Here is a 127,741-nt window from a genome sequence, read left to right on the forward strand (position 1 = left end):
TCATTGATTCACCGTATTGGCATTCACTGTGGGGGGGAAATGTAGAGTTACAGAGAGGCATGGAGACACCCAGCACAGAATCAGGCCCTATGGCCCACAGTGTTCATGCTGATCTTTGAGTACCCATTGGCATTGTTAACCTGCACTTAAGGGCAAAATCTCGGGAGAAGGGAATGTAAAAAGATCTTCATACTTTTCAAGAAGAAGTTAGCACTTTTTCTATGGTTTTATTGGAGGATGAGATGGACAGCACAGTGGCATGGCTAGTACAGCAGTGGCCAGGTTCATTCCTGACCTCGGGTGATGTCTGTGTGGAGTTTCCTTCAGTGCTTTGGCTTCCTCCTCATCTCAAATATGTGGGGGTGGTAGGTTAATAGGCCATGGTTAGTGCCCCCAGAGTGTAACTGAGCAGTAGAAAGTGGCAGCGGAGATGGAGGTTTGACGGGAATGTACAGAGAATAAAATGGGTTAAGGTAGAATCTGTACAAAAGTTCCAAATGTAGGATAGTCGGCATGGATTCAGTAGGCCCAACGCCAAATTCTGAATCTTTCTATGACTCCATGAGGGTCCAGAATATCTCAGGCAGAGTTCAACCTATCTGCTATCTCTGTGCACCCTGTGGTTCCAGTCATGGTGGTAAATGTTATTAATATAAATGTGTTTTTGATGATCGGCATGGACAAAATGGGCTGAAGGACCTGTTTCTGTGCTTCGTGACTCCATAACTCTCCCTAACTCTACATGTTGGCCTCAGTGAATGTCAACAGAGATTACCCCTCTCCACCCCACCACTTACCACTACAACAGGGAGGTGGCTGACAAGGTTTAACTAGGTCTCCGGAATAAGCAGGCCTCAGGTGGCCTGCAGCTGAGGTTCAATATCTGAAGGGGCCTGTGAGCCATTGACTGTACTTGAAGGGAGGTCACTGAAGCCTTCTTTTCAAAGAGAGGTAATTTAATTTGATTGTTTCTCATCTGACATAAAGAGGTGGATCAAACTCAAGGGTATTCAAAATTGGCAGTAACTTGAGATGCCAATGACTGAACACAAATTAGTTTTCAGGTTCAAGAAGTCAATGCTGCAATGTTGCAAAAATAAAAGCCAAAAGCTCTGGAAATACTCAGCAGATCAGCCTGCTTCTATGGAGAGAGGAGCATTGGGCCCTTCGAGCCTGCTTCAACATCCCAATCATGACTGTGGTCTTTCATGTCTATCTTCCAGCAGTATTCCCATGTCCTAGATTACCTCCATATTCAGAAATCTATTAATCCTCGTTCTAAATAAACTGAATTTCTAAGCCTCCGCAGCCATTTGTTTAAACATTTCCAGAAATTTGCCACCCACTGAGTGAAGAAATGTTTCCCCATCTCTGACCTAAAGAGCCCAGCATTATTTTGTGACTGTGGGCCTGGTCCTAGATTTCTCAGACAATGAAATGACAGATTTGCAACCAGCCTGCTGAGCTCTGTAAGAATATTGTGACTGAATGAGATCAGCCTCTTGTATCTCAAGAGATTACAATTCCATTTTCCTTAATGTCTCCTTATACAGTAAATGCACCATGCCTTGAATCAGGCTAATGAATCTGCACTCCCTGTGTGGTAAGTCTATCCTGTCTTTAGTAAAGATAGGATATGAAAACTGTACACTAAGTTCCTCGCCAAGATGCAGTACGACATATTTTCTCCTACCATCGTCCTCTTATAATAAAGATTGATATACTATTTGCTTTCCTAATGTTTGCTATACCTGCATGTTGGCTCTCAGTGACTTCGTAAGTCATAGGAGCAGAATGAGGCCATTCTGTCCATCGATTCTACTCCGCCATTCAATCATTGCTGATCTATCTTTTCCTCTCAATCCCATTCCCCTGTCTTTTCCCCTTAACCTTTGACACCCTTACTAATCAAGAACCTGTCAATCTCCGCTTTAAAAAATACCCAGAGACTTGGCCTCCACAGCCATATGTGGCAATGAATTTCACAGATTCACCAGCCTCTGGCTAAAGACTTGTGCACAAGCACATTTGGATTCCTTTGAATATCAACATTTCCCAATCTAGCAATACCAGTCTGAAGGAGGGTCCTGACCCAAAACGTGATCTATCTATGTTCTCCAGGGATGTTGCCTGACCCGCTAAGTAATTCCAGCATTTTGTCTTTTTTTTGTGAACCAACAAAAGTTCCTTGTATCTAGCAATATTTAAAAATTGTTACGCTCCTTTGTTTTATGCATGGAAGTGAATAACTTCATATTTTCCACATCATATTCTACAGGGTAAAGGTGCGCCTTGTGGCTTCCCAACAGTGTCAAGGTCACTTGCATATCATTCTCACACATACAAGGATGAGGTGCAGATTTTCAATATAGTAAGTGCATTAATAGGGGAACAAAGGGTCGGGAGCTGCTGATTAAAGAAGGAAAATGTCTTTCAAGAAGTAGGTGTGCGGTCCCCAGAGCCTTAAATAAAACTTCAGCCTTTTCTGTACAAGTAGATGCTCGATCTTTCCCTTGTAGACATGTCCTCTCCAGAACATGCAAACTTCGGACAGACAGCACCCATAGTCAGGATCGAACCTGGGTCTCTGGCACTGTAAGGCAGCAACTCTACCACTGCCCCACTGTGCTGCCCAGTGGACATATCCGATTCGTCATGGGTCAGTGGACATATCCCAATGAAAGGCGAGTGATTATAAATGTTAACAGTTTTTCTTTCTACAGACATTACTGTGTGCCTCTTGCTCTTCCTATTTTTATTTAAGATTTCCAGTATTTTATGTAACAAAATAAGCCATTCACAGGGCTATTATTAAACAGGAATTGACATTGGCCTATGGAAGGAGACTTTAATTTAATGATCAACTGCTAACTCAAAGTGAAATTTAAAAAACGCAGATGCTGGAAATCTGAAATAAAAACAGAAAATGTATGAGAAGTTCATCAGATCTGGCAGATCTTTAGAAAGAGAAACAGCAATTTAAAAATCGAAGATCTTGGTTAGTATTTTCAGTCTTTTTATTTCCAGGTGTTAAAGAATGTCTTGAAAGGGAATTTCAAAAGTTTCGTTTTTGGTATTGATGGTATTCCAATGGTGGAGCAATTAAAGTTAGGGATGAACGAGAGACCAGAATCAGTGGAAATGAGAAACATTTGTGTGTGTGTGTGTGTTTGTGTGTGAGTGTGAGAGGTGAATGAGACACGTGGGATGTTTGGTGTGTGTCCACGTGATGCGGTGGCAGATTGCTGCACATCCTCGGGGCGCCGGGCTGCCTCTCCCATTGATAAATCTGCACCAGCAAACCCCAGCGTTACCACGCCTGTTCTGTTTCCCCCCCTCCCCTCCCCACCTCACCTCACCACAACAAAAACAACACGAAACCAACAACCCTCTCAAGAACAAAACCAAACAAAAAACCAAAGAGCTTCTGACCAAGAATGGGTGAGTCTCATTGAAATATTCATAATTATGATTAATTTTTAAATTCCCTATGTGCCACTTTATGCCGGGCCGCGTTCTTCTGCGTCGCTTGTATTTTTACTCTTTGCTTTTGACTTTAGGAGCTTTTTGATTTATTTCCCCTCCCCATAAATTTAAAAGTGAAAGCAACACTAGCCCAAGTGCTCTTCACTTTGCTACAAAGGGAAGACGCATGGTGCAACCTAACCTGCTGGGCCTGGGGGCTAGTAGCTGACGGACGGCACCCTCGACCAGTTAGCGTGCCGAGCCCGTGATTGTTACTCTGGTCGGCGGCCAATGACGTTTGCTCGGAGGGGCGGGCTTTCCGTTCCCATCAAGTTAGGTTGCGGCGCAGGCAGTGGTGTTTGTCCTGGACATGGTTTTTCGCATAACCTACTGCAGGTTTTGACTAAAACATGAAACGTGCAATCCTTGGTGAACGTCTTATTAGGAAAAAATAATTTATTTTGCAGGACGTAACTTGCATCCTTTAATTTTTTTAAACCAGTCCATTGAAAGCATAACTCAAGTGCAACTGAAAGGTCATCAGCCTGGAATCTAACATCTATTCCCCACTCCACAGATGCTGAGTATTTCCAGTATTTTCTGTTTTTTTTATTAAAAATTTCCACCATCCACTTTTCTGCATCTCAAGCCCAGCTCATTATACCCAAATAATTTGGGAATAAATTATTTGAAGTTCTCCGTCTTCCACTGCACGTACTCAGTTATTCTAACGGATCAAACCAAAATTAAAAAAAGGAAAATTAAGTTAACTTAAAAAAAGTTGCAATAGATTGCAGTCCTCAAAACTTTTGAGTTGAGAGATACAATGTGGAAACAGGCCCTTCGGCCCACCGAGTCCATGGTGGCCACCTGTACACTAGTTCGATGTTATCCTATTTACGCATCCGACATGCTAGGGGCGATTTTACCGAAGGCAATCAATGAATATACCTCCACGTCATTGGAATGTGGGAGAGACGGGTACATGGATAGGACAGGTTTGGAGGGATATGGACCAAACGCAGGCAGGTAGGACTAGTGTAGCTGGGACATTGGCTGGCGTGCAAGTTGGGCCGAAGGGCCTGTTTCTAAACTGTATCAGTCTATGACTCCAAAACCAGAACATCCAGAGAAATTCCACGCCATCACAAGTTGAACGTACAAACTCCGCACAGACGGAACTCATGGTCGCATCCAACTGGAGTCCCTGGCATTGTAAGGCAGCAGCAGCACTAATGCTGTGCCAGTCTACTTATTTGATTATTTTAAAATTTTCCCTTGTAACAACTCCTTTGATTCCAGCAGCAGTTGTCATAGCATCTTTTGCACTGTTGAAGTGTGTGTGAAAAGATTATGTGGTGTTAAACTATGGTTGTATTTGTTTAGTTCCTTGCCATCTCTGTGGGTGTGGAAGTTATTTTCTAGTCAAGGGGGATTATTTGTAAGTTTAATTTGTAGAGATCCACTGGTGAATTAAAATATGCTTTTGCTTATTAGATACTATATTAAATTACACTTTTTAAAGAAATAAAGTGGTTTTGCTCAGCCGAAAAGCAACTTTTGGATTATAGGTTGCTTTGTTGAGATATTCAATATTTCGTTATGATGTAGAAAAAGATCAGTTCAGTCTAGTTACAGAGCAATTCCTTTTCCCCAGAACACTGACAGGTTTCATTGGAATATTGTCCTATTACAGAGACAGCTCCAGCTAATCTCTTTATAGAAAATTGACACCTATGACAATGTTGTCCTCCCTCACCATTGCAGTAGATTTTTGTTGGTTTAAACAATGCATGTTAAAGGGTAATTGACTTGAAATGTTGAATCTGTCCTTAGTCAGGTCAGGCAATATCTGGAGCTTCCAGCATTTTCGGTTCAAGATAAGTTTTGTTCAACTTGGCTTCCCTACTTTTCCTGAAGGCATTGACTTTCACCGGTTCAATTCCACAAGTGCAGGTGGTCTTTGAACTGACCACTTTTTTTAAACGTGTAAGCTAAACATTTTCATAGAAGGGTATGGAAGGAGAGCATGTGTATTTGCACTCCTAAATGCAGACACCTTCCCCAACAAACCTTCCCCTGGGCAAATTTATTAAACCCATGATAGACACAAAAAGCTGGAGTAACTCAGCGGGACGGGCAACATCTCTGGAGAAAAGGAATGGGTGACGTTTTAGGGTCGAGACCCTTCTTTATTTCCAGGCTTGAATGAATGTGGTGCCCCTTTCATTTCATCTCAGTGGTCCAACAGACTCATGTTTATCACACCTAAAGCCGATCTTAAACAACGATGAATGTGAACATTATTTTTCTTGATTAAATGCTTTTGCACAAGGATTAGTGGCATACTGGTGCTGTTAATCCCGGTTGTTGGAGCCAATATAATTGGTGCAAGAAAGGACCAATTTCTTTTTGCTTTTGATCTTCCTTGTTAGTCAGCCCTTGTTAATTGAACCAACATATTTTGAGGCTGCTGCTGCCTGCGCCAACCCCAGGAACTGCTCAACACATTGCTCAATGTCAGAGAATCCGTTAGTTATTATGTCAGCTACTTCCACCAAATTCCATCCCCCACTAATCTCAAAATGTTTCACTGAACACGTTAACGTGGTGTCAGTTTAGTAATGGGGGAAATGAAGCGGTCAATCTGTGCACACCATGCAGAGGTCGATTGGATGAGTCAATTTGTTGGTGAGGGATGGCTGGCATGTGCCGGGGGTTATGTGTAGGTGTACAGGTGTCGGAGGTTATGGGGAGAAGGCAGGAGAATGGGGTTTGGAGGAAGAGATAGATCAGCCCTGATTGAAAGGTGAAGTAGACTTGATGGGCCGAATAGCCTAAATCTATCATTAATGAACATGAAGTGGGAGACTTTCAAAGGTGAGATAACGGCACAGTAAATGTACAGGGGCAGCATATTCCTGTAACAGTGAAGGACAAGGCTCATGAGTTGAGGTAGCCCTGATTGATGATGAGAGATGTTGATGTTCTTGGCAGGAAAAAGGAAAAGGTTTAGGCAGTTGGGATCAAGTGAATCCATCGTCTAGTACAAGAAGTGCATAAGAATACATTTAAAAAGGCAATCGGGAGGACAAGACGATGAAATTAAATGAAATTAATCTGGCAGGTAAGGTAAAGGAAAATTCTACAGGTATAATATGAGTAAAAGAACGGTTGGTGAGAAAATAAGTGCCATTAAGCGTCAGCATGGCCGTCTTTGTGTAGAGCCACAAGAGATGGGAGAGAGATTAAATTCATCTTTCTCATTTTTTCTGAGGTGGAGTTCATGGAGCTGAGGAATTGATGCATGTGAGTTGTGATGTCTTAGAGCAGATAGGAATTACCAAAGATGAGTATTGGCAGTTTTAAAGCACATTAATATTAACATCATTTGTTCAAGAAGGAACTGCAGATGCTGGGAAATCGAAGGTAGACAAAATCTAGGTAAACATAATTTGTTGATTTTTACAATGCAATGATGTCACTGTTTTACAGTATCTATCATAAAACATCCAGATTGTTTTAGACTGAGAATAGGGGGGAAAAAAGTATCAAAATCAGAACTAGTAAATTATAAGGGGTGAATTATGTATTTCAAGGGGAAAGAAGCTGCATTTGTATAGTTTTCATTACTTGAGGATGTCAGCAAGGACTACAACCAACAAGGTTGTTACTGTTGTATTGTAAGAGCATTGGCAATTAATTTGTGTACTGGATGATCCTCATAACAGCAGCATTACAACTTTGCTTTGATAGTGTTGCTGTAGAGAGAAATTTTAGCCAGATCTCATCTGCCATTCAAAGTGGCATTGTGGACCATAGTTAGATAGAATCATCTAACATGGAAACAGGCCCTTCAGCCCATGCCGACCAACATGCCCCATGTACACTAGTCCCACCTGCCTTGACCTATAGCTCTCTAAACATATCCTACCTATATGTTCCTGTCCAAATGTCTCTTAATTCTCATGATAGTACCTGCCTGAACTATGTCCTCCACAATCTCACTCCATATACACACCACCATATGTCTTGTCCAAAGCTCAGGAAAGCTTGCTTTCAGTTGATGATTGAAATGGCAACATTTATGCTGGTGTCCTTGGTGTGTAGATTAAAAGTATCATTCCTCCCTCCCATCCCCCCCCCCCCGAATTGCGGCCTGCAATTTATTCATTTGCATGATCTTCTGACCGTCCAAGACTTGGATGATGTTTAACGTTTGTCCATTGTGTTTCGCCTTAGCTTCAGACCCGTCCTCACCCGTGGTGGAAGAGGGAGTTGAAGACGAGGAGGATGAAGTGGACATGAACATGGAAGAGGCTGAGAATGGGACCGCTGGAAAAATCCACACTTCCCGCGGGACCTTGCTCACTCGCCGTGGGATTACGTTGCGCGTGCTCCTTAAAGACAAAGTTATCCAGGCTGGAGAAGGGCTGCTCTCTATTCACTATTTAGTAAGGACCAAATTTGCCTAAACATACTCTTCCATCCCTGCCCTCACTACTCCCTTGACCCCAGTCTTCTCACCACACATGACTGTCTTGACCTTTGAGGTACAGTTCTGCAAATGTTGTGAGCTCTCTCTGGTATCTCGTCCAGGTTCCGCTTTCCAAACCTGAGCTTGGATCTGAGTACCAATGATATTTGGTTTTGAGGCCTGTTTGGCTGTATCTCAGAAGCCTGAGCTAGCTAAATTGGATGTCCATTGAAGATGGTTGCAGGAATTCTGATGCACAGTTAACCCACTCCTTGTGATTATAGTGCAGTACCATAGCGACTTTAGTTTAGTTTATTATTGTCACGTGTCCCGAGGTACAGTGAAAAGCTTTTCTGTTGCCTGTTCCAGTCAGCGGAAAGACGATACATGATTACAATCAAGCCATCCACTGTGTACAGATACAGGATAAATTGAATAATGTTTAGTTATATAACATTGGATAAAGTCCAGTAAAGTCTGATTAAAGATTATCTGAGGGTCACCAATGAGGTGGTAAGTCAGGACTGCTCTCGATTTGGTGATAGGATGGTTCAGTTGCCTGATAAAACTGTCTCTGAATCTAGAAGTATGCATTTTCACACTTCAGTACCTCTTGCCTGATGGGAGAGAGATGTTTTGCATCAGAATGATTACCATGGGGGTTCAAAATGTAACTTCCCGTTGCCAGCTAAAGGTAGCTTCCGTTTGCTAATTGAGTCAATGAATCTGTTGGGAATTACTGAAAACTGACACTAGGTGCAAGAGAGGGGCTCCAGAGATTGCAGATACTGCACTGGAGGAGGATCCAAAGAGGAGAAATGTTCTCTCTCTCCACAGGATAGAGGTGGGTGGGTGGTCTTCAGGTGGTCCTGAAGGTGTAGGTTTGATCAGTGCTAGGAATCGGGGAGACCAGTGTTGTTGGGGGTTATGGTGATTTGTACGAGAGGTCATGGAGTTGAAGTGGTCATGGAGGAGGATGAAGTGTGAATGAACCTGGAAGAGGCTGGGAAAATCCACACTCCCGAGGCACCATATGCTGAGGCTCCATAAGGAGCTGGTTAGACCACATTTGGAGTACTGTGAGTAAATTTGGGCCTATGTCGGAGGATATGCTGGCTCTGGAGTGGGTCCAGATGAGGTTTACAAGAATGATTCCAGGAATTAGTGAGTTAGCATATGACGAGTACTTGACAGCACTGGGCCTCTACTCGCTGGAGAATAGAAGGTTGAGGGGAGACCTCATTGAAACCTAAAGTATAATAATAATGTATAAAAATGCCCTTTATTAAAATCTGACAGTGTGCACTTTAACCACATGGGATTTTTTTCAATTACAAATCTCAAATTGTGGAGTACAGTGGCGAATAAATAAATGATGGGCCTTTGTCCCAAACATTATGGAGGGCACTGTAGATAGAGTGGATGTGGAAAGGAAGTTTCCACTGGTGGGAGAGTCTAGGACCAGAGGTCATAGCCTCAGAATTAAACGGTGCGCCTTTAGAAAGGGGGTGAGGAGGAACTTCTGTAGTCAGATGGTAGTTAATCTGTGGAACACATTGCCACATAGGGCTCTGGAGGCCAAGTCAGGGGATATTTTTGAGGCAGATATAGACAAATTCTTGATTAGAACGAGTGTCAAGGGTTATGGGGAGAAGGCACGAAAATGGGATTAGGAGGCAGAGATCAGCCATGATTGAATGGCGGAATAGGCTCGATTGGCCGAATGAACAAATTCTATTCCTATAACCTGTGAACGTGAACATTTCTATCTACAGAGGGTGCAGAAACTACGTCAATAATCTCGCAAGCTGTCGCATGCAGTGAATGCCTCTTCGGACAGTGTATCATATCAATTCCACTATTACTTCTTTCAACACAGTCTTAAGATTTACCTGTTGAAGGGGGATTATCTACAGAGAAAGATGAATATGCTCTATATTATTCTACCAATCACTGACACACTTGGGGCAGTTTACAGCAACTAATTAATGTTCCAATTGGAATGCGTTTGGGATGAGGGGGGCGGGGGGGGGGAGAAGCCAGAGCCCCCGAAGGAACACTGTGAGTTGACGGGGAGAATGTGCAAAAAACCATACTATCGGCACCAGACCAGAGTTGAACCCAGGAAACGAGAGCTGTGAGACAACAGCTCTATTAAATGCACTTGCCAGGTTGTGCGAGTTCATGAAGGAAAAAATGGAATGTGGTGCTGATAATTGCAAACCCAATTAATTAGTTATTTGAGCTCTTATTTCCTTTTGCAGTAACTTGCCCACATCCTCAGTTTTAGTTTATTGTCACGTGTGCCGAGGTACAGTGAAAAGCGTTTGTTACGGGCTAACCAGCCAGCGGAAAGACATTACATGATTACAATTGAGCCGTTCGCAGTGTACAGATACATGATGAGGGAATGACGTTTAGTGCAAGGTGAAGCCAGGAATTCCTAAATCTGTCGGCCTTTTCCCGTAAAGTGATGTGAACGTTAGCTACGTTGTGCACCTCTCCTGCCACTGTCATCCGACTTTGTTTCTCCGCAGGGAAAGACATTTGTGGGAGATCTGCTTCCTGATGGGAAGATCAGGTGGCAGGAAACCAACCAGATCTTCAACTCTCCCAGTGCATGGGCCACACATTGCAAAAAACTCGTCAACCCGGCCAAGAAGTCAGGCTGTGGCTGGGCCTCCGTGAAGTACAAAGGGCAGAAGCTTGATCAGTACAAGACCATGTGGCTGAGGGAGCAGCAGCAGCAGCCACTGCAGACCATGGAAACAGTACGGCTCGTAAACATATATTCTCACCTCTCTACAGCTAACATTGACCTGCTTCCTTTATCATTGTCACATTTTTTGCATATCTTTCATTCATTTGTTCTATATCTCTCTACATCATCGTCTATATCTCGTTTCCCTTTCTCGTGACTTTCGGGCTGAAGAAGGGGCTTGACCCGAAAGGTCACCCATTCCTTCTCTCCATGGATGCTGCTTGTCTCGCTGAGCTACTCCAGCATGTTGTGTCTGTCTTCGGTTTAAACTAGCATCTGCAGTTCCTTCCAACACATAAACATAGTTCAGTTTGGTGTGGTATTGGTTTATTAGTTTCACATGTGCCAGATACGATGGAAAACATTTGCTTTGCATTCTGCCTAATCAAACGATAGCGTACATGCGTATAATCAAGCCATGCACAACTACAACACATAGTACAAAGAGAAAAATAACCAGAGTGCAGAATACAGTGTTTCAGCTAGAGAAACTATGCAGATAAAAAAAAGTGCAAGGGTCACAACGAGGTAGGTTGAGGGATCAGGACTTCGCCCTTAGCTGACGAATTTAGGATTTTAGGGTTTTACCTTGCACTAAACGTTATTCCCACATCCCTTAACTAATGAGATGGCCGTTCATTAGTCTAGTTTCAGCATCTCCATCCCTGGCAATGTGCTTTAGACACCCCCACTGTGTGGGAAAAAAAAATACTTGCCTACCCGTTTCCTTTAAACTTTACCCCTTTCCTCTCAAAGCTGTGCCGTGTACTTTACTTCTGCATAAAGATGCAAATGTTGTGATATTTAAATAAAAGTTGTGAAGTACAAGAAGTCATCAGTACTTGTTGAGGGAGCTCACACGTTAAGGCTTCAGGTCAGGGCTAATATAGTCACGACATTGTGGATGTGGATTAAACTCTGCACCTTGGGGTGAAAGGGTGGTGTCCAGTTCCAAAAAAAGACTGCTACAGCAGTCATTGGATTTTTATTGGTGCAGGAAATAACAAGAAGCCTGCGATTCGTCTGTATAAAGCCACTTCCTCAAGTACTTTTTAATGCTTCAGTTAAAATAGCAGAGAGAGAGAAGGTTCATGCAATTATTGCATGGTTGTTATGTGCTAAAAGTACTGAGGTGGAGGAAAAATGGTATCTCAGTTTGAATGAGATAGTGGATTGGAATGGGAGCAGAGGAAGTAGTAACATTGGGTTAATAGACCATAGTGTCACATAGCTGTGCCGTTCATAAGTGATAGGAGCAGAATTAGACCATTTGGCCCATCAAGTCTACTCTGCTATTCAATCATGGCTGATCTATCTCTCCCTCCTAACCACATTCTACTGCCTTCTCCCCATGACCCCTGACATCCGAACTAATGAAGAATCTATCTATCTCTGCCTTAAAAATATGACTAAGGAGTGACAAATAGGAGGTTGCGGAAAGCCATCTACTCTCCTATCAGTAGAAAGCATTTTTTATTTATAGTCGTCAAAAATTAATGGCAAGGAGACAATAACCTCATCCTGTTTATTCGTAGCAGATGCTGCTTTAGAGATTTCCTGGAAGGGCATAAATTAAAAATTCCCAAATTAATCAACGTTCCAAGTTTTTGGGAAATGACTTCCAGTTTTTAGATTGTGTGGATGAAATAACCCTCACAAACGGTTACTTCCTGCCTTTTCTTTGCACTATGGACAGATCAGTGAAGACATGCATGTTGGCAATTGCTCGGGAACAGGATTGTCCAGCTTGTATTTTATGACATTGAGGCTTTGGTGTTTAGTGAGCAGCTTGCATCCTTCCACCTTGAAGCATTGACTTTATTTTATTTTTTGTTCTTCAGCTCACTTGCTTTTACCCATTTTCCTATAGCTAGGAAGGTTAAGTGGTTCCAAGTTCAGACTCTGGAATTTGACGGGAGAGCTGGTCTCAATGTGCTGCTGGGAACGGGTAAAATTCTCATAAGCTCCTGCTGTTGGTTGCTGTTCTCTGCCTTCCTTGGTAACATACGGATCAGTCTCGGTGTGCCCTGTGCACAAGCATCTGCCACGTGGCTTGCACTAAATGAATAGGACACGAGCTCTCAGAAGGTGTGTTATACAAGTACCAGCCTTCCTTTAGCGCTGAAACAGCACTTCCCAGGGTGGCAGTGAAGTGGAGAAGAAAGCCCTCATCACTTTTATTGATTACAATGCAATTCGTGCTGGTCATTAATGGATTATTTTTGTTTTCCCTATACCAAAGAATTTGGCCAGTGAAGGAGAAGATGAGGACATTCATGAAGAGGAAGACGTTGAGAACCGTGGCAGGAAGAACTCTAAACTGAACAATCAGGTTAAGAAGGTGGAAGAAGAGAACAAGAAGCTGCAAACTAAAAGCCCTCAGGACTCCACTCTGAGAGGTACCGCCTCTTGTTCCTTACTTTGCCTCTCGCTGTTTTCCTGAGATCAGCAGTTTAACGAGGCATCAATTTAACGGAGCAGCACTTACAGCAATGCTGACTCATTGCATTCTGTGCAGACACAGCTGTGCACCATGTTTAACACATCTGACTGTTTGGTCTGCATGGGAGGATGGTGGCTACCCTACCATTTCCTTTTGTGGCTCTTTATTAACCTAAAAAAAAATGGGAGTGCATTTCCACATCCCCTCTTGCTTGTGTTGGGAGAAAGCAGGAAACAGCTTCATGCTGTCTGGTTCTACTAAATGTCTAGTTATTGCACTGGTTGGTGATTACAATTGTTTATATTGCAGTTATTATTGATAACATCAGGGCTTTGTAGTAGTGCATTGTCACTTCCAGTGATTTGTACTGTAACACAGCAGCATTGGGTTGGTTTTCATTATATTGCTGATTTTGCCCATGGTTCTCAACGTGCGGATCAGTCTCAATGCCCCGTGTGTAAGCAGATTTCATTGTTTGGCATGTTTTAGTGGTCATCCCGTCACCTAAAAGCAGTTATTGGATATTCTGATTTGTCTCCCTTTCCTCATCTCATTTGCTGATCCGAAGTGTTATTCCCATTTTCCAAGCGGTAATCCATCTTCCCCAGCCTTCCCATTACCCTGTGATAAGAACACGCGAGTCTTCTTCAGGTGGATCTAATTTTCAAAGCTCGGCAGCCTTTCAGTCTGAAGAAGGGTCTCGACCCCGAAACGTCACCCATTCCTTCTCTCTAGAGATATGGCCAGTCCCGCTGAGTTACTCCAGCATTTTGTGTCTACCTTCGGTGTAAACCACCATCTGCAGTTCCTTCCTCCACATGAACATAGTTCGGTTGGGTGTGGTATTGGTTTATTAGTGTCACGTGTACCAGATACAATGGAAAACCTTGGCTTTGCATTCTGCCTAGTCAGATCATACCATACATGGGAACAATCTAGCCATACACAACTACAACAGGTAATGCAAAGAGAAAAATAACCAGAGTGCAAAATACAGTGTTTCAGCTAGAGAAAAAGTGCAGATAAAAATGTGCAAGGGCCACAATGAGGTAGGTTGAGAGATCAGGACTTCAACCTTAGCTGACTGATTTAAGATTTACAGGCTTTACCTTGCACTAAACGTTATTCTCTCATCTCTTAGCTAATGAGATGTCCATTCATTCGTCTGGAAGAGATGTTGCCTACTCTGAGCTACTCCAGTATTTTGTGTCTATCCGGTGTAAACCAGCATCTGCATTTCATTCCTATGAAGGCCTTTCAGTCTAGCAGTCTGTATGCCATTGACTTTGACTGCTGAATAGCAGGAGAGATGAGACTGACTGAGGCATTGTTTATGGCGTCCTGTGTCACCAGCAGCCATGACTGCTTTAGACTCTGTGCCTCAGGCTTTTGAATGCCATGGGAGTAAGTCTAGACGAGCAGTGGACATGGCAGGATTTCTGTGTTCATGATGCCTGAACTGTTACCCTGAATAGTTGACTTTGAGGGAAGCACTGATAATGGTGTGAAAACTGAGGATTACATGACCAGATCTTAAAATATTACCGAGATTAAAAAGAAAATACTGGAATTAGTCATTTTTTGTGAGCTTGATGTTTTAGGCTTGGCTCTTGCGATTAAATCAATAAAGGTTTCCGACTCAAAACATGTAAGTGATCAATGTTGTGAGGCACTTCTGGAATTTTCTCTCTTGGTTTAAGGAGTATTTTGACCCCCTCGATTCCTTCTGATGAAGTGTATGTGGGAAAGCCTGGTCTATTGATCGTGCTACAATGCACGCTTTGAACTCTTAGTTCCAGCTGTGCATCGCAGACTGAACCTTCCCCTTCATGTGACCTTTCCTGGCAAAGGGCCAGTGTGCAGTCATTATCAGAGGTCTCGATGGCTTCAGAAGCAGTGGCCCTTCCATTCATCACTGGGGAGAGTGCAAACAGGGAAATAGATTCTGTAGGAAAGAACTGCAGATGCTGGTTTAAACCGAAGATAGGCAAAAAAAGCTGGAGTAACTCAGCGAGTCAGACAGCATCTCTTGAGAAAAGCAATAGCTGAAGTTTCAAGTTGAGACCCTTCTTCAGACTGAGAGTCAGGGCAAAGGGAAATAAGAGATATAGACGGTGATTGGGGCGCAGCGGTAGAGTTGCTGCCTTACAGCTCTTGCAGCGCCAGAGACTCGGGCTCGATACCGACTACGGGTGCTGTCTGTATGGAGTTTGGACGTTCTCTCCATGACTGCATAGGTTTTCTACGAGATCTTCGGTTTCAACTCACAATCCAAAGACGTTCAGGTTTGTAGGTTAATTGGCTTAATATAAGTGTACATTGTCCCTATTGCGTGTAGGATAGTGTTAATGTGCGGGGTCGGTGCGGACTCAGTGGGCCGAAGGGCCTATTTCCGCCCTGTATCTAAACTAAACTGGAGCGATATTGAACAAATGAATAAGAGATATGCAAAAAATAACGATGAGAACGGAAACGGGCCATTGTTAGTTGTGGGCTCGGTAAAAACATGTTACAGACAATGGTCATTACTTTTTTTGCATATCTCTCATTCATTTGTTTTATATCTCCCTATCACCATCTATATCTCTTGTTTCCCTTTCCCCTGACTCTCAGTCTGAAGAAGGGTCTCAACCCGAAACACGTTGTCTGACCCGCTGTGTTACTCCAGCTTTTTGTGTCTAACTAGATTCTGTAGAATGGTGTGCAATGGGGAAGCACAATTGTACTTTGTGCCTTAACTAAGTTGGCTTTCTCATCCTTAAGATAATGGACACAGCGTGAAGAAACCTGTCAAAGACCTAGGTCCTGTTCGATATTCTGAGATCGGGAGCAGAGATTCTGGAAGGTAGGTGCTACATTTAACTGACGTTTGGACCTTTTAATCTGTTTTTCACAGAATTAAATGCCACTTTTGTTTACTCTGCTCCTGAAGGCGTCTCTATCTGGGGCACAGCTTTGACAGTCTCTCTCCTTCAAATTCTCATTACTTCTGTGCATAGGACCTAGTGTAGAATTCTGTCGCTGTTGAGAAACACAGTGTGAAGCTGTACAGAGGAGCCTTGGGTAGTCTCAGGAGGGTAAGAGATCATAAGGTCATAGGTGATAGGAGCAGAATTAGGCCATTCGGCCCATCGTCTACTCTGCCATTCAATCATGGCTCATCTATCTCTCCCTCCTAACCCCATTCTCCTGCTTTCTCCCCATAACTCCTGACACCTGTACTAATCCTGACACCTGTACTAATCTGTGGCAAAGAACTCCAAAGATTCACCAGCCTCTGACTAAAGAAATTCCTCCTCATCTCTTTCCTAAAGGAATGTCCTTTAATTCTGAGGCTATGCCCTCTAGTCCTAGACTCTCCCACTAGTGGAAACATCCTCTCCGCATCAACTCTATCCAAGCCTTTCGCTATTCAGTAAGTTTCATTGAGGCCCCCCCTCATTCTTCTAAACTCCAGCGAGTACAGGCTCAGTGCCGTCAAACACTGGCAGCAGCATGGTCAAGGAGATGGGATTGACGAGGCTTTTTAAAATCTGAGAAGGGGGGAGTTGTAGAAAGATGGGTACAGATGGGAGAGCCGAGACATCTCGCTGTTCCATCGCATTAGGTGGTGGAAAGCCGTTTGCTACAGCTAACCCTATTGTATTCTACATAAACTTGCTATACAGGCGCGCCCCTGATAATGGATGGGTTCCAATTTATAGAGCTGTTTGTCAATTTTGTCCGTAATTTGGAGAATGCATTAAAATCACTCCATCTGGTACAATACCTCCACTATTATAATGACTGGGATCAAAAGCACATAAGACTGATCAGAAAGAACAATGACTCAAATTAGGGAGCGTGAGAGAAGAAATTCACTCTGCCATTTGTGGTAACTTTGGAATTTATTGATATAATGGGAACTCGTTCGTATGTCGGGGTATCCATAAGCTGTGTGGCTGTAACCCCCTTTCTTTTATTACAGGGATCCTTGCACACTTGTTGAACTTGCATCGTTCATATCTGTGAACAAGTTCCAGCCCTTCAATGTTGCAATTTCAAGCAACGTGCTACTATTGGTGGTAAGAAATTAAGTAACTTGAATATAACTGTGCAGATTAAATAGAGTCCTAAAGTCGTACAGCATTGAAGGAGGCCCTTCTGGCCAACATATATAGGCCGTCCAGGATGCCCTGTCTACGTTAGTCCCATTTACCCACATTTTGGCCATATTTCTCTAAACCTTTTCTATCTACCCGTCTGTCCAAGTGTCTTTAATGTTCATGAAGGAATTGCAGATGCTGGTTTACACCGAAGATAGACACAAAATGCTTGAGTAAGTCAGTGGGACGTGCAGCATCTCTGGATAGAAAGAATGGGTGACGTTTTGGGTCGAGACCCTCATTCAGTCTGAACAAGGGTGACCCAGAACATCACCAATTCCTTCTATCCAGAGATGCTGCCTGAGATCTCACTGAGTTATTCCAGCATATTGTGTCTGTCTTTAATATTTTATGTTTAATTGGTTTATCTTTTCGCCTCTCAACCCCTGCTTTACCTTCCACCACCACCATTCTCTGGCTAGCAACATTTAATCCCAGTCTCAGAAAATGCTTCTCTATTCACTTTGAAACTCATCTTGAATCTGAACAGGACAGCGCAAGGCATAGGTTGGATGTGGAAGATTGTGAAATTATGGGATAAATAATGGCAGTAAGCATGCAACTAACCTTTTAAGAATTAATACATATTTTACAAATAATATATCCCTTTTAAGTAAAAAAGGCTAACATAAGAAATGGTCCACCTGTGGCCATTAGCAAAAGTAAAAAATGTAGTATTAGATGATTTATTAATTTTGTTTTACAGAATAATCTTGCAAACTGAATTAAATATACTGTCAGGATTTACAGTGTGAAGTTACATTAACCAGGCTGCAAGACTGAAATCTGTCGATTGTGATTCTTGAAATTTGTTCAGCGCACTCGTAAAAAGGTCTTTTGTTCTTTTAGGATTTTCATTGCCACCTGACAACCAGTGAGGTAGTTGGCTACCTTGGAGGAAGGTGGGACACAAGCACACAACGTAAGTCACTTATAATCCATACCTATATGAAATAAGATTTTGTAGAGAGAGTATTTATGCAGCTATTTGAAGTATGGCACAGTGTAAAGAAAATATCTGGCTGTGCAAACACAATGAAAAGATTTTGCAATATACGTAAGTTATCCATTTATTTCCCTATTTGACTGTATTATGTAAAACACATTAGTCTGTGGTGGTATTTAAATCCTCCCAGTCCATCTACGTCATCTCATTCTTGCACCATATTTTCTTTTGTTTTGTTTCTTCCTTCTGAAAACATGCCTCAACTGCTTGTTGTGGTGTTGAATTCCATTTCTAATCCCTCCTTGAATAACAAAACCTCTTCCTATTTCTTTTTTAAAAATTGGTTAGTAATATCATGCATCTATGGTTTCTGCGTATGTATTCCCCTTTCAGGACTCGTAGAGTTGCACGGAACCCAACTCGCTTACGCCGACCAAGATATCTAGCTAACCCTCTGGTGTAGGAAGGAACTGCAGATGCTGGTTTAAACCGAAGATAGACACAAAAAGCTGGAGTAACTCAGCGGGTCATACAGCATCTCTGGAGAAAAGGAATAGGGGACATTTCGGGTTGAGACCCTTCTTCACACCCTTCCTCAGTATGGTCTAGACCCGAAACATTACCTATTTCTTTTCTCCAGAGATGTTGTCTGACCCGCTGAGTTACTCCAGCTTGTGTCTATCTGCAATCTACCTAATTAGCTATGCGTACTGCTTTAGCCCATGTAGACCCCTATCCCTCTAATCATTGTCCTATCCAAGTACCTGCCCAAATATCTTTTAGATGTTGTAATTGTATCTGCCTTTATATCGCTTCCTGTGGCACATCATTCCATATACTCATGTGTGTATAAATTGGCACACAGTTCGATTTCAAATTTGTCCCTTTTCACGATAGTCATAGAGTGATACAGTGTGGAAACAGGTCCTTCGGCCCAACGCCCACACCATCAACAATGTTCCCAGCTACACTAGTCCCACTTGCCTGCTCTTGGTCCATATCCTTCCAAACCTGTCATATCCATGTACCTGTCTAACTGTTTCTTAAACTATAGGATAGTCCCAGCATCAACTACCTCATCTGGCAGCTTGTTCCATACACCCACTCCCCCTTTGTATGGAAAAAGATCCCTCTGATTCCTTTTAAATCTTTTCCCCTTCACTTTGAACCTATGACCTCTGGTCCTCGATTCCCCTACTCTGGGCAAAATACTCTGGGCAATACAAATTCCTCTCATGATTTTGTATACCTCTATAAGATCTCTCCTCATCCTCCTGTGATCCATGGAATAGAGACCCAGCATACACAACCTCTCCCTATAGCTCACACCCTCTAGTCCTGGCACCATCCTCATAAATCTTTTCTGAACCCTTTCAAGCTTGACAAAGCCTCAATGCTTATGTCAAAGCCTCAAAGCCTCGGCCCGTGCTTTCTTCACTACCATATCCACATGTGCTGCCACCTTCTGGGACCTCTGAACTTGACCCCATGGTTTCATGAGTTCATAAGTTCCTGGAGCAGAATTAGTCCATTCGATCCATCGAGTACTCTGCCATTCAGTCATGGCTGATCTATCTTTCCCTCAGCAGGGGCTCTGAAACACATACATCAGCCGTACAGCTTCTAAAGGGAGTAAATCATGATAACGATGTCTTTAACCAAGGATGTTCCAGTCATCTTTGGTTGACATTTCATAAGGTGTTCAAGTTACATGTAACACCCAACTGTAACAAAAAAAAAAATCTCGGCAATTTCCCCCCATAATCATTCCATCCATTTCATCGTGCACCCTCCAAATCTTGTTTTGTTCTTACGAAAATTGCCCTAACCTATTCAATCTTTCCTTATTGCTGTTGTCTCTGTTTTTGCAAATCTTGATTTTTTTCCAATGTTTCTATGTCCTTTTTATCGAAGGAAGGCCAAAAATGTATTGAGTGCTTGCTGAAATGCCTGTACAAATTGTAACAGCTTCATTAATTTTCAATTCTGTAGCCTAAAAAAAATGACTTTCAGCTTTTCAATTGTGTTTTTAAATGCCTGGTTGACCTGCGAAGCTGCTTTGAATCAATTATTCATTTGTATCCCAGGATCTCGCTGCTTGTTTATTGACTGCGCCAGATTAAATGTCCCCATGTTAACAGATGTTTACAACGTAACAGCTCAAGTGTCAGGTCTTCTGATGTCCTTATGTGTTGTGCCCCATTTTCCCTCTTTAGCTGTACCCCTCCCAGCTTGGTACTATCCACAGATTATGATATTGAGTTACTTGTTGCTACATCCGCGCCATCAATGTAAATTATGAGTAAGTGTGATCATTGTGAGGCATTGTTTTCTGCCTTCCTCCCCTCTGACTAATCAACCTGCACTCACTCCCTCACCCTGCACCTATTGATTATCTAATCAATTTAATCTCCATCCAACTATTGATACTCTGACTCCACTTCCCCTAACTTTAATTGTGACCCTTCATGTGATACCTTATTGAAGGTCATACGAAGATCTGAACTTATTCTAGTTAAACGCTCGGCCTTTTACAATTGCTAGGGTGTCAAACATGCGGGTCGTACACATTCAGTGGCATCAAGTGCTTTATAAGCTTTACATTCTGGATAGAGAGTCCCACTGTTTCCGGATAGATGCAGTCTTGGGGTTTTGACAAAAATTCCCCTTTCTGAAAATGTCCCTTTCTGATTTGGATGTAACTGAATATGTTTCATGTGCTTGACGATCCCAAAAGTGAAACGAGAAAAAAAAAAACTTTTCGAAGCAATAACATATCTGCTTTATTCCCCTTGTGAATGAGGACAGAATGACAGGGATTAAGCCAAGCGTATCTAATCAAACTAACGTTTGCTTGTGTATAACTTAAATGCAAAATGTGCGGTTTGTTTGTGTTTCTTGCTCACTGGATCCCCTGCTGCTTGCTCTTGCCCTCACTCACTGGCGTTTTCCTCCCAGCTCCCCGCACATCCCTCTATCTTCCTACCTGTTCTCTCCCTCCCTCACATTGTTCTGTTAGAATGAAGCGCCCCATTCTGCCACAGTAGCCACCGAGTTGAATGGACACTGATGTCTATAATATCTTGTCTTGCCCTCGTATAGAGTCCAGTTCCCTGCTGACTGATGTGTATGTTTTGACAGTATTGACAATTCTCCGAGCTTTCCCATGTCGAATCCGGCTCTCTGACAAGGATTCTGCCTCTGCAGTTGAAGAAGAGGTAAAGCATTATTTTCCCAGGTTCCCCTGCCTCCACCCACACCCTTGCTTTTGCTCCTGAAGGTCGTATCTCTTTAGCAGAGACAGTTGTTTGGGTGGCATGTATGATCCAGACATTGCCCAAGTGAAAAATGTAGTGTATTGGCTAACAACACCATGGTTGAGCCAAATCCTACCCAAAGCCAACTGAACACCTACCCCATTGCAGAAACTTTACTAAGTAAAGCTCTGAAGCTCCAGTAGAGATCGTAGAAGTTTTACTGAGTTTGTGAATTTAGTTTAGTTTAGTCCTCCAAATTGTGTGGCCCAGTGGAGTCTAAGAGCACCATAACTTGTAGTGACACTTGAACTCTTAGTTTAGTTTGGAGATAGGGAGCGGGAACAAGCCCTTCGGCCCACCGAGTCCACACCGACCAACAATCACCCGTACACTAGTTGTATCCTACACACAAGGGACAATTTACAGAAGCCAATTAACCTGCAGCTCATGAAACCGGAGCACCTGGAGAAAACCCACGCGGTCACAGGGAGAACGTACAAGCACCCATTGTCAAGGTTTGGCGCTGTGAGGCTGCAATGCTACCACTGTACCACCAATGTGTCAAATGCATTAGTCGAGAGGCTGATCAGTAAATCTGCCTCCACTTACATCCAATGATAGATGTCAGGCCCGTTTTCCACCAACAGTGCAAGCCCAGACTGCCAGAAAACAATTCATCAAGTTGTCAGGAGTTGCCTCTGTCTTTCAACTTTAGCTCAGGCTATGTCACGCAAAGTTTTCCAAGGTTTAAAAATATCATCTGCCCCAGTTATCCTCTACTAACCCTGCATCTTTACATCCAGGCTGTAAATGTTAACAACATCTTGTATTTATAAAATGTCTTTATATATCACCTTTAACATTGTAAAACTTCCCAGCACGATGCACATGACATTGGATATTGTGCCACATGGTTGGTTCTGTTTAATTTACTATCACGTGTATCGAGATACAATGAGAAGTTTTTGATGCATGTTACCAGTCAGCGGAAATACTGTCCACAGTGTACAGCTACACAATAAAGAGAATCACATTTAGTGCAAGATAAAGTCCAATAAAGACTGATTAAAGATAGTCCGAAGGTCTCCAGTGAGGTAGATAATAGCTCGGTACTACTCTTTAGTTATGGATAGGATGGTTCAGTTGCCTAATACCAGCTGGGAAGCTATAGATGTCAGCTCAAATGATCAAAGGTTTCCTCCATGAAATAGATTTTAAGGAGGTGAGTCAGAGGTTCAGAACAGGAATCCAGAATGCAGGGTTTTGCAGTTGAAACCTTTGGCCTGTCAAAATAATTGAGTTCCAGGATTGAGAGCTAATATAGGAAGAGGCTTGAGGAATTAAAGTTTACCAAGGTGGTGATGGATTAAGGCACATAGGGCTTTAAAAACAAGAGAAGAATTTAAAAATAATTGCTGCTGCTTTTAGTACCAATGGTAGATCATCCACGGAAGAGATGAGTGAATGGGATTTGGTCCGAGTTAGAACATGTATTTATGGAAGTCATAGAGTGATACAGCATGGAAACAGGCCCTTCAGCCCAACTTGCCCACACCGGCCAACATGTCCCAGCTACATTAGTCCCACCTGCCCGTGTTTGGTCAATATTCCTCCAAACCTGTCCTATCCATGTACCTGTCTAACTGTTTCTAAATGTGGGGATAGTCCCTGCCTCAACTGCCTCCTCTGGCAGCTTGTTCCATGCACCCACCACCCTTTGTGTGGAAAGTTACCCCTCAGATTCCTATTAAATCTTTTCCCCTTCACCTTAAAGCTATGATCCCTGGTCCTCAATTCATCTACTCCGGGCAAGAGACTCTGTGCGCCTACCCGATCTATTCCTCTCATGATTTTATACACATTGATAAAGTAGTGATGTCGTTGTCGAAATGTGTTGAGATCGTCCAGAGGAAGTCTGATTCATACAAGTTCCTGTGTTTGGAATTATATCTAAATTGGACTTTCAAGCAATTACAGGATGATTATCATCTAAGCTAAATTGTTCAGGAGACCGAGCCTCTGCTCCCTCGACAGTATTTGCAGCACCCAATTTCTCTTTCTGGTCCTCATTAGAGCTGTTTTGTTAATGATTCACTCTCCTTGCATACGTTCCACTCACTTTTAGGAGGTGAAGTAAAACATCCATAACCCATCTGTTCACATAAAGATTGGCCCTTTCTCCAAATCCTTTTCTACTCAAGTCCTTCATTTAACTCGGTCAACACAGGCCGGAGTCAACTCAGTTCCTGGACTATCTTCACACCTTCACTCCTGCCACTTACGTAAACTGTTCCTAAAGTTATTTATGATGTCCCACGTGACCATGAAACTAATCTTCATCATCTTTATCAGCCCATCTGTATTCATAATCCGAGTTATACAACACAGATACAGGCTCCTAGGCTCACCATGTCTAGTCTCTATCTGCACTAATATTTGGTCTCTAGCCTAGTGTGCCTTGCTGATTCAAGTGCTCAATGGAATTGGTTACTGCTTCCACTAGTATCGCTCATGGACCTGGTCCAGAATTAGGCCATTCGGCCCATCATGTCTACTCTGCCATTCAATCATAGTTTTTTCATTCTGAGCCCGTACCCTCTGGTTGTAGACTCTCCCATTAATGGCAATACCCTTTCCACATCCACTCTATCTAGGCCCTTCATGATCGGGTAGGTTTCAATGGATATCCCCCCTCCCCCCCGCTATGTTTGATTGTTTTGGCTTTGCTTTCTCCCTCATTTTCCCCCTCTGATTTCTTTTAAAGTTGCCTTTTAAAATCTACCTCTTTGATCAATCTGCACGGGTGTCTCTTTAAGTGTCGAAATTTGTCTTGAAACAATAAATGTGCAGATGCCGGAAATCTGAAATAAAAACTGGAAGTGCTGGGAATCATCAGCAGGTTACAAGGACAGGCAGGGGATTGCGAGACATAGACTACGTGCAGGCGGATGTGCGGTGTAAATCGGCGTCACGGCTGACACAGACATAAAAGGCCGACAGGCCTGTTCCTGCGCTGTACTCTGTTCTGTGTGTACGTTCCACATCTGGCTGTATATGTTAAAAGAGAAACGAGAGTTAACATTTGAGGTTGAAGGAGATCAGGTTCGGAACATGAACTCTGTTTCTCTTCCCACAGATGCGGCCGGACCTGTGAAGTATTTCCAGCATTTTCTGTTTTTAATATCATCAAAGTTGTCTTCTCATTCTCCTTTGAACCACCTTGGGATCTTTCATTAACTAATCCAGGCGACACAGTGGCGTAGCGGTAGAGCTACTGTCTTGCAGCAGCAGAGGCCCGGGTTAGACTCTGACTAGGGGTGCTTGTCTGTACGGAGTTTGTACGTTCTCCCCGTGACCTGTGGGTTTTCTCCGAGATCTTCGGTTTGCTCCCACACTCCAAAGACGTACAGGTTTGTAGGTTAATGGTACAAATCTGTACGGGTATCTGTCCCTAGCGTGCGCAAGGTAGTGTTGATGTGAGGGGAGTGCTGGTCGGTGCAGACTCAGTGAGTCAAAGGGCCTGTTTCCGCGCTCTTATCTCTAAACTAAAATTAAACTGAAGGTGCTACATAAATGCAAGGTGTTATTACAATTGAGACTAGCTATCAACATGCACATTGGGTGTGCTGGAGTCAACCTTACTTTTACTTCACTTGGGCATCCAGATAGTAGGTATTTCATCCTTCTTCATATGAGATTAAACCATCAATGTTTTGGTCCTGGTATTGGCCCATTCTGGTAAAATGTTAAAGCCCTTGTAGACACGGCCTATACAGCAACTCTAGACACAAGGAACTGCAGGTGCTGGTTTACAAAATAAGACACAAACATGCTGGAGCAACTCGGCAGTTCGGGTGGCATCTGTGGAGAAGATAAATAGATGATATTTCGGGGCAGGACCCTTCTTCAGACTGTAAAAACAAGATGCTGGTTTACAAAGAAAAGGCACAAAGTGTTGGCATAACTCAACGGGGCAGGCAACATCCCTGGAGAACATGGATAGGGGACGTTACAGGTCGGGACCTCTTCAGACCGTATATATGCAGCAACTGCATGCTTTGGTCTTAGGACAGCCATGTAGCAGCTCTAGAATTTGCATCTTCCCTGAAATAATTGCGGTTTGCTTCCTCAGATTTGCCAGAGTCTATTCCTACGGGGATTATCGCTGGTTGGTTGGTACCACAGTCACCCATACGCAAGACCCCTGCCCTCTCTACAAGACATCGATTCTCAGATGGACTACCAGTTAAAACTGCAAGGAACCACTAACAGCTTCCAGCCGTGTCTAGCCCTGATCTGTGGTAAGGGAATCATTGTGTGTGAAATGTCCGAACACTGCAAGTACATTGGCACAGTGATCAATGCAGTTTTATGGTAAAACAGCCATGGCCAACTGTGGACCCAGGCTATTAACTTGAGCAATTCTGCTACTTGTAGTTATTTCCTATTTGCTGGTTGGGCAAATGGAATATCGTGGGAGGTTTGGAAATAAATTGAAGGAGTGCTGTTGAATCACGGATGGATGAAATGTTGGCTCTGACAGTTAGATGTGTTGGTATTAGTAACTTGAGAAGCCAGCCAATTAAGAAGCCATCCATACTATCAAAGCGGTGAGATACTATACCACCGGGGACTTAGAGGGTGAATCGAGGACCAGAGGACCTAGGTTTAAGGTATAGGGGAAAAGATTTAATAGTAGCCTGAGGGAGTAACCTTTTTACATACTGGATGCATGGAACAAGCTGCCAGAGGAGGTAGTTGAGGCAGGGACTATCCCAACATTCGAGAAACAGACATGTACATGGACAGGACTGGTTTGGATGGATACGGACCAAGCATGGGCAGGTGGGACTAGTGTAGCTGGGACTTGTTGGCCGGTCTGGGCAAGTTGGGCCGAAGGGCCTGTTTCCACCCTGTAGCACCCTTATGACTGGAAAGAGTTTTGACAGCATTGGTTTAAAGGAATTTACCGCGTCATGAGATTTGGATTCTTTCTGAAGCCCTTGTTGTCCGAGGTTCTGCTGTACTGGGGTTCTTCGCCTGCCAAGCGCGGTGGTTGTCCCTTCTGCTCTGGCCAACACCCTGGCTCCTCCTGACAGTTAGTAGGTTATGGGGAGAAGGCAGGAACAGGGTACTGATTGTGGATGATCAGCCGTGATCACACTGAATGGCGGTGCTGGCTCAAAGGGCCGAATGGCCTACTCCTGCACCTGTTGTCTACTGTTTATTGACTGCCTCTTGCTCAAACGTGTGTGAATAGATAAGTGGCATTTAGTGCCTAGACACACACAGTGGTGCTGGCCGAGGCACTACCTCACATCTCCAGCGACCCAGATTCAATCCTGACATTGGATGGGATCTACTTTAGTTTTAGTTTAGTTTAGAGGCACAGTGCGGAAACAGGCCCTTCAGCCCACCTAGTCTGCACCGACCAGCAATCCCGGCGCATTAACACTATCCTACACACACCAGGGACAATTTGACATTTGTACCAAGCCAATTAACCTATAAACCTGTACGTCTTTGGGCAAAGAAACCGGAGATCCCTGGGGAAACCCACGCGGGTCAGGGGAAGAACGTACTAAGTCCGTACATATAGCACCCAATGTCAGGATAGAACCCTCGTCTCTGATGCTGGAAGACAGCAACTCTACCGCTGCGCCACCGTGCTGTCCCAATCAAATGTATTTTTTGTATTTGATATTTTCACATTCTCTTTTGGTATCCTGGTGCTCCTGTTTCCTCCCACACCCCAAACTCTTGTTGGTTGATGGGTTAATTGGCCACTGTAAATTGTCCCTGGTGTGCAGGTGAGTGGCAGGATTTGGGGGAGGGAGGTTTGATGGGCATATATGCAGAAAAAATTAGAATTGGTGTAGGATTAATGTAAATGGCTGCTTGATATTGCATGAGGACACGTGTGCCTAAGGGCCTGCATCCACACATAATGACTCTATGACTCCATAAGAAGTATCCACCTTCACAGTTAAGGGTCAGGGTCATCTGGCAGCAACTAAATTGTAACCAGAAAGAATCATCATCTTCAGAGGAACCAGAAGGAAAGTCAGTTGGAGAGTCCCAGTTAGTAAGTTAATGCTAAAATGATGCTAACGTTTTCCTTCTTGCAAGTGGGAGAGAGACAAGATAAAATAATCAAAATGCAGAGCAACCAGAAGCTGGAAATTGGGGATGAGAGGTAGTTGAAGGCTTACGAAGGCAAGGTGGACTGGAATGGCCAAGGCTGTGGTTTTAGTTTTTGAGATGCAGTGCGGAAACAGGCCCTCCGTCCGACCGACCGAGTCCCCACCGACCAAACGTACTGGGGACAATTGACATTTATACCGTCAATTAACCTACAAACCTGTACGTTTTTGGAGTGTGGGAGGAAACCGAAAATCTCAGAGAAAACCCACGCGGTCACAGGGAGAATGTACAAACTCTGTACAGACAGCACCCGTAGTCGGGATCGAACCCTGGTCTCTGGCGCTGCAAGGCAGCAACTCCACTGCTGCGCCACCGTGCTGCAGTTAATTCACTGAGTTTAAAACAAAGGTGGAATGGTGAAGGATTGGGTTGACGTTGTTTGTGCTGATAGATGTGTATCTCTGGCTTCGTTGTTTAGTACAAATGTCCAAGGGACAGAGAAATGGTCTAACAACTCTCTTCTTAACTTAAGGTCCTTATCATCAAGGAAGCAGCAATTTGGAATCAAAAATGTCTCCATTTTGGGTTCTTCCTCCGCCAGAGGTAAGTAACCCTGCTCTCCCATCTCATCGCCAAGTGCTGTTATAGAATGGGCCAAAAATGCTGAAGCCATTGTGTTTCTTCTGCAGCCTGTCTGCATGCTTGAATTGTGCTTGCAGACGGTTTGAGTTTAGTTTCTTGTCAGTGAAAAGCTTGTGTTGCATGCCAAACAGTGAGCGGGAAGGTAATACATGATTACAATCGAGCCATCCATAGTGTATAGATACACGATAAAGGGAATCAGGTGAATAACTTTTAGTGCAAGATAAAGTCCAGTTAAGTCTGATCGAAGATGGTCTGATGAGATAGATAGTAGCTCAGACTACTCTCTGGTTGTGGTAGGACGGTTCAGTTGCCTGATAACAGCCGGTAAGAAGCTATCCCCGAATGTGGAGGTGTGCGCTTTCACACTTCTATACCTTTTGCACGAAGGGAGAGGTGAGAAGAAGAAGTGGCCAGGGTGCGACTCGGCCTTGCTGAGGCAGCGTGAGGTTTGATACTTTTAGAACGTGTACCCATCCTTACCAGGATTGCACAACTGATCCCATTTGTTATTCTCTATGAATCTATGCCAAGCCAGACCTTTTATCCAACCCGAGCCAGCCTGAAGACTTTGATCTATGCATCATAGAACTAAAGTTAATGTTTCATTACAATCAGCTAATTCTGATATAGATAGACACAAAATGCTGGAGTAACGCAGCGAGACAGGCAGTTCTGAAGAAGGGTCTCGACCCGAAAGGTCACCCATTCCTTCTCTCAAGAGATGCTGCCTGTCCCACTGAGTTACTCCAGCATTTTATGTCTATCTCCTGTATAAATCAGTGTCTCCAGTTCCTTCCAATACATCATTCTGATCTAGTCTAGGAAGGCTAATTCTATGAAATTGTTAAGTTCACTGTGAGGTTGTGAGGGTTGTGATGTGCCACATGGGATGATGAGATGCTGTTCCTCACCTTTCTATGTCTGGAGCAGAGTAAGAGCCAAAGACGGACATTAGAATGGGAATGGTGCGGAGGATTATAATGATCAGCAATGGCAAGCTTAGGGCTGCCCTTACAAACTAAATTGACGTGATCTGCAAAGCGGTTACCCCATCAGTGTTTGTTACCCAGTGCAGAGAGAGGGCCACATTGTGTACACAATGAAGTACATGGATTTAAGGGAGATGCAAGTGAATCAAGGAAGGAGTGTTTGGGTCCCTGATGGCGAGAAGGGAAAAAGTGGAAAGTCAGGAGTTGTATCTCTTATGATAGAATGGGAAGGTGCTGTGGGATGTGGTGGAGATGGAAGAGCAGACCATTGAGCGCTCGGAACAGCCTCCTCACACCGCTGAGAGCATAAAGGAAGGCTCGTTATCCACAATGGTTGAATTCATGTGAAATCGGAGAAGGTACCGTGGTGGCATCATGCTGAAGGTGGAAGTTGAGAACTTCCCTTGTTGTGAAGGAGAAGGATGTGTGTGAGATATTGAATCAAACCAGGATTTAGTTTGGATCTGGCCTTAGCAGCAGTCATCAAGCAGAATGGTGACCTATTCACACTTGCACCTGGTCCAGACAGTGTTAGAATGGTGTGGCTGAGAATTCTATCCTTGGACTGCAGGTAGTGTGTGAAGAGGGAATGTGGACATGTGTTGCTTTGGGTTGTTGTTGCACGGAAGAGCATTTGACAAAAAGTCTTGCTATAAGAAACGGTGGAGTATTTTGGCTGATGTTGCTGGTAGTCTGTGTCCTCACGCATTGTGGTCGGCCTGTATTCTCATTTTTTAATCTTTTTTTTATTCTTTTCCAGCAAAAGCCCAATGATTATGGCATGCCGATGGAAGTAGAGATGACCTACGTGCAGGATACATTTCTGACCTCTGATGTCCTTCATGAAATGGTACCTCTGTGCTTTTATCTGAATTTGATTTATTTCACAACATGAAGGCACACCTTTGAATGTTAATAAATGCTTTGGAATACATTGCTGTAGTACAAGTGTGAGGACATTGTATATAAGTGTCAGGAAGTCATGTTGCAGCTGTCAAAAACTTTGTTTAGGCACACTAATTTCAGTTGGAAAAGGTGCAGAGAGGGTTAACCAGAACGTTCAGGGTGGCCACAGTGGAAGAGTTGCTGCCTTGCAGCACCAGAGACCTGAGTTTGATCCTCACTACAGGCATTGTCTGTACTGAGTATGTATGTTCCCCCTGTAATTGCGTGGGGTTTTCTGCGGGTGCTCCAGCTTCCTCTCATATTCCAAAGACGTGCAAGTTTGTAGGTTCATTGGCTTCTGTAAATTGTCCCTGTGTGTAGGTTAGAGCTAGTCTACAGGTGATCAGGATATAGGGCAGTTGGAAATCTGGGTGGAGAAATGTCAGATGGACTTTCAGGGGAAGTGCATTTGCAAGAGGAAAATACCCAATAAATGGCAGGACCTTTTGGAGCGTTGATTTATAGAAGGATCTTGGGGTGCAAGTCCATACTCTCTGAAAGCGGCAACACAAGTGGATAGAGTGGTAAAGAACGCATACAACATCCGTGCCTTTATCACAGGGCATTGAGTATAAATGCCGGGAAGGCATGGTGCAGCTGTATAAAACATTGTTTAGACCGCATTTGGATTATAGTGTGCAGTTCCCTTGATCACACCACGGCTACAATGTGCAGGCTTTGGTGAGGTTACAGAGAGGTTCACACGACAAGAGTATATTAAGTTCAACAAGAGGTTGGACAAAAACGTGAACTGCTCTCTCTGTGAAGCGTTGGAGGTTGAGGGGCGATCCGATAGTGTTATATAAAATTATGAGAAGCATAAATAGGATAGGATGCCAACCAGTCAACAGAAAGACAATACATGAGTGCAATCGAAAAATCAGTCATCTTTTTCCCAGCGTACAATTATTAAACACTCGAGGGAATGTTTGAGAAAGAACTGCAGATGCTGGAAAAATCAAAGGTAGACTAAAATGCTGGAGGAACTCAGCGGGTGATGCAGCATCTATGGAGCGAAGGAATAGGTGACGTATTGGGTCGAGACGTCGCGACCCAAAACGTCATAGATGCTGCCTCACCCGCTGAGTTTCTCCAACATTTTTAAATACTAGAGGGCATAGGTTTAAGGTGAGAGACGAAAAGTTGAAAGAAGATTTATGTGGTTAGTTTTTTTTTCCACATAGAGGGTGGTAGGTGCCTGGAACACTCTGCCAGGGGAGGTAGGAGAAACAGACGTGAGAGCAATGATTAGAGGCGTTTAAGCAGACACTTGAACAAGATGGGAATAGAGAGCCATACATGTGCAGGCCGATGGAATTAGTTAGATTGGCGCAGAGATGGTGGACTGAGGGTCTATTCCTGTGCTGTATGTTCTACGTTCAATGACGACGCCTGGAATGGAGCGGTTTTGTGACGACGAGAGACAGGAAACGGTGTTTTTCTTGGAGCAGAGAAGGTTAAGAGAGGACATGATTTACAATTGTAAAATTACAAAGGGGTATAGATACGATAGGCTGCAGGAAAGATCTCTCCTCATCAGAGTCTGAGCTAGAAGATTTAGACGTAGGGTAAAGGGGTAGTAATTTAGGTTCTGATGGGGGACATTTTTCACCCAAGAGTATCTGGAATACACTGCCAAAGAGAGAGATGGAAGCAGATGGACTGATGGCATTGAAGAAGTATCTAGAGCAGCACATATCACCCAGACATGGAAGGCAATGGGCCAAGTGCTAGAAGAAGGGATTAATACAGATGGGTGATCACTGGTTGGGCTGTTAGTTTCCATGCACTCTTGAGAATCTTTTTGAGACAATGTTTTTGGGAAACATCCTGATTGATGCTAAAGCCATAAAAAAAATTAGAAGTGGGTTGGACAGATAACTTGAGGTTATGGACTAAAATGGGGGTGTAAGGATGAATCCAATTGTTCTTACCAAGACACAACTAGAAGCCTAAATGGTTGATATGAGCTGTTAAGTTGCTATGGTGTCAATTTTCAGCCCTATTTTTCCATCAATGTGCACAGAGATCCAAATTGTTTCTTCGTCACTTACAGAACATAACATCAGTAAAGTAATGCAATGAAAAAGCACACACATTCAACATGAACACACTGAAAGGGGCAAAGTTGAGGGTGAAGACAGTTTTAATAATGTTAGGTTTTTCTACGATTTTCTTGATAGATGCTGCTCCTGGAGTATTACAAAACCGCTTCAGACATTGTAAAGTTCAAAGACAAATGGAATGAGCAGACAACATATTTAGACAAAGTTAAAGTAAGTATATATATTTTTTTTTTTGAATATTCCTTAAATGTATTTGGGGATCTGGATGAGATATTTGGGTGTGTCATGCAGTTAATGTGGATTTAGAAAACATCCAATGTGGTATTTTTCATTGTAGATTATCAGTATTTTATGTTGGGCACAGGCTTTGTGCAAGAAATGTTATAGAAACAAGAAATAGGTGCAGGAGTAGGCCATTTGGCCTTTCGAGATAGCACCGCAATTCAATATGATCATGGCTGATCATCTAAAATCAGCTTTCTCCCCATATCCTTTGCTTCCATTAGTCCTAAGAGACATATCTAACTCTCTCTTGAATACATCCATGAACTGGCCTCCACTGCCTTCTGTGGTAGAGAATTCTACAGATTCACAACTCTCTGGGTGAAAACATTTTTCCTCATCTCAGTCCTAAATGACCTACCCCTTATTCTTAAACTGTGACCCCTAGTTCTGGACTCCCCCAACATCGGGGAAAATATTTCCTGCACCTAGTCTGTCCAATCACTGAAGAATTTTATATGTTTCTAAAAGATACCCTCTCATCCTTCTAAATTCCAGTGAATATAAGCCCAGTTGATCCATTCTTTCAGAGGAGAGATTATCCTACAGCAAATAAAATGGCCACACATTCTTGAAATGTGGCTTTACATTTCCATTCTTATTGTACATATCAATATTGGCACGGTGGCACAGCGGTAGAGTTGCTGCCTTACAGTGCCAGAGACCCGGGTTCGATTCTGACTACGGGTGCTGTCTGTAGGGAGTTTGTACGTTCTCCCCGTGACCTGTGTAAGTTTTCTCCAGGAGCTCCAGTTTCCTCCCACACTCCAAAGACGTACAGGTTTGTATGTTAATTGGCTTCATAAAATTATCATTTGTCCCTAATGTGTGTATGAAAGTGTTAGTGTGCGGAGATCGCTGGTCAGCACGTACTCGGTGGGCTGAAGGGCCTGGTTTCCGCGCTGTATCTCTAATCTAAATCGTAATAAAGGCATGGGTGTTAAAGGGTGCATTTGTATGGCAACTTTAATGTCCTCAAGGTGCTTTAAGATGCACATTGCTTTCAACCTTTTATTTCAGTTGAATCTGGTGAATTATTAATATTTCTCATGTTTTGTATTAAAGGGTTCCTTGGCCAATAAAACACCAAAGGACCAAAGTTCTTTTAAAGTTCTGGAACACATTTATAATCAGCTGGAGGCCTGCAGTTAGTTAACCTCAGATGGACCGTTGGCAACACTGAAAAGGAATAAAACTGGAAAAAAAAAGAGCAGGAACTGAGAATGGTGAATGCGGAAAGACGTCACCAAATGTGATTGTTTAGTGTTTTCTGTTTTGAATAGTTTTTTGTGATAGAGACAAAAAGCAAAGATTGAGACCAGTTCAAGATTGTGGCTGGTGGGTGTCTAACCATGATGAGATGATGGTGAGCATTGAGACAACAAAATGCTGAGATCCTCAGTGATACTACAGTCACGTAATGTATTGTAGAAATATGGGGAGTGATTTATTTAATCCCTATTCCTTTCGTGCTACCGTCCTGTGTCTTGTACTTCTGCGTGCCTGCAGGTTGAGTTGGAAACGCATTGATGAATTGGATGAAGAGGTTAAAGCTCGCTTGTTGAAGGGTGCTGGGGACAGGGCAGGAGCCGCAAGCCAAGATATTTACATAGTAGTAGTTACTGGCATTCGGGTGGGATGGGCTGGGGAGAATTGCCTGCATTGTTCTAAAAGTTGGAGTGGTAGAGTTGTTTAGTATTTTAAAAAAGACTTAGACATCTGCATGGTTTAAACTAATGTTGAATTACATCTACAACTGTCAGCATAGCCAGGAGGGAGTTTTCCTATATTTGTTCTTTCGCACTGTGGGCATGGATGAGTTCAGGACCTTCTGCAGCTGGAGAGATAAAACACCAGCAAACCGCAACAGGATGACGCCCAAATAATTGTGTGACACTAACCCAAGTCTTCCCAACTACTCCTTGCTCTCCTCTGAGCACGTCGACCTTCTAACTTAATGTGCTCTCATTTTATTGACTATTCACGTTCGCCGATACAGACTTAATGAACCCAGAGCACGGTGGTGCAGCGATACAGCTGCCGCTGACTACAGATGCTGTCCCTACGGAGATTGTACCTTCTCCCCATGACCGTGTGGGCTTTCTCCCGGTGCTCTACTTTCCTCCCACGCTCCAAAGACGTACACGTTTAATTGTAGCTTAATTGGCTTTTGGGAAAATTGTAAATTGTCCTAAATGTGTAGGATAGCGTTAGTGTTTGGGGATCGCTGGTCGGCGCGGACTTGGTGGGCCGAAGGGCCTGTTTCCGCGCTGTATCTCTAAACTAAACGAAATGGTCACACTGCCATGTGGAGAGAGGTTAGGTCTTGGAAGCTGCTTCCCTTTTCCTATTGGAACCGCAGCAGATTAGTCGCTTCCTAAAAGCTGGTTTCGCATCCATCAAGCATCTAGCTGAGCACAGTGGCTGGGAGCAGGGATGTGGCTGGGAGCAGCAGGACAGTGGAAGGAACAAAAGCAACATCATATATGTGGGATGCCAGGAGTTGAGTTTAACAATTGCTAAGTGTTGATACACAAAAATGCTGGAGAAACTCAGTGGGTGCAGCAGCATCTATGGAGCGAAGGAAATAGGCAACGTTTCGTCCCGAAACGTTGCCTATTTCCTTCGCTCCATAGATGCTGCTGCACCCGCTGAGTTTCTCCAGCATTTTTGTGTACCTTCAATTTTCCAGCATCTGCAGTTCCTTCTTAAACACAACTGCTAAGTGGTGTTTTTTTTGGGAAGTGGACAGGAATGTGGAGGACATTGGAGGCACAGTTCTAAGTACAGTCAGTATTTATGGCATACTTGTATTAAACCGCCTGAATCGTGCAAAGTAAAATGAAGTCATATCATCAAAGCTGATGTTCATTGAAAGCTGCTTTAGTCACAAACCCAGCTGGACAAGTACAGGGCATTCACAAAGTATTCAGACCCCCTTCACTTTTTACACATTTTGTTACGCTGCAGCCTTATTTTAAAATGGATTACATTCTTTTTTTTTTTATCATCAATCTACACACAATATCCCAGAAGGAAGAAGCGAAAACAGATGTTTAGAAATTTTTGCAAAGTAATTAAAAATAACTGAAGTATCACATTCCCATAAGTATTCAGACCCTTTACTCAGTACTTTATTGAGGCACCTTTGGCAGCGATTACAGCCTCAAGTCTTCTTGGGTATGACGCTACAAGCTTGGCACACCTGTATTTGGGTAATTTCTCCCATTCTTCTCTGCAGATCCTCTCAAGCTCTGTCAGGTTGGATGGGGAGCATCGATGCACAGCTATTTTCAGGTCCCTCCAGAAATGTTCAATCGGGTTCAAGTCCGGCTCTGGCTGGGCCACTCAAGGACATTCACAGACTTGTCACGAAGCCACTCCTGCGTTGTCTTGGCTGTGTGCTTAGGGTCGTTGTCCTGTTGGAAGGTGAACCTCCACCCCAGTCCGAGATCCAGAACTCTTTGGAGCAGGTTTTCATCAAGCATCTCTCTGTACTTTGCTCCGTTCATCTTTCCCAGGATCCTGACGAGTCTCCCAGTTCCTGCTGCTGAAAAACATCCCCACAGCATGATGCCGCCACCACCATGCTTCACCGTAGGTATGGTATTGGCCAGGTGATGAGCGGTGCCTGGTTTCCTCCAGACATGACGCTTGGCATTCAGGCCAAAGAGTTCAATCTTGGTTTCATCAGACCAGAGAATTTTGTTTCTTATAGTCTGAGAGTCCTCTAGGTGCCTTTTGGCAAACTCCAAGCGGGCTGTCATGTGCCTTTTACTGTGGCTTCCGTCTGGCCACTCTACCATAAAGACCTGATTGGTAGAGTGCTGCAGATATAGTTGTCCTTCTGGAAGGTTCGCCCATCTCCACAGAGGAACTCTGGTGCTCTGTCAGAGTGGCCATCGGGTTTGTGGTCACCTCCCTAACTAAGGCCCTTCTACCCCGATTGCTCAGTTTGGCCGGGCAGCCAGCTCTATGAAGAGTCCTGGTGGTTCCAAAGTTCATCCTTTTAAGAATGATGGAGTCCACTGGGCTCTAAGGGACCAGCAATGCTGCAGAGATTGTTTTATAACCCTTCCCCACATCTGTGTCTCGACACAATCCTGTCTTGGATGTCTACGGACAATTCCTTCGTGTTCATGGCTTGGTTTTTGTTCTGACATGCATTGTCAACTGTGGGACCTTATATAGACAGGCGTGTGCTTTTCCAAATCATGTCCAATCAATTTAATTTACCACTGGTGGCCTCCAAGTTGTAGAAACATCTCAAGGATAATCAATGGAAACAGGATGAACTTAAGCTCAATTTTGAGTGTCGTAGCAAAGTGTCTTGAATACTTATGTAAATGTGATATCAGTTATTCATTTTTAATTACTTTGCAAACATTTCTAAACACCTGTTTTCGCTTCTGCATTCTGCGGTATTGTGTGTAGATTGATGATAAAAAAAAATGTTTTAATCCATTTTAAAATAAGGATGTAACGTAACAAAATGTGGAAAAGGTGAAGGGGTCTGAATGCTTTCTGATTGCACTGTATATCTAAACTGGTAATAGCTTGGATGCTAGTACAATCTTTACATGAAGACATTGTTGATCAATTCAAATGAGTCTCTGTATGCCTCAAACTATTTTTCTGCTGATTCAACTTTAAAATACTGTGACTTACTTCCAGCAGAGCAACCCCATTCTTGGTGGTTTTTTTCTGTAAACCTGCAGTATGATCTTATGCACCCATTAACTTTCCTTTAATTCTTTTGCCACTACCTGCATTTCTTTAGTACGTGGAAGGAACTCCAGACAGTTTTCACCGAAGGTTGGGATTAAACCTGGGTCTTTGGCACTGAGAGGCAGCAGCACTAACTGCTGCACCCCAGTTCCGAGACACATGCACTTTCCCAGTATTATGAAGCAAAATCTATTATTTCACACACTCAATCCATTCAAAATGTTCTTTTCTTGAAACTGATGTAATATGCATAGGGTGTTTGTGTTACAGGATTCTAGTCCCACAGCCACAAACACCAAAAATAACCCAACGTGAGGGAAAGCAATTTAATTGACCACCAGATGGCACTGCTGCGCCCAATTGGCTGTTCTGTGGCAGCAATTGAACGACCTTGCATGCTTTTTTTCAACCATATTTGATGCCAGAATTGTATGATGTTGATTAAAGGTGAAGAAAGACAAGGTGGGATGCCAAAGAGTGAGACATGGCAACCAGGAAACACATGGATGCCACACGCCACAAGATCTCAATTTAAGTAAGAAGGGAAAGCACAAGAGCTTTTAGTGTCCGTGCCAGAGAATGGGGAAACATTTGTAGCTCATCTTTTATCTGCATATTTCATAGTGTGAACATAGCAGAGATACATAATATCAAAGCAATCAGAACACAGTATTAGTAAACATGAGCAGTTTTCCACATTATTTACTTAGTTTATTTCTGGAATGTGTGTGGGGTGTGGACTATGTGGTATTCTCAAGCAACTCCTTCTGTTCTTATTTATCACAGTGAATCCATCTTCAGATGTCCTTTAGTGCACTAGCTGGATGATATAAAAACTCAGTGTTCAGTCTTAAGATTATGACCACCTAAGACACTTAGTTAAAGATTGCCCTCCCCATTCCACCCCACACGTACCCAATGCCAATGAATAAGCTGAGAAGTACAAAGCCAACTATGCTGTTATGAGAACTTTTTCTAGCCTGCATTAGTCAGAAATAAATCAGCCAGTCATTATCCTGTTACCTTTGACAATGGGTGAAAACAGGAGTGAAATTGGGCATTCATGGTGAGGAAGACATCTTTATAAAAAGCTGGACATCTTGCTTCTGAGATGTCGTTAATAGAAATTCAAATATATTATTTTCAATCTCAGCTACTAGTGAAGCTGATTTACTCGTGCACTCATTAAGAACATCCTCATGTTCAGACCATATTTTGATATCATATATCCTGACTTCAAAGTGGTAATTCAATTGGAATTTGAGGTAGCAGTGAGGTTGCGGTGAGGCTGATAGAGCTACTGAGGAAGGGTCTTGACCCGAAACATCACCCATTCCTTCTATCCAGAGATGTTGTCTGTCCCGTTGAGTTACTCCAGCATTTTGCATCTATCTTCAGTGTAAACCAGCATCTGTGGTTCCTTCCTACACATCAGAGCTACTGCCTCAAAGTTCCAGTGACTTGGGTTCAATCTTGACCTCCATTTCAGTCTTTGTGGAGTGTGGGCATTCTCCATAACCACGTGGGTATCCAGCCACACTGCAGAGGCATGCACCCTGGTAGGTTAAATGTTAAGGTAAATTAAGCAAGTATTGGAACATGAGGGGATAACGGTGAATGCTGGTAGCAACGTTGAGAGAATAAAATGGGATTTATGTAAATGGATACTTGATGGTCAGCACCAACTCTGGGCCAATTGGTCTATGTCCATGTGTGACTATGTTTAGTTTTAATTGGTTCTAGTATATTTTAGTTTTAGAATAAATTAAAACTAAGAGTAATGCAGTTAAGAAACAAGTTATGGAAAGAGCACTTGTGATTGTGCAGCAGATGCAGGGAACAGACAACTATTGCTAACTATGCCACAATGGGAAGATTCAGAAATCTCACACGAAGCTGATGTGATAATGTTACACTGGCCCAATGCAGGAGTTTGAGATGTCTTACTGGAAAGGGGTAGCAGCTTTATTTTCCACAGTGTGCAGTTTGGAGTATGATTAATGCTATGTCCCTCACCTTAATGAAAACAGAAGAGATTATAAACATTGTGCCTAGCATTAGTTGCAAAACGCCCATTAAAAAGCAATCTTCGAAGAAACAACAGACCTATTTACACATCTGCCGTCATTTCAAGCGTATCTTGGTTAATCTACTTGTACTGAATTGACTGTGAATTTAATGTAAAACTGTTGTAAATATTCATAAAAAAAATTATGTTGTAGAAAGGATCCAGATGTAGACCTGTTTCAAATTTAAATTTTTTTGTAAGTTTTAGTTTTCATTAATAAAATGGTTTTGAAAATCCACACTCGATTCGAGTTACATTTGCAATAGAGATGCATATGACTATAGTTACACATATTTTGAGCTAATACAGACTAAAAAGATAAGGAGTTCCTGGTCTGCATTTAAACATCATCATTGCACAAAACTAGTAAATACTTTCAAATCTTTAAATTACTTTTCCTTTTGGATTGGAAATCTGGATTTAATCCAGTTAACTGTTAGCAATTTTCCCCCAGCTGTCTTTCCTGACTCCAGGAACCTAATGGGAATTCAGCAGAGCACGTTCGGCATTGCAGCCAACATGAAGTGAAAAAGTGATCCAGTTTTCCCAAGAGTTGCTATTACACATATGGAAAGTCTGAACTTCCACGTAACTGAACTATGGTTCAATCGAGGTTTTTTTTTTTTTAACGATAGCCTGCTTGGCTAATTAACTGCTCAGAGTGAAACTGACCTAGGAGATCTTTATTAAGATTACTGGATGAAAAGGACAGAACTGGGCAAAGAAGGCAGCTCCCAGGATCGCAGACCTCAAACAAGGCCTCTGTCTAGAAACAGAAGAATATGCATACCCAGTGCTGAAACCCTAAACAAAAGAGCTTTGTAATTTAATGATCCAGAAATAAAATCTTTAAAACTGAATTTGTAATACACTGAAAGTCACAAATTACAAACAAACTATTGTTTTCATGGAAGAGGCTTTTAAACTTCTGGTGAGAGGAGCATTTTTACTATTGCCACTTACAAATACAGTCCACACCCACTCGCCATTCAATCTAGTATGGGCAGAGCTTCAATAAGTTTGAGTCATAAGGCTTATTTATATTCAATTGAGAAAGCATGCAAGTGAAAGACAGGCAGCAGTGAGACTGAAATTACAATCACTACACAACTGGTCATAGATGTTTAAAACCTTTTCTCCGACCAGGAAGACAAAATTATCTTTGACTCACGGGTCTTACAGGTTACTAATGCTTGCGATTCAAAGGCTGTAAGATCAGGCATTCAATTGAACTTCTCCCTGTGATGTGCAAGCTAGCTACAGCCAGCCAACCAACCTCAAAGCACTGACATGCAGGACTCTGGCCAATTTAAATGTCAGCCATTTCCAAGCTACAATAATAACAAATGACCAATATTTGGACTGATTTAAAAATGTGCTGATGTAGGCCTGCATTTGATATTTTTGATGGAACAGAGATATTTGGAAAAGTAAAGCGTGGCATTTTTCTCTTCTTGGAGTAGTCACTTGGGTACAGTTACTCAAGATCCCCAGCAGAATGAAAATATGCATCAAACTCAGAAATTGTAAATCTCTATCCCAAGATACAAATGAAATGATCAAATGCTTTTTGATAACACGTCAAAGTAATTTATTTCCAGTGACTGCATGTGATGCAATTAGCTATTAAAGTAGCACAATTTTTGTTCTCTAAAATGATATGTCTGGAGGTCGATACCAGAGTAGTCGTTCAGAAGGGTTGGCAGAACCAGTGCAGTAATAATGTACTATCCTTGATTAGCTTAGAGGTATAGCGCGGAAACATGCCCTTCGGGCCCACTGAGTCCGCATCGACCAGTGATCCCTGCACATTAACACAAGCCTACGCACACTGGGGACAATTTACACGTATACCAAGTATACAAACCCAAGTCAATTAAACTACAAATCTGTACATCTTTGGAGTGTGGGAGGAAACCAAAGATCTCGGAGAGAACCCATGCGGTCACGGGGAGAACATACAAACTCCGTACAGACAGCACCTGTAGCTGGGATCGAACCCGGGTCTCCGGCACAACAAGCGCTGTAAGGCAGCAACTCTACTGCTGCGCCACCGTGCCGCCGATGTCAGTGATGAGTTTGGCATTCATTAATCTATTCATTTCCAATCCACTCTAACCACAGAAGAATAGTACTTGGTATCCCACAGAAATAACTACTGCTTACTCTGGCTGGGAATAAAAACAGAAAATTAGTATTAGTGGTTAGATGTGTCCATATTTGTTTCACTCACAGCCATTGCAAACAATAGAAGTTAATCTCTGGTAGGTCTGATTAATGAGTCACTCTGACTGGAAGCTACTTTGGTGCCAAACATAATCACCTTCTTAAAGTGTAGCACACTGTACATAGACACATGGAAAATAGGTGCAGGAGTAGGCCAGTCGGCCCTTCAAGTCAGCACCGCCATTCAATGTGATTATAGCTGATCATCCAAAATCAATACCCCTTTCCTGCCTTTTCCCCATATCCCTTGATTCCGCTAGCCCTTAGAGCTCTATCTGACTATTTTGAATGCATCCAGTGAATTGGCCTCCACTGCCTTCTGTGGCAGAGAATTCTACAAATTCACAACTGGGTGAAAAAGTTTGTCCTCATCTCAGTTCTAAATGGCCTACCCCTTATTCTTAAACTCTGGTTCTGGACTCCCCCAACATCGAGAACATTTTTCTTGAATCTAGTTTGTCCAATCCCTTAATCATTTTATGTTTCTATAAGATCCCCTCTCAACCTAAATTCCAGTGAATACAAGCCCAGTCGTTCCATTATTTCATCATATGACAGTCCCCCCATCCCTCAATAGCAAGAATGTCCTTCCTCAAATTAGGAGACCAAAATTGCACACAATGCTCCAGGTGTGTTCTCACCAGGGCCCTGTACAACTGCAGAAGGACCTCTTTGCTCCAATACTCAAATCCTCTTGTTTTGAAGGGCAACATGCCATTAGCTTTCTTCACTGCCTGCTGTACCTGCATGCTTACTTTCAGTGACTGATGTACAAGGACACCCAGGTCTCGCTGCACTTCCCCTTTTCCTAATCTGACACCATTCAGATAATAAGCTGCCTTCTTGTTCTTGCCACCAAAGTGGATAACCTCACATTTATTCACATTATACTGCATCTGCCATGCATCCACCCACTCACCCAACCTATCCAAGTCATCCTGCATCCTCATAGCATCCTCTTCACAGTTCACACTGCCACCCAGTTTATATCATCTGCAAATTTTCTATTTTAATTCCTTCATCTAAATTATTATTGTATATTGTAAATAGCTGCGGTCCCAGCACCGATCCTGTTACTGTTATTCAAATGAGGTGTTATTACATGGTTAATTATTGAATCCAACATCTTCCCAAAGACCAATGTCAGGCTAACTGGTCTATAATTCCGTTTTCTTTCTCCCTCCTTTCTTAAAATGTGGGATAACATTAGCTACCCTCCAATCCACAGGAATTCATCTAGAATCTTTTGAACATTAGAGAATGATCACCAACGCGTCCACGATTTCTAGAGCCACCTCCTTGAGTACCCTGGGATGCAGACCATCAGGTCTTGGGGATTTATCAGCCTTCAGTCCCATCAGTCTACCCAACACAATTTCCTGACTAATGTGAATTTCCTTCAGTTCCTCCGTCACCCAGGACTTCTGGGAGATTGTTTGTGTCTTCCTTAGTGAAGACAGATTCAAAGTACCTGTTCAACCCGTATGCCATTTCCTTGATCCCCATAATAAATTCACCTGTTTCTGTCTTCAAGGGACCCACATTTGTCTTAACTAATCTTTTCCTCTTCACATACCCAAAGCTTTTACTATCCTCCTTTATATTCTTGGCTAGCTTACCATCGTACTTCATCTTTTCTCCCTGTATTGCCTTTTTAGTTACCTTCTATTGTTCTTTAAAAGTCTGGCTTCCTGCTCACCTTTGCTGTGTTATACGTCTTCTCTTTTATTTTTATACTGCCCTTGACTTCCCATGTCAGCCACGGGCGCCTCTTACTCCCCTTAGAATCTTTCTTCCTCTTTGGAATGAAATGATCCTACATCTTCTGGATTATTCCCAAAAATTCCTGGCATTGCTGTTCCACCGTCATCCCTGCTAGGGTCCCTTTCCAGCCAACTTTGTCCAGCTCCTCCCTCATGCCTCCATAGTCCCCTTTGTTCAACTGCAATACTGACACACACTGATTTTATCTTTTCCCTCTCAAATTGCAGATTAAAACTTATCTTATTATGGACACTACCTCCTAATGGTTCATTTACCGTGAGTTTCCTTATCAAATCCAGTTCATTACACTGTACAACTGGGCAATTTGGGTTCTTAACACTGTAGCCGGGCAAAGAGGACTGATTTCCCTGTGGACTGGAAACCTCCAATCTGAAACGGCTGTTGCAATTTATATTCACTCCAACCACTTTCATTCATTATAATAAAACAGCTCTTGGGTAATTTTACACTACTTATGTGTTAAACAGCATCCTGTCCGTTTTGTGTGTGATTTGTGCCTCAGAAATATTCTAATCTCTTTGAAGCGAGAGCTTGCATTTCCTTGAAACATTGCCGCATCTTGAAAGTGCTTCAGAAAAAATATCGTTCGGATGCAGTAACTATTGTCAGAGGTTATGGGGAGAAGGCAGGAGAATGGGGTTAGGAGGGGGAGATTGATCAGCCATGATTGCATGGCGTAGTAGACTTGATGGGCCGAATGGCCTAATTCTTCTCCTATCACTTATGACTGTAGAGGCATAAAAAATAAATAAACTGCAATGAGATAATTGCAATGTTTTAGTGTTATTAGTTGTGGGGAATGGCTGGCCATGACATCGAAGAAGTTGGCTTTCTTTACATGCAACAGAATTAGAAGACTTAGATCTTACTCTAGTGTTTTTTGGTAGTCAGCATTTCTAATAGCCCTTTAGTAGATTTAGTAATCCAAAAGAATCTCAACCAGAAACATCCACATCCTGGAGTGAGACTGTTTGACGCTGAGATAGGAATACCGCCCATCTAAAGCCTAATGCAAACTAAACTGTTTTAATTCCTTTCAAAGTAATTTAATGTCAAATATACATTTTATATTTGGATTTCTGTCTAAAGCAACCACTGCAACAACCTCAGAAACAACACCATTGTTGATTTATAGAAATCCAGCTCGTGTATCACCTGCTTTTATATTTATTCTTTACATAATTGAAACAAAACAATACATAGTTTTTAATTGTACTAAACATATATCTACATGCAGGATTAAACAGTAAAAAAGATACATATTTTGAGTTATAGCCTATGGCTTTTATAATTATCAAAAGATAGATCAAATTCATAAAGCATTAGTATAGGTACGGTCAAAATCTAAATGTCACGATGAGTTGACAACACTTTCAAAAAATACTAGACAGTTACATGGTACATCATGATTAGTGTTAAGGAGCTAGTGTCAATATGGGATTGCTACAGCATAATATCTCCCAGATACATGCAGCACGTGTTGTAGCAGTTCATCAACATCGCGATGGTGAAAATAGGAATTAGTTCCTGAAAGCTTGAATTTGCTTATTAAACACTGAAAGCCAAAAAGTCACAAACTGTAAAAATGATAATGGGGACAATTCAAGTCTCACCAAAGACAAAATTAATTCCAGTTATCTATACATTTGTCAAAAGGAGAAAGAAGGACAATAATTAAGATTTGAATTTGTTACTTTGCATAGCCTTTTCTGAATCAAAACAAAATAGAGCAGTCAGATGCAGCAGCAATGGACGAGGGCTCAGGAAAGTTGAAAAGTGTGCAACAGGATCATTCTTACAGTCTACACTCCCCTAGAAGACTGAATTGTGTCCAACTTATACTACAGATCTGAGACCATGCCAGATCTGTTTCACTGACACCAATAGGTGGCATTCATAGCACCAGGTTTATTAATGTGCAAATTGTACAAAAGTTATTGATGTACTTTAGCCATTTTAGTTGCAGAGACCCTCCGACCTCAAAGAAAGGTTTTTTGTTAAACATACAGTCCAGCAATTTGGAGGTAGGCTATTTTAGTTCAAAGAAGGGAGAGAAAACAGGGCTGAGGTTTGACCCACCTGCGAACGCATCAAAATACTGCCAGAGCAACCAGCACTGCGGCAGTCAAGTAGATGGACATGTTCTACCACCTGTAATTAGGTGTAGAGGCAATAAACCACTTCAAAAAGGTACATCCTGTATCGTCAGATACATATATTCCTGCTCATTTACATTATAGCTATTTACTTATGCTGCAGGACAACCTCTGAAGGCAAAGCATTAAGAAGCTCGCAGATGGAAGGTTCAAGCTGTTGCTCTTTGCTTATTGGTTTCAATGCCTGTTTATTATTGATGCCTTCTATATAAAAGTGGTTCACAGAAATACTTAAACATGTACTTATAAACCAATTGGTTTAATTATTTATAGCTTTTGAATAACAACTGCAACCCCATTACAATCTGGGAATAGTCCCTAAACATGTGAATGAAATTACTTAGGCTCATCCTAATAACACTGAAAAATCTCAACTAACATTGAGAAAAGTGAATTTACAGATAGATTAAACTATTTTGAAAAATACTCCCATTTTTCCTCCTATCAAATTGTTGACTCCAACTGATGTGGACTCCCATGATAATCAGGTATCCTTAGATACTTCATTCAACTATTCTTCAATCCTGATCACAGACAATGAGTTAGCTATTCTTTCTAGTGTGATACTGTTTTGTCCTTCATCTCATCCAGTGGGCCAGTATTCACGAGAAAGAATCTTCGCTAGATTTCCCCCCCCCCCCCCTTCTATTCTAGGGAAATTGTTGATTAATTTGTATAGAACCATAACATTGCCCTGCTAACTAGAGGCATGCCTGTCATGAACCAGCAGACAGGGCTTTCTCATAAAAAGTCTAATGTAAAACAGAGAGGAACAAAAGTCCTTTTTTGATGCACATCTTCAACTCAGGGTCTTCCACAGTGGGTAGTTAATGTAAACATGGACCTGCAGAATGCAGTGGCGGGTTAGATAAAGGAATACAACCAAAAAGGTTCAGACTTAAGACTCCTTGAGAACGTTACATGGATGTTACTAGGTGTACAAAATGTAACATCTTCCATTTCAAAGACCCACTATAACAAACATTGGGCACAAAGGGGTTAAACACTGACTCGACCCCTCACTTCACCAAGATCCCAATTCCTAGTCAGTGCCACCTATTGTATCAATGCAACATTTGTCAAATCCCGTCCCAGCCATCCTATGAGCCTGTCTGAATGAGACCACCAATTTACTGCTGTTGAATTAGATTCAACTTGGACAAGCTCATTTTAATTAGGACCCTTTTAGTCAGCAGACAGAGAAAGCTTTCATCCCATCAGTATGTGCTGAATATGTATCCAGATGCCAGAGCTGAAAGGTTGGTGCCTGACTAACGGATCCACCCAATTATTTCAATATAACCCCCCATCTTAATGTGGATTGGGAACAAAAGCAGTAAAATAAAATCACTTTTAAAAATGAATGTGTTGCTGATGACATAAGGTTGCACGACTCCACAGCAGAAAGTATGCAACAGAAAGTATCTTATTGGTGAGCAGTGGAGGATTATCTTACCCACTACCATACGAGGGACAATAACACCAGCACAGCCACTTCATCTAAAATGTAAGCGTCAAATTTTAGCCCAATCACTTTACCAGTACTGGACTGGTCAACATAAGGATCCAATGACCAAAACGCTGATCTTGCACAACCATATTGCAATACATGCAGACTAAATGGAGCCGCACCTTAAGTTAACACAGAAAAAAATAACATTCGTCAACTCAAAATAAAAAAATGATGATGCTTTGCACACAATGTAACACTGCACTGTGAGAAACAACCCATGGAAGTGGACTAGTGTTTTAAATTATACAGGAATGTTGATAGTCTCCTCTCCACATCTGCATTCGGTGTCCAGTTCAGCACGTTTACTGAGGTAACGGGACCAGCACATCCACATAGTTGACTGGAAAAAAGCCCGATTGGCCGTGGAGCATTCCTTCATACCAGTTGTCGTCGATCTGATTGGTCAAAGTGATGGTGTCACCTTCCTTGAAGCCGAGTTCCCCTTCATTCTCTGGCTCAAAGTCGTACAGGGCCTTGCAGCACGGTTGGTCTAGGTGGGCTAAAACAGACAAATGCTCTCTAAGAACAGCAATATAGTACCCAAAAACAAAATTCTTCCCCCTTCGAAAAATAAACATTTAAGTGCAGCTTTCCAAGATAGCAGAATCCCTTTGGTATCGCTCTTATAATTCAAGGGAAGCTTAAATAACAAACATCCAGGAGTATATTTGACTTAAAATTATTGTATTAATAATAGTAATGATATCCTCTTTCAAAATCTTTCCGGGAGTCACTGGATAACAACCGTAGAAACAATGACAATTTTTCCCACTTACCTTGGAGCACACGAGCAGAGGTCAATGTAAAGGCTCAAAAGAGAGATTACAGTTATCAACTGAATCAGTAAAGAAAAACTGTGGGAGGTGAAATTCTCGTCAGATGGCATTCAATGCTCCGACTTCCAAGAGAGGGTTTCGGCAAGTGTATGATGAAGCAAAGCAATATGAACTGAAAGAGGATTTCCAGCTAAGTGATGGGAGCAGGATAATAGTCACACCGGGGTACCAACCTTATAAAGCTGCGTGACAAGGATTCATTCAACTCACTTCATTTAGTTCTTAATTTCAGATGTGCCAATTTGATCTGGAAATTCAGAGATTTCGCTGAAGAGCAGCACTGATAAACAGCGAGATCAGATCACTTACAGTTGGCCAAGGTCAAAACGCAGCATGGGAAAGGAGAAAATCGATAAAGACATTAAATGCTGGAGTCAATAAGGAGGTCAGGCAGCATCTCAAAACGACCTGCGACGTTTCAGGACGCAGCCCTTCTTCAGACCGATTGTAGTAGTTGGGAGAAAGCTGGAAGAGAGGTGGGGGCAGGGCAAAGTCTGACGAGCGGCAGGTAGATGTAGGTGAATCTTTGCAGCCATCTCCTGCCTTTGGCGCAGTTTGCATCTCCTGCTTCATACACTCTCACTGATTGAGCAACAAATCATCCACCTCTTCTGCAATCAAGCCTGAACAGTTTTCATTCTTTTCCTTAACTCCCCGACCCGAAACATCGCCTATCCCTGCTCTCCAGAGATGCTGCCTGACCTGCAGAGTTACTCCAGAACTCTGTGTCTTGTTCTGTAAACCAGCATCTGCAGTTCCTTGTGTAACTATTCGGAAGTTGCTCTGCACCTTTCAAATTCTCCCAAACATTTCTCCTTTCTGTTCCTCCACATTTTGAGAGTCAACTTGAAGCATTTAATTATACGATAAATCTGCACTTATAACCTGCACATATAATAGGATGCACATGGTAATTTAATGACCAAATGCAACGCACCATTACCAACATATGCAGGATGTAACGATTCATGCGCCTGGAAATCCAATGGCTAAATTTAATCATTATTAGGATTGTAATATTATTTAAGTGCAAATTTAAATAAGGATTTGAGTATAGGAGCAGGGAGGTTCTACTGCAGTTGTACAGGGTCTTGGTGAGACCACACCTGGAGTATTGCGTACAGTTTTGGTCTCCAAATCTGAGGAAGGACATTCTTGCCATAGAGGGAGTGCAGAGAAGGTTCACCAGACTGATTCCTGGGATGTCACGACTGTCTTATGAAGAAAGACTGGATAGACTTGGTTTATACTCTCTAGAATTTAGGAGACTGCGAGGGGATCTTATAGAAACTTACAAAATTCTTAAGGGGTTGGACAGGCTAGATGCAGGAAGATTGCTCCCGATGTTGGGGAAGTCCAGGACAAGGGATCACAGCTTAAGGATAAGGGGGAAATCCTTTAAAAAACTGAGATGAGAAGAACTTTTTTCACACAGAGAGTGGTGAATCTCTGGAACTCTCTGCCACAGAGGGTAGATCGAGGCCAGTTCATTGGCTATATTTAAGAGGGAGTTAGATGTGGCCCTTATGGCTAAGGGGATCAGAGGGTATGGAGAGAAGGCAGGTACGGGATACTGAGTTGGATGATCAACCATGATCATATTGAATGGCGGTGCAGGCTCGAAGGGCCGAATGGCCTACTCCTGCACCTAATTTCTATGTTTCTATGTTTCTATTTAAGTCCAATAAATTTGGTTGTGTTGCAGGACATTGTTCTATAATCCAATTTACATTTTAAAACGTCTGTTGTGGCAGAATGAAGAATACATATTGTACCGCAATGGTTTTTAAACTTCAAGTCTGTACACCTTTAGAAACCAATAACTTCATCATGCAAACTAGGGGACCGAGGATCTAGTGGGAGGAGGAACTGAAGGGAATCCACATTAGTCAGAAAATGGTGTTGGGATAAACTATTGGGACTGAAGGCAGATAAATCCCCAGGGCCTGATGGTCTGCATCCCAGGGTACTCAAGGAGGTGACCCTGGAATTCGTGGATGCATTGGTGATCATTTTTTAATATTCTCTCGACTCTGGATCAGTTCCCGTGGACTGGAGGGTAGCCAGTAACCACTTTTTTTAAGAAAGGAGGGAGAGAGAAAACGGGGAATTATAGACCAGTTAGCCTTACATTGATAGTGGGGAAGATGCTGGAGTTGATTATTAAAGATGTTATAGCAGTGCATTTGGAAAGCAATAATGGGATTGGCCAAAGTCAGCATGGATTTATGAAGAGGAAATCATGCTTGGCTAATCTTTTGGAATTTTTTGAGGATGTAACAAGTAGAATGAATAAGGGAGAGCCAGTGGATGTGGTGTATCTGGACTTTCAAAAAACCTTTGACAAGGTCCCACACAAGAGATTAGTGTGCAAAATTAGAGCACATGGTATTGGGGGTAGGGTATTGACATGGATAAAGAAATGGTTGGCAGACATGAAGCAAAGAGTAAGAATTATGGGTACTTTTCAGAATGGCAGGCAGTGACTAGTGGGGTGCTGGGACCCCAGTTGTTTACAATATATTAACGAATTAGACAAGGGAATTAAATGTGACATCTCTAAGTTTGCAGATGACACAAAGCTGGGTGACAGTGTGAGCTGCGAGGAGAATGCTATGAGGCTGCAGGGTAACTTGGATAGGTTGGGTGAGTGGGCAGAAGCATGGCAGATGCTGTACAATGTGGATAAATGTGAGCTTATCCACTTTGGTGGCAAGAACAGGAAGACAGATTGTTATCCGATTGTTGTCAAATTAGGATAAGGGGCGGTGCAACGAGACCTGGGTGTCCTTGTACATCAGTCACTGAAAGTAAGCATGCATGTACAGCAGGCAGTGATGAAAGCCAATGACATTTTGGCCTTCATTGTGAGAGGATTTGAGTTTAGGAACAAGGAGGTCCAACTGCAGTTGTACAGGGCCCTGGTGAGTTGTACTGGAGTATTCTGTGCAATTTTGATCCGCTAATTTGAGGAAGGACATTCTTGCTATTGAGTATAGTGTAGGTTCGCCTGGTTAATTCCCGGGAATGGCGGGATGGACGTATGATGAAAGAATTGGTTTGTATTCACTGGAATTTAGGATGAGAGGGGATCTTATAGAAACATAAAATTTCTTAGAGTATTGGACAGGGTAGGTGCAGGCAAAATGTTCCAGAGTTGTGAATCTGTGGAATTCTCTGCCACAGAAGGCAGTGGAGGCCAATTCACTGAATGTTTTCTAGAGAGAATTAGATTTAGCTCTTAGGGCTAAGGGAATCAAGGGATATGGAGAAAAAGTCAGATCGGGGTACTGATTTTACATGATCAGCCATGATCATATGGAATGACGGTTTTGACGTGAAGGGCCGAATGGCCTACTCCTGTACCTATGTTCTATGTTTCTCCGTTTCAAACCCTGAATGTCAGTCAGTAATTGCACCAAGGATTTAAGAACAAATCAATAAGTTGTGCAGTCAAAGCAAGTATGTACTTTTGTTGACCACATCCCCCTACCCCTCTAGAATCAAATGTGAGAATTATACAAAGGACACAAAGTGCTGTAGTAACTCAGTGGGTCAGGTAACATCTCTGGGGCAGCTGAGAATTCTCTAAGCGTTCTTTAGTCCTTAATTTTTTGATGCTTCATTTCCTGTACACCTAAACTAACGAGACTGATAAAGTTAGGATGAATGTGCTCAGTCTTTACACCTTACCATCATATGGAAAGGAAGTCTGGAAGATACCAAAGTGCAAAATATGCCAAAGTAGCACTGCGGAGAGCGCTGAATCTCAGATTTCAATCAATGATATCACCATGGAAGTGATATTTTTTCCAGCACTATCCTCTCACTGGAAAATGGTGGGAGAAACAGTTTGATTTTATTGACATTTATAATTATGCAACTGAACAATTCAAGGCAACTATTTTTATTCTCGTTTCTGATTAGATAGAAACATAGAAAATATGTGCAGAAGTAGGCCGTTCGGCCCTTCGAGCGAGCACCACCATTCAATATGATAATGGCTGAGCACCCAATATCAGTACTCAGTTCCTGCTTTTTCCCCATATCTCTTGATGTCCTTCTTCAAATTAGGAGACCAAAACTGCACACAATACTCCAAGTGTAGTCTCACCAGGGCCATGGAAACTGCAGTAGGATCTCCTTGCTCCTATACTCAAATCATCTCTCTATGAAGGCCAACATGCCAATTGCTTTCTTCACTGCCTGCTGTGCCTGCATGCTTAATTTCAGTGACTGATGTACAAGGACACCCAGGTCTCGTTGCACCTCTTTTCATAATCTGACACCTTTCAGATAATAATCTGCCTTCTTGTTCTTGCTACTAAACGGTATAACCTCACATTCATCGTCGTTATACTGCATCTGATATGCATCTGCCCACTCACCCAACCTATCCAAGTCACCCTGCAGCCTCATAACATCATCCTAGCATCTCACACTGCCACCCAGCTTTGTGCCATCCGCAAACGTGGAGATGCTACATATAATTCCTTCGTCTAAATAGTTAATATGCAGTTTGTCCCAAACATAATGTTTGGGACAAAGACCCATCATTTATTTATTTGTCTTATGATATTTGTAATAGAAAACAAAATCACATGTGGTTAAAGTGCACATTGTCAAATTTTAATAAAGGTCCTTTTTACACATTTTGCTTTCATCATGTAGAAATTACAGCAGTGTTTATACATAGTCCCCCCATTTCAGGGCACCATAATGTTTGGGAAACAGCAATATCATGTAAATGAAAGTAGTCATGTTTAGTATTTTGTTGCATATCCTTTGCACGCAATGACTGCTTGAAATTGGAGGGGCAAAAATTGTAGCGCCATCGTGTACCGTTTTGGCGGGGTTTTGGAATATCACGCACATGCACGCAAACAAGATGAGAGTTTTAGTAATATACTAGACTAAGTGGGACCCGCTGGGTCCTAGTCACACGGGAGGTCTGGTCCCCCAACGCAACCCATTCCCCAATACAATATTCCACCAGTCACCCGTTTCCCCAACGCAACCTGTTCCCCCAACGTAATATTCCACCACTCACCCATAGCCCATAACTGTGCAGGCGCGGCTCATTTCCCCTCATCCTCCAGCACTCCCTCCCCCTCCTCTTCATGTGTGGGAGGGGAGGAGGGGAGGGGTGGGGAGGGGAGGAGGGGGGAATGTGTGACAAGGGGGGTGTGGAGTGGGAGGGGAGGGGGGGGTGTTTGTGGGCGGGGGAGTGTGTAGGGGGGGAGGGGTTGTGGGGGGGAGGGGTTGTGGGGGGGAGGGGCTGTGGGAGGGGAGGGGTTGTGGGGGGGGAGGGGTTGTGGGGGGGGGGGGCTCTCGTGCTGGGCGACTGGGCGGCACTCGGGCTGGCGGCTCTCGTGTTGGGCGGCTGAGCGGTTCTCGGGCCGGGCGGCTGGGCTCACTCACTGCCGGCTTCTGAACTCTCCTACTCACGGACTCTGGACTCATCCCCGCCTCCAGGGCTTTATTCTCTTCGCCCCGGTGATTGACAGTGGGTGCCAGAAGGGGCGTTACCTTCATGGTGATTGACAGGCGAGAAGACCAATCTGATGATCTCATGATTTTTAAACCTTCATAACTTTTGTAATATTCCACCGATCGGAACATAACTTGGTGTGCTTGGAGCAGAGAACAGTGAGTAAGGCGGCGAAAAAATCCGAGCGATATAGAGTACCGTTTTTGCGCAAATTCTAAAACAACGCAAACCGGAAGAGGACAAGATGAGGGTTTTAGTAATAGTATAGATAGAAGATATAGATAGATTGCATTAACTTTGCATGCAATGACTGTTTGAAGTCTGCGATTCATGGACATCACCAGTTGCTGGGTGTCTTCTCGGGTGATGCACTACCAGGCCTGTATTGCAGCCATCTTTAGCTTGTGCTCGTTTTGGGGACTAGTCCCCTTCAATTTTCTCTTCAGCATATAAAAGGCATGCTCAATTGAGTTCAGATTGGGTGATTGACTTGGCTACTCAAGAATTCTCAACAAACTCCTTTGTTGCTTTAGCAGTATGTTTGGGATCATTGTCTTGCTGTAGAATGAACCACCGGCCAATGAGTTTTGAGGCATTTGTTTGAACTTGAGCAATTAGGATGTGTCTATACACTTCAGAATTCATTATGCTACTACCATCAGCAGTTGTATCATCAATTGAAGATAAGTGAGCTTGTACCTTCAACAGCTATACATGCCCAGGCCATAACATCCCCACCACCGTGTTTCACAGATGAGGTGGTATGCTTTGGATCTTGGGCAGTTCCTTCTCTCCTCCATACTTTGCTCTCGCCATCACTCTGACATAAGGTAATCTTCGTCTCATCTGTCCACAAGACCTTTTTCCAGAACTGTCATTGCTCTTTTAAGTACTTCTTGGCAAACTGTAACCTAACCATCCTATTTTGAGGCTAACCATTGGTTTGCATCTTGCATACATAGTCCCCCCATTAATTAGCCTCTGAATTTCTGTTCATGAAGTCTTCTGCGGACAGTGGTCATTGACAAATCCACACCTGACTCCTGAGGAGTGTTTCTGATCTGTCAGACAGGTGTAGGGGTTTTTTTGCTTTATTATAGAGATAATTCTTCTGTCATCAGCTGTGGGGGTCTTCCTTGGCCTGCCAGTCCCTTTGCAATTGTAAGCTCATCAGTGCTCTCTTTCTTCTTAATGATGTTCCAAACAGTTGCTTTTGGTAAGCCGAAGGTTTGGTTGGTGTCTCTAACAGTTTTATTCTTGTTTCTCAGTCTCATAATGGCTTCTTTGACTTTCATTGGCACAACTTTGGTCCTCATGTTGATAAACAGCAATAACAGTTTCCAACGGTGATGGAAAGACTGGAGGAAAGACTAGATGCTGAGAACTCTTTTATACCTGCATGAAGGAGGCAATTAAACACACCTGGGCAATTACAAACACCTGTGAAGCCATATGTCCCAAACATTATGGTGCCCTGAAATGGGGGGGACTCAGTATAAACACTGCTGTAATTTCTACATGGTGAAACCAAAATGTATAAAAATACCCTTTAATAAATCAGACAATGTGCACTTTAACTACATGTGATTTTATTCTATTACAAATCTCAAATTGTGGAGTACAGACGCAAATAAATATATGATGGGTCTTTGTCCCAAACATTATGGAATGCACTGTATATTGTAAATAACTGGGGTCCCAGCACTGAGCCTTGCAGCACCCCACTAGTCACTGCCTGCCATTCTGAAAAGGACCCATTAATTCCTACTTTTTGCTTCCTGTCTGTCAACCAGTTCTCTATCCATGTCAATACCATACCCCCAATACCATGTGCTCTAATTTTGCACACTAATCTTTTAATGGGACCTTGTCAAATGCTTTTTGAAAATCCAGATACACCACATCCACTCTCTCCCTTATCCATTCTACTGGTTACATCCACGAAAAAAATCCAGAAGATTAGTCAAGCATGATTTCTACTTCATAAATCCATGCTAACTTTGACTGATCCTGTCACTGCTTTCCAAGCAACCTACCCACTATCGATGTAAGGCTGAAGTCTGAAGAAGGGTTTTGGCCCGAAACGTTGCCTATTTCCTTCGCTCCATAGATGCTGCTGCACCCGCTGAGTTTCTCCAGCATTTTTGTGTTCCATCGATGCAAGGCTAACTGGTCCGTAATTCCCCGTTTCTCTCCCTCCTTTCTTAAAAACTGGGGTTACATTAGCTACCCTCAAGTCCACAGGAACCAAAGTCTATAGAACATTGGAAAATGATAAACATATGATCATCATGTCTTACTAAATGAACAACTCCTGAGAATGACATTATTTTTTATCCATCATAACTTTAAAAAAGGGCATTATCTACCCTACTCACAGGGGGATCCGCTGCTTGTCCTACTGGGCTTGTCAGAACGGAAGGAGGCTGTTCATGGAAAAGTTAATGCAAAAAAATTATAAAATGTTGCAATATACAAGTCTCTACATTCAGTAAACCAACTACTATTGATTTATGATTAAACTTTTGTTAACTAGCGACAATCACTGATTATGCCTTGCTGTCTTTGCTCTACACAGATCTATTATTCCACAATTCAGAATGACATGGCTTTTTGTTTTGTCTGTACCCATTTATCGTTTTCTGCTGTTTGCCGTATAATTTGCAGGATTGCTCTTATTTTCTATCATTGTTTTCTTCACCACCCACGACAAAAAATAGGGAAAGCCTCTCATTCCCCACAATCAAGGGCTGCTCCACTGAGGGATCTTAGATCCATCCAGCTCCCACATTTTACTAAGTTGTTCCAGATCTCCACTTTAGCTCAAAAGGGTAAAAAGAAACATGCTCTCTGTTATACAAAATGTTTTGAAATAAAAGAATTGGGGAAATTAAAATGTAGAACTTGGTCATCGTCTGAACTAGTTCTCCCTTCACTTAAAGTGGATATGTAATGGAAAAGATTTAAAGGCCGCATGGATGAATTCCAGAAATTGCTCATCCCTGTCTGGCGAAAGAATAAAACTGGGAAGGCGGCTAAACCGTGGCTGACGACGGAAGTCAAGTATAGTGTTAAAGCCAAGGAAGAGGCATATAAATTGGCCAGAAGAAGCGGCAAACCAGAGGACTGGGAGAAATTTAGAATTCAGAGGAGGATAAAAGGGTTAATTGAGAGGGGGGGGGGGGGGGGGGGGGGGAGAGCATGAAAGAAAGCTTGTAGGGAATATAAAAAACTGACGGTAAAAGTTTATTTAGGTATGTGAAAAGGAAAAGATTAGTGAAGACAAATGTTGGTCCCTCATGGTCAGAGTCAGGTGAATTTATATTGGGAAATAAGGAAATGGCAGAACAGTTAAATGAGTACTTTGTTTCTGGATGCAGTGTCATTTCATTCCAAAGAGGAAGAAAGATTCTAAGGGTAGTAAGAGGCGACCATGGCTGACAAGGGATGTCAAGGACAGTATAAAAATAAAAGAGAAGACATATAACATAGCAAAGATGAGCGGGAAGCCAGAGGATTGGGCAACTTTTAAAGATCAACAGAAGGTAACTAAAAAGGCAATATGGGGAGAAAAGATGAAGTATGGAGGTAAGTTAGCCAAGAATATGAAGGAGGATAGTAAACATGTCTTTAGGTATGTGAAGGGAAAAAAATTAGTTAAGACAAATGTGGATCCCTTGAAGACAGAAGACACCCAGCATCTGGTGATGTCCATGAATCGCAGACTTCAAGCAGTGATTGCAAAGGATATGCAACAAAATACTAAACATGGCTACTTTCGTTTACATGACATTGCTGTGTCCCAAACATTATGGTGCCCTGAAATTGGGGGGGACTATGTATAAACACTGCTGTAATTTCTACGTGGTGAAACCAAAATGTATAAAAATAGCCTTATTAAAATTTGATAATGTGCACTTTAACTACATGTGATTTATTTTATTATAAATCTCAAATTGTGGAGTACAGAGGCAAATAAATAAATGATGGGTCTTTGTCCCAAACATTATGGAGGGCACTGTATATTGTCAAATATGACTTGGAACAGAACCCATGGGTGGTGATGCTTCCATGAGCCTGCTGCCTTGGTCCTTTTTGGCAGTAGGTCATTGGTACAGGAGAGAGTGAGAAAGTAGCTGGGGCAAGTGATTGCAGTACTTTTTTTTGGAAAGCACTGCAGCCATTCTATGCCAGTACCACAGTGTATGATTGTTTAGAGCATTTGATGCAGCACTCAATCCATTAGTACGGGTGTCAGGGGTTATGGAGAGAAGGCAAGAGAATGGGGTTGAGAGAAAAAGATAGATCAGCCATGATTGAGTGACAGAGAAGACTTGATCGGTCGAACAAACCAATTCTGCTCCTGTATCTAATGAACTCTCTCAATTATCAAGTGGGCTGTTTTGGCCTGGATTGTTTTGACCTTCTTGAGAGTTGTTGGAGCTGTGCTCATCCAGGCAAGTGGAGAATATTCCATCAAGCACCTGACATGTGCCTTGCAGATAGATGGTGGGAGGTAATTAGGATGTCAGAAAGTGAGTCACTGGTATATGATGCTCCATCTACAAACTGCTCTTATGGACATAATATTCATGTGGCCTGGTCCGGTTGAGTGTCAGGTCGATGATAACCACCATGATATTGAAGGTAGGATAGTTGGTGAACAAAATGCCTTAAACTCTTTCTTGTTGGAGATGATCATTGCTTGCCACTTCTGTGACACAAAGGTTACTTGTCATATAACACCCACCAATAAATATTCTCTAAAAACTTGTATGCAAACACGGACATCTTCATTTGCTGAGAAGAACCCATTTTTCGGAAATGCGACTTACTGATCATAGTCAAAATGAAAATAATTCTTACCTTGTGATTTTGTTGACCCACTGAAGGAAAAACCTCCATTGGGATGGTCTGCCTCTCCGTATTCTGTGTACGTGCTTCTAGGTTTAGGCTGGTATTCCCGTTTAGGACGACCTGACGCATCCCTTATCCTGTGTGAGATAATCAGTAGTATCAGACAAGCTCCATGGTAATGAAAAGATGAATACACTACAATACATAATGGACTTAGAGTGCATTAGAAGCTACAACATGATTTAGAAATGTTGGGCAAATGCATAACAGGTGCAGTTTAATATGTTAGGTTATCCAATTTGATTCTAAAAACAGAAAGACTGGTTATTATATGAATGGTGATAGGGTTGAGAGGGGTGATAAACTGATGGCATTGGTCAGAATGAAACTGGGTGAGAAGGGACAGGGTTGTGGGAAAGAAGGTGGGAAAGAAGGTGGGGTGGGGGGGGGGGGGGGGGGGGGGGGGGGGGGGGGGGGGAAGGGGGGGGGAGGCTGAGGTTGAGGGTGGAAGGTTTGAATAGCATTTTGGAGTGGGTGAGTAGCAGGTAAGGCCCAAAGGCCTACTCCTGCTGCTACTTTTTATTTTCATGTATCTTTACAGCTTAAATTGCATCGTGGATAACACTATACTTGACTGTGCCAGATTACGTCATTTTATATTCACCATACTGTTACTCGTCTCAAGAGTGTGGGGGAGGATGCTGGAGGATTTCCGAATCCTCAAAACACTCTAACGTCAGGATGAACATGAGGTAAAGTGGTCATGTGAATTTGCTCAGTTATAAGATTACAGACAATCAATCACTTTCCTGTTAAATGTCTCTATTCCTCAATTTCCCCAGATTTCAAAATTCTCTCAACAGCCTTGAACATACTCAACAATTGAACAGAGAATTCCAAAGATTCACAACGCTCAGTGTAGAAATTCCTGCTGGTCTCGGTTAAGCAGTCAACTCTTTGTCCCAAGACCCACACTTCCCCACAAGGGGGGTTAGACTTACACCACTCCAAATATAGACCTATTTATTCAATCTTCCCCCAAAGAAGAATGCTTTCATATCAATCTTGTTAGGCTTTATTACTTTCTCCTAGGAGACAAAAACTGTATACAATACTATACAGCTAACACTGAATTGATTTATAGCAAGACTTACTCATTTACTCAAAATCCCTTTCAATAAAAGCCAGCAAGCTAGAAGCCTTCCCCATGACTCATTACATCTGTGCACTAACAATTCTTGATTCACCTTTGAAGAATCCCAGGCGTCTCCGAATGCCAATATGGAGGAAAAAACATGCAGATGTTGGAAATCAAAAAACAAAAACAAAAAAAAAGTGGATGGAGCTAGCAGTCTGACAGCTGTTAAGAGAATTAAAAAGGCTGAATACCTGAAACTAATAACTTCAGTATCAAGTCCTGGAGGCTGTATTGTGGCCAGACAGAAACATTGTTAGAGCCCTCCGAGTCAATGCAACATTCAGCATTTTCAGGTAACCCCCAATTTTCATTCTCCCCATGGATATTTCAGTTTAAATTTATTCCTGAACTTTTGTCTCTAACTGCCTGTGTACAAGTAATGGCTATAATGATAACTTTGGTTTGAATCCTATCAAACATATTTCCTGTTTGCTCCCTTTCTGGAACTTAACACATTTGTTTTCTTACTTTTCCAGTTCCTATAAAAGTTTATTGATTTAAAATATTAACCAAGTTTCTCCCTCTGCTGCGTGCTTTTGCCATTTTATTTCTGTTACTAATATTATTTGTTGCTGTCTGTTTAAAATTTGGTTTTCTATTTTTACTACTGTTACTGCACATTTATCCTCAATACACACCATCAATTTGCCCTCTCTTTTGCCCAAATCCCCTCAGTTTATTTGCACACCTAATTTTATATCAACAGTTAATCTACATATATTACAAAAGGTCACTTCATCCATAAAGCAGATCATAAGTGTGGCCCAAGCTATGATTCTTACAGCTTGCCAAAAGTTATCAATATTAAAATAAAATGTAATATCTATGATGGTTTCTGTTAACCAATCTTCTTTATACATTACTATCACGAAACACATAATGTAACACATAACAGTAAAGCAAATTCAGGACATAAACAGGAACCAAGATTTGGTAATTCTGCAACTGATAACCAAAGAAAATAAGAGTTTCAATAGCGAATTGAAATCCATCAATTGCTCAAAATCGGCTCAATTGGAACAGAAACATTAGCATGAATAATTGAGTCAAAGAACTTTCTACTGCATATGCTAAATCTATGTAATGGTAACACAAATATAAGTACAGCATTCTTGAAATAAAAATGATAAAAGGTAGCCTATATCAGTTCCCAAAGCCTGCATATTTACCTCAATATGTTTGGTAGCAGTACCCACTTACTCTCAATTTTTCCCCCCAATATCTAGACCCAAGAGTAATACACAAATGATTGGTAAGACTACTTTGTTATATGCTTCTCAGGCACGATGTGAAAATGTCCACCAAAAAAATCCTGACAAAAAATTAATTATAAGAATTCCAATTATATAGTCTCTAAGCACGTTTCACAAAAAAGCTCCAAGGTGCTTAATTACCGAAGTGCTTTGGCATCGACCAGTAAACTTGTAATTACGTTGTGTAAAAATCAGTAAACAATTTACAACTAAATGGTTTCAGACAATGATGTTTAAAGAATTAATGCTGGTCAGGCTGTTTGAAGAAACCCTTGTACTACAAATATTGTCATGGGAATTTCAATAAAAGCTAATAAGCACAGTATCTCTTATCTGAAAAGGAACTTAAACAATGATACACACACACACACCCTCCTGCAGTAAAGAAGGGCGAGTTCAAACCAAATATTTGGAATCTACTATCTTGTTATCCAGAAATTAGTACACTCCGCTGAGGGACATTGTTGGTCATTAAGTATATATTATACTAGACCAAGTGCAGACTTGTTGGGTCTGTTTCCCCGTGCGGTTGTGGGGGGGAGGTGGCAGCGTCACACAAACTAACTACCCCCCCCCCCCCCCCCCCCGCACAACACGGAGAGAGGGGGGGGGGGATGAAGAGAGGGGGGGGGGGGAGAGAGAGGGGGGGGGGGGAGGGGGGGGGGAGAGAGAGGGAGAGAGGGTGGGAGAGAGAGAGGGGGGGAGAGAGAAGGGGGAGAGAGGGGAGGGGGGGGGGGGAGAGGAGGGGGGGGAGAGAGAGGGGGGGGGAGAGGGGGGGGGGGAGAGAGGGGGGGAGAGAGGGGGGGGGGAGGGGGGGGGGAGAGGGGGGGGGGGAGAGAGGGGGGGGAGGGGGGGGGGAGAGGGGGGGGGGGGAGGGGGGGGGGGGGGGGGGGGGGGGGGGGGGGGGGGGAGGAGGGGGGGGAGAGGGGGGGGGGGGGAGGGGGGGGGGGGGGGAGGGGGGGGGGGGGAGAGGGGGGGGGGGGGGGGGGGGGGGGGGGGGGGGGGGGGGAGAGGGGGGGGGGGGGGGGGGGGGGAGAGGGGGGGGGGGGGGGGGGGAGAGGGGGGGGGAGGGGGGGGGGGGGGGGGGGGGGGGGAGAGGGGGGGGGGGGGGGGAGAGAGGGGGGGGGGAGAGGGGGGGGAGGGGAGAGGGGGGGGGAGAGAGGAGGGGGGAGGGGGGGAGAGAGAGGGGGGGGGAGAGAGGGGGGGGGGGAGAGAGGGGGGGTTAGAGAGGGGGGGGGGTGAGAGGGGGGGGAGAGAGGGGGGGGGGGGGGAGGGGGAGGGGGGGGGGGGAGGGGGGGGGGGGGAAGGAGAGAGGGGGAGAGTGCCTTTTTACTAAAACCCAAACCCCCCAAACAATCATTTGCAGGCAGTGCCTTTTTACTTCAAACCAACCATATTTTCATTTTCAAAGCACATTAAGGGCACTCACAGTTGAGTAGACATGTGTTCAGTGTTATTCAGAGTTCAGAGAGATGTGACCTCCATCTTGCAGAGACTGAGTGAGGTACACCACTTCCGGGTTTTATAGTCCCTCCCCCTCCCTCCAGCAGGGGCAGCAGAGAGAATGGTGATTTTTTTTTAAACATTAATATCTTTCTGATTTTCCATCGATGGGAAAAATCCTCTGGTGCAGGAAGGCAGACTTGGGCTCTGAGCGAGGTGGACAAAAATGACGGCCGTAGGTGGCGCCGTTCTCTCGGAAATCGCAGCACAGTGGGCCAAAAGCGGTCAAGATCAGACTTTTAGTAAGATAGATTGTGTATTATTAACTACTATTTCTAATGTTTCCAATGTAATCTTCACTGGAAGCAGCCATGAACACAAACATCTGTTGGAGCCAAGAACAGTTATTTTTGGAATGAATTTGATGGGGCACCATGGCCTCGCCGATCTGTTAATAGAAACTGACTGCAATTACAATAGTGTGGTGATCTCTGCACAACACTTCTATTCTTAGACTAACATGCACTGCAGCACCATATCCAGTGTGGTGTTCTCAATTATACCAAGAAAACATTGTTGTACAGATGTAGAAATGAAGTAAATCTACATGGAAGAAGTGGGCTCTTAAGACCATACAGTCGATATTGGTGTTATATACTACATAAGCACATGTAAACACTGAAATGAAAACTTTTCCATCAGTGGAATGATAGTAGATAAACAAACTCATGCAACGCTTGGCTATTTAATGACAACAGAGGCGATGCATTTTTTTGTGCTGTTCGTCTACCTCCCTCTCCCCTTAAACTAAATATACTTGTGATCTGGGATATGACTGCACAGAAAAAACAGTTTTTTAACTTTTAGTTTTAGAGATACAGTGCGGAAGCAGGCCGAGTCCGCACTGACCAGCTATCCCTGCACACTAACACTACCCTACACATACTAGAGACAATTTACAATTTTACCAAGCCAATAAGCCTACAAACCTGTACGTCTTTGAAATGTGGATGGAAACCGGAGCTCCCAGGGAAAACCTACATGATTACAGGGAGAACGTACAAACTCCGTAGAGACAGCACCCATGTCAGGATCGAATCCAGGTCTCTGGCGCTGCAAGGCATCCTCTATCCTGGTTCACCATCCACCAGTTCACCACACTCAACATTCAATATTTTTTTCTAAATAGTCCAAATGGATCATCAGCAAAAAAATTCAACAGTAGCCACTGAGTGTTGACCGCATTTTCTGCTTTGATTACAATTAGGGGGGCATTGTTTATTCAGAGCTGGAGAACCTGGAGGGTGGAGAAAGATTGTGCTCCATGTTGCAACTAATGACACTGAAGGGTCTCGACCCAAAACGTCACCCACTCCTTCTCTCCCGAGATGCTGCCTGTCCCACTGAGTTACTCCAGCTTTTTGAGTCTATCTACAGAACACTACGATGGCTCTGCTGAAGGAATGATCAGCAAGAGTCAAAATTAAAAAATCTACAACAGTGTCAATCTCTGAAATACTAATGAGGTTACTTGGAAATCTGCAGAGTACAAAAATAATGAAATTTGCAGCACAGTATAGGTGAATTAATGGTACAAATAAAAGTAAATAACTATCTAATAATCTTAGAGGTGTGGTTGCAAAGAGAACAAGATTGGGAATTAAATATTAGGGAATACCTTTAAAAGAGATAGGAGAAATGGAAAAGGAGGTAAAGTAGCCTTGTTATAGGAATCTCAGTTCAAAAAATAAAGAAGCAAAAAGTAAGAAAGTTCAGTTTGCTTGCAGGTAAGAAACAGTAGGAAGCAGAAAACATTGATGAGATTTCCCCAAAACATGAATGGTATTTAGGGCATTGTATAAACACGAGGATCTACAGATTCATGTAATAACAAAGTAATAACAATCCTGACCCACCATTGCTCCAAAGTCTGGTTTAGGTCAAGTGTGACGTATCCAGATTTGTTGATAATAATCAGCTTGATGGCAATATGACCAATGAAGAGATGCAGGAAGGCATCAGCTGAACATAAACAAAGTGAATGGGCAACAGTGTGGTAAGTGGAATATAACACAAAAAAATGTGAGGTCATCCATTTTGGTATCAAACAAAGCAAGACTGACTAGTATTTAAGCAGCAAGATTAAAAGTTACATAGAAACAAAGAAAAAAGGTGCACCAGTAGGCCATTCGGCCCTTCAAGCCAACATCGCCATTCAATATGATCATGGCTGATCATTTAAAATAGCTTTCTGGCTTTTATGATCGTTCTGGCTTTTTCCCCCCGTATCCCTTGATTCCCTTCGCCCTAAGAGCTAAATCTAACTATCTCTTGAAAACATTCAGTGAATTGGCCTCCACTTCCTTCTGTGGCAGAAAATTCTAGATTCACAACTCTCTGGGTGCAAAACATTTTCCTCATCTCAGTCCTATATGGTCTACCCCTTATTCTTAAACTGTGACCCCTGGTTCTGGACTGCCCCAACATTGGGAACATTTTTCCTGCCTCTACCCTGTCCAATCCTCTAAGAATTTTACATGTTTCTATAAGATTCTATAAGATAAGTTAGATGTGGCCCTTGTGGCTAAGGGGATCAGGGGGTATGGAGAGAAGGAAGGTATGGGATACTGAGTTGGATGATCAGCCATGATCATATTGAATGGCGGTGCAGGCTCGAAGGGCCGAATGGCCTACTCCTGCACCTAATTTCTATGTTTCTATCCCTTCTTTAAGATTTTATATGTTTCTATAAGATTCTTTCATCATACGTCAGTCCTGCCATCTTAGGCATTAACGTGCTGAACCTATGCTGTACTCCGTCAATAGCAATAATGTCCTTCCTCAAATTAGGAGACCAAATTACACACAATACTCCAGGTGCGGTCTCACCTGGGCCCTGTACAACTGCAGTAGGACCTTACTCCTAAACTCAAATCCTCTCGCAATGAAGGTCAACATGCTATTGGCTTTCTCCACTGCCTGCATGCTTACTTTCAGTGACTGATGCATAAGCACACACAGGTCTTGTTCCGTCTCCCCTTCTCCTAATCTGACACCATTCAGATAATAATCTGCCTTCCATTTCTTGCCACAAAAGTGGATAACCTCACATTTATCAACATTATACTGCATCTGCCATGCTTCTGCCCACTCACCCAACCTATCCAAGTCATCCTACAGCCTCACAGCATCCTCCTCGCAGCTCACACTGCCACCCTGCTTTGTGTTATCCGCAAATTTAGAGTCGTTACATTTAATTCCCTAGTCTAAATCGTTAATATATATTGTAAACAACTGGGGTCCCAGCACCGAGCCTTGCAGCACCCCACTAGTCACTGCCTGCCATTCTGAAATGGACCAGTTAATTCCTACTCTTTGCTTCCTCTCTGCCAACCAGTTCTTTATCCATGTCAATACCCTACCCCCAATACCATGTACTCCGATTTTGCACACTAATCTCTTGTGTGAGACCTTGTCAAAAGCTTTTTGAAAGTCCAGATACACAACATCCACTGGCTCTCCCTTATTCATTCTACTTGTTACATCCTCAAAAAATTTCAGAAGATTAATCAAGCATTTCCCCTTCATGAATCCATGCTGACTTTGACTGATCCCATTGCTGCTTTCCAAATGCGCTGCTATAACATCTTTACTAATCGACTCCAGCATCTTCCCCACCACTGATGTAAGACTAACTGGTCTATAATTCCCCGTTTTCTCTCTCCTCCCTTTCATAAAAAGTGAAGTTATGTTGACTACCCTCCAGTCCACAGGAACTGATCCAGAGTCGAGAGAACATTGAAAAATGATCATCAATGCATCCACAAATTCTCAGGCCATCTCCTTGAGTACTCTGGGATGCAGACCATCAGGCCCTGGGGATTTAACTGCCTTCAGTCCCAACAGTTTACCTAACACCATTTTCTGACTAATGTGGATTCCTTTCAGTTCCTCCCTCCCACCAGATCCTCGGTATTTCCAGGAGATTGTTTGTCTTCCTTAGTGAAGACAGAATCAAAGTACTCATTTAACTGTTCTGCCATTTCCTTGTTTCCCATTATAAATTCACCTGTCCCTGATTGTAAGGGACCTACATTCGTTTTCACTAATCTTTTCCTTTTTACATACCTAAATAAACTTTTACAGTCAGTTTTTATATTCCCCGCAAGTTTTCTTTCATGCTCTTTTTTCCCCTCTTAATTAACCCCTTTGTCCTCCTCTGTTGAGTTCTAAATATTTTCCCCGTCCTCTGGTTTGCCGCTTCTTCTGGCCAATTTATATGCCTCTTCCTTGGATTTAACACGTGGTCTTTAAATCTTTGCCAGTGCATCTCCACTGTCAACCCTTTAAGTATAATTTGCCAGTCTATCCTTGCCAATTCCCATCTCCTACCTTCAAAGTCTCCTTTATTCATGTTCAGGACCCTATTCTCTGAATTAACCGTGTCACTCTCTATCCGAATGCAGAACGGCCACTCAAGAATTGACAATTTTTTAGCTTTGAAAAACTCCTTTGTTGCTTTAGCAGTATGTTTGGGATCATTGTCTTGCTGTAGAATGAACCGCTGACCAATGCGTTGAAGCATTTGTTTAAACTTGAGCAGATAGGAAGGTACGCTTCAGAATGCATTATGCTACCACCATCAGCAGTTGTATCATCAATGAAGATAAGTGAGCCAGTACCTTCAGCAGTCATTCGTGCCCGGGCCATAACACCCCACCACCGTGTTTCACAGATGAGGTGGTATGCTTTGGATCTCGGGCAGTTCGTTCTCTCTCTCCTCCATATTCTTGCCATCACTCTGATATAAGTTCATCTTTGTCTCATCTGTCCACAAGACATTTCTCCAGAACTGTGGTTGCTCTTTTAAGTACTTCTTGGCAAACTGTAATCCGGCCATCCTATTTTTGCGGCTAACAAGTGGTTTGCAGGTTACAGTGTAGCCTCTGTATTTCTCTACATGAAGTCTTCTGCGGACAGTGGTCATTAACAAATCCTCACCTGACTCCTGAAGAGTGTTTCTGATTTGTCGGACAGATATTTGGGTTTTTTTCTTTATTATTCAAAGAATTCTTCTGTCATCAGCTGTGGGGGTCTTCCTTGGCCTGCCAGTCCCTTTGCGATTAGTAAGCTCACCGGTGCTCTCTTTCTTCTTAATTATGTTCCATACAGTTGATTTCGGTAAGCCTAAGGTTTGGTTGATGTCTCTAACAGTTTTATTCCTGTTTCTCAGTCTCACAAGCTTCCAATGAAAGTCAAAGAACAACTTTGGTCCTCATGTTGATAAACAGCAATAAAAGTTTCCACAGGTGATGGAAAGACTGGAGGAAAGACTAGGTGCTGAGAGCTCTCTTACAGCTGCCTGAAGGAGGCAATTAAATACACCTGAGCAATTACAAACGCCTGTCAAGCCATGCGTACCAAACATTATGGTGCCCTGAAATGGGGGGACTATGTATAAACACAGCTGTCATTTCTACATGGTGAAACCAAAATGTAAAAAATGGCCTTTATTAAAATCTGACAATGTGCACATATGTGATTTTTTTCTATTCTAAATCTTAAATTGCAGAGTACAGAGGCAAATAAATAAATGATGGGTCTTTGTCCCAAACATTATGGAGGGCACTATACCTCCTCTGACAAAAACTATTTCCTTGAAAATGTCAAACACAAACTTAATAATTTGCAGTTTTTCTGACAATGAAACCTTGCCAAACAAGCTAGCGTTTAATATTTTACTAAGATTTTCAGTGTGGTTATATCAATTTGAGAAAAGTTTAATTGCAACATGGTCAACATGTATATAATTATTCTAATTTCACATAAAATATCCTGTGGTTTGAATGTAAAAGTCCACATAATCAATAGAAACTTGCATTCTGTACCTTGATTGATGAAATAAAGACAATAGTGACTGATGCCTGGAAATTGGACTGCCTAAACTTGATCTAATTTGTACTGGCAATTTGTCAGTATAAATTAGAACAGTAATCAAGTTTAGGCAGTCCAATTTTCAGGCCACAGTCACAATTGTCCTTTATTTACCAAATGCTCTACGTATAATACTGTGATGCCAAATTTATTCAGGGGTTATACAATGTTTAACAGACCAGCGTGATCTTTTTGTTGCTCTTGTTATGACTAACGTATTGGTATACAGTTTCACAGCTTCTCACAGATATTGGACTGGAAATTCTGTGTACATAAACTTGAAGAATTGGTGCCAGACTCTTAGACCATATTAGTTTTCATAGTCAATCTAACCTGTCCTTCATATCTTTACATATATGATCATAAAATGATCAGATTAAAGCACTCAGTTTACTATGGAAATTGAACTATGTTGGGCTTTCTGTTTAATGCCTCACAAAAAAACATCAAGGATATTGCAGAATTGAACTTCAAAGATCAAAACAATGATTTTTCTTCAAGATATTTTTCATTTTGTTATTTGACTTTTTTTAAGCAAATTCAGTTTTTAGTTTTGTTCTGCAAAATTAGAAAATATGTTCTAAATCCCAAATTACAATAATATATTCAGTGGTGTTCATACACATATAACACTACTTGCCACCAGCTCAAGATGCTAACACCCACTTGGAGATTGACAGTGGCTTGTTTTAACAGTATGAGAACAAAATATTTACTTGGTATGGTTGCAAAGTAGTAAAAATGTCAGCATGCCATGGAAAGATACGCAAAATGATTAGAAATCAATTAAAATGTAAGAACGGTAAAAATGATGTAAGCAATGGAGTAAAAGGGCTTAAAATTCAGATAATTTGATAATGTGAAAGAAAATGAATCAGCTCCAAAGGAACAATAAATTATTTTGCAAGTTTATTAATTTTAAAAATGATTATGCTGAATTAGGACATTAGAAACAATTACAAATTAGAAAATGCATGCATATAAATCAAAGACGTAAATACACAAAGGAATCAATCTTGACTTGCTTAGAAGAGAATCAAGCAAAATTTTACTAAGCTACATAAGGTAAGGAAAGATTAAATTCATTCACCCAAAGGAATATACTGGGGCCAGTTGTGCCTGATCCAATCCACTGCCCACACACATGGTTGAACCCCAGCTGCATTTATCCTTTGAGCCACGATGGCCTTAGTTCCACAGCTGGAATGGAATATCAGTAGAATAGACTATAAGTGGTGACCAGGTCTGCAGATAATGCATTCCAAAGCCCTTTTTCACAAGATGTCAAAGGTCTGTTTCAATGTCTCAGATTATCAGTTCATTCTGTACTTCTACGCGGGAATGAGAAAGTGTGATGTGCTGACATGCACTCTATTGCTAGTTAGCAATTCTCTATGAAAACGCAAGCTAACCATCAGCAAAATTCAGCCCATGGCAGAATACTTTATAATTTGGTGGGAAATAATGTTTTTGCAAAAATTTAATTCAAAACTAGTGTTGAAATCATGCAGAGCACTGTATGTAATATAGAAATCCATGCGGGATAATGTGGATATAAGGATAAACTAAGAACCATGCGTAAGTCCACCCTCCGCCACTTCCAGTTTAAATTCAATTTGGAGTATTTTTGGAGGACCAGGGAACTAAGAACCATGCTTAAGTCCACCCTCCACCACCTCCAGTGTAAATACCATTTGGAATATTTATGGACCAGGAAACCAAGAAGAACTAAGAACCAAGGATTAACAAAACATAATGAAGAGTCAATAGGGAAGTGCCTGGCACGAGGAGATATAAATAAACACATGCAACTATTTCTACTTAGAAGTAAAAAACTAATTTCAAGATCATGTGTTTGACTTGAATAATATCAAAGCTATTTCCAGAAGATGAAGAATGCAGGGGATGAGGTCATGGATGCAAGCTTCAACATAAAAGATTTATACGAGATGGTTGTCCAGTGTTTGGGACAGAAAGTATAGGTTAAATTTTGTTGTAAGTGCTCAACTCTGATCGCAAAGAAATCTCTCCACAAAAATCTAATGAGCTGTGTGTTCCTGTTCTTAATTTAATTTTATTCTCTTATTGGTCAGAGAGGATGTCTGCCAATTATGTCGCCAAACAAGCAAAGCAGTGAGCCACAATAAAGAATTCACATACAGTGAGACTCCATAAGTTTTATGGACTCCATAAGTTTTAAGATTGTTTGAATGAGGATACGTCTGGACCTAGGGAAAATAACTAAATTGGGGTAAGGTAGACTACGCCATTATTAGGCAGGAATTAGGGAGAGTACATTTGGAGCAGCTGTTATTGGGCAAGTCCTCATTCAACATATGGGAGTTTCTCAAAGACCAGCTGATTAGAGTTCAAGCCTGGCATGGTCCAGTGAGGAGTGATAAAGATGGCCAGGTACGGGAGCCTTGGATAACACAGGCTTGAAACGTCAAAGACTAGAGGGCATGACTTTAAAGTCAGAGGTGCAAAGGAGATGTGCAGGGCAATTTTTTTTCCCCACAAAGTGGTGGATTCCTGGAACGTGCTGCCAGGGGTGGTAATGGAATCAGATAGTGGATTTGGGCACATGTATATACATAAAATGGAGGGATGTGGATCTAATGCAAGTAGAATTGATTAGTTTTATTTGGCATCATGTTTAGCTCAGACATTGTGAGGTGAAAGGATAATTCCTGTACTATGATCCAAAAGCTCCAATTATATTCACATTTTTAACTGCTAATTAAACACTGTCATACATATGAGCTTACTAAAGGTCAATTTTGAAACATTGAAAAGAGAATTAACATCATGATTGTAGATTCACATGAATTAAACACCCTACTTAAATTTAGTTTTTCCAGTGCATAGAAATGTTCAGCAGTGATCATGGGTGAAAGCACCATTATAGTTCCATCTCATTGAAAAACATCTTAATATTACTAAGATTTGTACACTGAACATAGCGCATAAAATGTTGACATTCATGTTAAATCACTCATTTCACCAGGTGAGGACATCAACAATGCAGAAACGTGGGGTGCTACTAACAATAAATTCTGGATTTTTGCATTTAAATACGTATGTGTTGACTCTAGTTCTACGCTGTTGGTGAAAAACAACAATTATGCCGTTAAATCCACAAAAATTGGGCCATTAATATTCAAATTTGATTAAAGAGTTGTCAGAAGAGTAAAGGAATACCATAGTCCCCACCAGACTTGCTGAGAAGCTGGGTCTGAACACTTCCTGAGTCCTGGACTTTCTCACCACCAGGCCCCAGGTGGTCAAGATGGGGAGACATACCCCCACTCTCAACACAGGATCCCCCCAGGGTTGCGTCCTTAGCCACCTACTGTACTCCCTGCACACACATGACTGTGTGGTCAGGTCCAGCTCCAACTCCATCATCAAGTTTGCTGATGACACTGTGGTGGTGGGCCTGATCTCCGATAACGATGAGAAGGCCGATAACGATGAGAAGGAGGTGGCTGATCTGGCACCCTGGTGTCAGGACAACAGCCTCCTCTTGAATGTCACAAAAACTGTCAGGCAAGCGCCTCCGCTGTCACGCTGTGAAACCAGAGAGGATGAGATGGAGTTTCTTCCCACAGGCCATCAGGACTGTAAACTATTATCTCACCAGGGACTAATTTACTGTTGTGTTGTGTCTTTTTAAATTTTTTTTCCTAAATGTAAATACTGGTTCTGTTCTATTCTGTTCTGTTGTTCTGTGTTTTTGCACAATCCGCAGGCATTGCTACTTTTATTTCACTGTACATTTTGTCTGTGTATGTGACAAATAAAGTTGACTTGACGACTTGAATATAGAAACAGTCAATTAAACAGGAATAAGCATACAAAGGCATGGAGGAAACAACCTAACAATGAAAAATATTTGTATCAGAATAGTTTATCTGATAAAATGCAAGGTGATTTACTTGGGGAGGAATATAGAACAACTTGTTTTTAAAGCTTTAAGAGGTTTGACGTAGTGTTTAAAAGGACATGAAGCATTGCAAGTTAACTGAAGAAGGGTTTCGGCCCGAAACGTCGCCTATTTCCTTCACTCCATAGATGCTGCTGCACCCGCTGAGTTTCTCCAGCAATTTTGTGTACCTTGCAAGTTAACTTGCAGGTTCAGGAAGCAATTACAAAGCAAAGAAATTAGGTTGCCCATTACTGCAGAAGAATTAGAGTACAAGACTAGTTATGAATTGCTCTTTTGTATAAAACCCAAGTGAGAGCACACTGGAATACTGGGAATAGATCTGGCTTTTCACACTAAAGATAGAAGGATAAACTTGCAATAGCGGAAGTGCAGTGAAGGTTCACCACATGGAGGGTTTATCATAAGAGGAGACATGCAGACCAGGCCAGAACTATTAAAGATAAACATTGAAACAAGTAAAATTATTCAGGTGCTTGACACTGTAGGCGTGGCGTCGATTCCCCATGGCTGGGGAGTCTAGAGAAAGAGATAACTGACTCAAAAAATGGAAAAAGTTGGGATTTTTTTAATTTATCTAAAGGATAGTGAATCTTTTAAATTCCTTGTGTAAGGATTTGTAAAGACTCAATCCCTGAGCATATTCAATGCAGCTAATGATTAAATGTTTAATATTAAAATATTCCAAGGTTATGGGGTTCATGGAGAAATGTGATACTGGAGTACAAGATCAGAAATAGTTTTATTGAATGGTGGAACAGATTCAGAGATAAATAACTCACTCTGCTTCTTTTGTTCTGTTCCAAAAATAAAACTCAAAGTCTTTACATTTCGTTTTGAAATCTTTGAGGCTCTGAAACATTTCCAAACAAGATTTTTAATAGATTTCTCAACTTTGATTGCGTAATTTCTGCCCAGCTTCAGTGTAATTTGTTCAGGCCTGTTCAAATTCTCAACATTCTGAAGTAGTTAAGTTGGAACCCACTGGTGTCAGGTAATCACGCTCTGTCCATTAATCCTTAAGCTCATATTTATCCATCTTCTCCATGTTCTCCAGAGATGCTGCTTGACCTGCTCAATTACTCCAGCACTTTGTACTATTTTGTGTATTAATGAGCAACTACAGCTTATTGTTTCTGTGTAAATGACCAGGTACTTGTTCTGAGATTGGAATTCTTAATTCTAGACTTTTCGGTCAGTGGGAGCATTTTACAAATCATCAGTATCCTTAGAATCTGAAATATTTAACCGAGGTCATCACGCCGGGGGGGGGGGGAGGGGTAGGCTGGTGACTTCTTTTGACTTCTTGCATGCACCTTGATCAGACACAGCAGAAAGTGGGCTGCCACAATTTTAACTCGTTTGACTGGTAGCATAAAACATCTCATCATGAGGTAAGTATCAGTTTCAAAATATACTTCCACTTATTCTGCAAATATTTATCCTGCTTTGCACGAGTAAATACAGTATGCCCAAAATACTTAATCCATAAACCACTTGGCAAGCTTTGCAGTTATGAGATGTGCATCACATTTTTATTACCCTCAGGCGAAAATAGTAATATTTCCTTACATAAATTAGCTTTCCAAATTCTAAACGGACTCTTCTAATCTGAGTGATTCTGACGGTCCCTACCAGCAAATACAATAATGACTTGTGTTCATAAACAATTTTCACAGGATTTCAATTTCTAATTGTGATATTTAATGTTATGGTGCCCTCAGCACACGTTGATTAATATCTACAGCCACTTTATTCTGTAACTGGGCATGATGACAATTTAAATATCATTCCCTGTATCTTGAAGTGGGTATGGGTGAAACATCTACATCTCAATTAAATAAACATATCTTACCTCTCTTTTAATTTATCAGAGAGCTCATCCAAAATTTGTACAGCTTGTTTGTGATAATCCAGTTGTGCTTCCACTAGGGCTGACATTTGGCTCACTTGCTCGATCTGCAAAAGGATTTTCCTTTTACTTAGGTCATTTAAAGTATGTGTAAATGACTGACAAAGAAAACATAAATTACTTAGTTCTCCCATAGAAATGTAGCATCAATCCAAACGGGCCCACATTGTCTAACACCATTTATAGAGCAAGGATGGATGATACCTAAATTTTCCATAGCTACCATTTATTTCTGTTTAACCACTTTAAGAACGGGGGTTGGAATCAACAAAAATACACAAGGATTCACGAAACCCAGTCGTCTATTTTGGGATCGATTTAAAATTGCCTCATTGGGCAATCTGAATCAATCTCTATACTCGTACTTCTTTACTTACAAAATAAATCTACAAAAATTAAAAAATGTTTAATATGCAAATACCTTGCATAATACAAATGCACCCCATTACACTTAAAATGCATTTAATTGCAAGAATTTGTATTCAGTGTTCTAAGTTATATCTGATGATTAAAGATGCTATTATTTATAGGAATTATACAACTACCATAATTTTAATTCTCTCTTCTGCTAATCCATCAATTTAGAAATCAATAGTGGGTTTGTTCTATTGGCATCTTGTTGATGCATCAAGGCTGAACATTACCAACATAATATAGACCCTATCAGGTCACAAAAGATTTCTGAGAACTGTTTGTGACCTGAACAGTTTATGCTGGAAATGAACAAAAACTGTTTGTGAAGAGGATTACACAAACAGCAGTGATAGGAGAGCGAGTAGGTGTGTGAAGAACAGCCACCAGCCAATCTCACTGACTCACTATGTGAGTGATTCTGCTCAGGGCATCCACCTCTGATGAACCCAGCCCCTAATGGTTGCAGCTCGTTTGAGTGTACGGGTGTCCATAACCGAGTGAGAGCTTATAGTCACTGCTGTCCTTAAATAGTTTCAATGAGTCAATTATTTTAGCCCAAGTCTCTGTACTATCTACAGGATTGTGATAGAATATGGATTAACATACAAAAGGACACAGTTAAATTCATACAGATGTGATGGAAACAGGGAGAGGGAGGATGGGTAGAGATGGCCTAATTCAGTGACAGGATTTCAAAAAGTATTGTTTAATTTCCAGTAAACCAACTCCTATTTGGACTAACCCATCCTCAGAACTTCAATTATTTATCATCCTTTCATCAAATTCTTGATTTAAAATACTCAGCAGAATTAAATCATTTCAAATCTGGAGGAAAGATTCATTTGGCCATGATTAGACACTGAACAATTTAGCAACAAAAATATGATAATAGTTGAGTGCAAATGAAAACATTTTATTTTGCAGAAATTAGTTTGAATTTGTCAGACATCTAACCAAACCTTCAATCAGACCTCTAATTTTCTTGATGTGGATAAAGCTTCAGATAGTTATTGTGATGTATCACTTAAATCCACCTTATATTACTTGAATTGGATAAAACAACACTTAGGACAATTGCTTCACATTCTAAACAAACCGGAAGTACAATCTTGATGGTGCAAATGGCACATTTGATAAAAATGACATGCAAAACAGAAAACAGAAAGACTTGGAACCCACAATGTCTCACCATTTTCTTGCCTTTCAATCAGAAAGTATTTTGCAAAAATAATTTTGTTTGCCAGAAAAATACATGATGGTAAATTATTTGACCAAGAACATTATAGTTGAATTTGATAAGTACCTTTGTTGAATTTAATGCAGGTACAACCTCAAGCTGATGCAATGTATTATGATCTGGAGCATGAATATAACTAATGTCCCCACTTAGCCAAGAAATATTTTTGTTTAACTACCAGGAGACTTCCACGTATAAACTTGTGTGAAATAAGACCCGAATCACATTATATAATCTTGCAATTTCGAGATTATTTAGTCCCAAAAATAAATATAAACATGTACAAATATGAAAGCATAAGAGTAACAGGTCTTTTGAAACCACACTTACATCAGTTTCTAAAAGATTGTACATGCTGGTTTCTGCCACATCTTTGGATTCATCAAATTTTTCCAAAGCTTGTCTTATCTCCTCCTCAGGAATTTTTCCCTGTCGTTTCTTCTTGTAGTCGTAGTCCAGGCGGCGACCTTCCAATTTCTTCAAATGATGCTGCAATGAAAAAATTGTGTGCATAATTCTTAGAGTACACCTTTATATTTTTTTGGTTCTGTTATACTTCAACATAATCTTCAGCGACCCTGCCCACCATTATTTGAAACCAGAGTGTCAGCAAACTATCAGAACTTTGAGAGGTAAAGCCAGCCAGCCAAATCTATTATCACATATTACATCTTCTGTATTCCTTCTAGCATGGAATCATACATTACTAATGAAAAATAATTTGTTTTTTTTCCCTCTCTGAGAGGCACATTTTACACCCCAAAAAACCCATCTTCGGAGAGAACAGGATTGAACCTGTGCCTTTTAGTTCACATAGCATTGTATTATAATACACTCACATTGAATTACTGAGTTATAAAGCAAGTTTTATTGATTATTAATGTAATAAATTATATTCCTCCAGCACATTGTAATAATTCAAATATATTTCAGTAGAGAAAGGAAATGAGTTTGTCATTCACGAGTGAAAGCAACATTATTTTCTTTCAAGCGTGGCCATAACACAAACATTATTTCAGCCACTTTCATAAGGTGTGTCATGCTGGCTTTACTTTGAGCTCCACAGCTAGATCAATATTGAACTATGATCAGCCGCTGGGTTGGTCTAGATAGTTATTTTGAAGTGCTGTGTCAAGTCAAGTCAACTTGGACAACAGTTTAAAATGACTACAAGATGGAGGCTGCAAACTGATGTCTTTGGGAAGGTGGTTTGCATATTCAAGCTCGCTTCAGAATGAATTTTAAAAAAAGGAACAATGAAGTCATGTTCAAATAGTCGTTCCAACTTTTGCTTTTGTGTTTTGGCAATTTCCTGGTCTTCACCTTCCTTTCTTTGGATCACCTTTCACCAATTATGCAGTTTATTCTAAGCTTCTGTAGAGCAATCATTTCTTTCTTTCAGAGAGATTAACACAAAAGTGACTGTTGGCTTTAGTGTCTCTCTCTCTCTCTCTTGCTCTTTGATATATAGATAGAGCTGCCTGTGGATCTTTGCGAGGAGACAGACGGTGGTATTATGACCTCCTCTAGGGTCCTGAGGATGGGGGTCCTTTCCAACCCGAGGTAAGGTATCATGACAAGACAGGAGTCAAAAGGAAATCAAGAGGAAGATTTATGCTTCCAAATCTATCTAAAGTAAACCATTAGCTAAATATGAAATGCAAAAAGCAACAATGATCCTGCAGATTTTAATCTTGCACAGTATTAGCTTCCTGGCTAAAGAACTAGAACATAGAACAGTACAGCACAGGAACAGGCCTTTCAGCCCACAATGTTTGTACCGAACTTGATGCCTAGCTATACCGATCTCATCTGACTGCACATGATCCCTATCCCTCTATTCACTGCACTTCCATGTTCCTATTTAAATGCCTCTTAAATACCACCATCGTATCTGCCTCCACCACCACCCCTGGCAATGTGTTCCAGGCCTGAACCACCCTCTGTGTAAACAAAACCTGCCCTGCACATTTCCATTAAACTTTCCCATTCTCTTCACAAGCCTCAGCACCATCACGTTCTCTGTCTCAGACTGCTGGGTTTATAAATATTTATTTTTTTGTCATGCTTGTTATTCTTTACAAAGAGTTATTTTTGACTTTAACCATAAAGTTGGAATGACCCCTTGAATAATCCAACTATTTTAGCGAGAATTAATGTGACAGCTTTGATGTGTGACTTCACAGATGGATATCAAACAGCTGCCAAAGCCACATCACACATGAAGTGGCCAGTCCAAAATATGTTACCATTAAATTTGTTTAAGAAAAGTAGGGGAAACATGAAAAAGTTGCCAGAGATTCACCAACGCAATGTGTTTACCTATAGTGACCTTTTACCTGAATTTCTTTAAAATCTTTATCGCATAGACTTTGTAATGGGTCAATAAAGTTCTGTTTGACTTCGATATCCAGGGAATCTTTAACCTCGGCCATTCGCTTCATTGATTCACCGACATCAAGGAGAGCCCCTCCTTAAAACAGAAAATTTAGACACAATAAGGAAACTGAAGATTTTAAAATTGAAAGGAACACTATTTCAGTGCATGACTAAACCAGTTCTAACCACGTATTTTAATGCTCTCCATCCTATTCTTTCTCACTTGGACTCCAAGTGGACTCCTTCAACATGTCATTATGCAATTTCTATGCATAATGCTGAAACATGAGTTGAACTGAGCCATGCTTTACCTAAACTTTATGTCCTTATTTGACTTGCGAGTGCATTTACCATCGGGAATGATTGCAACAACAATAAATGAGAGCCTGAATGAAAATTCCCATCTCTTCTGATGGGCTATTACCAACTTAATATTCCTACCACTACCAGCTAGGTTACTCAACATAACTTAAGAATCTGTCTTGACATAGTTCTTATCTATTAAATCTTAGTTTCCCCACCAAGTATCCCAAACTAGGACATCTGAATTTATATTAGAGTGAATGTTTAAGAAGGAACTGCCGATGCTGGAAAATTGAAGGTAGACAAAAATGCTGGAGAAACTCAGCCGGGGAGCCAGCATCTATGGAGCGAAGGAAATAGGCAATGTTTCGGGTCGAGACCCTTCTTCAGACCTCAACCCGAAACGTATATGTATATATATTAAAAGTTTAAAAATCCACAAATAAACAACATTAGGGTATAGCAGAAATAATTAAAAATTATTCCTTGCCCTTTTGTAACCTAACCCTTTGCCCTACAATCCCTCACTAAAATCAAGAGAGTCTCAGATGATATGTACAACCCAAGCAGCAATTCCCAATTGCAAAAATGTTGGAAATACTAGCAAGTTCAACTCAGCAGATGTAGTTTATTTGCAGTTCCCCAGCAGCAAGAATTGACAAGATAGTCTTCCAAAATTGTTAAGTCTCCAGCCTTTTTATTTGGCCATACACGTGGCTGGGAATACAGATGTTTCAACAGTAGCAGCTCTGAACACCTGCCGCTCCAAAGATAAAGATGAGGTACGAGCCAAAAAAATCAGCCCCTAACATGTTTTCCTTTAAAGGGTGATAGTAAATATATGTTGCCCTCTTTACCATTTTATTTCATTTCATCAAGCCAAAACAACAACCAGAAAATTGATGCTGGGTTTCATTCAAACCTTTGCAAAGACCAGTAGGTCAGAGTGCTTAACTTCCATGATTGTCATGCTACGAAGAATGCAGCGAGTTAACACAGGGGGAAGATGAACTAATTTTTAAGAACAACTTTGAGACAAATTCTAATGAACTGCACTACGAACTAGTTCTTGAATGAAGTATCTCCTCAAAAAACGTTTTTATTCCCCTACTTCATTTCATTGATGTCTCTTTGGATAAAGGTTTAGTAAACCAAAATTAACGACGGTCAACATTCTCAGCCAACTCTCCTTCAAGTACCACTCAAGTCATTGCAAATGCACATACGAATGGATTGAAAGTGGCATTTTCAGCCAAAAACAACCAAACAAATAAAAACACAATCATCCCTATTCTTTTACATGTCTCAAAAAACGTTCTGTATCAAGTCCCTGTGAAAATTCCAAATTGCCTCTGGGAAAAACTCCTTCTCAACCTTCCGTTCTCACTGATGGCAACGGATTTGCCTGACCGTAGCGGCTGGAATAGTCTGTTGCAGGGGTGGAAGAGCGATGAGCTCACAAATTGATTTTCCTAGCATAACATACTCTCTGCAGAGCCTTCTTGTCCTTGGCAGAAATTCCCGAACCAAAAACAAGATCTTTCCACCGCCGCTGCACTGGAGGATCCTCGGAGCATCTAAAATTGCCTTGGTCAGCCTCTGCAGCCTTCAAGGTGTAGTTCCCATGTCAAGAGATGTTACTCCCATTATTTCAAAACCCTATTTCAGGATCCCCATTTACCAAAGTGTACGTTTGATGATCCCTTCCTACCAAGATCCCTTCCAAATTTTTTCATGTTCAAGAGGAGGCTTCTCCAAGAGTGCTAGATCCTCCTCCGGTGGCCCTCTCATCATTGTTGAGGGTGTCATCAGCAAACTGGGTTTTGAATTGGAGCTGAACCACGAACACAGTCTGTTGATACTGTATTCAGCATTGTTAATTTAGCTCTGGATGCTACGTAAAAACAAAGTAAGTCATTTTTGACAAATAGGCTTTAGAGTTGTTCATTTATGACAGTTTTCAAACAGTAAGAATATCTGATAATTAACAATCTAAGTTTTCACATAGTAACATGATGCAATTTGAAGTCATAAGTTAGTTATTTTTACAAAAAAAAGAAATAAGCTTTTATTTTCTGGTGCTGCTAACTACTCATTCAAGAATCACGTAAAACCACCAACTAAATGAAATGCTAAATCCAATGCACAAATGATTATATGCCTATCCCTGACAACAATGAATACACCAGACAATTTTAAGACTCTAGCTTTGGGTAGTTAGTTGCATTATTGGTTCACAACACTGGGTCTCTCACATCAGGCAGAAACACCAGTGTAAACTTGTCATTTGCCAAATCCAGCTCACAGCATGGTCCAATTGCAAAACGGGGCCAGGCAAAGGCAATACTTAGAAAGCTTGTACGATTCACAAGAGGTTTAATGTTGGCAGTTCAAGGCCCCCACTTTAGTACCAGCATGCTGTATTGGCGCTCACCCCAGGGACAGGAACTGAACCCGGAGACAGGAACCCCCCGGAGCCAATCACCCCCATCACCCGTTCTTCCAGCGTAACCCACTCCCCCAACTCAACCCGGACTGAGCCCAGCGAGCCATTGGGTCCCTGTCACACGGGAGGCCTGGTCTTCCAACGCAACCCATTCCCAGACACAATATTGCACCACTAACCCGTAGCCCCCACGGCAGGCGTGGTCCCCCTACTGAAGCTGTTCCCGAACGCAAGATTCAGGAAACTACCCAGCCTCCCTCAGCACTGGACTTTAAAAAAAAATTGCAATTGTACTTCCCTGACATCTGTGAGATGGCATTGTGACATTGCTGCTGGAAAAAGGCTCTCTGTGAGAAGCGTTTTTTAGCTTTAAAAAAAAAACTATAATCGTTAATAACATGAAATATAGGATGAAATCTTAATTGGAGAGGTAAAATGTGAGTTAGAATATGTAAAAATTTAACCGCTAGCACGTAGCGTTCTGAGGGAAAAAACACATATACAGACAACACGCATACAGACAAGATGAGACTATTAGTATACAGATAAACAATATCTTTTTTATTCATCAGTCACTTGCACTTCTTCCTGAAGGTATCAACTTTGCTGTACCAGTTTCTCAGCTGCAGTTATATTAATATCCTGCAAATTCTGATGGTCAATTAGCTATTCACTTTCATCAGGCATTACATCCAGTATGATTTTGTTCCAACACAAAGTACAACCATTATTTGGATAGTAAATTCAAGGTGATGACATTCCAATTTGCAAGTGACATTAAAATAGTGGTATTTGTAAATTATTTTGATAAGCAAATGGAAGCTGAAGGAGATACAGACAAGAAAAGAAAACACATAAAAACACAGCTAATTGAAATCAATTTCAGTAAATAATGAGAGATATTTTGACAGAGGAGCAGCGTGAGAGAGTTCAGAAAATTTGAAACTCAGTGGATCAGGTAGCATGTCTCAATGTTTCAGATCGGGACCCATCTGAAGGGTCCCAACCCAAAATGTCGCCTATCCATGTTCTCCAGAGATGCTGCCTGACCCGCTGAGTTACTCCAGCACTTGTGCGGGGGTTTTAAACCACACTTTACTCAGATGAGGAATTTAAAAAATAAAACAAATAAAATCCTTATTATCTGGTTTATTCTTAACCTTTTAAACTGAAGGTCAACATTTTTGCTAAACCTGAACAGTGCTGGGGGCACATAATTAATGAGATACGTGGTAGTGGTCCTTCTCACCATGCAGGAATTCAAGAAATATATATTTTTAAATCATGTGAAAACATGAAATGCAGGATATCACGTCTAAACAGAATGAAAAATGACCAACCTACTGATAATATGATATTGTCTCGATATTAATAGCATGAAGATAAGAATTAAGATTCAAAGAGCACAGTCCTGTAAATGAGCTGGGAATAAGGGATCCAGTTGTCCAGGAAGCAGGAAGAGTTTGTAGAAAAGTACATTTTTGGCTGAGGAGGAACAGAGGTTATTGCAAATATTCACACTTAAATAGCTGAGGCATTTCACTCGGCAATGATGCTCTTCATGCAGAAAGCAATTAATGTCTGATCAATACCAATACATTGCACATGAATTGGACAGGAAGTTAGAGAGTTGTAATAGAATTGTTGGCATTACATCTTACCTGAAATGGCTTTTTTCTAACTAAATGGCAACTTCAAAAGTAAAAGATAAAACACTGGGGAAATCAAAAAGTAATTAACTTAGAACCATAGATCAATGACATTCCGATATTTCAAGAAGTGTTTACCTGGATTTGGTTGCAGGTACTCTGTGGTTTTTGTAAGGACATCAGCCACAGCTTTGCTGGTAATGTCCACTTTCTGAAACCAAGCAACCGGAAAAAATACCTGTTATTATTTCTCCAGAAGTCACAACAGATTTATCTGATAAACCAATAACATATCACTGAACAGTTAGCATTACTAAACTATTTATCTGCTTAACTGTACTAGTGCATTCATGCTCAGAGCTTTCTACAGAGCATATTGACCCAAAGTCTACAGTTCAAGGATCAAGAGAATCAAAGTATATAATTGTCATATGTACTGAAAACAGAACAATGAAGTTATTACTTACAGCAGCATAACAGGTTTATAAGCTCAGTACTCATAGATAATACAAACAAAAGTCCAATAAATGTTTTAAAAATACAGAACGAAAACCTGAAGTCCCAAGTTTGTAGTGTTCAAGAGCCCGATTGTTGTTGGGAATAAGCGGTTCCTAAACCTAGAGGTAATAGTTACAGACTCCGTCGATATCTTCTTCCCGATGGCAGGAGTGAGAGTGTGGCCAGGATGGTGAGGATCCTTGAGGATACTAGCTACCGTTTTGAAGCTGCGCCTAATATTGCAAGGTGGGTAGGTCAATAACCATGATGGGCCAGCCAGTGTCTACCACTTTTTGGAATCCCAGAATAGACACGAGGCATCCAGGCGATCACTGATTGTGTGGACTGCAAAATGCAATCTGATCCCGCCCGGGCCCACTGCGCACACGCGGAGAGACAGCGTCATTTTGCGTCGCTACTGCTTCACCGGCTTCTCCCAACTGCGCAGGTCGCAATTTTTTTCCCCCCAAATCATCCAGTGGGCAGGAACCAGAATTTCGGGTAAACGGCGACTGTGCTCCAAATTTTTTTGTCCCCTCGGGATTATTTCTTACTGTGGGGGAAATAAAGGGGGGTGCGAGCGCGCCCAACATACTTCCCTCTTCGGACGGCCATGATTACTCATAATTCATCCAGCAGTGGGGTTGTTGGCGAATTTAAGGATGGAGTTGACACTCTATCCGGGTACAGAGTCATGGGTACAGAGTAGAGCAGGAGACTGAAAACTCAGCCTCAAGGTGCCCCTGTGCTGATGTTTATCAAGGAGGAAGTGTTGCCAATTCATACCGATTGTGGTCTGTTGATGAGGAAGACAAGGATTCAGTTGCAAAGAGATGAGCAGAGGCCTAGTTCCTTGAATTTGGTAAGAAGTTTGAAGGACATGGTATTTAACACTGAGCTGTAGTCAAAGAACAACAGCCTGATATATGGAGAAACAAGGAACGTCAGGAGTCTGATGAAAGATCCTGACCCGAAAGTATGTTTTATTAATAAGCGAGTTCGGTATTACAAAAAACGCAAGAAATCGTGGGATTTGTCAAAGGTCATTCAGAATTTAAAAGGCGAAAGGGTTGCCTAGTAGCGGGGGAGAGCGGAGTGTAAGAGTGAGAGAGAGGGGGCAGATGCGAGTGGGAGACGGGGGAGAGACTGGACCGGTGGAGAGATGGTGGGGAGAGAGAGAGAGAAGGGGGTGAAAGACATACATGGGGAGACAAGAGAGAGAGGTTTTAGTTTGATAGACAACCACCGGTAAACCCATGGCTCGTTGCTTCTAGGATAGTCGAGAAAATGGCCTCAATTGAGAGAATGCAACTTCAGAACCCCCTCTTCTCGACCGCGTTGGAGATTTCTGCAGGCGCAAGGAACAAATGACCTAAAGTTTGCGCTGAGTGAACTGTGTTCTTACCATCCTTGTCGTACACTGGCGTTTTGTGAGAGTGGTTGGATCCCATCTTCAGCTCAGCCTGCGTCAGTCGCATTATCCGGACAGGCGGTGGGGGATCAGGAGCTGATGTGAGGCATCGGTAATGCTCTGGAATCCTAGCCGGCCGCCGCCGAGCAGCGGGATCGAGGAGTCAGCGCCCAACAAGTGAGCGGCCTGCGGTAGCTGGTGCCTCTCTGCACGCCGCTGGAAGAACTGACACCTTTACACCCCGGGCCTACTCCCAATTGATCAATTGAGGTATTAGGCAAATTGTAATGGATCCAGGTTATTACTAAGGTAGGGCATCTAAATCTAGCTAGTTAGAATTTAAATCACATCAATTTCATTTTGGAGTTTGAAGATAGTGTATAAAATTGCATTCAAAGGCTTGAGGATAAAAGCGTAGACTGATTCTCCGGATGCAGATAGTTTGCAAACTAGGCTGCTCAAGAAAGCAAGGGAGGAAATTACCATGGTCCTGACTATACTCTTCTGAACATCTACAGATTCAGGACCCGAGGATTGGAAAATTGCAAATGTTGCACTCTTGCCCAAAAAGTTATATAGACAAACTGACCAAATATAGACTAGTTAGTCCTGCTGCTATATTCTTAGTACCAGTGGTTTTATCTGCGTAGGCATAGATCCATTAATTCACCTACCCGTTCCATTTCTTTGAAGTCTTCATCAAGTTTGGTTCCTTCAGCACCACCCACCTTTTCGCTGACAAGCTATGAAGATAAAATAACAATGATGAAATTTCAAAATAAGAAATTACATTAGTTACATACAAGTTCGCACAATGTAGATCTTCATCTTTATCAGTTATCAGTACATTGGCAACTTTGTGACACTTAGTTTGTTTCCTTCACCTTCTTCTAACAGTTTTGAAAGTTTTTTTTTTACACATACAGGAACACTTAAAGCCCATCCCTAATCGCCTGTCAGAGTGGTAACCATTCTGAATTGCTGCAGACATTCTGGTACCTAAAATACCATTGAGTATTCGTTCCAAGGTTTAGGAACTGTAATACATTTAGATCAATGGAAACATATTTCCACGTCAGTTGCCAAGTGTTTAGTAAGGAAACAACGGAATATTTCCAGCATTTTCTATTTGGTTTCAGATTTCCAGTACCTGTACCATTTTTGATTAAAAACCAAACTTAGTAAGTTTGCTATATTTGGTAATTGGAATAAGTTAGAAAAAGGTTTGTCCTCTGCTGATCTTCAGAGTTCCAATAAATAAGTCAAGAGTGTTTTACTGTCAAACATACTGAAATGGAACAACAAAATTCTTACTTGCAGCAGCACATCTTTGTAAACACAGTACTATGGAGATAATATAATAAACAAAAAAAAGTTCAATTAAAAACCTAATATAGTGCAAAAACAAAGCAAAGCCCAAAGTCCCTAGTCCAACCAAAGCAGTGCAGAGTTAGTTGCTCATAATGTTCAATAGCCTGATGGTTGCTGGGAAGAAGCTGTTCCTGAAACTAGATGTTACAGTTTTCAGACTCCTATACCTTCTTCCCAATGGCAGGAGTGAAATGCGTGAAATAAAAATGCAAGTCGCTCATTCAGATATCCCTGCATTAAATGAAGAATAATTGATTTAAGGAATCAAAATGTTACTCAGCATTAACTTCCAGATGTTCAAGTACACTGGCATAATTATTATTAATCTCTGCATTTGTGGAGTGCTCAGATGGATTTTGTGATAGAAATTAAACTACTTGTGTAGATTGTAGACATGTCAAAGACAATTTAGGATTTCTTCAATCGTTGTGTTACCTTGTACCAAGCAAGAGATGTTGGTAACAAAAGGCATAATGGAGCCAACACTCAAATAATTCTATTTAAACGATATTTATTCTGTGAAAACCGTTGCAACTTTGATACAAAATAATTATTTCCTTGTTACTTACCTGATGGCAATAAAAAGGAGAGAAAACATTATTTCCAGCTTGATCAGGATTTTACAACCACAAAAGATAGACAAAATTGCTGGAGAAACGCAGCGGGTGCGGCAGCATCTATGGAGCGAAGGAAATAGGCAACGTTTCGGGCTGAAACGTTGCCTATTTCCTTCGCTCCATAGATGCTGCCGCACCCGCTGAGTTTCTCCAGCAATTTTGTCTACCTTCGATTCTCCAGCATCTGCAGTTCCTTCTTGAACATTTTACAACCACAAAACATGAGTGAAGACAATGAGCAGAAGACCTATCAGTGAAAACATACAAGGAATGCAGGCGACCATAGTATCAAAATGGTAAGCACAATGTATTTAGTTACTGCAATTACACAGTGGATGTATACTTCACATCTAATAATGCCAACGTGGTGGTTTCCATCATAGTTACAAGAGTAGAGAGACAAAAACTTCAAGCCACTTTTAAGTAACAGTGCACTGTTGGCTCGTGTTTCCGTTATCAAACAGCAAACCAAAATACACTATTTGCTTATCACAAGTAATGATCTCAGTGGCCATTTAACATTTCTTAAAACAGTGTATCAAATCAGCATCTTAATTCAGATATCATAATGTTTTATCATTTTTCAAAGATTTTTCACATATACGTTTCAAACAATTCTTTGTATAAATCTTTGCAGAATACAATTGCCATGTGAGGAGTGCCATGAAAGTTCACCTGACTGATTCCTTGGATGGCATGACTATTGTGTCACAAGAGATTGGGTTGAGTAGTCTGTATTCACTAGAGTTATGAAGAATGAGAGTGGATCTCATTAAAACATACAAACCTGTCAGATGACTTGATGCAGTGAGTGCGTTTCCCTGGTTGGGAAATCAGGAACAAGAGATCACAGTCTCAAGGATTAAAGCATTTAGGCCCACAATATTTTTGTTTCCTAAGAGGTCAATAAACCGTTCCACCAAAAAAGGCAGTGGAGACTGTTGTGTTCAAGAAGGAACTGCAGATGCTGGAAAATCGAAGGTACACAAAAATTCTGGAGAAACTCAGCAGGTGCAGCAGCATCTATGGAGCGAAGGAAATAGGCAACGTTGCGGGCCGAAACCCTTCTTCAGACCAGTGGAGACTGTTAATGATTAATCTAAAATTGTTTTAAACACAAATTATATCAGGGGGAGAGTATGAATATAGTTTTGAGGCAGAGGATTGATTATGGTTATACTGAATTTCAGAACAGGCATCAAGGCCAAATAGCCCATCCCTGCTACAATTCTCTATGATTTTATGTAACTTTTATAGCATTAAACTAGCGTTGCAAATTGTGAAATAAAAGCAGAAAATGCTGGGGTTACTACAGTGCTTTTATTTCTGAAGAAGATTAAACAGCCTTCAGAGTTGGAGTAATGATAAATCAAAAGTGAGAAGAGCTGAGAGAATAAAGAAAATGACTGTGATAGGGCTGATACCAAGGTTGTCCAGTTGTATCTAGAAGAAATATCATAGATCACCTATCTGAATGACTGGGAGTACAGGAAGATGAATGAGAGCAGATAGAGGGGGAAATGCATGATGGAACTTTGAGATACAAAGTACAGTGGCTTTTGGAAATCTGAATGAAAAGAAAATGCAAGAAATGCCCAAAAGATCAGGAAGGATCTATGGAGAGAGACACACTGTTACAGGTGAATGACCTTTCATTACAACTGCATAGCGTGAGGTATACTAATAATCTGCAAATGTTGATTGAGATATCAAGTAAAGAAAAGTTAATTTGAACCATATGAAAACGAAAGCAGGGTAGAAACTGGCAGCAAGGATAATGAAATCTGGGTTATCTATATGAAGCAATATCAATAGTCATCAATGTACTGGTAATAAATAAAAGAGGGGAGGAAGGGGTGTAGGGGAGCATGAGCAAGATTGAAACAAGTACTTTCACTTCATTCCACAAAAAGACACGTGTAGTTTAGGTGTACAGTTATTACCTCAGCCAATTCCAAGGAGAAGATTACCAAGACTTTGGTCAAAGATCACCAACTTACAGTTACTAATCTAAACATGAATAGTGGAAGCAGCAGCTCTCTAAAAACATGTTTAATACTACTAGAATAGGAGCAATGTTCAAGTTCAAGTGAGATTATTGTCATGTGTACCTGTATAGGACAATGAAATTCTTGCTTTGCTTAAGCATACAGAAAATAGTAGGCATTTACTACAAAACAGATAAATGTGTCCATATGCCATGATATAAATATATACACACATGAATAAATAAACTGATAAAGTGCAAATAGCAGAAAGTGGTTATTAATAATCAGAGTTTTGTCTGAGCCAGGTTTAATAGCCTGATGGCTGTGGGGAAGTAGCTATTCCTGAACCTGGTTGTTGCAGTCTTCAGGCTCCTGTAACTTCTACCTGAAGGTAGCAGGGAGATGAGAGTGTGGCCAGGATGGTGTGGGTCTTTGATGATACCGACAGCCTTTTTGAGGCAACGACCGCGATAAATATATTTCAAAATAGAGAAACTCCATTAATCTGGCATGGATCGGACTTTGGTAGTACTGGATTAGCAGATTAAACAGAAACAACATATACAGGTTTCAATGCCATAAAAAGCATGGTGGCACAGCAGCAGAGTTGCTGCCTTACAGTTCCAGGGACCCAGGCTTGATTCTGACTACGGCTGCTGTCTGTGTAGAGTTTGTACATTCTCCCCGTGACCATGTGGATTTTTTCCTGGGCACTCTGGTTTACTCCCACACTCTAAAGATGTACAGGTTTGTAGGTTAATTGATTTTGGTAAAAATTGTAAATTGTCTCTAGTATCTAGGATAGTTAGTGCTAGCACTATCACTGGATGGATCGATGGATCGAAGCACATGTTTTGGCTCTGTATCTCCAACCTAAATTAATTTAATAAAAGGCAATTATCACCTATCGAACGATCCAGGACCATAAAAGAAATGAGAAAAACTTGATAACGAATAACATTCAATCTTATTGAATAAGCCTTCAGACATCTAGAATACTGAGAAATATGTATCTTAATTTTCTTGTGAACATATATCCTAAATAACTAGCGAGCCCACAGATGCCTAGATAATAATATAATAATTAAGTACTTTTAGTTTGATTAGCATCAGGCGGCAACTCTGAATAACGGTTAAGAATTTACAGCAATCTCAAAATAATCCACAATAACCAGAAAGTTTGCAATAAGTGAAAGAGATAATAAAGGTGATAGATGGCATGCAATTTAGCACAAAATTCAAAGTGAACAAGGGAAGCAGAAATAAATACGGTTGGGGTAGGCTGTGTGGAACAGGCAGGTTATCTACACAAACATCCATGATCCACCAAAATTGTTAAGATCAGCAAAACTGCTAGTAAGGAAATGAAATACAAATGCAGACAAAAGGGAAAGATCAAGCCTCTCGACCAGACTTGCTAAGTAAACCAAAAAAACATTAAAATGGCAGATTTTGTTATTTCCTTTTCAGAATGGGAATTTACTGTGCTAGATAACAGACACTTCCTATCTGCAACAATGATGAGAAGCACATTTGGTAAAATGTTTTTTTTAAGGTATTGAGGGACAGAGATTTTAACAAGGTTAAAACTTGTGCAATTTCTATTTTTGCAAATGAAACAAGATATCCACTGCGCAAATCTACCCCAATAAAAAAATCAATTTAATTACCCCTCCATCTGCCACATCTCACTACCGTGCACTCCAAACTATAAAAGAAACAAAATAAATTATTTTTTTGCCATTGACAATATTCGCAAATACAAAGTGGATGGTTGCAAATAGATAACAATGGGGCATAAATCACCACGGCCTGCATTGCAACCTATTCAGGAATAAGGAATATTCTGTCTCGGATGTAGTTCGTAGCAGTTGATCAATATGCTGAACAACCAGAAGCTTCAGCTGTGAATGCAGGTTGAATTTTCTCTCCTTTCTAAATTCACAACAAATTAACTAGTTACAAAACTTTGGTCTGCTAAAATTGTGATGGATTTACCAACTTCCATTTTTGCTTGCAGGTGATGAATGTAGATTGGGAATTTGCTCGAGTAAATCAAACAAAAAAGTACACTTTAATTGCCATATTTCATTTTATAAATAACCATATACCATACTATTTAAATTTGTCGTATTTGGCTTGGATCAACACAAACCTACACATTTCAATCAGACATTTGACTGGAGCTTTCCTTCCCCCACCCCTACCCCACAGTGGAGTACACTGATCAAGTAGTGCTCTTGATACCAAAATTGGTCATGAGTATTTATAATTTAAAAAAACAGCAGCAATCTTTCTTCATGTCACGAACATGCATAACAGATCCTCCTATGCCACAAGCCACTTGTTATTGTGAAATGTTGGAAGGAAATGAGTCCCAAAACATATTTAGAGAAGGTGACAGAATCAGGCACCTCTGAGTTTTATGATGAAAAGTGACCCTACTATTTTTGTTTAAAAGTGTCCCTCAATATCTTTTAATTATCCCACATCATAGAACAAAAATTTCCCAAATACTTTCACTCAATTTCTGTTTACAACCAGTGATATTCAGTTTGAGACACAAAACAGAGGGATTTTTATTTGCAAGTATCCCCTTTCCCATCAGCTTCAGCATCCCCTTTCCCATCAGAACTGGCCCCTCCATCGACTCTTTTAAGTCAAGGCTAAAGACTTATCTATACTCCCAAGCCTTTCCTGACGTCCTCTGAGTATGGGCTACATGTATATAGTTTGTTTTGTTGTGATATTCTTATAACAAATGTAAAGCACTTTGGCCAACTAGAGTTGTTTTTTAAATGTGCTATATAAATAAATGTGACTTGACTTGACAAGTAAATCAACGCCTGCTTTGAACTCTCTTTAAGAGGCACGATGAGTTCTTTAGGCTCAATAGCAATGCAGGAGAAGAAAAATCACCTGGATATTTTGCACTCAATATTAATCCAGTGATGTGTTTGTGTTCATGTTTTTAGAGTACTTACTAACATAAACGTTCTTGCTTGTCATATCCATCCTATTGTATTACTCTATTCATTTTCACCCAGTTACGTGATGAATTGTGCTCAACAGTTTCAGTTAATATTATTATTTTATTGAAGCACGCCAAGGTCATTTATTCATGCTGGGTTAACAGGAGTTTCCTACAATGCTTGACAAAAGATAAATGATAATGTTTGGCCAGTTATCAGATTTAGCAGAAACCCACGCCATGTCCTCTAGGATATCCTGGTCATTAGTGTTAATGGAAGTCACATGGAGGATATCTGGTCAGTGATAAGCGTTCAAAAAATCACTATTCACTGTTTTTGGCCTATTGTCGCATACTTACAATTAAGAATAGCCCGCTTGCTACCAGCCACGATTTTTATCATGTCATAATGCCAATTTGTGCTGGGCATGTATCCACCATTTCTCGCACAAGAACATCTTTACTGCTGAGAATGCATAATGAAGCAGGCCACTAATAATCATCAGCAATAATGGCCACTTGGAGAAGGTATAAAAATGTCAACTGTTACCTCTTAAAATTATGATAATTATGGTTTTGGGTGTGTGAAATGCCCAGGACAGGACATTATTTTACATTTTTATAAATGATGCCCTTTTGCCAAGCTTAACCATGCATGATCTTTTTCCTATCTAAAACAAAATCATTGTTTCCTTCTGACACACTTTAACTCATCACTCCAACGAGGAGTCAAACAGAAAGAGTGTATAGGAACGGATTGCAAATGCTGGTTTATACCGAAGATAGATATAAAATGCTGGAGTGACAGCAAGCCAGGCAGTATCTCTGGAAAAAAACAATAGGTGACGTTTCGGGTTGGGTATGAAGCAGGATTCCAACCTGAAACATCAACTCTTCTTTTTCACCGGAGATACTGCCCCACCCGCTGAGTTGCGTCAACATTTTGTGTCTACCAAACAAAAAGAGTCAAGTGCCTTCTGGAACTATACACCATGACGAGTTACTATCTTTAGGGAAATGTGTGAAAAATAAGTTGAAACAAAACCTTTACATAATGAAATCATGTTACAATGACACTTTGAGGATGTAACCAGATAGGCTTTGGTCTACCTTGGTTTAAATGTATTCCTAATCATTCCCCCCCCCCCCCCCCCCCCCATCACTGGTTATTTTAATAGGATGAATCAGGAGCATTCTAATTTTAGGCAGGCATGCAAAGTTCAATCAAGGTACAGACTCCATCCCCACTGAATCTGCCCCATACATCTCAGTAGCAGAAGTCAAATTTGTTTTCATGAGAATAAATTCTCAAAAAGCATCCAGCCCGGATAAGTCCCTGGACGGATTCTGAAATCATGTGTCAGTCACCTGTCCACATTCTTTGCTGGCATGCTTTAATTGAGAGATACAGCACGGAAACAGGCCCTTCGGCCCAACGGGCCCGTGCCGACCAGCGACCCCGCACATTAACACTATCCTACACCCACTGGGGACAATTTTTACATTTACCAAGCCAATTAACCTAACAACCTGTACATGTTTAGAATGTGGGAGGAAACCGAAGATCTGGGAGAAAACCCATACAGGTCACGGGGAGAACGTACAGATAGCACCCGTAGTCGGGATCGAACCCGGGACTCCGGCGCTGCATTGGCTGTAAGGCAGCAACTCTACCTCTGCGCCACCGTGATGGCATCTTCAACTTCTCATCCCAATAATCTACTGTCCCCATCTGCTTCAAGGAAACTTCCATCATTCCAGTCCCCAAAATTAATGTGACTTGTCTGAGTGATGATCACCCAGTAGGTCTAATATTGAGCATAATAAAGTACTTTGAGAAACTGGTAATGGCACGCATTAGTGCCAGTTTCCTGGGCAATCTAGACCCCTTGCTATTTGCATAGAGCAAAGAAAAAGAAAAGGTCTGTAGAGGATGCCATCTCCCTTGTACTTCAGCTCTGGATCACCATGACAATATGAACACCCATGTAAGAATATTATTCCTTGAGTACAGCTCAGACTTCCAGGGCTCGAAATTAGCAGTTGCCCGGGTGTCATTGACCACACAAAGTGCCGCCGGGCAACCTAAACGGTGAGTCATTTTGCCCGGCTTGGCAACTTGGTTTATACCGAAGGTAGACACAAAAAACTGGAGTAACTCCACGAGTCAGGCAGCATCTCTGGAGGAAAACGAACGCGACGTTTCGTGTCAGCGACGACTGTCTTGCGGGGCAAAGATACTATGTGCGTGGGGATGAAGGGGCAAATGACGGGCCCCAAACAGCGGCAGCAGCAGCCGTGACTCCATCTCCTCCTCCCGCACCCCGCCCGCCCTGATAAGGGCCGCTGCTTGCATTTCAGCCGAGGCCTCCCCCTCCCTCCCTCCTCCCTGCCTCGGCGTGCGGGAGGGTTTGCACTTCTCCTCCATCCATCCTGTACTGATCCCCCATCCATCCTGTACTAATCCATGCATTCATCCCATACTGACCCACCCTCCATTTACCCTGCACCTTCCCCTCATTCATCCTGTAGTGATTCTCCATTCATCCTGCACAGACCCTCCGATCCACACTGTACTGACCCACCTCCCCCCATTCATCCTGCGCTGATGCTCCCCCCCCATCCATCCTGTACTGATCCTCCCATTCAAGAAGAATGGGGGAAACAGTCTGAAGAAGGGTCTCGACCCGAAACGTTGCCCATTTCCTTCGCTCCATAGATACTGCCTCACCCGCTGAGTTTCTCCAGCACTTTTGTCTACCCCCATCCATCCCGTACTGAACCCCCCCCCCCCCATTCAACACCACTGACATCCCCCGTGCTCTCCCCTCACAATTTTACCTACTCCAACCAACACGTACTAATTCACCTGCCTCAATCCATCCATTCTGCACCGACTGCCTTCTACCACCCCCCTCCCCCGCCATCTATCCACCCCGCACACACCCCTCCCTGACCCTATTGTGCTGGAAATGTTTATTTTAGTCCATAAAGATGGATTAATTACATTGTGAACACGTGAAACATTAAAACCGCAGTGTTCGACTGTCACTGCTGCCGTTGACACATTATTACAGAATTAGTTTTAACGGCAAATCAATGACTTAATATGGAGTATTAGTACTGCAGTTATTTAATGAGAAACATTCTCAACTATTTGTTGGATTTATCCAGGTTTTACTTCTACAATCGATCATATACATCACAAATTTGGTCAGGAGATATTTCAGTTGAAATTTTAACGTTAATTCTGAAGTGTAAATGGTGGAAAAAGCGTTTATCAATAATTTTATTTAAATCTGGTAATTACAAACTGGGTATCTTCATTGCTGTTCACAACACGTACATCTAATCTGAATGTCTGGTAATGTGGCGTCTTTACACGTTTAAATATATTACCAAAAGAACATTTGCTGCAGTTTTGTCCTTTGGCCATCTCTTTTCAGTTAGTGTAATGTTTAACCTGTCAGATGGGTATAGTTGGTTTTAACAGCTATTATTATAAAATGCCTATAGAAATTTCCTTGCAACCTGTATATTTTATTGTGGATAAATTATGTGGGAAGCGAGAGTGTTTCTGTACCAATAGCAATAACGACCCATGCTATGGCCATGTTATGGTAATTTTCGGTCCTTCACAGAAAACATACTTGCATCAATCTGTAGTGTGCATGGTTAAGCATATATGTTATCATGGTCCAGGATTTATTGACACAGGTTGATCATGCCCTGAATAATCCAACCACATTTTAGTTTGGAAGTGGAAAGAACTAATAGAAATTGCATTCATTGCAATGTGTAAAAGAGTTGAGATACTGTAATATAATTTTGGTGTATGTCATTGTGGGATATATCATGTCTTGATTGGTGAATGTTTAGTTTGTGACTTTATTTGAAGCAGAAATAATATGTGAATGCTTCATTGAGTATAATTCTGACTGGTAACTACGCACTTCATCCTAGCATATTATCGCACACGTCATGCAAACCGTCTTAAATGACCACCTAAGCTGTCATTTGGCAACCTAAAAAACTGCCAAGGTTGCCTGGCTGGCAACAGGGAAAAAATGTTATGCGAGAGCCCTGACTTCACCACCATAATGCTGAATAAGCTCATCTCTCCCTCCTGGATCTCAGCCTTGGGGCCACCACCTGCAACTGTCTTCTGGACTTCCTAACTGGCAGACCTCAAATGATTAGAACTGGCCAACACATTTGCTCTACCTGGACTTTCAAACCAGGTAGTCCTCGGGGGTTTTGTGCTCGATTCCTGTACGATTCCCGATACACCCATGACCATGTGAGTAGTCATTGGTGCAAACCTCTACGATTTTTAATGCAATAAAATTGTAATCAATATCTTAAGGAGCAATAAAAAGATGGAATTTAATTAAAAAGCTATGTTTTAAGATTTGATTCTAACTCATTTGAACATTAAATAAAATAGAAAATGCATGAACACTCATCAGTTCAGGATGTGCTGGTAGAAAGAAAAACAGTTAAGGTTCTTCGACAAAGACCCTTCACCAAAACTGGTTTTAATTTGTAAAGAGTGTTATGGGATGGATAAATAAGATAAGCAAGGTGCAAATCACATGGATTAATAGGCAAATCAAACTGCAATTATGCTTCTTTGCCTGTTATCTTTGTTGGTAATAATCGGGCTATCAGACTTTATTAATGGTAGAGAAAATCGGAGCCAATATCACAAAGCATGACATATAGCAGAAATGTCAGTTGGAGAGGGATGGAGAATAAAGTAGCAGGCAAGAGGAAGTACAAGGTTACTCCCGTGGACTGAAAGCTGATGCTCTGTAAAGTGATCAGCCAATCTGTATATGGTCTCTCCAAATCACTGGTTCACCTAGAAAGACTGAATCCCTGGATGGGGCGAAGGAAAGAAGCTTAAGGAAGGTGTTGCTCTCAGATTCTAATCCGTCTGACAAAGGGTCTCCAACACGAAACGTTAGCTTCACCCCTCCTTACACAGATACAACCTGACCTTCTGAATGTTTACTGCACTGGGTTTTTATTTTACATTTGCACAATTGGTAGTTCTGTTCATTTTCATTTGTTGAACAAATGTGTCCCAACTAGCTTTTCTTTAAAACAAATGCATTTCACATTGTATGGCAAAAGATATATTCAAATATTCACAAAGTGGATTGAATTGCAATTATTAATTCAGAATTTGTTAAGCTACTACCATCAGCAGTTGTATCATCAATGAAGATAAGTGAGCCAGTACTTTCAGCAACCATACATGCCCAGGCCATAACACCCCCACCACCATATTTCACAGATAAGGTAGTATGCTTTGGATCTTGGGCAGTTCCTTCTCTCCTCCATACTTTGCTCTTACCATCACTCTGATATAAGCTAATCTTCGTCTCATCTGTACACAAGACCCTTTTCCAGAACTGTGGTTGCTCTTTTAAGTACTTTTGGCAAACTGTAACCTGGCCATCTTATTTTTACGGCTAACCAGTGGTTTGCATCTTGCAGTGTAGCCTCTGTATTTCTGTTCAGGAAGTCTTCTGTGAACATGGTCATTGACAAATCCACACCCGAAGAGTGTTTCTGATCTGTCGGACAGGTGTTTGGGGATTTTTCTTTATTAATAATAATAATAATAATAATAATCTTTATTTATATAGCACTTTCCAACAAAACCAGTATTTGAACCAAAGTGCTTTACAGAGATTGATTAAATTAATTGAACAGATCAAATGTCTATAAATCCATAAAAACAAAAAAAAGAGAAAAAAGACACAGAACAGTACACTATAGAAATCAACAAGAAACGTCCCCCCACAGCAGAATTCACTGTGAGGGAAGGCACTAAAATTATCCAGTTCTCCCCCTCATAGTCCACCCGAGGTCGGGGTCTATATGTGGCCTCCTCAGCCAACTCGATGTTCTCAGGCCCTCTGCCGCGAAGCTGGATCATCGGCGTCGGGTGAACGATTCTTCAGCGGCCTCTGAAGCGGCATCAGCCTGAAGACTGCAGTGTCCAAAGTTCTCATTGGCCTGACCTGGCGAACTTTGCAGGCCCCGCGGTGTTTCCAGTAAGCTCACCAGCTGCTCTCTTTTTCGCGGCTTTGGACGCTCTGCAGCTTATTGATGTTCCCCGGTAAGGCATCGCCCGCTCCGATTGGTGTTGGTATCTGTACCTAAGCCGTTTGGCCCCGCAGTCCTGGCAGGAAACGCCGCTCCAGCGCTGCTCAAGCTCGACGGTAGGCCGCACAGAGAGGACAAAGAAGCGGTTCGGAAGAAAACCGCTTCTCCGACCAGGTAGGACTGGGATTTAAACATAATGGCCCCCCCCACCCACCTTTGACTTTCATTTTCACACTAAAAATAAAAATGCAGGAGGAGCGGCCATACACAACGGCGCATCACCCCCGCAGTCCGCCATCTTATAATAGAGAGAATTCTTCTGTCATCAGCTGTGGAGGTCTTCATTGGCCTGCCTGTCCCTTTGCGATTAGTAAGCTCACCAGTGCTCTCTTTCTGCTTATTGATGTTCCAAACAGTTGATTTTGGTAAGCCTAAGGTTTGGCTGATCTCTCAAACAGTTTTATTCTTGTTTCTCACTCATAATGGCTTCTTTGACTTTCATTGGCACAATTTTGGTCCTCATGTTGATAAACAGCAATAACAGGTAATTAAACACACCTGTAAAGCCATGTGTCCCAAACATTATGGTGCCCTGAAATGTGGGAGCTGTGTATAAACAAAGCTGTGGTTTCTACATGGTAAAACCAAAATGTATAAAAATGGCCTTTAATAAAATCTGACAATGTGCACTTTAACCACATGTGCATTTTTTTTAAATTACAAATCTCAAATTGTGTAGTACAGAGGCAAATAAATTAATGATGGGTCTTTGTCCCAAACATTATAGAGGGCACCGTAGATGGAGGAATGAGCCTTAAATGTGTTCCTTTCACGTGATCCACTTCAGTGCACCAACATGAATATGAATACAAAATATATACAGGTACATAAATTAACCTGCAAAATCACATTACACCACCAAGTTGAAACCCAAGTAACAGGGAATGTAGAAACTTGATTTTCCAGTTAAGGATAACACAGTAAACAACTGACCTATGAGAAACAATTCAGTACTTAAATTATTGACATGGAATTAGGTCACAGGTGAGCAAGATGTAATTTTGATTGGGGACTGTTCTTTTTATACATCCAGAATTTATATTACATAGAACATAGAATAGAACACAGGAACAGGCCCTTTGGCTCCCGATGCCTGTACCAAACATGATGTCAAGATAAACTAATCTCATCTGCCTGCACATGATCCATACCCCTCCATTCCCTGCATATCCATATTGTACAATAATTTGTCAGAGGTTTAATATACCACTCGCACAAACGCTATCAGGCATATAAAAGGCAAAATAATCAAAAACAGCTCCAGCATCTAAAAATGGCTTTTGCTTTTCAAAATGTCCTTATAAAACAACTAAAATATTGTATTCCATTCCCTTGCGAACAAACTGCTAATGGCCACATTCTGATTCCTTGCAATTTTCCAAGAATGTTTCATAATTGGTTAATTGTAACTTTTGAAAATAGATCTTAATCAAACAAAGCATAATGACCCGAGGGTAGGCACGGGTTATTGATTGGGGACGATCAGCCATGATCACAATGAATGGCGGTGCTGGCTCTAAGGGCCGAATGGCCTCCTCCCGCACCTAATTTCTATGTTTCTATGACCATTGAATCTGGTCTCAATAGTGGCAAAACAAGAGTTCTGTACTCAAATTACATCCTTAATTCCGAATCCAATACAAAACAAAAAACTCCCGTCATATTTCACTGTACAAATCTGTATAAACATGGTACAGATCATTATAAATGCTCTCAGTATTTTAGATTTTCAGAAAGCATCTTGTGAAATTTGGACCATGCTATTTGCGATAAACAGGGAAGATAAATTACCTTGCATTAATCTAGCATATTTTTGAGTCAGTTATACTATATAAGCATTTAGAAAACCCGAGATGCATGTTAACCACTGTGAAATATCTATTAAATAGAAACAATACAAGTTACTTCCTTATAGCTATTATCCTTCCTCTAATATCATTGTGCTCGAAAAATATTGTTGGGCAGCAGAGCAGTGTGTTCTGCTATCCCACAGCTCCGAGGCCCCAGATTCGATCTTGAACTCGGGTACCATCTGTGCAGTCCTCTATCCATTGCAGACTTTCCATACAAGCACAAAGACACACACACTCCTTGACAATCTAGGAATTTTGCCCAAACAGATTTCCATGCATTCTTTCAACAGGATCAATGTTAAGGAAAAACTGAACCATGTCTTTTATATACACATTTAGACATGCAGTGGAGTTAGCAGTGTTATGAATTTTAGGCAACAATTATGCAACAAAAGATCCTTGCAGTTTAACTAGACTACACATTAAATGCCAACAGTCTGTCTTGTCCTTTTCTTCCTTTGTTGGTTTTTAGTATGTGTTAAATGTATGTTTTAGTGTTCTTTAGCTTTGTTTTATGTGGGGGTGGGGTTGGGGGAAACTTTAAAAAAATCTCTTACCTCGACGGAGATGCAATTTATTTTTCCGTATCATTTCTCCGTCTGCACTGCAGTCTAACATTAAGGAGCTGGCGGCCTCCGCGGGAGCCTGCAGGACTGAGGGATCAACTTCGGGCGCAGGAGCTTCGACCGCTCCGATCGCGGGAGCTTCGACCACCCCGACGTGGGGGCTTCGATCGCCGGCTGCGGGAGCTTCGATCACCCCGACTGTGGATGGCTCGACTGCCCCGACCGCGGGGAGAATAAAGAGGAAAGAAGATTAGACTGTATTGCCTTCCATCACAGCGGGGAATGTGGAGAATCCGCTGTGGTGGATGCTTATGTTAACCTATGTAGGTGTGTCTTGTTGCTTTGTTTAGTATGACTATGGTAAATCGAATTTCACTGTATCTTCATTAGTACACATGATGATAAAATACCTTTGAACCTTTGAAATCTTGTTTCTACAAAACAAGTGAATATGCATCTGAAAAGTTTTTTTTTCACAAAAACCTTTTCCTCTTGAACTGACTCTCAAATTTGAATATGTAGAAATGAAAATGTACTTCAAACCAATATAGAAATTCACATCTATAGTGTTTTAAGGGTATGCACGGATACATTTCTTTCTTCCCTTTACTGACATCCACATAGTTTTTTTTCCCCCATTTAGTCTCAGACTCTTCCCTCGTAACTTTAAGATGTTTTCAAGTACCGGAAACATCTGTACCCTATCAAATATTTTTTAGTTAGTCTAGTACAGGCTTGGGTCATAGATGTGCAGGTACATTGTCCATCCTTAATTGTCACTGAGGTGGCAGTTAGGAGAACCACAATGGTAAATATGGAAATGTTTATAGCTTCCAATGGAAGATTGGAAGATTTTGTTACCTGAAGGACAGAAGTAAACCAGATGGGCATTTACAATAATTGGGTATTTGCATTGTCACTATTACCGAGACGGGTTTTCAATTCAAATCTGGTTACTTGACCACCATTCAGCATAATGGATCGAATGGATCATAATGGATTAGGATCCAATTGATCCTAATCGTTAAAAAGTACATGGGTAAACAGACATTTGTTTTCCAATTTGGAGGTAGTAAATAGCTTTGAACATAATGACAATTTCTGCCAGTCCAATTGGAATAGCAGAGATGGTCCTAATGTAATTGGGATTAGGCATTTCAAATCAGTAACACTGCCAGAAAAAAATGCAATTGAGCTGTTCAAAACTTTAAAAAGTAAACAGCAACTAACTAATAGCACACAAAAAATCTTTGCTTGATTTCCTTTAGTATAATAGTTGTACATCAAATGATGTCTGGAAAGCTTTAATTTCCTATCACAATTCTGCCTGATGCAAAGCAATTGAATTACATTCATTATTTTTGGTATATGGTTCCAGTCCCCTTTTTCAAAATATTAAATTCTTCTAGTTTATAGCTAAATACTAACTGATGGAGAATTAAGCATGCAAGCGTGGTCATCTTAGATATGCTCTTGGTTCTCTGAACTGATCTGTAGATGTGTAATTGGCTTCAATCCCCCTGGCTAGAAGCGAGAAAAACATTTTCAAACATATTGCCCCCAATTACAACACAATTATTTCTCCTCAACACAGATCAGGTACTCTTGTATTACTGTGCTCGGATCCAAGACTAACAATTACTTCACACGCAGCTCCACAGTAGAACTTGGCAGCTGTTGACCATGGAACCTTCATCAAAATATATGTTACTTAAAGGTTCCTTAAAGAGTGAAATTAGTCAGTGATATTGGTAAATTAGCTGTCTTACTCCCTCAGACCTTTCTCAAAAACTGTTAATTTTAATTCAATTTTTTAAAATATCATAAATTAACATTATCCTACTTTTAAGATCTCCAAATGTTTCCTAGCTGTTCCCAAAATCCTGAATCATGCCATCTGTGTAACATAACCTACCTAAATTCCTGACATGAGCTGCTCGAGTGGAAATACTTCTGTACAAATCCTGGCTCTTTAAAATCGTTTCCAGTTGGTCTTTTGGAAAAGTTACTGAGTCAACCAATTTGATTAAATAAATAGAGATTTGTGGCCATTTTGTATCTGTTCAAAATATTTAAAACTCGGTCCCTCTGGAGATTTGGCAGTCAAACTCTACAAGCTCCCATTGAATTCCTTTATATTAGTTTCGCAGGTTTATAGACATTTGTCTTGAGAACACACTGATCTAAACAATTTTTTTAACATGGGAGAGGGAAGTCAAGAGTATGCCCAGAGTGTGATTGGTCCCTGGCTGCTTTCTAGAGACAGTGAAGTGTAGATGGAATTGATGGGGGATAGGGCATGGGAAAGGCAGTTCATGTGAGGCATTCCCAACTTTGCAATTTCTTGCAGTCTTGACCAGAGCAGTTGACATACAGTGATGTTCCTGATAGGATGTTTTCCATAGTGCATCTGTGAAAATTGGCAAGAATAAGTGGAGAAAAGCCAAATTTCCGTAGTCTTCTGAGGAAGTATTGGTGTGTTTTTTTTGTTCATAGCAAGAATGTGAATGGACCAGGACAAATTTTTGGTGATACTTATACCTCGGAACTTGAAGCTCTCACCATCTGCAGTTCAGCACCATCTCCAAGGATTGGAGCAGGCTCTTCACCCAATTTCTTGTTGTTTTCTTGACATTATGTTACTAAGCTATCTATCTAGTCATCGTTTGAGATCCAGTCCACTACGGTGGCGTCATCTGCACACTGTTGCACAATGGACTGGGCTACATCCACAACTCTCTCCAATTTCATGTGGTCTTGGGCAGAGTGTTGCCAAAATAAGCTGCAAGACATCCCAATTTATTTGGGGTATCAGCAGAAGTTGGTAACGGTCATTGGAGACACGCCAAACTTCCTCAGTCTTCTGAGAAATTAGAGGCATCGTATGCTTTCTTGGCAGTAGCTTTCATGTGGTTTGTCCAGGACAGATTGTTGGTGATATTCACACTAAATAACTTGAAGCACTTGACCATCTCCACCTTAGTGTCAGTGATGATGACTGGAACATACACATCACCTCGTTTCCTGAAGTCAATAACTAACTTGAGCTTGTTGTTCAAGCTGTTACTTAGCTTATTTCTAGGTACGCTATCAACTTCCTTCATTTGATTGAGAGTGAAGGTGGACTAACCCAACACATGGTGCTTTAGCATTTGTATATCAATGTTGAAGTTGGCACTTTGGGAATTAAGTTTCAAACTGTCTTTTGTTTATCTTTTAGTTGGTTTTTATCCAATTAATCTCCATGAAGTGATTCTATTCAGCCACAATGAAGTTTACACGTGGAAGCCTAATGTACAATGTGATGAATTGCAGCTCAGAAAAACATTGCAGAATTAAGAGATGAACACGCCTCTCTTTTTTTGTTGAGACTAATCCATACATTACTCATCTGAACATGCAGGCTTAACATCTATACTATCCAGTTAATCAGTGCAATCTCTAAAAGTAACACACGATCTATACACTCTGGTAGAAAAGCAATGGAAATAAAGTAGTTTGAGCAATTTGCAACACACAAGATGATCAAAACATTTGAATACTAGTTTATATACTAGTTTATACTGATTTGGCACATCTCCAGTGATTCAGCAGTTGGATTATACATAATTAATCTAAATGAAACTGAGATGGTGGAGAGAACAAAGTGAAAGAAAACTGTTGGAGTCCCTGCTCCTTATCATTATTTGATGATTTCACAATGCTCATCAAAGTTGAATGTCCAACTTGCTTTATTACTTAATATGTCAAAATTGAGTGGTAGTTCAAGTGTTTCTGGGCATTACATCAAGAAAATATGAGGAAAGAATAATTGAATCAACAACAATGGGACTTTGACATTGAAAACCACAATTGTCTGTAATCTATTTTAAAACAGCCTTTAGCCGTTTGACTCATAATAAAATAGAAGTTAGCTTTTAATTTTAATAGTCAATGAAAATCCCGAACACCATCAATTTTTAAATATAAAAATTACAACAGTTCCCAGTCCCCCTCTGGCAATAAATGCAATCTACATATTTATACCACCACTGTCAAATGGTTACAAACTCAAATGTGAAATAACTCAAATGTCAAACTCAAATAACATGTTTTCTTCCGGATCCAAGGATAACCACTAGATTTGGTCAAAATGTGTGTCAATGATTCCTATCACACTGCAGCATATTAGCTGCTTTCTGATTTTGCCACATTCATACTGATGGCAGTAAATGAAAATAACTCCGTCATGGTCATTAACTTCCAGCGTTACTAATACTCTAAATTACAAATTTCTGAGCAATGTCACATGTCAGGAAGATGGATACCGCTGCAACATCATATCACAATACAAAGGTCATCGGAGTGCACTCTCAGCTGACTGGAACATATTTATCCGAGAAATAGCATGCTTACAATTAGTAAAGAACAAACTGCTGGAGAAACCCAGCAAGCCAGCAGCATAAGTGTAGGGAAATGGACAGATGACACTTGGCGCAGGACCCTTCTTCACACTGATGGGGTAGAGGTGAGAGAGCAGGTAGAAAGGGGGAGAGAAAAGGGTGGTGCAAGAACTGGCAAATAGCCACATTTGGGGTATTTTGTTCAGTTTTGGTCACCCTGCGAGAGGAATGATGTCATAAGATTTGAGCAGAATTAGGCCATTCGGCCCATCAAGCCTAATCTGCCATTCAATAATGACTGATCCATCTTTCCCTCTGAACCCCATTCTCTTGCCATCTCCCCATAACCCCTGACAGCATTACTAATCACAAATCTGTCAATCTCCAACTAAAACATATCTATTGACTTGGCCTCTACAGCCATCCGTGGCATTGGATTTCACAGATTCACCACCCTCTGACTAAAGAAATTCCTCCTCATCTCCCTTCTAAAAGCACATATTTTTATTGTGAGGCAATGGCCTCTGGTCCTAGATTCTCCCACTAGTGGAAACATCCTCCCCACATTCACTCTATCCAGGCCTTTCGGCAAGTTTCAATGAGGTCTCCCCTCATCTTTCTAAACTCCAGAGAATGCAGGCCCAGTGCCTTCAAATGCTCATATGTTAACTCAATCATTCCTGTGATCATTCTCGTAAACCAACTCTGGACCTTTTCTAATGTCAGTACTTCCTTCCTCAGAACTGTTCATAAGGTCATTAAGCTAGAAAGAGCGCACAGGAGTTTTACGAGGATGTTGGCTTGACTCGAGCACCTGAACTATGGGCAGGCTAGGACTATATTTCTTGTAGCTGTGGGGAAGTCTTATAGAGGTGTTAAAGCTCATGAGGAGAATGCAGAGGGTGAATTCAGTGTTTTTTATATGCCAAAGGCAGACTGGCGGGTCTAAAGTAGATGGGGCATCTTAGTCGGCATGGGCAGGTTGGGCAGAAGGGCCTTTTTCCATTCTGCCTGGCTCTATGACTAAGTGAAAGGCTGATCCAGGTAAGGGAGGGTTGATAACTAACTTATGGCTCTAGAAACTATTCTAGGAAGACCATTATATTTCAATACAACATTAACTAGGGTTGCCAACTGTCCTGTATTAGTCCCGACAGTTTTCCTTCGGCTTTCCAACCACAGCGAAGAAAAATCCCAGCAACAAAACGCTTTGACAGGAATCTTACATGGCAACCGCAGCCACTTCCGGCAGCACAACATGGAGCGCCCCCCGCCGGCAAGTCAGTCCTCCCACCACAGCCCCATCCCGTACATTGGGCTAAATTGTTTTGTCCCATACGGGACCTCCCTTGTCCCGTATTTGACTGCTACTACTCGGGTCGAGGGGAATGCCAGGTCAGAGCGCCGCGTCCAGCACCGCCTCACCCGTCCCGACTGGTGGAGCCCATGGAGTGCAGCAGCAGCGTCTCGCCCGTGGCCCCATCGGTGAGCAGCCCGGTCAGCTGTCCGACCTTCGGATCTTCGCTTATCGCCAACACCACCACCCCTCCTTCTCATGGCCGATCATCGATTCATGAGTTGGATGGGGTGCTGGACTTTGCGTACAACAGAACATAAAGCCCAGCCGGCTGGCCAGCTGAGGAGTTTCAGCCCGGGAGCCGGACTTTGCTCGCGACGTTTGTGTGAGTGAGTGTGTGTGTGTGTGTGTGTGTGTGTGTGTGTGTGTGTGTGTGTGTGTGTGTGTGTGTGTGTGTGTGTGTGTGTGTGTGTGTGTGTGTGTGTGTGTGTGTGTGTGTGTGAGAGAGAGAGTGTGTGTGAGTATGTGTTTGAGTGTGAGTGTGTTTGTATGTGAGTGTGTGTTTGTATGCGAGTGTGTGTATCTGCGAGTAAGTGTGTGTGTGCGCGCATGAGTGTGCGAGCGTGTGTGTGTGTGTGTATGTGTGTGCAACCTATCCCCTTGTTCCCTTCTCCTCCACATATTGATCTAACATGCCCTTCTTCTGCCTCTGATCATCTGCAGCGGCCATGTTCCCCTTGCAACGTAACTGCTTTCCTCAGGGCCTGGTGAGGAGGGTTGTCAACTGTCCCATATTAGCCGGGACATCCCTTATATTGGGCTAATTGTTTGTTCCATACGGATACGTGTAGGGAAATGGACAGATGACACTTGGCGCAGGACCCTTCTTCACACTGATGGGGTAGAGGTGAGAGAGCAGGTAGAAAGAGGGAGAGAAAAGGGTGGTGCAAGAACTGGCAAATAGCCACATTTGGGGTATTTTGTTCAGTTTTGGTCACCCTGCGAGAGGAATGATGTCATAAGATTTGAGCAGAATTAGGCCATTCGGCCCATCAAGCCTAATCTGCCATTCAATAATGACTGATCCATCTTTCCCTCTGAACCCCATTCTCTTGCCATCTCCCCATAACCCCTGACAGCATTACTAATCACAAATCTGTCAATCTCCAACTAAAACATATCTATTGACTTGGCCTCTACAGCCATCCGTGGCATTGGATTTCACAGATTCACCACCCTCTGACTAAAGAAATTCCTCCTCATCTCCCTTCTAAAAGTACATATTTTTATTGTGAGGCAATGGCCTCTGGTCCTAGATTCTCCCACTAGTGGAAACATCCTCCCCACATTCACTCTATCCAGGCCTTTCGGCAAGTTTCAATGAGGTCTCCCCTCATCTTTCTAAACTCCAGAGAATGCAGGCCCAGTGCCTTCAAATGCTCATATGTTAACTCAATCATTCCTGTGATCATTCTCGTAAACCAACTCTGGACCTTTTCTAATGTCAGTACTTCCTTCCTCAGAACTGTTCATAAGGTCATTAAGCTAGAAAGAGCGCACAGGAGTTTTACGAGGATGTTGGCTTGACTCGAGCACCTGAACTATGGGCAGGCTAGGACTATATTTCTTGTAGCTGTGGGGAAGTCTTATAGAGGTGTTAAAGCTCATGAGGAGAATACAGAGGGTGAATTCAGTGTTTTTTATATGCCAAAGGCAGACTGGCGGGTCTAAAGTAGATGGGGCATCTTAGTCGGCATGGGCAGGTTGGGCAGAAGGGCCTTTTTCCATTCTGCCTGGCTCTATGGCTAAGTGAAAGGCTGATCCAGGTAAAGGAGGGTTGATAACTAACTTATGGCTCTAGAAACTATTCTAGGAAGACCATTATATTTCAATACAACATTAACTAGGGTTGCCAACTGTCCTGTATTAGTCCTGACAGTTTTCCTTCGGCTTTCCAACCACAGCGAAGAAAAATCCCAGCAACAAAACGCTTTGACAGGAATCTTACATGGCAACCGCAGCCACTTCCGGCAGCACGACATGGAGCGCCCCCCGCCGGCAAGTCAGTCCTCCCACCACAGCCCCATCCCGTATATTGGGCTAAATTGTTTTGTCCCATACAGGACCTCCCTTGTCCCGTATTTGACTGCTACTACTCGGGTCGAGGGGAATGCCAGGTCAGAGCGCCGCGTCCAGCACCGCCTCACCCGTCCCGACTGGTGGAGCCCATGGAGTGCAGCAGCAGCGTCTCGCCCGTGGCCCCATCGGTCGGCAGCCCGGTCAGCTGTCCGACCTTCGGATCTTCGCTTATCGCCAACACCACCACCCCTCCTTCTCATGGCCGATCATCGATTCATGAGTTGGATGGGGTGCTGGACTTTGCGTACAACAGAACATAAAGCCCAGCCGGCTGGCCAGCTGAGGAGTTTCAGCCCGGGAGCCGGACTTTGCTCGCGACGTTTGTGTGAGTGAGTGTGTGAGTGTGTGTGCGTGTGTGTGTGTGTGAGAGAGTGTGTGTGAGTATATGATTGAGTGTGAGTGTGTTTGTATGTGAGTGAGTGTGTGTTTGTATGCGAGTGTGTGTATCTGCGAGTAAGTGTGTGTGCGCGCGCATGAGTGTGCGAGCGTGTGTGTGTGTGTGTGCACAACCTATCCTCTTGTTCCCTTCTCCTCCACATATTGATCTAACATGCCCTTCTTCTGCCTCTGATCATCTGCAGCGGCCATGTTCCCCTTGCAACGTAACTGCTTTCCTCAGGGCCTGGTGAGTAGGGTTGTCAACTGTCCCGTATTAGCCGGGACATCCCTTATATTGGGCTAATTGTTTGTTCCATACGGAGCCACCCTTGTCCTGTATTTGACTGCTGCTATTCGGGTCGAGGGGACTGTCAGGTCGGAGCGCAGCGTCCAGCCCCACCTCACCCGTCGCGACCTAGTGCAGCCCAAGGAGTGCACCAGCAGCGCCTCGCCCGTGGCCCATTGGTCGGCAATCCGGCCAGCCGTCCGACCTTCGGACCTTCGCTTACCGCTGACACCACCACCCCTCCTTCTCATGGCCGATCATCGGTTCATGAGTTGGATGGGGTTCTGGACTTTGCGTGCAGCAGAACACAAATCCCAGCTGACAGGCCAGCTGAGGAGTTTTGGCCTGGGCGCCAGACGTCACATGGCCTGGGCCAAAACTCCTCAGCTGGCCCGCCAGCTGGGCTTTGTGTGCAGTCCAGCACCTGGGCCAACTCATCATTCACCCAGCCACGGCCGAGTTGGTCAACGAATTGCACCGGATTTGGTGACTTGGTTGACGTCCTGTCAGTTTCTGTGCATCAGTTGCACGCTGGTTCGGCGAAAGATCAAAATTCAAAATTTGGTTTCAACTGAATATGCATTGCTTTTGAACCATCGTGAATTCGAAATATTGTAAGTCGAAGCATTGTAAATCGAGGAGCATCTGTATTCTGTAATCACCAGAGGGCACGCTTACAGACAGAACCTAGATCTGATACAACAGCGTGCATGCGTGTTGCATGTGCTGTCGACGCCACGCACACAAGCAATTCACCTGTCATCCAATCCCAGGCCCCCTTATGCGCATCATTTGTACGCTATATTTTGCCAATTCCTGGCAAAATGAAAAGTTCCAGTAATGTCTGGTGTTCTTTGGCATGTGCAAATATGGATAAACCTGCAAAAACGAAGAGACTGTACAGCTATAACAAGCAATGGGAAGTAAATAAGATGTGGGTTAAACCCGTCAGCAGTGACTCGACGAAGGCCTTCTGTGCTTTATGCTGTCGGGATTTTGTCCCCTATTTTGACCCTTTGTTCCTTATTTGGGAGTGAGAAAGTTGGCTACCCTAACATTAACAGACATAAAATTGATTCAGCATTATATTTCTGTCTCCTCATCTCTGCCAGTCATGAAGCAGAGCTAAACAAGTTGTAACAAAAAGACAAATAGAAAAATAATTCTGTCACATAGTCCTCGAATAACCATGTCTATGTTTCAGATTTGCTTTCCACAGATGCTGCTGAACTGGAGTATTTCCAGCTTCTATCTTTATTTTCAGATCGCCAGCACTGAAATATTTCTCCGCAAAATAAAACAACCCCAAATGCGGATTTATGGATCAGTGAAGCAGTTGTGATAACTATGCTGCTAATTTCCAACTAAATGGCTTCAATTGGGAATTAAAAATAGGATAAATGATCAAATGCCCAGATTCTAAAATGCCATAAAATGTGACAGAACTAGTAAACAGCATGGCGGATCAGCACATTATAAAATAATTTAATAGATCTATTTGAAGAACACCATATGAAATTGGACAAATCACACTTGCAAATGACAAGTGTTAACAGATCTTACTCCAGTACCACCCCTAATTACTATAAACATTTGTGAACAGAGCCACAACAATCCTTCAGTTCTTGCGGCTCTGTATCATCAAGTCAAGTCTGTTCGCCACATACGCATATGAGATGTGCAGTGAAATGAAAAGTGGGAATGCTCGCGGACTTTGTGCAAAAAAAAAACAAACAATCAAACTACAAACAGTATGTCCTTCAGTACATTATCCAACTGCCAATTATCTATACACAAACCAAGATATTGAAATATATTCTTTGTGTTAGGTACGAAAAACAAAGTGTTCAATATAAAACAATTTAGAAACAAGTCTAGAAACAAGGAACTGGCGATGCTGGCTTATAAAAAGAACACAAAGTGCTGGAGTAACCCATCGGGCCAGGCAGCATCTCTGGAGAACATGGAAAGGTGACGTTTCAGGTCGGGATCCTATTTCAGACTAATGGGGGGGAGGGGGGGGGGGGGGGAGAGAGAGAATGAAGGCTCTAAGAAATCTTTCCTTTCCCCACAACCTCCCCCCACCCACAATCAGTCTGATGAAGGGTTCCAACCTGAAACATCACCTATCCATGTTTTCCCAGAGGTGCTGCATGACCTAGGTAATTACTCTAGCACTTTTACTAAAATTTCTTTTTTTTAGATACAAGCCTGGTGCATTTGTATCAAGGCCAAGTGCTCTACCAAACCACATTTCAAAACAATGATTCACAGATAATTAAGAACAGATCTCGTCAGAAAGTATTTTTATTCACTCCAACTGAGAAATGATATGAAATACCCTGCATCTACAATCCAAAAAGATTTCTTACTTCTTAACAGAGGTGCATAACACCACAAAATATTTTATCCTGCCCGCAGCACAGACTCCAACACAATCTCCAACATCGCAGCAAGTGCCAGCAACCTAGAAAATCATACTTGTTGCTTTTGTATTCAAATAGATTGAAGCCCACTTTATAATTCTCCAAGGCCAAACTATCTATCAATTATATTTGTAGGAAGGAACTGCGGATGCTAGTCTAAACCAAAGATAGACATAAAAAGCTGGAGTAACTCAGTGGGTCACTACCTCTAAAAACAAATAGTTTCACGAATAATAATCAGATACCAGAACTATTGTATAGTATGAAGAACTGAAGAAAGGACTCAACCCAAAATGTCACCCATTGTCTGCCCGGTAGAAGTTGGATGTCGCGGATTCGTGGCAACATCTATCTTAAGACTGACGAAGCACCTGGGGACCAGCAGACAAGCCCTAGGCCAGGCCATCAAAGAAACATCACAGGTGGCAGAGCGGAGTAGCCAGTGGCTCTGGTTGAAGAGGAAAGACCCCATTTGGTCTCCCAAATAACCAACTAGACAGATGCAGAGGGGGGTGGTTCTGGAACACCAGAATGCACCACTGAGCCTACTGGAGACGTCGTGGGTTCAATCAGTAGACGTCTATGAAAGTAGGTGCCCACTTGATAACCCCAATGACGTGTCTGCCTAGCCTTTGTCAACATCGGAGGAGCATAGATGAGTGCAGAAGGCTCCCATCACCATCGGGAGTAAATTGATATTTGGCACTTTGGACTTGTAACATCTAGTCCTGTGTATTTGTAAACATCTTTGTTGTCAGCCATGATCATATTGAAAGGCGGTGCAGGCTCGAAGGACCGAATGGCCTACTCCTGCACCTTATTTCTATGTTTCTATGATATGACCAGTCCGACTGCAATAATAATTTCCAAGACTCCAGATATTAATTGCAATAACTTAAGCTACCTCTAAAAGCTATTTTTATTAAAAAGAAACTTGCAGATAGAGATTTCCAAATTAATGATGACCTAGGTTGTTAAAAGAAAAGGAACTTTTCAAGATATTTCAAGTTGCTCTTTTCTCTTCAGCCCGTCTTGGTAGGTGTTTGATCTTTAGTTACCTTTCCAAGAACAATAATTTTCACATAAAATATAAACCTACAGTACATTTTAGAACCATGGAGGACATCATATCCATCTCCACTCCTGTTCTCACTCAATCACTGCATACATTTTCCAGTAGCCTCACAGCAAATAGCACAGATAGAAATGTCAAATTAAAATCATAACCTCAATGTAGAAAAATATTTTTTGTGAAAAACTAATCGTTTCACGAATAATACACTCAAATACCTGAACTATTGTACATAGTACGAAGATCTGAAGAAAGGACTCGACCCAAAACGTCACCCATTCCTCCTCTCCAGAGATGCTGCCTGTCCCGCTGAGTTACTCCAGCTTTTTATGTTTATCTTCAGTTTAAACCAGGATGTGCAGTTCCTTCCTACACATACATAGTATAGTTGTTCTTCAGCATCCAAAACTTGTTCTAAATGGTCATTAGCACAGAGCAGCATATTTGCGTAATGTCCAACAAAAAACGTTGAAGTAATCTGCTTTTTAATTTTATTCTGTCCGAAATAAATAAATAAATAACTAGATGATTAAATAAAAATCTCTAAACAACTACAGGTGCTGGTTTACACCCAAGATAAACCCGGGACAGGCAGCATTCCTGGAGAGCAGAAATGGGTGACGTTTTGGGTCGATACCGTTCTTCAGTCTATCATGTCTCTCTGGAGCAACAATTCTGATTCCCTTCATTCAGAAGCACCACAGCGAACTATATCATTCTGACTGCTGCTCCAGCTTAAGTCAGGAACTATACCATATTTGTACAGTGCAGTTATATGTTCACTTGGGATTTTTTTTTTTTGCTTTGGTCGCCAGTTACTGGTTATGGGCAATTGCTCTATTTTTTTCCATTACCCCCAGAGAATTGGCGAATGTTGTTTGTTAACTTGCTCGTTGCCCAGACGTTTCAAAGGTTGAATATTTAAGTTGTAACAGATGTTGCAACTATTTATCCATAAAATCACGAAATACCGAATAACTTTCGAATTAACATCACAATCGAACGAGCGCTTTTCATGTCAATAAAAAGTGCTTCTGCTGTCGATTTCATAAACAATGACGTCTAATAACTGAAGATCCGGGACAAAATCTCTAGGTTATCATTAATCAATATTTATTTTTCTTTTAAAAAAACGTTATCCTTTGTACAGAAAAAGAGAGAGAGAAAACAAAAAGTTGGATTCAACTAGAATTTGCTGACTCGTCAAGAGTCGGTTAAAACTCTAAACTGAGCCAACTGCAAGGAAAATATGCAACTTGGACTTCTTCCCTAGCAAGCAAGTTGGAAAAAGTTGTTGGGGGAATTTGTGTTCACTGGGTCAGCGCGGCCTGTGCTGCTGGCGCTGGTTGAGTGATACCGGGTAGTGCGAGGGGAGCGTCACCGGGGGCACGGGCTTAGTGTTACCGGCAGCACCGGGAGAGATGGGGGGGGGCGAAGGGACTGTCGCCGAGGCCGTGAGCGGAGCGTTAGCTACAGCACCGGGGGCGTGAGCTGAGGTTCACCGAGGTACTAGTTGAGTGTCACCGGGGGTGTAAACTCGGTGTTACCGGGGGGTGCGAGCTGAGCGTTACCGGCAATACCGGTGGGCACGGGTTAAGTGTCACCGGGGACACGAGTTGAGTGTCGTCTGCGATTGCGAGGGAAATGTCACCGGCTGCACCGGATTCGAGTCGAACGTTAGCTGCAACACCGGGGGGGGGAGAAGGGGGGAGAGTGAGGGGGAGAAGGGAAAGAGAGGGAGAAAGGGAGGAGGAGGGGGGGGGAGAGGGGGGAGGGGGTAGGGGGAGGAGAGGGAGGGGGAGAGAGGGGGAGGGTGGGGGAGAGAGGAGGGGGAGAGAGGGGGGGGGGAGAGAGGGGGGGGGGGAGAGGGGGGGGGGGAGGAGAGGAGGGAGGGAGAGAGAGAGATCGTGAGAGAGAGATCGTGAGCTGAGGGGCACCAGGGGTGGGTGCATAACATCAGCTGCAACACGGGGGGGGTGGGAGTCGAGGGAAGTGTCACCGGCAGCAGCGGGAGGTTCAGGCCGAGACATAATTGCAGAACCGCGGGGGGTGTGAGCTGGTTCCTCGGCCGGCCCAGACTCACCTGGCTCGCCTTGTAGAACTGCTTCTTCAGCCCCGCCACCGACATCCTCGGGCGCTTTAAACGGAGCGAAGCTTTTCAGATTGCAGATGTATATATGTGTATATATATATATATATATTAAGAATGCGACCCCCTCCTCCAACCGACCGCGTTGTTTTAACGACAGTTTTCCTTCGGTTTTCCAACCACAGCGAAGAAAAATCCCAGCGACAAAACGCTCTGACAGGAATCTTACATGGCAACCGCAGCCACTTCCGGCAGCGCGACACGGAGCGCCCCCCGCCGGCAGGAAGCTGGAGGCGGCCGGTCAGTCCTCCCAACACAGCGCCATCCGGCGGTCAGTGCTAGCGCCGCACGCCAGCTGGAGGCGGCAGGTCAGTCCTCCCAACACAGCCCCACCCGTCGGCCAGTCCTCAAACCACAGCCCCACCCGCCGGCAGGAGGCGTCCGGTCAGATCTCCCCGCCACAGTGCCACCTGCCGGCTGGAGGCGGCCGTTCAGTCCTCTCACCACAGCGCCACCTGCCCGACAGGTCCTCCGGCCACAGCACCACCCGCCCGACCGGTCAGTCCTCCCAACACAGCGCCATCTACCGCACCGGCATAGTGCGGGTCCCAGGCCTGCTGCCACCTGCTGCTCCAGAGGAGTGAGACTCCTCTATTTCCTTCAGTTTACTTTATTGTCAGGTGTACTGAGGTACAGTGAAAAGTTTTTGTTGTGTGCTAACCAGTCAGCGGACAGACAATACACTATTATAATCGAGCTGTTCACAGTGTACAAATACATGACGAATGAATGAATGAATGAATCTCTTTATTGTCATTACACATGGCACAACGAAATTTAAAAGTCAATCCCACGGTGCGATTCACAAGAGCAATTTTAAATATATAAGAAAAGGTAAAAATATATACATATAAAAATATAGATTTTTTTAAATGATAAAGAGGCACAGTGAAATCCTTTTTTTTGCATACAGTTTAGTAAATCTATATTACTAAAAGTCTGATCTTGACCACTTCCTGTTTTTCTGTTTCATGATTGTAGAAAAAAAGCTGCCACTTTCGGCTGTGATTTTTGGCCATCATACTCAGAGTCCCCCTCCGCTGTGCAGGACAAGAGGATTTTTCCCATCGATGAAAAATAAAAGAGTTAATGTTTAAAAAATGTTGAGATTCTCTCTGCTGCCCCTGCTGGTGTGTGGGGGGAGGAACTATAAAACCTGGAAGTGTTGTGCCTCAGTCAGTCTCTGCAAGGTGGGGGAACGTGAGAGGGTCACATCTCGCAGTCTGAGCTGTGAATGACACTGAACACATGTCTACTAAATTGTGAGTGTGGTTTTACCGATCTTGAGTGCCCTTAATGTGGTTTGAAAATGAAAATGTGGTTGGGTTGAAGTTAAAGCACTGCAAATGGTTCGGGGATTGAGTTGAAGTTAAAGCACTGCAAATGGTTGGTGGGGGGTTTGGGTTCAAGTTCAAGCACTGCAAACGGTTGGTGATGGGTTTGGGTTGAAGTTAAAGCACTGCAAATGGTTGGAAGTCTAAACTTGACAACTTCCTGTTTGCACTGTATATTGATATTAGATAAAACGTTACCACTTACGGCTGTGATTTTTGACCATCTTACTCATCAGGTGCAGAGGATTCTTCCCATCAATGAAAAATAAAAGTGTTATTTGTGCTTAAAAAATGTTGAGAATCTCTCTCCTGTCAATCACGCCATGAAGGCCACAACTTTTCCGGTGGGAGGGGGGAGGGATTATAAAACCCGGAAGTGTGGGTGTGGCTCAGTCTCTGCATGATGGGGGAGGGAGAGGACACGACTTTGTCTGAGCTGTGAATCAACTGAACACACTGAATGTCTACTGAACTGTGAGTATGGTGTTTTGTGTGGATTTATGGTGGTTTCACCCTGCTTGAAATAGTATGAAACTGCATTTGAATATGGTGGCCTTGTACCCTGCATGAAATGGTATGAAACTGCATTTGAATTTGGTGGCCTTGCACCCTGCTTGAAGTGGTATGAAACTGCAAATTTGGTGGCCTTGCACCCTGCTTCAAGTGGTATGAAACGGCACTTGAATTCGGTGGCCTTGCACCCTGTTTGAAGTGGTCGGAAACTGCACTTGAATTCGGTGGCCTTGCACCGTGCTTTAAGTGGTAAGAAACTCCACTTGAATTTGGTGGCCTTGCGCCATGCCTGAAATGGTAGGAAAATGGATTTGAATTTGGTGGCCTTGCACCTTGCTTGAAATAGAATTTCAAGCAATAGCCATGAGTCAACTGCTACCCCACCAGCCGTGAGTGAGCTGCCAGCACATCAGGCTTGAAGGACTGAGCTGCCACCCCAAGAATCCATTTGGCCCACAATGTCCATACTGGCACTCTGGAGACCAGTCCCTTCAGACCACAACACCCATACCAGCGCTCAAGAAAGCCCTCCCCCCACTGGCCACCAATATTGGAATTGGTGGAGAGGTGGAATATTGCATTGGGGGACCAGCCCTCCCGTGTGAACATGGGACCCGACGGGTCCCACTTAGTCTAGTTATTACTATAAGACGAGAGATACAGCGTGGAAACAGACCATTTGTTCCACTAATTCCGTGACGAGCACTATCCTACGCAATAGAAACAATTTACAACAGAAGCCAACTAACCTACAAATCTGTATGTCTTTTGAGTGCAGGAGGTAACCAAAGCACCTGGAGAAAACCTACGCAGTTACGGGGAGAACGTACAAACTCCGACAGACAGCAGGATCGGACCCACCTCTCTGGTGCTATAAGACAGCAACTCTACTGCTGCACCACTGTGCAGCCTAATAGGTACTACACATAAACACAATCCCAGGTTAAATACAAAGTATATAGAAATATTCCACTGAGACTAAAAGCAAGAGTTGTCAGTTGATGTCATTGTCTCCATCTGGATCATCCAGCGAACCATCGTGCCTCTCCTTGCCTGGCCGTTCAGCTTTTGTGCCTTGGGAGGGCCTCCCGCAGCCAACCTTGAGGGAGCGGAAGGTAAGACCCTAATTCCACTTGCCGCCCCTTTGTTATTGTGTCCATTGTCGCCGACACTTCCACCCTCCTCTCTGGTCCTCGGGGATGAGTAAGAGCTGCTTCCATCTTCAGGGTGAGTTTCCAGGTTTCGTGATGCACGCCAAGCCTACATCCGGGGGATTTGGCCTCTGGCCTTTGATCCAACTATCTGCTGTCAAAAAATTCCCCTCCCCTTTGTAAACCCATTGTCTGCCATGCTTTATCCAACCTCTCCCCTTTTCTGGCAGAATTAGGGTCGAGACACAGATCAGGGGAAGGGCATAACACAATTTCTGCAGCATTGCATGTCCCATAGAGCACAGTGGCCTCCGTCGTTCTTAAATGGAAGAACTTTGGAACCACCAGGACTCTTCATAGAGCTAGCCGCCCGGCCAAACTGAGCAATCGGGGGAGAAGGACCTTGGTCAGGGACGTGACCAAGTACCCGATCGTCACTCTGACAGAGCTCCAGAGTTCCTCTGTGGAGATGGGAGAACCTTCCAGGAGGACAACTATATCTGCAGCAGTCCACCAATCAGGCCTTTACTGTAGAGTGGCCAGACGGAGGCAAATCCTCAGTAAAAAGCACATGACAGCCCGCTTGGAGTTTGCCAAAAGGTATGAGAAACAAGATTCTCTGGTCTGGTGAAACCAAGATTGAACTCTGGCCTGAATGCCAAGCGTCACGTATGGAGAAAACCCGGCACCCCTCATCACCTGACCAATACCGTACCTACGGTGAAGCATGGTGGTGGCAGCATCATGCTGTGGGGATGTTTCTCAGCAGCAGAAACTGGGAGAATAGTCAGGATCAAAGGAAAGATGAATGGAGCAAAGTACAGAGAGATCCTTGATGAAAACCTACTCCAGAGCATTCTGGACTTTAGACTGGGGCGGAGGTTCACCTTCCAACAGGACAACAACCCTCAGCACACAGCCAAGACAACGCAGGATTGGCTCCTTGACAAGTCTGTGAATGTCCTTGAGCGGCCCAGCCAGAGCCCAGACTTGAACCTGCGCGAGCGTCTCTGAAGGGACCTGAAAATAGCTGTGCATTGAAACACCCCATCCAACCTGACAGAGCTTGAGAGGATCTGCAGAGAAGAATGGGAGAAGTTACACAAATAAAGGTGTGCTAAGCTTGTAGCGTCATACCCAAGAAGACTTGAGGCTGTAATTGCTGCCAAAGGTGCCTCAACGAAGTACTGAGTAAAGGGTCTGAACAGTTATGTAAATGTGATATTTCAGTTATTTCTTTTTTAATTACTTTGCAAAAATATCTAAACACCTGTTTTTGCTTTTTTAATTACAGGGTATTGTAATTATGGGTGTAGATTGATGATAAAACAAATGAATTTAATCAATTTTAGAATAAGGCTGTAACGTCACAAAATGTGGAAAAGGTGAAAGGGTCTGAATACTTTCTGAATGCACTGTATGTTTCAAAATATACTTTATTTGAGAAATAAATATATCCAATACATGATCCATACAAGACTTCATCCAACGTTCTCAGAGGCTATATATACACTCAATACTGTTTACACAAATTTATCCTCCATTCTTGCCACTCATGTGGCCCACTGGCGTGGAAACCATTCCCTTATTTTTGAGGGGCGTCTCCACCACACCCTGCCCCCTATGTCCAGCAACGGAAGGACCCTAGACTGTGGTCCTCCTCCATAGAGCCTTGGCATTGACGGCACCAAGCTTCAGTGCCTCCCTCAGCACGTACTCTTGCACTCTGCAGCAGGCCAGTCGGCAACATTCTCCGATGGACATCTCGCTCCACTGGGAGGTCAACAAAGCTCGGGCAGACCAAAGAGCGTCTTTCACCGAGTTGAGGACCTTCCAGCAGCACTCGATGTCAGTCTCTAAATGCGTCTCTGAGAACAGTCTGTAAATCACAGAGCTGTTTGGAATAAATCATGATAGGGACCCTTGCAAACCTCTCCAGATCCACACTCTGCAAAGAGGTGGGCAACTGTCTCCTCTCCATAGCAGCTGTCCCGAGGCAGCGTGCGCTAGTAGTGAGGTTCCGACGGTGCAGGAAGGATCTGACTGGGACGACCCCCTCACCGCCATCCAAGCCAGGTCTTGGTGCTTGTTGGTGACTTCTGGCGATGATGCATTTCGCCATTCAAGCTGGGCAGTCTGCTCTGGGAACCACACCACAGGATCCATGGAGTCATTTCCCTGCAGTGCCTGCAGGACGTTCCGTGCTGACCACTGCCCGATGGACGTGGTCAAAGGTGTTGGTCCGGAAGAATCTTTCCACAAACTACAGATGGTGCGGCAATGTACAGCTGACTGCCACATCGTGTGGCATCTGCACCAGGCTAATCCTTCGTAAAAATGGAGACAGGTAGAACTCAGCAGATAGTGAAACTTGGTGCCCACGTGCCTTGACACTACGCTCCGCCTGATGCAGCCGCACACGAACGTGGCCATCGGTGACGGCGACGTTGGGCACGCTTTTGCCCCTGTTGTCTGCCGGCGTGCATGTGTTTTCAAATTTCTCCTCCCTTCCCTGATGGGAGTGGAGAGAAAAGAGAGTGACTGGGGTGAGACTGGACTTGATTATGCTGTTTGGCCTTGCTGAGGCAGCATGAAGTGGAGTCAATGGAGGGAGGTTGGTTTGTGAGGTATAGGGTGATTTCACCAAAGGTCAAATGAGCGTAGATCCCCCCTCACGTGACCGAAAATTTTAACTGGAGGACATATGTCAGATCGGTACATGTAAGTGAATGGGGAAACGCGCACTTTCCCACCCGTTAAAAACATGGAAAACGGCCGATTTTTGAGCTGAAAGTTTCTGTGCTAGTCGGGGTGACCGTGAAGCACATCGACCTAAATTTTCAGGCAAAAAAAAAGATAGAAAGTAAGGTAATTACAAGAGGGAACTGAAGGTAGAAAGCAGCGGAAGTGAACAGCTGATATTGCCGTGGAGATTTTAAGATCCAAAATATCGGGAATTAATGCGTTTGCTCGCTGAATTTCATCAAAAGTAAGGCATTATTAACTTACTTTTGATGAAATTCAGCGAGCAAACGCGATAATTCCCGATATTTTGGATCTTAAAATCTCCACGGCAAATGTCAGCTGTTCACTTCCGCTGCTTTCTACCTTCAGTTCCCTCTTGTAATTACCTTATTTTCTATCTTTTTTTTTGCCTGAAAATTTAGGTCGCTGTGCTTCACGGTCACCCCGACTAGCACAGAAAATTTCAGCTCTAAAATCGGCCGTTTTCCATGTTTTTAACGGGTGGGAAAGTGCGCGTTTCCCCATTCACTAACATGTACCGATCTGACATATGTCCTCCAGTTAAAATTTTCGGTCACGTGAGGGGGGATCTACGCTCATTTGACATTTGGTGAAATCACCCTATTCTTCCACAATATCTTGCAGGCTTAGATGAAGCTGTTCCCAACAAAGAAAACAGAAATCAGAAAACAGGAAGGACAGAGAAAACAGAAAAGCAGAGAAAGTGAAAATAAAGAAAACAATAAAACTGAAAACAAAAAAAAATCAGAAAACAAAACACAAAGCAGAGAAAATAGAATAGGTAAACAGAAAACGGAAAAAAAAACAGGGAATATAAAAGAATGGTGAAAACAATAGAGAAAACCAAAAAAATCCAGCAAAAACAGGAATCAGAGAAAACAGAGAAAAGGAGAAAATAGGAATCGATAAACAGGGAACAGAAAAAAAAGAAACAACTGAAAGCGGAGAAAACAGAAAATAGAGCATGTGGAAAACCAAGAACAGAAATCAGAGAAAACTATAAAGGCAGAAAAAAAACAAAGAAAGCAAAGAAGAAAACAGGGTAAACACGAAAACAGAGAATAGAAAAATCAGCAATCGGCCTTCCACGGTGTACAGATACGGGATAAAGTGAATATTGTTTAGTGCAAGATAAAGTCCAGTAAAGTCTGATTAAAGATAGTTCAAAGATCCCCAATAAGGTAGACAATAGGACAGGGCCACTCTTTTGCTGGTGGTAGGATAGTTCATTTGCCTAATAACAGCTGCGAATTGTCCCAGAATTTGGAGGTATGCATTTTCAAACCTGTACCTCTTGCTTGATGGGAGAGGGGAGAAGAGGGAGTGGCCAGATGTGGGACTAGATGATTCTGGTGGCCTTGCTGTGAAGTGGGGTTGGTTTGCATGATGGTCTGGGCTACGTCCACAACTCTCTGCAATTTCTTGTGTTCTTGAATGGAGCTGTTCCCAAACCATGCATTCCAATAAAAACCTTTCTGTCCTGCCCCTCCTCAACTGCCAGTGAGGCCAAATGCAAATTGGAGGAACGGCACCTCATATTTTGCTTGGGCAGCTTACAACCCAGTGGTATGAATCTGATTTTTCTAACTTCAAGCAACCCTTGCTTTCCCTCTCTCTCCATCCCTTCCCCACTCTAGTTATCTGGCTAGTTTGTATGCCTCGTTGTCAGCCTCCCCTCAGCCAACAATGAACCTTTCTACATTTCCTTGATCATCGTCTGCTTTGATCTGGCGTTTTCACACCTTACCCTTCCATATCTCTAGTTTCCTTCTCCCCGACTGCAGTCTGAAGAATGGTCTCGACCCAAAACGTCACCCATTCCTTCATGGAGATGCGGCCTGTATGGCTGAGTTACTCCAGCATTTTGTGTCCATCTACAGTTCATTCAGAGCAAGCTTGACTTCCGCCTGGGGAGGGATTAGACTGCTGACAGGATAGCTGAGGTGAATTTCCTCAGCACATAGTACGGACGGCACTTCACAGTCAGATATTCCAGGTCCAGTGAGCATCATGTCTGAGCATCACAAGATATTGATTAGAAATCAGACCACATCACCTCTAACATTGCCCGAAGAAGCCATATGTTACATCCGGTGAAGAGAGAAACCCTCAGGCTGAATGGCATAGTCAAAGTATGTCAGGGGTGAGCCATGTCTCTGTGAAACAGAACACACAGCAGTCTCTCATTTCTCTAAGGTAGGTCAGTATAGCTTTAACCCGGCCTGCTCTGCACGTTAGCCTGTAGTGTGGTAGGGTGGAGTGTCTTCAAACCACATTGTCTCATCCTCACCTGTAGGTCAGAGCGCTTCTCTTGTTTCCTCACTAGATGGCAGCATTTAGTTTAGTTTAGTTTATTATTGTCACGTCTCCCGGGGTACAGTGAAAAGCTTGTTTGTTGCGTGCTTTGCAGTCAGTGAAAAGACTATACAAGATTACGATAAGCCACCACAGTGTACAAATACAGGACAAAGGGAATAACGTTTATTGCAAGATGAAGTCCAATAAAGAAAGATGAAAAGTAGTCCAAGGGTCTCCAATGAGGTTGATGGTAGGTCAGGTCCACTCTCTAATTGGTAATAGGATGATTCAGTTGTCTGATAACAGCTGGGAAGAAGCTGTCCCTGAATCTGGAGGTATACATTTTCACACATCTATACCTCTTGCCTGGTGGGAGAGGGGAGGAGAGGGAGTGACTGGGGTGAGACTGGTCCTTGATCATGCTGGTGGCCTTGCCATGCAGCGTCAAGTGTAGATGGAGTCAATGGAAGTCAGGTTGGTTTGAATGATGGCCATGTCCACAACTCTGCAATTTCTTGTAGTCTTGGATGGAGCTGTTCCCAAACCACCCTGCGATGCATCCCAATAAAAGGCTTTCTATGGCTCAACTGAAGAAGTTGGTGAGAGTTGTTGGGGACATGCAGAACTTCCGAAGCCTTCAAAGAAAGTAGAGACGTTGGTGTGCTTTCTTGGCCATTGCTTCGAGATGGCTGGTCTCGGATAAGTTGCTGCCGATATTTATTCGTAAGCAAGTTCTTGCGAATAAGTATCACCAGCAACTTGTCCGAAACCAGCCATCTCGAAGCAATGGCCAAGAAATCATTCATCCATCAAGAATTTCAACCATCTCTACTCTCGCGCAGTCAATTTATAACAGGGTATGTTATAACCGTTTCACTTTCTGAAGTTGATCACAACCTCCTTTGTCTTGCTGACATTAAGGGAAATGTTCTTGTCTTGGCACCAGGTTAATGAGATTCTCAAACTCCTTCCTGTACTCCATCTCGTCATTATTTGATATCCGGCCAACTACGGCGGTATCGTTTGTGAATTTGTAAATTAAGTTGGATTTGGTGCACATTCGTGGATGTATGAGGAGTAAAGAAGTGGGCTGAGACTGCAGCTTTGTGGGGTACCAATGTTGAGGATGATTATCCTCACTGATTGTGGTCTGTTGGTCAGGAAGTTGAGGATTCAGTTGCGGAGGTGAGCACTGAATCCAGGTTCCATGAGTTTTGAGATGAGCTCGGATGGGATAATGGTACTGAAAGCCGAGCTGCAGTCTATAAATAGAAGTCTGACAGATGTAGATGTCTCTCTTATCTTATGGATGAGTGAAGGGCCAGGGAAATGGTATCGTCCGTGGACCTGTTGTTGCAGTAGGCGAACTGCAGTGGATCAAGGCTGCAGGCTAGGCTGGATTTAATGCAATCCATAACCAGCCTCTCAAAACACTTCATGATGGTGGATGTCAAGGCCATTGGACAGTAGTTGTTAAGGCATGAGATCTTGCTTTTCTTTGGGACTGGGATGATAATGGTCTTCTTGAAGCAGGTGGGTGCATCAGAATGGAAGAGCGAGAGATGAAAGATGTCCATGAACACTCAGTTCCTAAGAACGCGGCCATGGACTCCGTCCAGGCCACGATTCCTGTGGGTTCAACCTCAGGAAGGCCAATTTAACTTCTGCAACAGTGACCCTTGGAAATGGCACACTCGAGGCTGATGAGACAATGTCATTGCTCTGTTGGACATCCGCTCAAAGTGAGCATAGAATGCATTGTTCTTAGAACAAGCATTTCTCTGTATCTCTGTACATGTAACAATAAATAAACTCAACTAAACCAATTCCATATTTTCAGTTTCTTTCCTGCACACTTCCCCTACGATATCCGCTCACTATAGTCCTGGAGATTGTAAGGGAAAGGCCTCGGTATCAGATTTCTACTCAATGGCCAATTCTCCTGCAATCAATACTTTGGGCCAAGGGACTGCGGTGAGGTCTGGAGCAAAGTATTGCTGGCAAGACCGGGACTGGGCATTAGTGATCTACTTATTGGAGAGCAAGTTCAACTTGATGAAGAAAAATAAAATGCTGATGGAACTCAGCAGGTCAGGCAGCATCAGTGGAAGGAATGGATAGGTGGCGTTTTGGCCGTAACCCTAACCCTAACCCCGAGGTCCACAGGCCAAGCTGGGCGGAGCTCCAACACTGTGATGTTTAAAGTCAGCGCCGCCCGCGGCTGGAAGCTCCGCAGATCACAGCTCCACGGCGTTAAAGTCGGCAGGCCTAACGCTCCAGAGCTCCAACATGGCGATCCCGGTAAGGCATCGTCCTGCTCCGCGATGGAATTTAGCGCTGCCCCACCGCTGAAGTTCTGGCCGGTCTCCAGCAGGAAAAGCCGCGCCAATCCTGATGGTAGGCCGCGAGGAGGGGGCGAAGATGCAGCTCGACCAGGTAGTGAATGAGAAAAACGGTTTCCCCCTTTTCCCCCACCCCCCCAAATAAAAAAGACTAAAAGACCTCCAAAAACAAACTTTCGACAGACTAAAAATAACAAAAAGGATGAAAGGACAGACAGCTGCTAGCGATGCTGCCACACTCGATAGCACCTCCACACAAAAAGCTTGAGTAACTCAGCGGCCAGGCAGCATCTCTGGAGAGAAGTAATGGATGACGTTTCGAGTCGAGGTCTGAAGAAGGGGCTCGACCCGAAACGTCATCCATTCCTCCTTTCCAGAGATGCTGCCCGTCCCGCTGAGATACTCCATCCAGGTTTTAGTGTCCATCTTGAACTTTCTACATTGTCAGGTAGATACTAGTGTTGTAACTGTAGTGAAATTTAATTATTCATATGCAAGTCCCTGTCAGTAATTTATTTGGTTACTGGAGTCAAAAAAGATAATTTATTCATTCAGGTCACTTTATTATTTATAAATTATAGAACTGGTGGGTAGTTTATTTATTTAAAAGTCATCAATAATCTAGTTACTAATTTATTTCTAATTAATATTGGTCATTAGCAGTGTCAAGATCAAAATAAACTTTTAAACACGCTGCATTTTAATGACTTGTTGATATTGTCTTATGCTTTCAATTTTAATAGAATTATTTTAATATATTGCATATGTACATCAGTAGTTTGTTCCCCTTTCCCCTGATTCTCAGTCTGAAAAAACATCACCCATTGTTTTTCTCCAAAGATGCTGTCTGACCCATTGATTTACTCCAGTTTCCTGTGTCTATCTTCGGTTTAAAGCAACTTCTGCAGTTCCTTCCTACATAATGGTTTGTTGATGTTTGTTTGCATTTGATTTCCACGTTCAGTAATGAATATTCTGAAAGCAGAGATCTTTAAACAGGACGGGAAAAATGGCCCAATTACCACCTTTAGAACAGAGTCTGCAACCAGTTTAAACACGTTCCAGAGCTAAACTTGCACCAGATGACGTGTGTAAGAAGGAACTGCAGATGCTGGTTTAAACCGAAGATAGACACAAAAAGCTGGAGTAACTCAGCGGGCCAGGTTGCATCACTGGAGAGAAGGAATGGGTGATGTTTTGACCCAAAACGTCACCCATTCCTTCTCTCCAGAGAAGCTGCCTGTCCCGCTGAGTTACTCCAGCTTTTTGTGTCTATCTTCTGCACCAGAGGATCGCAGAGATATGTGCCCTTTATACATGCTGCTGCTATCGGTAGCATGCAGGATGTGCTGGTTAAAGAGGGATGGTGTTAGGGAAAGCTACTATCACAACAGCAGAAACGATACATGGTGATCACAATGAAATAAATTATAAAAGTGTTAAAGCACATTATGATTAGTTAAACATCCTCACTTCAAAAAAATATTAAAAAGCTAAAGAATGCATGTTCAATTGACACCAGACATTAGAGAATGTGTTTAACTTTCTGCAGCTCAAGCAGTAACTGCGGAGAGAGTTCTGACTAAAGTTCTCCTACTGTTTGATTCATTATTGCTTGGAGTGGCTGCATAACATTCTCACATTATAGTTATTTGATCTGTGAAATTGATCCTGTGAGTCTCATTATAGCTGTTGCATTTGCACCCCACATTTCTATTGTCTTTTCTCAATTTAGTTTTGAATGATAGATGAAAGGAGAATTCTAGTGGCAGAGTTTCTATTTCATGTTCATTTGACCAGCTCGTGGAACTGCTGCTTCACAGTGCCAGGGACCTGTGTTCAGTCCTGACCGTGGGGTTTTGTCTGCCTGGAGTTTGTATGCTTTCCCCTTTGCTTGTGTCGGTTTACAGATGTTTGAGTAGGGGACAATCGTCCCCACTTTATCACTCCAAACCGTGCAAAGTCTCAGCTCAGTACCAAACACACTTACTCCCCCAACCCTGCCTTCCTTCCACCAGCATACCAGGTAGAGGAGAATGATGACACAAGCACTATATCAGGTGTACCTGACACTACCAGGTGCTATGTCACACACTGGTACTGTAAGAGCAGTAGGACAAATGGGCACAGGGGAAGATCCCTGGGACCAGGGACTTTGGTCAGGCCCAGGCGGCCTAGTGAAGGAATCCTGTGGGAGAGGCCTTAAGATCTCAAAATGTCAAGAGTCTGACTCCCATCCATATAACTAAAAGTCTCATCTTGACCACTTCCTGTCTGTGCTGTATATTGATTTTAGAAAAACCGCTACCATATATCGCTATGATTTTTGGCCATCTTATTCACAGTCCTCCTCTGCTGAGGCAACCCTGAGGATATTTCTGATTGATGAAAAATAAAAAAGTTATAAATGTTTAAAAAATCTTGAGATCAGCTGATTGGTCCTCTCGTCTGCCAATCACCATGATGAAGGTAACGCCCCTTCCAGGGGAGCCAGGATTATAAAACCCCGGAGGCCGGAGGTGAGTCAGTCACCCTGGAAGACTGTGAATGAGTGAACTGATTTCTGCTTGAAATGAAATGAATTGGTACCCTGCACTCTGCTTAAAATGGTATGAAATGAATTTTGTGGCATGCACTCTGTTTAAAATGGTATGAAATGAATTTGGTGGCCTGCACTCTGCTTGAAATGGAATGAAATGAATTTAAATTTGGTGGCCTGCACTCTGCTTGAAATGGTATGAAATGAATTTGAAGGCTGATCCTGACCTCCTTGCTGTCGAATATTCCATTCTGTTCAACCATGAGTCCCCCGTGGAAAGGTTTCTGCAGAGAAACTCCTTTGAGTGCAAATCATTCAGGCAATGGTCCACACAGAATGTTCCGGATGCTCTGCAGCATACATTTCCAAGCAAACCGTCAAAGTAGTTTGCCAGAGCGTCTCATTTTTGTCACAACTCCCAAACAAGCATCAAGTGCTCGCTTTGTGTGGAAGCAATATCCGATCCTTCATATACATATAACAATAATGAGGAGCAGAGTGGTGCAGCTGTAGAGTTGCTGCCATACAGGGCAGAGACCCGAGTTTGATCCTGACTACGGACGCTGTCTGTTCGCAGTTTGTATGTTCTTCCTGTGACCGCGGGGGGTTTTTTCTGGGTGCTCCAGTTTCCTCACACATTCCAAGGACATGCAAGGTTTTAGGTTATTTGGCTTCCGTAATTGTCTCTAGTTTACAGGATAGAATAGTGAGATTAAACGAGTACTTACCAGTACGAAGTTTGATCTGTATTTTATGAGGAGTTACGATGAGGGATTACGTGAAGAACCCACCCAGTGCGCAGGCGCGGCATACTTCCAAGCAGCGGTGTGGAATCACAGGTAGACACAATATTGAAGTAAAGATAGTAAAGATTA

The 127,741-nt window shown here is 42.4% G+C and overlaps 3 protein-coding genes across 5 annotated transcripts; 2 read left to right on the forward strand and 1 right to left on the reverse strand.

Moving 5' to 3' along the window:
• The first annotated feature begins 6,564 nt into the window (after positions 1-6,564).
• Positions 6,565-35,106, forward strand: mpnd (MPN domain containing). Its single transcript, XM_055658246.1, has 13 exons — positions 6,565-6,592; positions 7,708-7,919; positions 10,480-10,713; positions 12,946-13,102; positions 15,910-15,991; positions 17,114-17,210; positions 18,141-18,213; positions 21,340-21,455; positions 25,627-25,795; positions 28,171-28,241; positions 30,033-30,122; positions 32,401-32,493; positions 33,631-35,106. The coding sequence occupies exons 1-13, from the start codon at positions 6,565-6,567 to the stop codon at positions 33,715-33,717; spliced, it is 1,509 nt and encodes a 502-aa protein (XP_055514221.1). The 3' UTR covers positions 33,718-35,106.
• A 9,391-nt stretch (positions 35,107-44,497) lies between these two features.
• On the reverse strand, positions 44,498-114,072 carry LOC129711290 (endophilin-A2-like). Its single transcript, XM_055658837.1, has 9 exons — positions 113,858-114,072; positions 84,923-84,991; positions 82,478-82,550; positions 77,902-78,035; positions 75,893-76,051; positions 73,855-73,958; positions 58,235-58,362; positions 55,747-55,794; positions 44,498-47,540 (listed from the first exon to the last, which is right to left on the reverse strand). The coding sequence occupies exons 1-9, from the start codon at positions 113,900-113,902 to the stop codon at positions 47,344-47,346; spliced, it is 957 nt and encodes a 318-aa protein (XP_055514812.1). The 5' UTR covers positions 113,903-114,072; the 3' UTR covers positions 44,498-47,343.
• LOC129711289 (small nuclear ribonucleoprotein-associated protein B'-like) lies at positions 112,487-116,008 on the forward strand. 3 transcript variants are annotated; one of them, XR_008725809.1, is made up of 3 exons: positions 112,487-113,280; positions 114,049-114,553; positions 114,905-116,008. XR_008725809.1 is itself a non-coding variant. In XM_055658836.1 (2 exons), exons 1-2 carry the CDS (start codon positions 114,093-114,095, stop codon positions 115,002-115,004), a joined length of 561 nt encoding a protein of 186 aa, XP_055514811.1. In that variant the 3' UTR covers positions 115,005-116,008. The 3 variants fall into 3 exon arrangements, 1 of the variants encoding a protein (XP_055514811.1); XR_008725810.1 differs by having other exon boundaries at positions 114,049-114,231; XM_055658836.1 differs by lacking the exon at positions 112,487-113,280 and having other exon boundaries at positions 114,093-114,553.
• The last annotated feature ends 11,733 nt before the right edge of the window (positions 116,009-127,741 follow it).

This window comes from Leucoraja erinacea, chromosome 29 (genome assembly GCF_028641065.1).
Source record: "Leucoraja erinacea ecotype New England chromosome 29, Leri_hhj_1, whole genome shotgun sequence".
NCBI lineage: Eukaryota > Metazoa > Chordata > Chondrichthyes > Rajiformes > Rajidae > Leucoraja > Leucoraja erinaceus.

Coding starts and splice junctions, on each gene's coding strand:
- mpnd (XM_055658246.1), top strand. CDS start 6,565: ATGAAATTAAATGAAATTAATCTGGCAG. Junction 18,214..21,339: donor GTGGGACACAAGCACACAAC/GTAAGTCACTTA, acceptor GCCCTCGTATAG/AGTCCAGTTCCCTGCTGACT. Junction 28,242..30,032: donor GGGTTCTTCCTCCGCCAGAG/GTAAGTAACCCT, acceptor ATTCTTTTCCAG/CAAAAGCCCAATGATTATGG.
- LOC129711290 (XM_055658837.1), bottom strand. CDS start 113,902: ATGTCGGTGGCGGGGCTGAAGAAGCAGTTCTACAAGGCGAGCCAG. Junction 73,959..75,892: donor ACAATCTTTTAGAAACTGAT/GTAAGTGTGGTT, acceptor ATCCTTTTGCAG/ATCGAGCAAGTGAGCCAAAT. Junction 47,541..55,746: donor GACAAGCAGCGGATCCCCCT/GTGAGTAGGGTA, acceptor TGTCTGTTTTAG/CCCACCTAGACCAACCGTGC.
- LOC129711289 (XM_055658836.1), top strand. CDS start 114,093: ATGGCAACCGCAGCCACTTCCGGCAGCGCGACACGGAGCGCCCCCCGC. Junction 114,554..114,904: donor TTATTGTCAGGTGTACTGAG/GTACAGTGAAAA, acceptor TCATGATTGTAG/AAAAAAAGCTGCCACTTTCG.